This window comes from Lagopus leucura, unplaced genomic scaffold, assembly GCF_019238085.1.
Source record: "Lagopus leucura isolate 7727_CA_CO unplaced genomic scaffold, USGS_WTPT01 Super-Scaffold_100001, whole genome shotgun sequence".
Lineage (NCBI taxonomy): Eukaryota > Metazoa > Chordata > Aves > Galliformes > Phasianidae > Lagopus > Lagopus leucura.
Window position 1 is genome coordinate 58,011,280 of NW_024962262.1, and position 138,174 is coordinate 58,149,453.

General features: G+C 39.2%; 4 protein-coding genes and 2 long non-coding RNA genes across 7 annotated transcripts in view; 2 read left to right on the top strand and 4 right to left on the bottom strand.

Annotated features, from left to right (window-relative positions):
* Positions 1 to 13,119: 13,119 nt before the first annotated feature.
* Positions 13,120 to 25,651, bottom strand: ASB11 (ankyrin repeat and SOCS box containing 11). Of its 2 annotated transcripts, none has more exons than XM_042867289.1 (7): positions 25,429 to 25,651; positions 22,404 to 22,483; positions 19,800 to 19,907; positions 18,195 to 18,345; positions 17,852 to 17,986; positions 16,442 to 16,633; positions 13,120 to 14,024 (listed from the first exon to the last, which is right to left on the bottom strand). In XM_042867289.1, exons 1-7 carry the CDS (start codon positions 25,604 to 25,606, stop codon positions 13,900 to 13,902), a joined length of 969 nt encoding a protein of 322 aa, XP_042723223.1. In that variant the 5' UTR covers positions 25,607 to 25,651; the 3' UTR covers positions 13,120 to 13,899. The 2 variants fall into 2 exon arrangements, with proteins under 2 accessions (XP_042723223.1, XP_042723224.1); XM_042867290.1 differs by lacking the exon at positions 25,429 to 25,651 and adding an exon at positions 24,074 to 25,412.
* Positions 25,652 to 29,266: 3,615 nt separating this feature from the next.
* Positions 29,267 to 38,718, bottom strand: PIGA (phosphatidylinositol glycan anchor biosynthesis class A). The gene is made up of 5 exons (XM_042867309.1): positions 38,013 to 38,718; positions 37,332 to 37,464; positions 35,500 to 35,632; positions 33,788 to 33,994; positions 29,267 to 32,455 (listed from the first exon to the last, which is right to left on the bottom strand). Exons 1-5 carry the CDS (start codon positions 38,680 to 38,682, stop codon positions 32,135 to 32,137), a joined length of 1,464 nt encoding a protein of 487 aa, XP_042723243.1. The 5' UTR covers positions 38,683 to 38,718; the 3' UTR covers positions 29,267 to 32,134.
* A 9,222-nt stretch (positions 38,719 to 47,940) lies between these two features.
* Positions 47,941 to 79,954, bottom strand: VEGFD (vascular endothelial growth factor D). Its single transcript, XM_042868110.1, has 7 exons — positions 79,339 to 79,954; positions 62,017 to 62,227; positions 55,941 to 56,131; positions 53,658 to 53,806; positions 52,546 to 52,643; positions 49,950 to 50,145; positions 47,941 to 48,606 (listed from the first exon to the last, which is right to left on the bottom strand). The coding sequence occupies exons 1-7, from the start codon at positions 79,426 to 79,428 to the stop codon at positions 48,480 to 48,482; spliced, it is 1,062 nt and encodes a 353-aa protein (XP_042724044.1). The 5' UTR covers positions 79,429 to 79,954; the 3' UTR covers positions 47,941 to 48,479.
* Positions 79,955 to 89,291: 9,337 nt separating this feature from the next.
* LOC122178140 lies at positions 89,292 to 95,562 on the top strand. The gene is made up of 5 exons (XR_006178241.1): positions 89,292 to 89,345; positions 89,681 to 89,800; positions 93,479 to 93,549; positions 94,741 to 94,788; positions 95,366 to 95,562. It is a non-coding gene; the product is annotated as an uncharacterized LOC122178140 (long non-coding RNA).
* Positions 92,870 to 102,770, bottom strand: LOC122178141. The gene is made up of 3 exons (XR_006178242.1): positions 102,474 to 102,770; positions 94,815 to 94,943; positions 92,870 to 93,071 (listed from the first exon to the last, which is right to left on the bottom strand). It is a non-coding gene; the product is annotated as an uncharacterized LOC122178141 (long non-coding RNA).
* Positions 102,771 to 132,235: 29,465 nt separating this feature from the next.
* The window catches only part of BMX (BMX non-receptor tyrosine kinase), a 26,200-nt gene continuing 20,261 nt past the window's right edge, over positions 132,236 to 138,174 (top strand). Inside the window, exons 1-4 of the mRNA XM_042867730.1 lie at positions 132,236 to 132,373; positions 133,347 to 133,451; positions 135,533 to 135,614; positions 137,379 to 137,498. Of these exons, the coding sequence (XP_042723664.1) occupies positions 132,236 to 132,373; positions 133,347 to 133,451; positions 135,533 to 135,614; positions 137,379 to 137,498 (445 nt within the window). The remainder of the gene's footprint in view (positions 132,374 to 133,346; positions 133,452 to 135,532; positions 135,615 to 137,378; positions 137,499 to 138,174) is intronic.

The following is a 138,174-nucleotide window of genomic DNA, read 5'->3' on the forward strand; positions in this document are numbered from 1 at the left end:
GGGGGGGGGAGAGAAAGAGCCAGTTCAACTAGTTGAGCAAACTCTGCCTGCGGGGGATTTGCAAAGAAAACTCAGGGAGACACCGGTGCGATCCGCACCACTCCCAGGCGAGCCGTTTGCAGGCACCGTACTGGGCTTTCTTCTCCCTCAGCAGTGCCCCGTGTGAGCCCATCAGCAGCCGGGACCCCCGCAAGGAGTGAGAACCGAATTCCTGCCGCGCGGCGGTGGTCACCACGTGCCGTGCGAATATTGGAACCACATGTTGTTCACCGAGCCACGCTCTCCACTGGAAGCTCCTCATTGTTTCTGTGTCGTGGAAAGCATAGTGCTGAGCGGGCTGATTTCTTCCTCCCCGTTTCAAACGTTTCCCCGGTGCAGTCGCAAAAGGGTTTCATATCTGACCGCTGTCCTTTTATTTTAAACCAATTTCTTGGTCTAAAACCAGAATCACAAAGCTACCCATCAACAAATGGCAACTGATTTTCCAGAGGACCTCCATTTTATTTCTCTGGGTCTGCATGCATAAATCCTGATCTCATGGATCACCTCTGCTTGCACAGTTTTCTTGTTCAAATGAGTACAATGTACAAGTCCAAATTCCTTTTGCTGCCCCTGAGTATATGTTCATTTGTGCACAAGTGAAAGTAGGCAGAACTTCTACATGAAAATCTCACTCATGTTGATAAAATTGGTCTAGGAGAGCAGAAGTTGCATGTGTGTATCCGAAGATCCAAATTACCAGAGATAGGACAAAGGGGAATGGCTTTAAACTAAAAGAGGGGAGATTTACGCTAGATGTTAGGATGAAATTCTTTACCCAGAGGTTGGTGAGGCGCTGGCACAGCTGCCCAGAGAAACTGTGGTGCCCCATCCCTGGAGGCGCTCAGGGCCAGGTTGGATGGGGCCCTGGGCAGCTGAGCTGGTGGGGGCAGCCCTGTCCATGGCAGGGGTTGGGGCTGGGTGGGCTTTGAGGTCCCTTCCTGTCAATCCAAATATTCTGTGATACTTTGATAAACCAAAGTCTAACTGGGCTAATACCAAGAAGTAGGGCTTCATTTCTAGCACATGCAAGAGATTTGGAATAATTCTGAGGTTTTTATTTAATCTTTAAAAAAAAAAAAGCATTTCTACTTGAAGACTTGAACAGCATGAGCATCATCCACAAGCCCTGTCATGGGGAGCCTGTGAAGACAACTTGGGCACATGCTGGTTCACAACTGCCAATGAAACGTGAATAAGGAGAAGTCTGTCCTTTCCAGGCTTGTTCCTGCCCAATGCTCTCCTGGCTTCTGAGTCTGGCTTGTAAGTGAATAAGCATAATCTGTGACCTTTAAATTCAACACTAGTAAGGAGCCTACAAGACTGAATGATCCATTTTAGTCCCCAATAATACATGGACAGAGAGACTTGGGTCATTTGACCCTCTGATCTGCTGATCATTTGAATAATATGATATTAGTTGCACATATTTGATCATGATTTCTTGTATTAACCTCTGCCTTGAAGGAGGAGCTGCAGTTTGCTCTTTCTTGAAGCTGATGCGACCCCAGATACCACCCAGCAGGAATGATGAGCCTGCAACACTCCCCACAGTTGCAGGAAGCCTCTATCTATTCCTGCCTCCATAATCCTTTATGAAAGAGCCTTCTGAGGTCCCCACAACAAACTGGTCCTGATTCATGTGTATTGGTATTTCATTTTGCAGATAGATGCAGGTCTTATAAAAGAAGCTTCTAGTTTGATCATGCTTGTCTTCTGACAGCACCGAAGAGGCAGAGGCCTGGGCAAAGCCACACTGCAGGATCCAGCTACAATACCCATTCCTCAGAAATGGGTCTCCATTCTGGGCTGTAGGACTACACTCTGAAATGTCATCTTAGGGGCAAGATTTCTCCTTTGGATCATAATATTTCTCCTTTGGACCACCACTCCTATTCCCTGGGCTGTCCCGAAGCCTTTGCTTAGACAGGGCATCTTAAGTTCCTGTGATGAATCTCCCTGTCTTTGTTCCAGCCTGGAAATGTCTTACATTACAAAGCACTGCTTGCTACAGAGTTTGATGTCCCCTGAGCCCCGCCTGTCCCCTCCACAATTACTGTCTTGTGCAGCAGTCTTAGTGTGGTTAGGGCAGTGTGAGAAGAGTCCTGCAAAAGTCCATAAATATTCTTTTTATTCATGAAAATGCAGATTCCTGTCTCTTCCTCCTTGTCCTGTGTGGTGTCTCATCACAGGCTCTCTCCAGTGCGTACACATCTCAAATAATTCGTGTGTGGCCAGATCTCACCTGCAGAGATTTTCTGTGCCACCTACATTCACAAGAAACAGAAATAGCAGAAACAGTTATGAAGAGTCTAGCTTTAAATTCTGCCACTTGAGTTTGTAGTAGAAATAGAATGACTAAAAGGCTGAATTAGTAATATAGAGAACAGCGTAAAAGACAAAGAATCTCTGCTTCTATTCACAATTGCAAAACTGCATTCTTTTCTCTTTGTTGCAGTTTCCCCCTACTGAATGGCCAGCCAAGAAATCAGCATGTGAACATGTCCATGGAAATAAATAGGAGGCATTACTTTTGGAGCAAGCTACGTATCCCCAAATTAAGCTGTTTCTGTAGGGTCTACAGAGCCGTGCTGGGCACCAAGGCAATGTAAGAAAGCTTTGACTGATTTAACCACCTCAGTTTCAAATCTTTTTAAGATGTATGCATAAAATTCTCCAACAAAGAAACACGTTTCAGTGTCAACCTGAATCCCAAGACAAACAGCACACAACGTCAAATACAGACCTGAAACAGCTTACACAACACAGAGCTTTTAGTCATTATAATGCTATTTTCCATTTAAATAGCTCTACAGCTCCAAGTTCTACATAAAAATCTAGCTACAGAAATCACTGCATCATAATTCAAATGCAACAAATGCATAAAAGTGCATTGTGAAGCTGAGCATTTGACACTCAATATCACTTTTTATGTTTACAGAGTATGTTGTAAAGTGAATCTTTTTTTTTTCTCCTTAAAAGATGCGAGCTGCTGACAGCAAGTCATTTAAGTGTTCTATTGTCCTTATTTCTTCTCCCCCTTGTTAATCAATTTTTAAATTTTCCACATTAATCATCACAGAAAAGACTTTATTCTTGTTTACAATTCTGGGCATGTACAATGAGTTTTTTGTATCATTAAAGTTAATATTTGCTACATCAGTGAAAATGCACAGCTGGTAGGTCTGTCTTGGCGTGCAAATTCAGCATTGGTTTCTGAGGATACAAACCGTAGAAATATAGAAGATATTTGGAAAACTGGGCACAAAGCAAGATACTTGTTCAGTTTAGATTCATAGTCAGATATCCTAGCTTTGCTTAAGAGCTACTGAAGATAAATATGCATTTTAAGATCATGATTCATCTGACCTATTTTAGATCTCTGCTTTGAAGGGACATGAACTGAGTCTTGAGAATCAGCCTTCGCTGACTCTGAACAAGAAGCTGATGTGTGTACGTGTGATTAGCCAGAACCCACCTTAGGAGCATGGTTGAATTCATAGCCAACGACAGCCCCATGTTGTGCAATGCCTGAGCCTCCAAACCTCACCTCTGGAGTACCTACACATCAGAGGGAGGGTTCTGATCCTCCTCTGGCAGATACAGCTGCAGAGGCACAATCTGTTCCTGCCTGCCTCATTCCCCACTTTCAGCATAGGTTACCCACACCCTTAGGGTTGGAAGCCATGTCCACAAACTGAGGCCTGAGTTGTTCAGTATATGATCCATTATATTAGCTCAAAACCCAGTAAAAGCAGTTTTCTATTCCAGCCTGTAAACTTGAGCACAGAAACAATAGCATCTGTTACATTCTGTTGCCTCCCCTTCGAGGCATTAATTTCTAGCCAATGTGCAAGGCAAACATCAGAGACAGTCATGTTTTAAATCACAGTAGTTAAATTTGTCCTCAGGGGTACTAAATCACCAGTGTTGTTTCCAGCAGCACCTGAGTTTTCTTTGCAGAGCTGCCGTGAAGTCTCCAAATGGGCACAGGGTGAAGAGGTCCTCCCTTGATGAAATTCATAATATCATTCAGTTCTTGTATCCCTTCTTTTCTTTCCTCTTGCAGGGGCTGTCCTTTTTTCACGTTTGTTTTGAGCATGTCAAGTTTTCATATTTTCTTCATCACACCCTCACAGAAACTTCCCTTGGCAAACATCCCATCAGCCTGGTTGGGGACCACACTGACTTCTGCAAGCAGTTTTTATATTATGCAAGCTGGTAGTTTTACTTAATAAGAAAGTCTCAGAAATTACCATCTAAATCAAAGCCAACAAATCCTGAAAGAAGTAGCAAATATGTCTTGGTATCACGAGCACCTGTGTTTGTATTTTAATTCATCGCAGATGTTTGGAAGCACCACAGTATCTCAGAGAGCAGAACAAACTTAGCATGAGTTTGTTGTATCTTCTTTGTGGAAAGGAGGGGATTAGAGCATCCTCCCCACAGAGAGACAAGCAGTAACACTCCATTTTTCACCATCTGGTGCCAAATATCTCTCAGTGAACACCTACGTAAGTTTTTTTGTGCTGCAAAATAAATCTTGGCACTGCTTTCTGAACCGGCTTTAAAACGAGTGCACTACAGACCACGCAAAAAGAATCCAAACTCTGAAAGCTTTTTTTTTTTTCCCCCCAAATCATAGTGATTCCAAGCCATTCCAAGCCAGGATTTTGTTTCGCTTGTCTTGTGGGTTATAACTGTAGATTATCAATCATACCAGCTTATTAGTGTGTTCTCACGAGGCTAGTACACACCGGTAAGCAGACAGTAGGTGTAATTACAGTAAAAACCTCAACATAGTGCTTGAGAGCTGTGTTGGTTTTTTTAACATAGCCTAGTAGAATTTCGCCAACTGCAAGGTGGTCTTGTCCAATAGTAAGTTTAAATGCAATCCAAATCCAGGCATAAAGAAGAATTCAGTTTCTTTCTTCCCCTCTTTTCTATCTTCTGATAATTAATTTTGAAAAACAATGGCAGTTCTGTCACTTGCCATCAAACCTTTTAGGTTCATGAACTTTCTAGTGAACAATAGCCATTTCCGAAGAAAGCAAAATAATTCCCAAATACATTCACTTTCTGAGAACAACAATTTCCATTTTAAAAATAATAATGGTGACATGACAGTTTTCCACCACTTCCATGATAAGATTAACAGATGATCATGCTGGAGAAAATCCAAATATAATAAAAGCAAGTTTAATGCCACAGGAGAGTTGGTCCTGTTAAGCAGCGCTCATGGTGTCAGGTCCCATTCAGATCCACCCAGGAATATTTCCCAACACAAAGTCTGCCAACCAATATCTCATCTTTCCAAGCCCAAAGGCCCACAGTGGGTCTTATCAAGCCAAGCCAATTTCTATGCCTCCTTTCAGTTTCTCTCTCTTCCCACTATCTATGCAGTACCAGGACACAATAGCAATAAAAGCTGAGGAGTGTCAGCAAAGCAGACGAGAAGGCGACAAGAGCTCATGGGTTGGAGTACCTAATTCAGATGCTCCTCTGCTCTACTGCTTCTCTTCTCCAGCCCTACTGGGGTTAGATGCTCATTGCTCATTAACACATTGCATTGCAATAAGCTCTTCCACCCACAGTCACAGAAAGGCTGCCTTCCAGGACTTGTTGGAGGTTACCTCTAGAAATTTCACCAGTGTGACAGATCTGCTCACTCTTCTGCCTCTAATGGGAATGGCCAGCATGCTCCAGCTATTCTCACACAGCCAGCCTCCCAGGGCTTTTCAATGATGCCCCAAAGTTACAGCCCCTTGTCACTACTGAAAAAAGCAATTAATGGACTTTCACAATAAAGACTGTGATCTTTTAATTCTTGTTTAATTTCTTGTTAACTGAGCCTTCCGTGGGCTTCCAAATACGTCCTGCAGAAATCTACATTACCAATTCAACTGCTTGGACAATAAAGTCAAAGAGGGAAAATGTCTGTAGAACTGTCATGTGATTCTGTTCCTTTCAGCATATCACTAGCACAGCAGGTGATGACATTTTCTTCTGGAAAAGGTTATTGACTAATGCTGATTGACAAAGCTGATTTTGTAGAAAGTAGAGTATCCCTACCAAAGGATTATGAACTGAGTACAGTGATGAATGTACAAGCTTCTCTTGGTGACCCATCCAATGTGGCCACTTCATATCTGATGTTGGGGCAGAAGGGAAACATCTCTGGAGACCGATATACAGGGTGCAAAGCTTACCAAGGCTGAAGTTCAAAGGCCGAGGTGTACGGTAGGACCAGCTGGATCTCCCTTTCCCCCATCTTCCATACACAGCAAGCCATAACTGACCTCCTCCAAAGCTGATCCTAACCTGCCACTCCACAAAAAGTCTTGGAGTTGTCCCCTTTATCCCACATCAGGGCTGGTGGCAAAAGAGTACTATCTGTTAAAATATCTCAAGGTTAGCATAAGCCTTTTTAGCTGTTATACCGGAGCCACATCCAAAAATAATAATAATTATATCCCTAATGAGATTTCATGAGCAATGGTAAAAACATATTTGTTCCCAAGCTGCTACAAGCATGAAAAGCCTAGGTACTTATTTTCCACGAACAATGACTGAAAAGCAGACAGGGAAATTTTCAGCAGAGAATGAGTCACATCAGCTCAAAGGCTTTAATGAATGTCAGACAAGCAGCTGTCTGTGGACCCTTGATAGAGCAGCTGTTTGCCTTGCTACCAAGCCTGCCCATAGTGGGTGGATGGGAAATGCTTCGGGGCAGAACTGGAAAGCTCTAACTTCTAGCCAAAAAAAACAACACCAAGTTCATAATGGAATTTCTTCTATCTAAAGCAATAGCCTATGAGAAACTGCTTTTGGAAACAAACTGGTGTTATTTGGCATTGTTTCTGTGGAAACTTTTCACTGAAGCCTTTACAAACTTTGACCCAAAAATCTGTTCCTTTCTAACTGTAATTATTCAGGACACTGTTCCACAGATATATGCCTTGATGTAGACCTAATAACACTGAAAGCACTAGTATCAAATTTAATTTATCTTTCTCGTTAATTTTAGCTCACTTGGATATTTGGGGTTGACTGGTCCTTGACAGGAAATCAGTGAGAAAAGGCACAAAAATCATGGAAAAAGCCAGAGTCTTTACACATACCTCAAGCTTATGATCATTAATAACCATTTGTTCATTATTGTTGCAGTACAGCATCAGTTGTAAGCAAAGTGTAAAAAGCGAATATTTTTAGCATCTTAGCTCTCAAATACCTTTCTCTGGGACTTAGGAAGTTCATACACTATTTCTTTCGGAATACAAAGTATAATACAAGTTCCTCACTACCCTAGGTAAAAAAAAAAAGTTGGAATTAACGTTAGTGAAGTTGGTAAAGAATGATGTGGGCGTCATAAAATTAGTAAGTCATAAGGCCTGTGCAGCCTTAAATTCTTCCTAAGAGAAAAAAAAAGAAACAAAACACACAACACTTTTTACCCACAAAGACTCCTAGACCAGACAGCAGAAGTTATAACAAGTTTTCTCTGGAATTCTCTAAATCTCCCTCCCTTCCCATCCTGTCTAATTTCTATGTTGCTACAGTACATTAACCTCTATAGCTAACAGGTGGACCTGGTAGAAGAATGAATCATCTACCACAACAAACCACTCTTAGCAAACAACAGGTAAAATAATACATGGCTGAATATCTGTAGGATGCGGCATAATTCACCGACATGCCAAAAGAACAAAACTTGGTATAGAAATTTTTGTCATTACTCATCTTATGTATCCTCTTATTTTTTAAAAGTTTGGTTTACTACAATCTGAGATATAAACACCACTAGCCTTGGCCATGTAGCACCTCCATCATCACCTCAGATGGTCACATTGGCAGCTCCAGGCTCTGGACAAGAATGAATGCATGTAAAAGACAAAGTAGCCTCCCATCCTCTTTATCTCCTGGCCTAGGGTGGCAGCAGCAGTGAAGAGGTGAGGTGGGAAGCTCTCAGTGCCTCCAGGTTTTGTAAAGCGTGCCATAGCCCAGGGCTCAGTCTGGATTAGCGCAATTGCTGGGTGAGGTTCTGCGGCTTGTGTTATGGAGGAGTTCAGATGAAGTAGCCATGGCCTCCAGGCCTGAAAAGATATTAAAGGTTAGAAGACTTCTTTTTCTTTCTCTGTCTTCAGATCTTTTCCGCTGAACCTCTACATGTGAGAGAAAGGATGAAACTGTAGAACCCTCCATATTAGTCCATTGGATTGTTTCAGTAAAACATGGGTTTAAACCCAGTCCAAACCCTGCCTTACCCTCAAGGGGTGGCTTGGGAGTCTCATTTTTATCCAATTCCTAGTTACCACAGAGTCTGGTACATCTTACAGTTAGAAGTATTTAAATCCCTTGTTACTATAAATACCAAATTCACTTTTCTTGTTTTCTTAGTTTTTACATAGCTGGAACATAATTTTATTTCTCAGACCTCAATTTTGTGCTTGAATGAGAGTGAGCCAAGTTAGTGCTTGTGATTCTGGGAAGTCATATTTGCAGGATATCGCAGACAAGGTACTGTCAAAAATTGCTAGACTGACTGTATGCTGGGTTTTTGCATTTACAATAGTTTTGCTCAAATTGACATGAAGAAAAGCTCTTTAAACATAAGTCTAATTCAATTAAAAGTAAGATGAAAAGGAAATCCCCTGCACATGCGAGACTTTATCCATTGCTGGTTAATATGCAACCATTAGTTGCAATGGTTTGCTGACTAATGTGTTACTTGTTGAAATTCTAGAATGACATGCCCTGCCAATTCATCTCTCCCCATCTCCCACGTGTTATTCACAGCTGAATATGCAAATTATGTTTTCTTCCTCAGTTCCTGATTTTTCAATTCCAAAACTGATACAGTTTCCCCTTCACTTGCAATGTGCATCAAGAGTTTCTGCAAATGTTATGAAATCTAAGGTTAAAGGCATTTTCAAGAAATAGAAATCAAATTGGGCAGAAGTTCTTTGTAGAATAATCTGTATTTGACAATAACAAAGTATACACCTCTTGAAGAAAAATAAAATTAAAAATAAACAAAAAACAAAAACAGCAAAGAGGAGCAATTGGCTTGTACTAATTATTAATTTCTTGGAAAAAAAAAAAAATTCAACGACATCATAAACTGTCAGCCCAGCATACAGGGCAGCCTGATTTTTCTGTAAAGTCCATGAACATGTTTCATTTCATTAGTATCAGTCCAAATAGCCAGTCATGCCCTAACGACTTTCTGGGGCACAACCAGTGGTTTTCACCCAATAAAGATCAGAGGGCTGATAAGTGCCAACAGCAAAGTTGTGCTGCAGGAGAGAGAGGCCAGAATTGAGATTGAAAGTGTTGGGCAGTTTTCACAAGAATTTGCACGTGGTCAGCACAATATTAAATTCTAATATCAGTGGTGAGCAGAAGTCCAAAAGCAGAATGCTCTGAGATGGATGTTGACCAGGCTGTAGCTCCCTGGTGAAAAATGGAGTAGGGAAGAGATAATTCCCAGTACCACCATACAAAGAGGCACAAGCACGTCCCATCACAAGAGCAGGGATGAACATCCAACCTCTAAGTCTGCATCTGCACGGGTAGGGAGGATGTCCACGCTTCAAGGCTGATTTGGGAAGATTCAGCTCCTGCAATATGACCACTGTTGGAGCAACTTAGCATTTTCCTCCCTTTCTAATTTCACTTTAAGAGTGGGAGATTCAACTGGACAGAAGAAACTCAGGGATGGGAATAAACGATGTGGAATTCTGAGACCTAGTGAAGGCTTTCTTGGAATCTACTTAAACCAGAGACCAGACAGGAGACAGAAATGTGGACCTTTTATGGTGCCAAGTTAGAATGCCTGGAGAACATCTAGCATGGCAAAATGCTCCAGCTGTACTTGAAGGGGGTAGCTCCAGCTGTACTTGAAAGGACAGCAAGGCAGCCGAGGAGTATGCAAGCCTCCCTGCAGGGTGCAGGTGTTGAGGGGCAATGTCTCTACAAACACCAGGGCCATCCTCCAGTGCAAGAGATCACTGAAGAGTGCAGATGTGGAGTGGGGGACCCAAACACAGCAGCCTAGTGAGTTAGAGAAACACACATCTGACAGTGAGACAGGATCACTAAAATGGCTGCTGTTGAAGAGGTATACTGCTCAAGGAGGAAATTAAAAGTCATATTCTTAAAGCCAGAAAACAAATATATGAATTCAGAATGAAGATGATGAGGAAAGATACGCTTATGAACAAGAGCTTAGTGGCGTGAGAAAAGATACAGTAAAGACAAAAAGGACTGTAAAAATGCTTTGAGTCATGGAAATGCATTCTTTACTAGGCAGAACAGATATGAAGACTGCTTATTTTGGTTTACAAATAAAGATAGGGCTGATGAAAATGGTATTAACTTTGTTCTGTTTTGGATCACAATAACAAGAATACTAAGTATGAATGATAGCTTGAAGTCAACTTCTAATTAGTTTGATGTCTGTTGGACTCAATGATCCTTATGGGTCAGTTCCACCTCAGGATATTCTATCATTCTGTGAGATTCATTTCATCAACATTTCTGAGTCCACATTTCTGCCTTTCATAACATGGATAATAAAACTGAAAAGTGGATCAACAGATTGGGAACAATCAAAGAAAATCTTTTGGGTTTACACTGCTCATCAGTAATATTTTCAAGACATTTCTGCCAAATACACTTGGGACAAAGATTTATGGTTGGTGAGCATCTATAGCTGAAGATCCTGCTTTAAAGCTGAAAGAGTCTGTACTTAAAATAGCTGTTCGTAGCTTGGAAAAAAAAAAAATACCAACACTTTCCACTAACCAGGATACTGTGAAATTATTGAGATCTGCTTCACTTTTCTCTGAAGCAGACAGTACTGGAAGTTTTGAGAGGGTAAAGACTTACAGCTGTGGCATAGTAGTGGACACTGCAACACAGAAAAACTTCTACATTCTCAGGAAAGTTGTATTTCACCCAAATAATGGGTTTCTGTACATGATCATAGAATGGCAGGGAGGTGCCACCCATCTTGAAGAAAACAGTCTTTCTATGATTAGTTAGCTGTCTCCTGCCCAAGAAAAAGAAGCTCTGTCAACATCTGACAAATATTTTTCAAACTTATTTGGAAAAATCACCAATGAGATTTACTGAACTCCTAGCACAATAACTAGTGTTTCCTTATCCTCACGAGATGGTATATTTACAAAATAGAAATCAAATACAGCTTCCAGCTACTTCCTTGGTAATATTTTCATGCTTTGTTGTAACACAAAGCACAGTCAATGAAAATTAGATGGGTAATTTTTAGTCTGAACCATGCTGTTGATAAGAACAAAAAAGTATAGGTGAAGTTTTTCATGAGATTGCTTAACGTGAGGACTTCTGAACTTCTCTCTTGATTTATTAAAGCTCTGTTCCACTTGAATCTTTGATATATGGAATTTCAAGAAGAATGATGTCTCTGGGAGGATGCAAAGGCGAGGTGAATTTTTGATGGGAAGTTAATATCAGCAATGAAATAGGGCAGCTTCTGCTGTTTCATAACATAAACCTTCCTGAGAGGCTGAGTAGGCTTTGCATCTACTTAATGAAGATACATTTTTTCAATTTAAAATCTTATGCAAGTGAAATACTGCTTTCATTGATGATCACAGATGGAAATCAATTCAGTATTACATGTTCTGAAATAGATCCCATAAATTGTCTCCACTCCTTGATTGCAATAAAAGCCTGACAACCCACACAGCTGAGGCTCTGTCTCTCTACTTGGACACCAAATGGTATTCTGACTACCAGCTTATAAACAGAGTAGGTGAGCTGGAAGCAAGGAGAAGCTTGAGAGAGATCTACAGACATCTGATTAATATGACATTTCTTTCTTCATACCATCTGATTTTCAGAAGCTCTTGAGAATTTAGTGTTCAAATCTCTGAGATCCATGATATACTGTACTATACAAGGTCATTCATGTCACAGAAAACTTTATGGGCAACAGCTCTCACTGTCAGAGGGCATTCAGTATGTGCAGACACAGGGTACTTCACAGGCTGAAAACTACATTTGTTTTTGGCTGTAACGCTGCAGGCCTAGTCTCACAAACTGCTGGGAGCACAATTTATCTTACTTGCACTGAATGATTCATGGGAAAGTACAGGAAAGGTGAGTCCTCTGTCTCAGGGAGGGAAACTGATGTGGTGAAATTAAGGCATTAGCACTGGACCAGAGGCTGATTCTGCTGGAGTGATGACAGCAGCTCAGTGGCTGCTGGAAAAGCGTTCACTGCACTATACCTTGCAAGGCTCATTTCCCCTGACTTTGAACGTAGGGGCAGTGAAAACTGGTACTAGCATACATAGCTCATAAAGAAATCACTCTTAGCTGGACAGTGAACCAGCATCTTGGGTCTGCAAAGCTGGGCTATGTGCACGCAGACCGCCCTTTAACCTCTATGTCTTACTGTACCAGTGATACACCATTGCCCATTTTGTGGTTGAAGTTTATCAACTTTCAGGCCCACAGTAACATTTCTGCCCTCAAAACAGCCTCCATAGGAAAAATAAACATTTATTTGTATAGCCATGCAGACACCAGTCACTGGATACCAAGTTTCTCAGCTGGGGAGGTCTACAGCTTCAACTCTGCTGCATCCAAGCTAAAAAACCTGACAAGATTTAAACTCCTAGTACAGCTAGAATCTCCTTCAAAATTCTCTCCTCCCAGGGCAGTGATAAAAGATGCCAGAGTAGGTGATGAGGAAGCAGATGCCCTGCCAACTTATTCTCCTAGTGGGTAATAACAAACAAGAAGATTTGGGTGATGCACAACCATCCTTAGGGACCCTGACCCTCTCTTGCCCTCTCTTGCTTTACAGTCCAAGGACATATCTTGAGAAACATCAAAGTGTTCAAAGGAGGAGAAGCAACTCAGTCTCTGGTTTTCATTAAGCTTTGCAAAGGACAAACACTGAAAGCTGGCCTACTATATGCCTATGAAAACGCTTGCTGTTCTCTCCTCAAATTAAGCTAACAAAAATTACTCATATAGCAAACAGAGCCAGATCTCAGATAAGATAGATTTACATATTAAATGTATATATATATATATATATATATATACATATTTTTAGAAGATACAAGGGTTTTTTTTTTAAGACTTCAAAATAATTTTGTGGGCTTACTCCAAGCCCCCAGATCTGATTTGGTAACATCACACTCATCTTGGAAGAGAATATGGATTAGTGTTGAGGGCAGCTGGGCTCAGATAACGGGACATCTGGACAGCCAGAGCCTGCTGGAAGTGCCTATGAATCTACTAGAGCATGGGAAGCTCTAGTAGAACATGGGAAGTTCTCAGGAAGCAGAGTCAAAGAGGACAAAAGATGTGCAGTACACAAATATGCCTAACATTAATTACTGAAGGTTTTCATTCCCACACTAGTGGAAGAATAACAGCCTTAATTTTGACAGTGAGCTTTTTAGAATTAAGTGGAAGAAGCTGCACAGATATCAAAGGAAAAAAAACTCACCTATAATCATTAGACAACACTAATTGCAGGGGAAATCCTGTGTGTGTATCTGTGGATGGATGACTGTATGTCTATCTACAAACACATTGATTGAGTTGTTCATGTATTATGACTTCTCAATTAAGTAAAAATAGATGTGGCAATAAACTGTGGGGGAGCTGTATCCACACCATTCAGTGTCTGTGAAAAGATGTTTTCCATTGGCTTCAATGTACACAATCTGCAGCCATGTTTGGTACCCAGAGTAGACAGTAAATGATGTCTTTGATTTTTTTTACTTTGATATAATAATTTTGGAGTACACAACCTTTTGCTCCTCTTTCTTTTCCAGTGCAAAGATAGTCATGGGCTTATCGGTGTAGGAGAAAGTTCTCAAGTGGCTCAGGCAGGTGCAGCTTATGGATCGCATATAGGCACGATCGACCCAGATGCTTTCTGATACACAATCGGCACAGCTGGGCAAGGCTGGCAGGGCCTGGAAGACAAGAAAAAAAACAAAAGAGCAAGCACCCTCATCCCCAGTATAAGTCAGAAGGTAACAAACAGCAGCAAGGTATGAAAATCAAATTGAGAACTGCACAACAACTTTCTGAAAGTTAAGGAGAGCAACATACACTGCTGACCTATTTTGCCAAAACTGATTCAACAGCTCGAAACCTTTGAACACTAAAAGCATTTTTATGCATGCACAGCTAGGCTTTTCTGAATCTTCTCTTGAGCAAATACTAAAAGTTCCATATAGAAGTTTGCACTAGAGACAGTGCCAGGACGTATAGCTCTTGTGCAGGGTTTGGCACTTCCTGAGCCATGAGGGAAATGTTGCACTCTGTGACAATATCTTATTATAAACTGGAGAGCCCACTGACAGCAAAGTTGTCCACAGACTCATTTTGTGGGTGTTTGCATGTCACCACAGACCATGGTGCTGTCCCCAGTGGGGTGAACAGGATAGAGCTCCCAGCCCCAGAGGAGATTCACCAAAGTCTGCTTTTACTACAGGAAAATGGAGGCACATAAGCTGGTTGCTAATTCCCCTCAGAGAGTAAATTTATAGAAATTTGTAGGATTTGTAGAAAAGAGTACTTGAGCTACCATCACTGAAGGGAGAAAAGAAGCTATCACCTCCCACGACAATTAAGAAAATGGAAACATTTTATATTTCACATCAAATAATAGGTAGGAAGATGAACATTTAAAAGAAGACATGTAAATAATAAGCACGGAAGAAAAGTCAGGAGGAATGAAGAAAACTCTTGAAGGGAATTCCCTAGGGTCCTTCTTTCAAACAGAAGGACGTCGGAAAACACAGATGAGGTGAGGGAGTTGTAGATGTTGGATACAGAAAAGTGTCTGCAAGTAAGACTGAAGGAGTCTATATAAGGTACAGAGAAATCTTCACTTCTGAGAAGGGAAGAGCCAGCAGTAACTGACAGACCCTATGGCCCACCTGATTGTGAGGGAGGATGGGGGTACAACTTCAGAGTAAAAATCAAGCAGAGGTTCAGGAAGGGAGGAGATTTTTAATACTGGCATAGTTATTCATCTACAGAAGCTCTTAATTACACCAGGCAACTGAAGTGAGACACTTGCTTTTGCCCAGGCCTGAACACCTCAGACACAGGGACGGAAGTCACAAGAAGTGAGAAGCATTGAAGCAAATGTCCTCCAGAAGTCTTTGAACATGACAGTGATAGAACCTGAGGGAATGTCATGGAGCTGTGTCAGGGGACGGGCTGCTGGGGGTTAGGGAAAGGTTCTTCACCCAAGGGAGGTGGGCATGGCTCCAATTGTCAGAGGTCAAGGAATGTTTGGACAAAGCTCTCACACACAAGGTTTGAATTTGGGGTGGTCCTGTGTGGAGCTGGGAGTTGGAATAGATGATCCTTTGGGGTCTTGTCCAACTCATGTAATTCTACAACCTTTCTATGACATTCTGTGACAAATTAAATCACCATGTGAAATGTGGTGAAAGAGAGAGGGACAGAAGAATCTTGGACCAATGTTTCACTTCCTCCATAAAACTCACCTGCATGCAGCGGCCAACACAAAGCTTATACACCCCACTGACATTAATTACCATTCAAGAGCTCTTAGGCTTTCTATGCACATTGTATTGCTCACCACTGACAGGGAGTGAGCTGTGACCAGGAAGGCAAAAGCCTGGGGCACAGACCAGCTAGCAGGAGACAAGTGAGCTAGGAAACATGGAGATTAGAGGACAGGGGGAATTAACAAAGCATGTCTCTTCTCCAGGGATGGAGATGCACAAAGTTTTGGTTATATGGGGCAGAAGTAAAAATGGCACAAGAAGTGTTAGATTTATTTCTGCTTAGAAGTTTATTCAATTAGACTGGGAAGGTAACTAGAAATATTGGAGAGCCTGCATGTAAGCTGCAAAGGGTATTACTGGTTTCTGCTTGGATCGCAGTCCCATAAACATACATTCGTTGGCATTTTTTTGGTTTTTGTTTTGTTTTGTTTTGTTTTGTTTTTTTTCCAGGAAGAAGGTCATCGAGCCACAGTACTTATCTGAACATAAGATACTAAAATAGCTGTGATAATATCTGTGAGTAAACTCTCATGGCAGTTTTCAATCCTCAGTCCTTAGAGTCTTGGCTCTTAAATAATTTACCTTCAATAAATGGAAAACAAAGGCACAGAATAACTAGCCAATTTGCTCACTAAAACTCTAATTTGGCAGCAGATCTGGCAAGAAAACAGAGATTGCTTGCTCATTTCTGTGTAGCGTGATACAGGCTTGAAATCAAAAGAGAACTTACAGACAAGATTAAGTTCATTAAGAAAACGGCTTTAGGTAAAAAATTAATACTGTTCTAGTTTGAAACGACAAAGGGGAAAAGGCAAAGAGGAAAAGGCAAAAGAAACCTTTACCTTCACAAAGTAGAAGTGCCTGCTCCACTTTGCTGTTGGGTATGGCAAGGTCCAGGGCACATTTGAGTTCAGCATTTCTGCATTTCAGGTTAGCACCATAGTCTGCCAGCAAGACAACTATCTCTGCACTGGATTTCCTTGCTGCTGCATGGAGAGGAGTGTCTAGTAGCTTCCCTGCATTGACATTGGCTCCTTGGGAGAAGAAGAATGCAGGGTTGGTGCAAGGAAAAAGCAAGAAATATCTGACCTTGCACTACACAGATTGGATATCCACTGGTAGCCTCAATAAATGAAGGGGATGAGTGGCACCCAGGCCTCTGTGACAACTCTGTGACATCAGTGCAAAACTCAGATCAAATATTCTCTGTATAAGTGTCTACTGGTCCACTGAGTCCTCTCTACAACAGGCGAAGCTGGTCAACCATTGAAGTTCTTAGACTGTCAACCCAATAGATGATCGTAGAATCATAGAATCATAGAACCATAGAATCATAGAATCATAGAATGGCCTGGGTTGAAAAGGACCACAACAATCATTTAGTCTCAACACACCTGCTATGTGCATGGTTGCAAACCACTGGACCAGGATGCCCAGAGCCACATCCAGCCTGGCCTTGAATGATCACTGATCAAAACCTATGACAAATTTATTAGTATTAAACAATCTATCTTAGATTATGTTATTTTAGTTAGAGGGAGGAAAACACCCTTTAGGTGCCTGTAATAACTTTGAGAGCACAGCTAGCAACATGCTTGCCCTGAGCTAGCCACGTGCAGCAGAGCCGTTCTTCCAGCAAGCGTCAACAGTAGAAATTTACACTATCTTATATATTGTGTCTGGGCCTACAGAGATTATTTTTTCAAGCATCTTTACTGCTGTTTTCATCATTAGCTGAAAAGAAAATGAGGTTAATGCTTAGCATGGCAGTTTAATTTTTCATAATCAAAAGACTTGATTTTGGTCATCAATAATAGCTGATATTTTCTGTTTCCTGCCATTGTTTTAGAAAACTCTGGTTTACTTTCACATACAAATGGTCTCAGGTAGATCTCTGTAATTAGAATTTTCCAGTAGGGAGATTCTAATTTCATAGAATCATAAAGATTGGAGAACCCCACTAAAATAATTAAGTCCAACTGTCAGCCCATCCTCACCATGCCCACTAACCATATCCCTCAGCACCACATCTATACAGTTCTTCAACATCTCCCAGGATGGTAATTCCACCACCTCCCTGGACATGTATTCTTCATGAATACAAGTGAAATTTTAATTATCTCACAGATTCAAGCTGTCCAAAAATCTCTTGCAGAAATCCTTCAAAATGTTTATGACATAGGGGTAACTTGGATGGAATTGGGATGGCTTATACTACCCTAGCTCTCCCCCAGCTCCTTCTCTGGACGTACCAAGTTCCAACAGCTTCTTGACACAGTCTGTCCTCTGGTACATGCAAGCAACATACAGCAGGGTCCCACAGTGCACGTCTTCTTCGTCAATGTCAACTCCATGAGCCAGAAGAACTTCCATGCACTCTCGGTGTCCTGTGCAGCAAAAGAGAACTATCACTTAATTGCAGTGACACAGTGCAGAATACACCCAAGTACAATCAATGAGGCATAAGAGGTGGGAGTAAGCCAAGCACATTTATATGTGTTGTATAAGTTTTTTTGGGGGGAAGTAAATGTTTTGAAGCCAATAAGAGATGCATTGCACACTTAGTTGCTGTTAGCTTCACTCACAGACTGTTACCTCTCTTGACTGCCTCATGAATGGGTGAAGCAAGGTGGTTCCCGACCTGTGGCTTGGCTCCAAATTCAAGCAGCATGTTTACACAAGCCACAGAGCCACTGCAGCAGGCATTAAAGAGAGGAGTGATCCCATCAATGGTGACTGCGTTGACCTGAAACAGCAGGACATGCTCAGAACAATCCAGTATAAGAGCAACGCCCTTACAGCATGCGTCATGTGCTCAACTAGAATGCTTGTCGTTTAATGTCAGAGTTGATTTGGTTTGCAACTTTCAAAGTGTGAGACAACACATATAACATTCTCCTTTGAGCTCTGCTCTCTTTCCCAGGCACTTAGTGCCATAAGGCCACATCATTGTTTGTTATGAGTGACCCTCACTGGAGTTGCTCAGAAAATGCAGATTATTTCTTTTTAATGCAGAAAACCTGAGTATTGCCTATTTTGTACCAGCCCAAGTCCATTACATGCTCAGACAACTCTGATATTTAAATGAAAATGTAGTTCACATTTAACACATTCATCTGAAAACACATTTCCAGCAAAGGACATATTCACAGAAACACTGTCATAATCCCAAACAGAAAAAGAGGTCAAAATGGTTTGTGTTTATGCACATATGTGTGTGTAAGACAGAAAGCATTTCCTTCCTTGACATCCAACATAGATACCTGGCAAGAGCCATCATCTGTGGTTCTCCACTGGGAGAGCATAGTCCTGTGTTGTGCTGTGCTGCAGCAGCTGTAAGGTCTGACTGCCTAGCAAACACTGAGAGACAATTTATGCAGCAAATCTGCATTCCTTTATTTTTTATTATTATTATTATTATTATTATTATTATTCTGCAAGATGAACAAAGAACAATGGGTTCTGCAAGCATACAGCACAACATACAGAGATGGAAGATAAAGGGCTAGAGTTAGGCTCTGCCCATAGCCTGTAGTGTCGCCTGGGGTTGTTGTGGCCAAAGTGCACTAGGTCTTGTTGAACTTAAAGGCAAGCATCAAATTGGAACATGAAAACCAAAAGACTTTATGTACTACGAACAGGTTGTTTTTTAGAGGTCAGCAACAGACAGTTCAGAGATGATTCTTCTAATTAAGAAAAGGTAGTGCCACCTTCTAATTAAGAAAAGGTAATGCTACTTGTATAACAAAATCAAGTAAAATTGAGCAGAAAGTTTCTTCTTCATCTTTCAATGAGACTGAAATTGGTTGTACAGTATAGGAAGTTAATTCATGTATTTTCTTCTGCAAGATAGCCTGATTTCCTGTTTTAGTGTTGCTCAGTTTCTTGCCGTGTAAACAGTGCTTGAAAAGTGTGTGACCCAGCTGAATGAAACATGCTCTCATATATATCATCCTATTTGGGTATCTCAGTTTTTAATGTGTATCCTACCTGAGATCCAGCTGGGAAAGTTATTTCAATAATGGATAAGCTGTCTCATTTATTTAAGCACGTCTATTTTTACTTACATGACATTCCCAAAATATTCCTCAGAAAACCAGAGGCAATTTTAATGATGACTATGGGGGAAAACAAAACAAAACAAAACAAAAACCCATATATAATTTTCCCTGGGGTGATTGCCACCAGCCCAGGACTCACGTGTGCGCCATTCTCCAGCAGCAGCTTTGCACAGGCCACATGGCCACCCAGACAGGCTTCATGAAGAGCTGAGACTCGATCTGTTGTTACCAGGTTCACATTGAAACCCTGCAAGGTAGAGTATGGGGCATGAGGAGAGAGCCTGGCCAAACTCTGTGGCAATCCTGGGGCACCAGCAGTGATTGGGCCCAGGACAGAGAGCTAGGTAGTGGCTAGGGATGCATGTGGGTCCTGTTACTGCTGTCTGCTGCTTGTCCAGGCGTTGTAGCTGGTAATGGTTATAGTTCAGAATTCGGTTGGACCCTTGGGCTCCATCATTTTGGGGAAACAGGCACCCTTAGGATCTGATTTCGCTTATCTCAAAGTAGTTTTCGGTTGGGTGGGTTCCATGCTAAAAATACATACACTGACTATATTGAGTTCCCAGTGTAGTTCACAGAATCATACAATTGTAGAATGGTAAAATCATAGATTGGTTGGGTTGGAAGGGGTTTTGCACTGGAAGAAAAGAATTGGAGTCACAATACTTCATTATCAGCATTTCCCACAAATGACGGTTCTTGTATGTCTTCCCACAGAAACAGACACCAGGTTTATTCGCAAGAAACCAAGAAGCTGCCATGTGTGCTGTCCCCAAAATGCAGCTGAATCTCCTCGTGATATTTCACAGCTGCATGTGAGAACAGGCCTTGAAGTAGGACTGAGTGTCTTCCGTAAGACCATTTCCCCTCTGTTCACTGTGCTATAGAGCTGGCAGCTCACGAGATGGCAGCAGTGCACTGTTTAGTACGCAGCTACAAAGGCTTTCAGTAGACGTTAATATCAGTGAGCAACATAGCACTGTAACAAAATCACCAATCCTGCTGCAATAAGCATTAAAAACAGCCACTGTAATCACTTCAAGATAGAAATTTAGTGATAGGAAAACAATCATTTTTTCAGCAATGTGAAAGCACTGTTCATGCGAAGGCTGTAGATAAATTTTTCCTGCACATTACATCAATGCACAAGAGCAGATAAAATCTTTTTTAAAATGTTGAGACTATTCCATTTTATAATTATATAGGTATTTTATGCTTACTGATGAGTACACTCCTTCAAGAGAGATTTTTTCTAGAGGCTCCTGATAAGAAGAGAGCTATTCTTATTAATTATTCAGATATAAATTTAACAAATTAAAATAATTCCTTGCAAATGAATGAATAAGTACTGATATCTTGGATAAAACAGCAATCCCCTCCATTACTAAATGGAGACCAAGTTATAGATCTTTCTATAGCTGTCTGCAAAATAATGTTGGCATTAAGCTTGTTCTCATGTGAGTATACATTCTTACTAGTATATCTCAAAAACAAGATGCTACTTTCAGTGCTGGATCAAGCATTGCTGAGTCCTTGAGCTTTCCTAAAACTTCAGAGCTCCATCTCCTCAAAGGCACAAACAGCTCCTAATATTAATCCCTTGGAGAGCAGAAGCCTTTCTGACTATCTAAAGAACTGTAATCCAAAGGTAGAGACTTTTGAGTGTCCCATACATACCCTAAATTATAGCTCTCCATTTCATTTTAGGCTAATAGCATAGCTATTGAGCAATATCTATGGTACTCCGTGAAGAACTTTACCCTACTAGTGACTCATCTCCATTTCAGACTCCATAGACATTACTGCATCTATCTCATTCCATCAGCAAGGACCCTCATTCTTCGCTCCTCAAATTAATGTCTTTGGGAGCAGGACAAAGGGTAGATTAAATAAAAAATGTATAGCCGTAACATCTGGCAGTCCTTCTATGTATAACCATAACCAGTGAAGAACAGAGGCCTCCACTGTTAAACCACTACACCAGGTGCCTGCCATGACCAGCATGGTGTAAAGACAGAACAGATGAAGATAGAAGGGATCTACCACTTCTTATTGTATAAAATGGCTTTACAGAGGGAACTAGATGAGTGAGAGCATTGGGAAATCAGCAACAGCTGGGGGAAATTACTCACTTTTGCCAGACTAGGGACCTGGGTTTGAATAAGGGTGATAAGGAGAAAAAATGGCAAAGCACAACTGTGACCTCCTTACAGCTGTTTATATTCTTACCATACTTCTTATCCTTTCTCGTAAGTTCTTTCCTCCTCTCTTTGTTTTGTCTGAACTTGTGGTTGCTGTTGGAACAGAGTTTGAGGCCGACAGATCTCCTTTTAGATATGTTATGATTATGATAGTTGTTTTATAAAGCAATGCATATTTTTACAGATTTCTATTGTTGGTTTGTTGGTGTTGTTTTTTGTTGTGTTTTTTTTTTTTTTTTCTCCTTCAAATAGATGATGTATACATTGTTCTTGTTCTCCCCAAGCCCAGTTTGCACAATTTATCACTGAAAAAAGAGCACAAGCATCATTGTTTATCATACAGCTACAAGCAATAGCAGTCTTTGTCCTGGGCTTGTCCTCAGCATCTTAACTAAGTAGCCAATCCATGTCCAAGGGCGTGCATGGGGGTATATTATTTATATGACTGTATTTCTTATGCCTGCTGCAGACTGTTACCAGCTCACTGACTCAGATACAATTCAATAGAAACCATGCTGCTTCCCAACCCTGCAGGCTTTTACCTGTGCAATCAAGGTTTTCAAAGACAGGAGGCGTCCTTGGAAGGCAGCATCATGCAGAGGGGATCTGTCCGCCCAGCTGCCTAAAACAGCAAATTCATAAAAGTTAATTCAGCTATGCAACAGGTATTTCCCCTGGGAGGATGGGGGAAGTGCAGTGACATGGAAATGCAAAATAGGTTTCAAATCAATGTAGTGTCAGCAGCGAAACTGTAGATAAATTGATTTCAGCAGAGCAGCTGAAGGCTCAGCACTCCAGAGGTTGGCCACTCGGTAAGGCGCCTCAACACCAGCTTTGAAAAATAGCTAAGAACACACTTCAGCAAAGATCACAGTTTTAATGCTGCTGGAGACTCAACCAAAGACTTCAGAGCCCTGCAGCACTCACGTTGTAAAAGATATAGCTTCTGTCTGTTCTAGAGAGCTTTTGTCACAAGTCATATTCCAGTGCCCTTCACTTTATTAAGGGTTTCATAGCAGAGGGACACTGGGACGCTCTGTCCATCAAATGAATTCTAGCATGACTCTGTCTGCTTTATTTCCCAAATTGACAATTTCACAAATGACTTCTCTAGCTCAGACAGGTAGGTAACAAGTTTCATCCTCCTCCTCACTGAAAGTTTTCAGAACAGACATGAAAAAAACAGATCCTGCCCAAGCTTTCATTTTCTTTCCTTAATCATTTTAAGCTGTTGAATTGTGCAGAATTCTTCTTGCAGGTTTCTTCTTTTCCTTACTCTAATCTATTTATGTGCCACAAAATAAGTCTGTCTAGCTGCTACCTATACTTATAGCCAGCTCAGATGGAGTGCATTTAACCTGCCAGATAACAGAAACAATACCACTGTTTGCATTTGTGCTCTATTGTACAATAGCCCCACAAGCATAGTGCTTGAAATCCACATCCCATTAATTATTTTCACTACACAGCACAACAGGGAGAAAGGAAAAGGTGATTTATCTCCATTCCGGATGTTACTTGAGGCAAAGAAATCTCAATGAGAGGCATGTGAACGTCCCTAGGGATTTCAGACCAAGGACAGATAGTACACCAGAGACTGCCAAAGAGTTGCAGGAGGAGGAGAGGAGGTTGACCTAAAAGGCCTATATCACCCTCTGGTTTAAAGCCAGCATTGCTTTAAGGAGTTTCCAGCAGCCCTTAGCATTCTTGTAGTGTGTTTTCATTACCTTAGTACTTCACCTTGTGGTGGCGTTACAGTTTTAAATAGTGTTTTCACTTTTCTCTCCATTTACTTAAGGAGCTGTCCCTGGGCTCCAACAGCAGGAGGATGGTGTAGAAGGACAGCCAGCACAGTGTGCAGCCAGGCTCCTGAGGGCCAAGTAGGACTCACTAAGCAAAATGATGGAAACAGGTAGAGATGGAGAAAGATTTGAATGAAAACATCCAAAAAATCCCAGCTCCCTCCTCATGCTGGTGTCTGAAATAGGCAAGTTCAGTTCAGAAAGTTAGAAGGCTAATGACAAAAAGTAGGGGCCTCGTCCACCGGGAGAGTTCAGAGGTAACAGCTTCATTGCCTTATTAAAACTCCTATGCATATTGTAGAGCATGTGTAAGCGCTTTTCACATGCATTGTGAAGGCATGTGTATGCACACACATGCTTCATGAGAACACATGCTGTTGCATACTTCCATGCTAGCCACAGCAACCTACCTCCCTGAAATGTGTGGCAAATATAGTTCCCATACAGAGCACTTCTTCCCTCCAGGGCTGTAAGTGACATGTTGGAAAGCACTGTCTTTTCTAAATCAAGGATAACTTATCTTTAAGTTTGGGAGCACTTCTGTTGCACCACACTGCAAAGAGAAGTCGCTGTGAAACTCTGCCTGTAACCCAATCCAGTGCCCCAGCAACAGTGTCACGTGGTCCTATATTTTGAAAGATTATCCTTAATGGCTTTTGCAAATGGTAACTTGCAGATAAAAATATGTTGTAGTCTGCTCAATTTCAAGACACTTTGCTAAGAACCTGTACAAAGGGAAAGCTGGTGTTTGTCAACATCTGACTGCAATTGTATGAATGCACCAGGAAAAAAAAGTGGCAGCAATAAATAATTGGACTTATACTCTAGAGAACAACACACAAGTTAATAACCCAGAGACAGACATTCCTGAGTATAAATGGTCTGTAAGAAATGTTTTGCTGCCATATTTCTCTTGGACAGTGGTGCTTTGGGTGACCATCTTGCACCATAGACAGTTCCACTCACTTTCCTGTACCTGTTCGTGGCAGCTCAGTTCATCAGGAAGCAAGTGTCCAAAACTGAGTCACATAAAGGCCTGAAATGTCACAATGCTGAAAGAAATCTTCAGGCTGGAAAACATGCTTTCATTAGTAGTAAATTTAAAATACTGTGTCATTTTAATTGGGTATTTGCATTTCCAGTACTTCTAATATCTATATGTTATTTTATATAGACACATGCACAAGAGTGATGCAATGGAGGTAAAACCACTTGGGGAAAAAAAGAAACCCAAAAATATGAAATGACCAGCTCAGTGGCGTAGCAAGTACAACATATTCCTGCAACATATAGTTTTCAAAACCATTTCAGATTTATTCATTTTTATGGCCTGACTTGTTGACATAAATTCACAAAATAATTAGTTATAACTTCCTGGAGCTTTCTTTCAGGAAATCAACACAACAAAAGTTTTCCCTAAATATTCTGTCGGTAAACATAACAAAGCCATCCGTAACCCCAAACCAAAGAATGCCATGCCTCCTAGAACAATCTTTTCATCTACTGTAGTGCCTTGAGCAAATGTCGTCCTCATTCGAGCTGGGTAGCTGTTGCAGTCTCAAATTTTGCACACCTATCACATGCCAACACATACCAACACTGCAAAGACCTCAGAAGTGAAAGGCATGTCAGGTTAAAACATTCACCCTACGCACTTAGCAACAAACTCTTTGTTTTATGGAATCTCAATGACTTAAATCCCAAAGTTATAAATATGTAGCTAATAGACGTCTGTCTGTTAAGAATGTCTATATTTTTACTTTACCTGGGACTATTCCATAGATCTCTTCTGCTATCCTGGCAGCCTCTTTTCTGTTGCCTTTAACAATATAGAAATGAGTCAGCAGAGCCAAGGAAATCTTAATTAAAAGTTTGAAGCAAAACAAAGCAAAAATGGCAAAATAAATGTTAGTGAAAGCCTGGAGTATAGAACTGCCCTCCATTTTGCTTTGAATAGTTTCTCAGCTCTGCTAAGTTGCACCAGGCTATTATTGGTATCAAATGTCATCTATTTTAAACCCTCCAGAACTTGCTGTTCCTCCATTACCAAAAATACATTGGTTTTCATTTGGTGCAGCTATTTGATACTAAGTAACAATACCAAGTATAAAATAGTCTGAAAATCCCACAACATGCAGGAAACAAATGGAATATTTGAATACTTTTCAGATAGAAATTCTCCATACCACTGAAAGCCTACAAATCCACAGTATATTTATCCTCTGACTCAAGAGTTGGATTAACAAAGGCTGCATAGGTAAAGTTGCAGAAGTAGTACAGAGATACTGCAAGAAGATTACTCTTCTGTCTTTCTCATCTTGGTAATAGGCCTTGCTGGTACCCACATACAGAACAAGGCAAGCGTATTAAAGAAAAGCATTACCATGAAAGAAAGAAATAAAACCATGTATTTTTCAAAGCCAGGACTGAGAAATCAAAGTTATTCTATGAGTGAAAAAATACATTAAGTGTGAAATCAAAAACACACAATAACAGACTGGTATTTTCCGTCATTTGGATAAAGAATGGTGTTCATTATTATCCCTTGCAACCAGCATTTTGGTCTTTCAAAAGAATAGGAACATTTTTACATTATCTGTCATTGATTCCAAGGTATATTATTTAAAACTTAAGATGCGCCCTTTAATTTCCTTTTTGTATTTCTGAAAACAAATGGCTTCTACAGACAACAGACAAAGTATCTTTCTCTGTGTGTAATTAACTGAATTTCTGTGGGATAGCCCATTTCCTTTTCATTTAAATATTTATTTATCACTATTTCCCTATAGGTACAGTTAGAGGGAGATTTTTTAATTTTTTTTTTCTTTTGTATCCTCTCTTTTCTCAGGTTCTTGCACCCTTAAACTCAAACACCTGTGAAGGGAAAGAGTGAGACATCCCAAAGAGTTAGTGGATATGCAGAATGAAATCTTAAAGCAAATTATTTCCCTGGACACTTAAGATTCAATTTGTTTTATAGCAAAATTGCTTAGTTAGTACTACAGCACTCTGCCCTTCCAGTGCACCAGAACTTAGCGTATGCATGGGATTGTTGGAAAAAACACAGCAAAGTGTTGATTTTTTATTTGTTTTTCATTTTTTCCAAGTGAAACTATTTTTCGAAGATGCCATGCTGAACTAAGATATTACATTTTTACCTGCGTCTTAACACTTCACATAAATATTAAGCAAAACTTTCCTTTCACAGTAACATAAGGTGCTGGTAGAAACAACAACATGTATGAATCCAAGCAAGAAAAAATCACCAATTTTTTAAATCCTCTTTGCCACATGACAAGAAGCGGAATATAATGATTACATGGGACAAGTTCAGCTGGGTAACCAAAGAGAAACATAGTTAAGTTTACTCAGAAGCAAATAAATGCATTAATTAATTAATTTTAAAAAAGGAAATTTAAAAAAAGAAAAAAAAAGTAGAGAGATCCACAAAACTGCCTTTTAATATGATGCAAGCAAGAAGGAATAGTATTTTTTAAAAGGGTGACCACAAAAATGACATTTGGTTGCAAAGATGCGTTATCTGCCTTCACGGTCAACTGGGTAGATAAGAGGTAAACTTGTACGAGTCTGCAACCTGCAGAAAAATACAAGAAACTGGAGATCAGATAATTTCTGCTGAAATTCTCCTAACCCTGAAGGAGTATGAAATCCTAGTAACAATGAAGAGCTCTCCAGGAGGTCTAAAACAACATGAACACAATAAAAATGACTATCCCAGAAAGACAAGCTTCATTTGTATAGCAGCAAATTCACCTTCCTGGCTTCAGAACAGCACAACTTAAAGAGCTGAGTTAAATGGTGGAGTCATTTGAGAAAAACTCATGAGTTTTTATGCATAATCACTTGCATATAAGAACAGTATTGGATTGAACTCAAAAAGTCATCAGTAAGAAGGCAGCTGAACAGTGCAGTGGGAAGGACTGATACAGATGAAGAAATAGCAAGATCTGGCATGATCACTCAGAAACATTTGGCATTTCTAAAACTAGAGGAAGGTGAGCAACAAAAGATAGGAATTGCAGCACATGTTACACAAAGGAAGAGCAACCACAGTACAGAAACAGGAAATGTACCTCCCTTGCTGCTTTGTGTCACTGTGTTGTGTTTTGAATGGGATGGATTGTGCAACTTACTGATAGCTTGCCGGACTGAACTGAACACCTCAACACTTGGTAGAAAAAACACGCCTCATTGAGAACTTCAGCACAATGCCTAACCCACAACAGTCTTCTGTTAGAGTGATTACCAAACTGACAAATCAAAATATCCAGAAGATATGTTAGTCCTTCAGTATAAATGTCATGATGTGGTGAGTGAATAGTTTAACTGGATCCCTTGAAGAACTGGAAATTAATTTTTATATATCTTTAATGTAAAAGCCTGCAAGGAAAGAGCACAAAAGAAAAAACAGACTGACTTAGAGAAAAAAAAAGAAAAATTAATTATGGGTCACCTTAACTTCAGTTGTAAGAAAAATGTCAGATATGGCCTGAAGAATTTGGCCACGAAATAAAAATCAGAGAGGAACTTCCTCTCAAAAAAATTTAAAGAGGAATTAAGTCTATTTTTATGCTTGGCAGTCTTTGAATTACAGCAGTGTATTTCTAAAGTATTTAATTGAGAGTTTGAGTAACATTTTCAATTAAATAAGATAATTGGAAAAAAAGACACAAATACATTATCTCTAAGGGAACCAGAACAAGAATACATGGTAGAGAACCTAGCTATTTTTCTATCGGTTTGATCTAATAAATGATATTACTTTCCATGCAACCATTGCCTCATTTGCATCCTTAGATAGCACAGTAATAACACTCCAGCTTTTAGAAAGGGTTGTATGTAGTGACTCACTGTTTGCTCTCATCAAGCAGATGAAGGATTCATCTCACCTACCCATAGCCCGTTGCACCACATATATTCTGGTTATCTAAACCTCTACTGTCTGGGCAGGATGACAAGGAATTCCAGCTGGTAATTAATATCTTATCTGCCTCCAACACCTATGATAGCACAGGATGACTCACCTTCTAGATGCATTCTACCAGTCCCTCCTGATTAAACAAGCTTAAAAAAACAATGTGTACTAGACAATCAGTTTATACATGGTACTGTTCAATAAATCCCACACAAACATCACCACCAGACTTAAGCTGGTGCTGAAACAAGTCAGAGCGTGAAAATAATCCTGTTAGGTTCACAAGAAAAATGTGTAATTTCAGTACAAAGACAGATTCAGGTGTAAAACAGCATCTTGCTCTCAGCTTTATTCTTCAACGAAAAGTATATCCCTTTCATCCAAGTGACTGCATCAGTGTGAGAATAATTAGAAAAACTATAGAAGTCAATGTACTTCTGGGTGTCATGAAAAATACAGAGCAAATATGACAAGAGTAGTTTAATGATAGCAAGTCAAGCAATATATTAAAAATATGTAAAATTGATCTTTAAAAAAACATTTGTGAAATACTTTCAGGATGGGTTGTTCTTATGTTTGTTTACAGTGAGTTTTTATGTAACTGAAATTTTACAATAAATGAGGCTAAGTACATATGAATAAAAGGACTAGCAAAACAACATAAATATCAAAAGGAGAAAAAATAAGTTTATTTGTTAAAGATGAAGAAAAGCTAGATCACAAAAAGGTAAGTTCATTACAGTGCAGCCAGCTTCTTACAGATCTATCCATATCCTCTAAAACACAGTCTAAAAGGCAAATCTTACATTCACACTTCACTTTATACTTGCTCTGGTTTAACACAATTTTCAACTACCAGCATGCAGTCTATACTTCACAGTGTCTGCAAATAGTGTACTGGAAACACAACTTCTCCTTGTATCTGTGTGATAGAATTTTAATATGGATCAATGCAAAATTTTCACCGCTAAAATAAAGTAGTTCAAAACACTTCTGGGTGCACTTGGGTAGTCCCTTCTATGAAGGGGGGCAATTAAGCTTCTATACAGAAGGGTTTGGTGCATTCCCTCCTCCTCCACACAGGAGGCTTTGCTTGATGCAAGATGTTACTCAGTATCACTCCCTGGTTGGTAACATTTTCTTAGTATTTCACAATACTCAAATGTCACCCACAACCATAACCGAAACATTTCAGTTTTATTAAATTGTATTTTAGGAATATGTGTTTGGAAATGAATAAAATAACACCTCTGCTCAACTTCTCATTATTGTGCTCCCTTCAAACAAAGTCTTCCATTTCACTCACTGCTGCTTTACAAAACTGTAAATGGTTGAGTGATGGTGACATCACCCCTTGCTCTGTTGCACAAGATAGGTAAGTGAATCAATGAGTTACACTGGGAAACAGTATATGTGTAGTAAAACCAGTTATGGCTTAAATATTTTTGCTTATGCAAAGTGTTTTTAGTCATCACTAAGTCATCACTGTAAGCCCAAGCACAAATGATGACAAGCAGCAGTATGCAGTATATTCCTATACTTTCTAATTGTATGTTTCCACATACTAATGAAAAATACCCATTCGTTATTGAAAATGAAATAAACATTTAGATGAACTGTTTTATTATAAGTACACAATGTTCCACAAAAGAAAAAATAGATTTTTTTTTTAATAGATTATCATAATCCTACTGAAAATTACGTCTGTTTTTGTAGCTGTTGTGGGAAACCAAAAGAAATAAACCGGAATCAATAAATTATTTAAAAAATTGCATAACATTTTCCTGGAATGATAATCAGTATTTTTTTTTTAAAGAGCTGCTATAAACTAGAATGTTGTTATTTAAAAAAGTAAGTAACTTTTGTAAGTAAAACATTACCTTATCTCCACCCATTTACCATAACATGTGGCACCATTTTAGCTGAACTCCACTGTTAACATAGAGAAAGACTCAAGTTGTAAGACAATGCATATTTTACATTATGTATCAAAAGCTAAAAAATTCTATTAAAAGAAAATACTTTGTAAGTAGCATGTATTTCACATAATATTTCCAAGTTTCGTGAATATACGGTCAATTAAATTATCAAATGTTTCTCTAGCAATAATGTACCCTAACTGACAAGATGACACTGACAAAAGCTGTGTTTCAAATACTACCCTTCAAGGGTTTGAAAACAGTATTTTCATATTGCACAGTTTTAACACTAAAACAGTGTCCAACTACATAATACTGAGGGTCAAAAAAAATCATTTTTTCAGTTGAAAAAGAAATCAGGCTGGTGCATTAGGCAGGGGGTAGTCTGATGGTTGTCTGACATCAGTGAGAGGTTTGCCTCCTCTCACATCTGCATGTTCTGCTGTTCCTGTTACAAATAACTTACAGCTAACAGGTGCAAGGAACTTTTTTTTCCCTTCAAGAAAAGCGTATCTATTGGTTACTCCCATTGAAGGGGTGCCTTCTCTAAAGTTAACTTGCAGAACCTGTCTGACGGTGCTTCTGGTGTGGTCTCAGTGAAATCACACATGCTAACACTGTCCCTCCCAGAGATGGACTGCAATGCCATTTACATAAAAAGCAGAAGAATGGCAAGTGGAAAAAAATAATAACAAATAAGAGTAGGATGGTGCTTGTTAAGGCTTGTTAAGCTCTCACAGATTTTTCTCTCTCATTCACACATATAAACACACACACACACACACACACACACACACACACATTAATTTATGCTTTGGCATAGTCTGCTGGAGGTGTTTTCAGGCCTGAGCTGGTTCTGAAGGCTATACTATATTATGCTAATGGCTAAACAATATCATCCCCTCACCTTTCTATTTTTTAAAAAGCCACCTATGTATTTTAAGGAAAAAATAATTAAAAAAAAAAAAGTCGTAAGTTTTGCCTCTCTTTCTTATGTGTATGTTAGGAGGACAAATCCAGCCATTCTGAAAATATCAAAAACTCATTATGGAGTTTTAATAACAGGATAATCTGATTTTCTGATTTCATAAAGGAATTCAAAATTATAAGGCTGTGCAGGCAAAACACTATCACTGGGACACAACTGATAGAACTAAGTCTCTGAAATTTCTATGATAATAATGAATTCAAAGTAATACAGAATTTGAGAATAATAAAGAATTTAGGAGTATTTTCAAGTGCCATTTTCATCTTAGGAAAGAAAAGGTATGTTTTGTTTAGATGGGTCTCAAAAAATCGCAGTAATTATAAGGAATTTATATAGATTACAGTAAACTAATAATTTTTCTGTTTTGCTTCTCAAAATACCACAAAAGCTTATACTCAGTCTGTAATATTCAATTTACAGAGAAAAAAAATAATTTTTGTCTCAAAGGCTCTTGACACATAAAAAATCCATGTTCTCCCTCAGCTTTAAGTGCAAAAGTGATGTTCATATACTTTCAAGAACTCAAAACTAAATTAGAACATAATCCTAAATTGAGGTAGTACATTTTAATCAAGTTTCTTTCAAAGAACTCCAGAAAGAAACTGAAGAACTTAAGTAGTAATATCTATCAGCAAGCCTTAAAACCTCTAGGGACTGGTGCATTTTTAATTTCCATCTGAGCACTTTTGGAGCTTGGAGGTTCTTCTTTAACTCTTCCTCTTTTCCCCCCAAAATACTGTTTAGTCCATGCACCATTAGGACCTGTGGCATCCATTGCAACATCAATAATGGAATCTGGAGTTATCCACCTCAGAAACAACAAGAAAAGGAAGTTCAGAACAGCAAAAAGAGCAAAAATATACCCAGTCACTGGGCCACAGTGAGACATGAGTCTGTCAAGTCTCTCATCCATTGGTAAAACCACTTCATCTGCAACCCTCTCATACACCTAAGAGGAGAAAAGACAGAGAGTCCCTGTAAGTAAACCAGAACATAAAACTGATTTTTAATTAAAGAAACACTGCTACGATAAACTTTAATGAATGTGAAAATACATGCTATTAATGACAAACATATATAAAGTCATGGTTAGTCCTGTGTTTCACAGAATCACAGAGTAGCTTAAGTTGGAAGGGACCTTTGAAAGCCACCTAGTCCACTTCCCTTGCAATGAACAGGGACACCTACAGCTACATCAGGGTTAGCTACGTCATATATATAAAAATATATATATTTTTACATCCAATACAGTTTCATAAACCAGAAAAATGTTTTCAGGGACCTGCATACACAACTCGAGTCTCAAATCATACAAAAGAGCTTTGTTGTTGAGAACATTGCAGGTTTCATCCTACAAATACATTAGCAATGAGCTAACAAACAACTGTCCTTTGTGCAACTTAAGCTCTGCGTGTCCTTCTCCCAGTTAACAGAGTTTAGTTTCATGTCTTAAGGAAGGGCTACAAAAGCAGCTGAAATCTAGGCTGACTTCTATAAAAACTTTGCAATAGAAATGTTGTTTGCAGTTAAAAAATCGTAAGATAAGTTGTACTGACAGTATTTGATAAAGTCATTGTATGTGTCACTTTTTCAAGGAAGTTTATAAAAGAGAGATTTATCTAAGTAACAGTACAAAGTAATTAAGACATATGTGTTCCAGCTACTCTTGTCCAAAACATAGGGGCTAAAGTCAAGAGTGACAGATCTTTACAGGAGTGAATAAATTATCGCAGTTAATATTCTTCACTAATGACTGAGTTTTCCCCCCTGAAGCACAATTCTAATTCTGAAATATGATTTCAAAAGCATGGTAATTTATTTTCATTACATCCATAGCTCATATATATTCAGATATGTCTGCTGACATTAAGATACCTCTTGTCTCCTCATTTTAAACCAGTCATTAGAACATCACAGACTAAACTGTGTCATGAACTCTTTTCCTTTTCACAAATCTTATGCAGCATGTTTGCTAGTTATGCCAGGAAAGTTACTTACTGTGAAAACTCTGGAAAAAATTATACGAGTAGAAATGTAACTAAAGATCTAGGCTATTCTTCAGAATATTTATCAGCATTATGTCATGGGGGAAAAAAAAGCTAGTAGAAAGAAAAAAAAAGCCTATTTTGGAAAAGAGAAGTATTTCCTCAACTTTTACAAACCACCTGAGTTTCATGGAAAAAAAAACCATTCAAAAATTAAACAGAGATGCACATACAATGTTTCAAAAAAGTCACTTTCCAGAAATGTACTTTAAGAGAATTAAAGTGGTTGTACATACTTTTTCAGTTCTCTCTGCTACATTCCTCCATGTATAAAAGGTCTTCACTTTGTTATGAACACTTTCTGGAGATGGCAGTTTTCCTGATCTGAGCTGGGCAATTGCCTTTTCTAGTCCATCACACAAAGACTTCACGGAAGGTTCACATAAAATAATGAGATCTTCTGGAAGCACCTCAGGAATCCCACCAACTCTTGTACTCACAACCTTTGAAAGAAACAAAAGAATTACTACATGCACTGCATAACAATAAAATACAGTGATGATAATGCTGTTTCACTGTTCAGATGTAACATTATCAAAGAGAAAAAGAGAAAAAAAAAACCAATACAACTGGTTGCCATGAAGGCAAAGACTGATGCCCTATTTTGGGAGTTTTACCTGCATGAGAACTAAAGGTATAAGCCCTAGAAAAGACCTAGGGCAACAAATTACTTTTAATGATGTTCAGAATTATTTGATTACATGGTAACACAAAAGATGGTCCAGTGAGTGATTAAGGAGACATTTTCCCTAAAGGTGTTTCTCACAGTAGAAAACTATGTGCAACTAGATTTTGGACCTTTTCTCCATAGACCCTCACAACAACTGTTGCCTCTACTTGTGGATAATAGTTTTACCACATCTACCTTCAGTTTATAGTTTCTAGGCTGAACCTTTGTAAGAATTTCTTTAGAACTTCAGTAACCTGAATTATTTTTAAAGCTACAACTTGTGTTCTCTAATCATTTCTAGCAGGCAACTGTAAGAAAACCACAGAGCTTCCAACCCCTAGAGTGGAAAATAGATGACCGGGGAATGAACAGTGTTTACACTAAGCCAAGGACTCTTCAGCTTCTCATGCAGCTCTACTAGCAAGAAGGGGGGTGTACATAAGAAGGTAGGATAGGACAAAAATCAAGACAGCTGACCCAAAATGGCCAATATATTTGATATTCCATACCACATGACATCATCTTGAACAATAAAACATAGAGGAGTTGGTGGAGGGGGCAACCATTGCTACAAGACAAGCAATGTGTATCACTTGTGGGCTTTTTTTTTCTCCTTTTTCTTGCCCGTTCAACAATCTTTCTCTTCACTCAGAAGTTCTATCTTTTTCCCCCACCCATTTTCTCTCCCATCCCACTGGGGCTTAGCTACCTGCTGGGTTAAATCATTAGATACTTCATCAGTTTGTCTTTTAAAAAGTTTCTTCAGGTTTTAATGTGAGGACCTCAGTTCCTTATAACTGTTGATTAACTTTTTCTTTTAGCTGTCAATCTATAAATTGAGCTGTCTATTAGCCAGAAAGGACTTGTAATGTGATAGCTCCAGTGTCTCCTCTCTCCTCCTAATTTGAATGCCTGCATTCAGCTGAAGTAAGACGCTGTATGTCAGACCTTGATGCAGAGGGAAAATAGTCATCAAACAATGGTTTAGTTTGGTAGTTTAGTATGTCCAACTGACCAGCCACCTATGGTCCTAAGCCATTTTTCAGGAGCTCCTCAATAAGCAGAGTCAAAGTAAGTCTTCATGAACATCAACTACCCTTCAATCTGTAATATCAGTACATACATAGTAACACTGTGAAGAGATAGTCTGGTTAATTCAAACTGAAAGTTAGCAGATGTGCCTGTATTCTTAACTCTACTGCAAGTTTCATGAATTTTGATTGAAATGGATACATGCATTCTAGACAGTTGAGGTTTTTGTTTGCCTGTTTGTTTTACCTGTAAACCACAGCTTGCTGCTTCCACAATTGCCATACAGAAGGCTTCAGTGAGAGAAGTGTTGAGAAAAATGTGACCCTGGACTAGAACATCTCGAACATCCTGGTGTTCCAAGGCTCCTAGGAGACGTACCCTGTATATACGAAAAAATACAAGATAAACACTGGATTTGTGCTGTAATAGTTCTGTAAAATGTTAAACGTTGTGGTTTAACCTGGCAGGTGGCTGAGTACCCCATAGTCATTTGCTCATTCTCCCAAATCCCAGTGGGGTGGGGGAGAGAATGGAAAAAAAATACAAAAGTAGAAACTTGGAAGTTGAGATCAAACTATTTACTAAGGTAGAGAAAAGAAAAAGGATAATAGTTATGACTACATATATATATTAATACATATGAATGGATATTGCAAGTAGTGCACAAGCAATTGCTCATCACCCCTCAACCAATGTTCAGCTAGTCCCTGAGCAGTGGAAGAGAGAGAGATGAACTCCCACCCCCTTCAAGACTCCATCTGCATGATGTCATATCGTATGGAAATCCCTTTGGCCAGTTTAAGTCAGCTGTCCTAATTCTCTTCCTTCCCCGCTCCTTGGGCCCTTCGCTGAGAACAGCCTTGGCTCTGTACAACACTACTCAGAAGCACTTATAAAAATCAGTACTTTATCAATATTGTTTTTCTCCTAGAAACAAAACATAGCATTATACCAGACACTATGAAGAACACAATTCCGTCCCAGCTGAAAATAAGACACATACATACTGAAAAATGAGTTCCAGTCATACACACATATAGAGAGGGAAGCAACGCAGACACCTTGTTCCATTTTCTCTAAATCTTGATCAACAATTAAGAAATACAAGACTCTCTTGCTTTTTTTCCAGACAAAGTTGGTGGAGAAGGAGTTGCCCCATTTTGTTTTAAGAGCAACCACCTTCAAAATACTACTGGCTGATCCTTCTAGCTTTTTACAAGAACTCAGCTTCACAGAATTCATAATAAAGATTAGTGTGCCTTTCTGTGTTTAGATGCATTATCTGAATTTTCAGCATGAGGTGTGACCACTGTCAAAGGCCAAAATTAAAAAAAAAAAAAAAAAAAAAAAATTAGAACATCAAAGATCAGAGCCTATCACTCTGGAGAGGTACTAGAAAATCAGAAGAAGGAAAAAGGTACTAGAAAACCAGAAGAAAGAAAAACAGAACTGAAAAACAAACAAATAAGTATATTTCATACCAGACAGGAGCAGATGGAAGAATTACTGATTGAAGTACAGTACAGATACTGGAAAATTAAGAACCTGGTACTTGCTATATAAAAAACTACCTTTGAACAACAACAAAGAAATATTTACAGACATCACAGAAACATTTGGTAACATTTACTCGAACGAACATGTCTCTAGCACCACAGGAAGACATACTAAATAAGTCCTGGCCTGAAGAGTTTCATACTGAAATTAAAAGAGTTCAAGAAAATAAAGTAGAGCAATGGCAAGGAGGAAGCTTCCAGAATTATTAGCAATTATTCCCACAGACAGTATAAGCAACACATTCTCACATAGCAACATAAAGTAGCCATCTAACAGTTCATGCCACATAGTGATACTGCAAGTACATTAATAGTGTGATAAATTCAGATTATCTCTGACTCAAGACAAGGTTCACACCAGGTCAACTTGCAAGATCATAGTTCAACTCTACAAGTTCTCAGTTAGTGCTTGATCTTTCTACCTTCCCTTCTCCAGCCTCAAGTTTTTGAGGGAAGAAGGCAAGGAGCTGCTGTCTTTCCTACCTCTTAAGTACAGTGATTAGAAACATACTCAGAACAAACCTGTCATGTAGCTGGTATCTTTCCCGCACTTCTTCGAGTACAATTCGTTTTGGTCCTTCTCCTCCAACTAGGAAATGTAACTCTGGATACTTCTGACAGAGCTCAGGAATTATACCACTAAGCAAATCTATACCTAAGAACATAAAATAGAAGGCAAGATGTTATTGTATTGGATATTAGAAGTTACACCATTATGCAAATCAACACCTAAGAGCATAAAATGTAGGACAAGCCATTACTGTAAAAGCACTTACCACGATGTAGCCTACTGCTACATTCCCCCTTGTCTTATCACTATTTGCCCATGTAAAAAGACGCTCTCCCTCCTGTTATATACTCCTCTCACGCACTGGAAGGCCACAGTGAGGTCACCCCAGAGCCTTCTCTTCTCCAGGTTGAACAAGCCCAACTCCATCAGCCTTTCTTCATAGGAGAGGTGCTCCAGCCCTGTAAGCATCCTCATGGTCTCCCCTATACCCAATCCAAAAGCTGCACATCTTTCCTGTGCTGGAAGTGCATCCAGGCCTGGGTACACTAAGGTAGTAAAGTAACATAAGCCAAGCTTTGCACTTTGCAAATTTCAGTTTACAAATCTTCTCTATCAGAGAAGAAATATAACTCTGAATCCAACATGAGCAAATGAGAATGATGACCAAAATCAACATTTTTTGCTACCGTTACCTTTTCTGTAAACAAGCCTGCTGACCACCACGATCGTTACAGTGCTGTCATCTCTCCTAGACGGGTCTGGGGTGAAGTCGGTGGGATCCACAGCATTGGGGATGACGGAGACGATGCGGGGGTCCAATGCCGCTCGCAGCACCGTGTTCTCCTTACTGGTGTAAGAGACGCAGATGATGTGGTTCGTATCGCACAGGGACACGGTCAGGAGTTTGTTGGTGAGCACAGAGCTGACATCCGCAAAGCCAAAGAGCGAGTGGTCCGTGAACACCGTGCGCAGCCCCATGGTCTTGGCATGGAAGAGCGCGTCATGAGCCATGGCCGAGAAGGAGCTGTGGGCATGGACGATGGTGACTCGCTCCCGCACAAAGATGTACCTGAGCAGAGGCAGGCTGTGGAAAAGCGTGGTGGCGGTGGACTGGTTGTACATCACCCTGAGGGGCAGGTAGTACACCTTCAGCCCGTTGGTCAGGTAGCGGATGCCTTTACGGCCGCCGTAGGCGTGGGTGACCACCAGCACCTTGTGGCCGCGCTCGATGAGGCACTGTGACAGCTGGTAGATGTGGCTCTCCACGCCGCCCATGTTGGGGTAGAAGAAGTCCGACACCATGCAGACGCTCTGCGCTCTCCCTGCCGCCATCCTCCCGCCGGGGCAACGACCAGGAGCCATCACTCCCTGCCGGCCGCACGTCGGACCCCCACGGGCCCCTCGCCATCGCTGGGCCCGGCCATCTCCCACGCGCAGGCCGCGCCGACCGCGCTACCGGCGGGGGGGGCGGCCGTCGCGGGCCCTTTAAGAGCGCGCTCACCTCGAGCAGCCGCCACCCGCCTCGCAGGGGGGCGCGCGCACGTACCTGCCGCCCGCCGCCGCTCGCTGGGCGCTGCCCGCCGTCTTCCCATTTCCGGGTACGGCCGCGTCACCACGGTAACCGCGCGGCTGTCTCGCCCGCTCCCCGCAGCCGAGCCTCGGCCAATCGCCGCCCGCAGCCGCGTCACGCGGGAAAAGAAGCGACCAATGGGAGCCGGCTGCGAGCGTCGGGAGGGTGGCGGTGGTGGTGGGAAGGGCCGCGGTGGAGGCGGTGCTGGTTTCGTTTCTTCCCTTTGGGCACCTTGTGTGTGAGGAGTCACCGTCCCATACTATTCGTACTCCGCTCTGGCGACCTTTCCACAGTCGTTACCCAGACAGGGCACCGAGGTGTCCTAGGGCAGTTAGGTTGTTCTGTGAGATGAGGAGGGAAGGACTTAGAGCTGCAGGCCTCAGATCAGCCATTCTCATGTTAGATGGGCAGTGGGATGCTGCATCCCCTCACCTCAAACAACGCCGTGTGCTGCGGTTAGAGGTCTGCCTTAATTACTGTTAGAAAAGCTTGCATGCTACAAGGCAAGCCGATGGAAAAGAAGTTAACTGTAGGCTGTTGTAAGATGAAGAGCTACCTTAAGGTTCCGAAGGTCTTACACCATTCCCAAGAGGAGAAGCTCTTGTGACTCACTTTTGGTCTGTGTTATTCGCAGTAGGAACTCCCAAAATGTTCTCAAATCTTGTTGCACATCCCACTGGTAAGTGAAAATAAAAACATAGTTGGAAATGGTCCAGAAAGTGTCCAGTTTGGGAAACAGCTGAGTAGCATGACATGCTCTGACACTCTGAGCTGGCATCACTGGGCTGAGCCTTACTTATCTTCTCAATGAGCTTTGGAATCAGCAGTTACCAGTTCATTGCTGGCTTGTCAATTGCTGGCTGCCAAGACTGGATGTTATCTCAACAAGCTAGAGCTGTTCATGACTTTGTTTTATTGTTCCCAATATTTTCCTTGGCAGCTGATTCTCCTTGCAAAGATTTCTGGTATGAATTTTGTCGGATGCAATGCTATCATCACTCCTATGCAAGTATCTATGGCATGAGCTGACCTAGGCCACGGTGCTGGTTGGATTCCAGGTTGGGTTAAAGCTTGGACTGACATAGTTTGGGGGTACTGATCACAAGAAAGAAAAAGGAAGAAATCAGGTCCTTTATTTTGAAACTGGAAGAGTTGAAAGGCGTTGGTGTGTTGAATAAGAAAACCATTGCTCATTCTTTGAGTCTTTTCCAGTGTTGAGAAAGGTGAGGCTGGTATTGGTACATCTGACCTCGTCATCAAGTGCTCCGCCTGGGTGGAACGCCTGGTGGGAACCTGAATTTCATGATATAATTGTACTGTGAAAAGAGCCAGGGGAGCGGGAGGCCATGGGGATCCTAGTTCTCAGCATAAACTGGAGCCTGGATGTAAGCAGTTTGCCCTAAATAAAGTCCAAGGGAAAAAAAAAAAAAAAAAAAAAAAAAAGTTGTGCAAAACAAGGAGAAAAGCACTTAGAGGTACTCAGGTACAGCACCCTGATAAATTCTGGTATTATCTTGCTTTGGGGTCAGGTCAGGTCTGCCCTGAAGAATCAAGCTGTACTGTTCACTGCCATTCTACTTAGAAAAACAACTTTTTTTTTTTTGTTAAACTGTCTCAAAAACAACTTTTTTTTTTTTTCTTTCTGGACTAGCTATTTCTAATATCAGACTCCTTGTACTCTGTATAAAGAAATCATACTTCTTGATATGCAGCTTAGAAAATCCAAAGATGTATCGTAGCTGATATACAATGCAGCAACCCCTCTCATCAGCAGAAGTGGAGTCTGTTGTGACCCATAAGCTAATGCTGACCACTGTGCAAATCACGAATGCTGACATTGACCTGCAAAACATTCCACAGGAGACACCCACTTCTTCTCAGAAACCGCATTTTATGCCATAGCAGCTATGATTTTTTTGGCCCTCTGTTTGTCTGAAGTTTAGAGAGAATTCAGTGCTTTCTCAGCAATTGGCCGTAAGCTCTGGAATGCCTTTCTGAAGGAGGTCAGGAAAAGTATTATGGTGAAGCTTCCCTGCCTCTGAACTTGCATGTTAAGTTTGATGTTCTGACATCTGTATTCTGCATTAAACATCCAGCTATGTTTATTGTCATATCTTCAGATCTGTCACCTTGTACCAGCAAGGTCCTCCCACTGTCATGTTCAAACAGTCCATTTGAATCAAATCAAATCCATTTGAATCAATAATTCAAGAATCAAATCTTGAAACCAAGTAAGAGATATCTGGAAGCAGCCCAACGCTCTGAAAAAACAGAATGCTTTAGTTTCTGACCCTACTGGAATTACATGTGCTCCAAAATGAGGAGGAAAGCAATATATGGAATCTTCGTCTTGAAGGAAAAGATGAGCTGTCCTTCTGTTTTCTTTGTTTTATATGGTAAATCGGTGGAGCCCATCGCTTCTCTTAAGACTCCTGCGAAGTAAGGGCCCAACTGTTTACTTCAGCAGTTATTTTCTGTTGTTGGAATTCAAAAAGGATTTAACAAGTTTCAATATTACCTTAAAAAATTTAGTTGTGTATGGTTTCTACTGTATGTAGCTAATCCCCTACCTGACTACAATACCACCCACAGAACAGGCAAGAAAATAGATGGCTTTCTCATACAAGCACTAGTGTATTCTTGTGGTTTCATATTCTTGAAACTCTTTGCAGCCAGATGAGGTGATACCGATACACTTTTTCAAGTAAAAGTTTCAAGTCAAAAGGTTAGCAAGCTGCGGTGCAGTTCATGAAGGAAATGGCCCTTGACTACAAACTGTAAAACAAGGGCTTCTTTTCTAAGGCAGATTTCACTCTTAGACATAGAAAGTATATTTGATTTCCATTTGGCAGGCACATCTCCCTCCCAAGCAGCATATCTAAGGCAGGTGAATGAATTTGCTAATAAAAATGAGTTGATCAACTGCTCTGTGTCTGTTAGGTCTCACATCTGTGCTCCTAAGGCACATCCTGAAGTCTTGATTTCTCATTAGCTTTCTGTGTATGTCAGTTCTCTCCCATCCAAGAGCCCAGGTCCTCTTGCTGCTCAAATCAGGACAATGCAGATGGGGAAGGGTAGGAGGGTTTGGGAGCAGTTGGGATGAATTTGCCCAGGAGTAGCTTTCAGTCTCCCAAGATTACACACAGGTCATGTCTCCATCCTTACAAGCACAGGACAGTTGCTCACAGTGGTGACAGTTGCTGTGGATAATCCTCTTTTGCCCAACCAAAATATTTCACTATTTCAATTTAGGGACCATTTCAATGCCCCAGTCATTGGAAACAGAGCCAGGTTGCTGGATGCTTTCTGCCAGTGACCAGCTTATGGGCTCCCTGTACGGTAGATAAAAATTCCTGGACAAACAATGCAAGCGATGACTGGGCTCTCTATGACAGTTCAAATCAGTCAGAAATATGGGTCAGCTTTCTACCAGTAAACTGTACAGATGTCACCTGTAGGCATCATACAATCAGTATCAGCTCTCTTGTCAAGTAATCTGACTAAAGCAACAGAAATGCAGCCACGTGACAGTGTCTGATCTAGATCAAATATGGTACAGTATCTGATATTAATTGCTATGAAGCTGCAACCTGTTGACTAGACTAGACTTGTGTTTTTTTTATTAGTTTTGCTAAACTTTATATAATTGCAGATCTGAATTACGCTTACTGCAGCCTTAAGGTCAAGTGCTGTAACGTTTGCACATCAGGTGTGTAAGAAGGCCTGTCATCTGTTTGTACCTTTAATTAGACCTTGACAACCTAATTAAAAAAAAAAAATAAAATCCTGGGAATGTATCATCAAATATTCAATAAAAACTGAAGTGCCAGAACTTATGTAGTTCCGGTATTAAAATGCTAACAAGATAGTTTTAATTGAAAGGTAAGTCAAAGGACTTAGTAGAGGAAAAATAGTGCAGTAACAACAGCAGGTGGAGCTATTGGAAACTTAAAATATTGGTGCTGGTTGAGATGCAAAATACTGGCTGTGCAAAGTTCAAGACCATGCGCATAGTATGTTTTATTTCCTGCTACTAATGCTCCTCTTACATACGTGCTCAAAAATGTTATCAGCACTGCTCTTTCTGTTTATGGTGCCCATTATTGTAGTACCTGCTTTTTACATAGCTTACCTGCTTTTTACATAGTTTGAAATAACACTGTCTTTTTTTCTCATATAAAAAAAACCAACAGCAACAAAAACAACAAGAAACAATGTTTTTATACTTGATATCTGGATTTAAACTATAAAGTAAGTGTAATTTGATGTGCATATACTTTAAAATCTACCAAATTAAACAAATTTTCTTTAACTTGGTAGCTTTAGTGTAGCCTTACAAGGCAAACTGTCTGGAGGAAGCAGTAATTTTTATTTGACCATTAGAAGTGGCAAAACTTAGAGCAGTTTTCAGACACACAAAGTCTTTGTGAGGTTTGAAATGAAAGCCACAAGCTTCAAGCTTTACACAGGCTGGAAACAACTGCTGTGAGTGTAATTTAATTAATGTGGAGCAGAGCAAGATAAGGTGATTGGCCTCCAGGGGACAGGTAGGGAGGATAATCAATCATTAGCTGTGAAAGCTTTAGGACAGAACTGTGGATGGTTTTCAAATGGTGTGCATAGTAAAATGCCAGAAGAGAGAGAAACAAGATGACTTTAAAGAGTTTTTCATGATACTCCTTTGTAATTGAGTTACAGGAAAACATTGCTGTTTATTATGGGGTTAGCACTGATAAGAAGTTTTGCATAGTTCTTGCGAATATGTTGAGCTTTTCCTTGTGTTTCATGACTTGTATTGTTTTATTCTGCAAAGTGAAGCTACATAAGAGCAATGCAACCACATTTCAGCATTCATACATGAATCTGAACAGCTAGCTCATTCATTCAGAGTAAGAAAAGCTTTCCCAAGAAAGAAGAACAAAGGAGGCACATGAGTCTGCTCAGACAGGCAGATCAGGGATTAAGGGGTAGTTCTGGATAAATACTTTACCATGGAGTCACTTAGCAGAGTGTGATGAGTTGCTCTGGTTATTCTGCATCAGTTTCAGCTGAACTGCTGAAATTAAGCCACACACTAGCAATACAGTCCTTGCCAATTAAAAATACAATTTTGCAAAACAAGTAGGGGCAGAAGACTAGGTGATACTATTTTGTCAATTTGTAATTACTCTTAATCTGATATTTTTGATATTCTCATTCATATATTTTTAAATACGTAGCATATGCCAATGGGGACTAGAATAACAGCGACTAGAATAAAATTCTTCAGCCATAAATATTGTAAAGGTAGCCTTTGATGTTTAGGATATGAAAGATCTTGCCCTAAGTCATGAACTGTCAATGCTTTCAACCTGGGAGAATCTTTCACTTTGAATTGTATTGTAAATTATAGTAAAATTGAAAATAAAGAAGACTGCTAATGGAATGGAAGTCAACATACAAACCAAGCTATAACAGCATCTTTTTATGTACTTATTTTGCTTTATTGGCTAAAACAGCCATTTCCTTTTAAGTTAATTTAAAACAGACATTCTCCCCCCTGGAGTGAAAAGGTTTTATTGAAGTTTTGAGTAAATGCTGATGTTGGAGTCTGACAGAAATAAAATGAATGGCAGTACATCATTTATAACCCCTGACTTGTTTCTTTTTTAATGAATAGTGTAATAAAGGAGAACACAGATCCACTTGTTCTGGTAACCACCTCATACTTCCCCAGAGGCTGATTCATTCAGTGAGTCCAAAATTAGAAGGTGACAGCGTTCATCATATTTTGAAGCTGAAAAGCATTTATCAGTTACTTAGAAAATACAAATGGAACTGGCGGCTAAAGGAGCTTCCTCAAGCATTTGTTTTGTTTTGCATTTTGGGTTTCCTTTTCCTTTTATTTTTACACTACTATAAATCAAAGTAACTATCAATTTAAATATCTTAAGTCCTGGCTTCAAGTTGTACATGAAAACAAAACACAGATTCTTTTTTATTTTTTTTTCTACACAAAATGTGCAGACAAGGGAAGCACTAGAGAACTGCATGGTGAGTAAAGGCACTCGTGGGAAGAATGGCTGGAAAACAGGGAAGGATTTTAAGAGTCAGCTGGACCTGATGCCCAAAGGATACTTACAAATGGATCTGTTTGCAGTGACTGTAAGTGTGATGGGATTTATATATGCCCTGTCAAACTTCCTATGAATAATGCTGGTTATAAGCAATGTCACAGTATGTAACATATGACAAATTCCGAAGTAAAGGGGGCAGATTTTCTTGATATTCTTCAGTATCATCAGCATTTTGTGTGATCATATGTACCTCTGTAATGTAGAGGTCAAGTAGAGTTTTTACATGTAGATGAAGTTCTCCTGATTCTTTCGAACACAATATATTACTCATTCATTCTTTTTTTCTTGTCCCCTCCTTATGAAAAGCATATGCAAGCTTGAAAGCTAGCTACTCATGAAAACTTTAGAAAATTCATATGCATTTGATTCAGAATTAATTATCATTTTTTTAAGTATTCCCATTCCTATTATACAAATGGATATACAGAGGCTATAATCCAAGTGTTGCATTAAAGATGTCCCTCATTATATAAAAATTAAGGCACACCATAACAGGAAATTTTGGCTTTATTTTTGTGGCTATGAAACCTGTAAATCATGTCCATATGTTTAAAAAGCAAGTCATGCTGAACACAGTAATAAAAGGCATTTCAAACTTCAAACAGAATGTTTCTGTTCAGTAACCTTCCCTCTGAGAAGGTCATTTAGTCATAAGTTAAAAGCTAATGACATCAGTCAAAAACCAGATCTGCCATGAATTTTACGTATCCCATTTAGGCCTTCTGAGTTTTTATATTAAATCTCTGCAATTAAATTCTGATGTATTGATATGAGAGACAACATAAAGCATTTCTATTTTCAAGTGTATTGAATACTAATTTCTAAGTCCTTCCTTATGCAGAAGCCCGTAGGAGGGGAAGGATGGCCAGTGCTCATATTCCAAGGCATTAACCTGTGTGATTATAGAAAGGTATTCTCATGTTCTGTGAGGGAATCTGGCTAATTCAGAGTGCTTGGATGCCTCTGCTTTGCCACGCAGCACAGTGCCGTATGTTAGGTGAAATGAGGAGTTGCATCCATCCTGCTGATTTTCAAAGGAAGGCTGCGGGGCTTTTAAACACCATTTCTAGCTCCTTAGCGATTGCTTTAAGACCCTTCTGGAATTGGAGCAGACTTATTTGTCTCTCAGGTTGAAGTGGCTCTGTTTTTGAGGGGGGGGAGAGCGGGAGAAAGAAAACATATTCACTAGGCAGATCAGAAAGCTGAGGAAGCTCTGCAGATCAGCATTGACAAAGATTCAGGCATAATTAATACAGGTTTCTAACTGCTGAATTTCTCTCACTCTTTCCAGATGTCACTTAAAGTCAGACCCCTGCACATCCAGAGGGCATCTTCTCATCCTGTCTTTTTATGTCAGTACAGCTCTACTGACTTCAGGAATTATTCATTTGTAAGTCTAGCAGGTTTCCACTTAAATTTAGCCTGTGGAAATGCATTCATTTTCCAATTGCTGTGTTGTTAAATGACACTATAAACTACTGCCCATGGGCAATGGGGCGTAGTAGAGGAATATATGTTAGCTTTCTTAACGCTTAAGAATTCAGCTTGATGTACAGTTTTGGACAAAGGAGTTTTGTTGCTCCACGAGCCACTAGTGCAATCAGTTAATTGTGTCTGGTTGAGCATGAAGTGCTTGGGCTTGCAAAGCATCATGCCTCTGTTGCTCTTCATCTTTTTGAGGAATGTGCTAATGGTGCAATCAACCACAGGGTCAGTAACCTCAACTGTGAGTGAGGTGAAAAGTGATGGGGTAGTTTGTTCCATCTAAACACCTTTAAGCTTCACTTAAAGGAGTGTAAGGGTGAGCTTTACTGCCCAGCTTGTTCACCTTGATTTGCACTGGGGTCCCATTCTCCTTGTCTGTGCATAGTGTGGATCAGTTGCACGTGGCCTAAGCTGTGGAGGAATCTCCTCATTGAAGAGTCTACCGTAGAGAAGGAGATGGCCCTGCTGCAGGGCTTCACTTTGTGCAGTCACGTGTCAGAACACATTGTTTGGTGAGATGTCCCCAGGCCACTTCCCAGCGTGGTTAACAAAACCAGTCTGCCAGTGTATTTGTACAGACCTAGATCACAAGATTATTTGGAGGGCACTTGAAGCAGTCATCCAGTGTCCCACTTTAAGTGCTTTATTCAGAGAGAAGATATATTACATTGTAGTGCTTTCTCCAACAGCTCAGTCCACCTTACATGGCTGGGCTCTAATTTTATTTTGAAGAAAACTGTTTTTCCCTATATAAATTAAAACAAGACATCAAAAGCCATTTTCCTTTCCACATGTTGTGTCAACATTTCCATCTCTGTTGCAGTTGTTTAATTTCCTCTGTTCCCTCTGTTCAAACTGCAGTAAAGAATTGGAGAATTCAGCAAAGGGAAAGAAACGATTCCGTCATCAACACCACCACTTGCAGTTCAGGACTGCTGCTTACAATATTTTGTCTGAAACCAGATTTCATTGGTCCAGAAAATAATACTGCCCTTATACTTGTTTTAGTCAAAACACTGTTATTCAAGCCTCACGCTGGTGAAAAGAATTTCAGTGCAAAGGACATATTTTCATACCATTGTAGGCCAAAAAAAAAACCACCCAGCTTCTCCTTCAGAAAATTGCTGAACAGTTAGTACTAGTGTGGCTGCTATCCCCTTAGGGAGGCTAACATGCTACAACAGGAACAAATAAATAAATCACACATGCCTGTCAGGCAGACATGGGAAAAATGATTCTTCTTTACTGAAATTATTGGACTTAGTGACCTTGTGTCTACCAGCGTTTGGGCAGGAGCCAGTCCCAGAGGGACAAACATAGAAAGGCTGTGCATGAGGTGGCTTTTGGTTTTTGCTTAACTTCTTTTTGTTTGGCACAGTTTTAAAATAACAGAGATACAAAACAAAAACAAAAAACAAAAAAACAAAAAAAAAAACCCCACAAAAGCACTTGAATAACTGATGTATTTATTTTCTTATATACAATTAAATATGGCACATCTGACAGTAGTTGTACAATAAATTCAAAATGATAATTAAAGCTGGACAGTAGATCAAATAACTCAGTGCTGACCCTATTAGAAACCAAATCTTGCACACTGAATTTCTGAAGAAAGTTTTACCCTACAGTTGCATTAGCTAAGGATTCAGAGGCTAAGATTATCTAGTCTCAATTTCTGAAAGTCTGGCTGTTGACTGTGACTGTTACCAATACACCAGCTTCATCTTCCGTAGCATGACACTGAAGTGGCTCTTTCTGCTCTTACTTCCACATAGACAGAATTTCATCAGTTGCTTTTACCTCTTAGAGGACAGTTATCAATGCCCCAGAGGATTGACCTGCAATTAGTGATTACTCTAATAAATAAATGCAGACTGGATTCATTCTTCTGCTGTTAATGTGGAAGATGTTCATTTTTACTACTGTTTGAAAGTCATTGACAGCTACTTTGCAAAGCAGTGGATTTCTGGAGAACTGGAGAAGCTGAGTCAAGGATTTTCTTTGCTTTGAGACCCATGAGAATTTCTCTTCTCCTTTGGACATCGACAATGCCTGGGACATGTTGGCTTTGCAGTTGGGCATGTTCTGGGTTGGGATGGACATTTGTCCTCACAGCTGTTTGATAAAGGAGAAAAAAAGCAAAAAAGAGAGAAGGATTTTAATATGATATTCTTCACTGTTACATTCCTCAACTTTTTCATCACTGGACACAGCAGTGTTCTCACACCTGGGACAATGCTGACACCATGTGATACAGGGAGAAAAGACTTTGTTGTTGGATACTGCTGTCCTCAAGTTTTATGAAGTACTTTTGCTCACTGATGCTTCAGCTTTTGTTCTCCAGGACTAACAAGCATGCAAATCTGGCATAGAATTACTGTGTACAGATTACAGTCATTTCTAGAACCTAAACATATGTAAACAAATAATAGCATTGATATCCTCCTGCATCCAAAACTCATAAATGACTGAGTCTTTGATGATGTTTCAACTCTACTGATTCTTTTAACTATGTTACAGTTGTTGACAACTATTTTATGCCTGTCTTTATTTTCAGAGCTCAATCTAAAGATGCAGATGTTCCTCCTTCCACAGTTTCCTCTCCATTAATGAATCTAAGAGGTCTGTGACAATGGACTGTATGGGTGACCACTCAGCAAACTGCAGTTCTGCTTTAATAACCAGTGAAACTCAACTCTTGAGTTTCTATTTATAAGCTTTCAGACTGCATACTTGCATGCTCTTGGATCTGTACACATGACAAGGGCTCTATGAAAACAAACAAACAAACAACAACAACAAAAAAACTATTGCATGAAAAAAGAGTACTTTATATTTTCTACTTATGTTTTGCCAAAGAATCCTCAAAACTAGTTACTCAAAGGGATTAGGGGAATGCACTGAATGTAACAGTCCCAGAATGATTTTCCTGCTTCCCCATGCTATCAGTTGAATGGCTTTGTATATGTACAAAATTTCATTAGCTCTAGTAAATCATTTGAGGACAAACATGGTGAATAATGAGCTACATGATGTGGGTGTTAATCTAGGGTACCTTTGCCCCTAGAAGTATGTGAGACTGCATTGGGTTATCACAGAGAACACAGAGTGGTTTTGGACACCCTAGAAAATGCAAGACTCAGTACCTCACTGTAAATCGTCTTGGTAACATAGTAATTTCAAGTGTAGCACAGTTTTAGCAGTCATTCCCTTAAAATTAGGAGAAAAATAATGAATACACACAGTTGAGTAGCATCCTTGTTCATATTTCTCAAAACATTAAATATCTTATACTCCTTCTATCTCCTGTCTATTATTATTATTATTACATCCATAATTGCAGCAAGTGATTCTGTACTGGATGGCAATCCTATCTAATTCAGCACTTGCAACTCCAGCATCTACATAGGCTAATTCAGACCTTGCAGTATAGCCACTGAGTGGCAAGGAGCACTTACCTACAGGTTTCGGCATGAAATATCTTGTGTTTCTGAGCACAGCTTTCCTGGTTCTCTCTACACAGATAGCAGCTGCAGTTCTCTTTACTTTGAAAGAAGTCTGTGGGACACTTCTGCCTGCAGATGCATTCACAATTTTCTTCATCAAATTCCATGTATTGTCCACACATAGCCAGCTCAGCAAGAGGAGGAAGCCCTGCAATAGCAAGTACAACTTTCAGCAATAAGCTTTACATGGTTAAATTCTGCTCTGGAAGAGGCTGGCTCTTTTGCTGCAGCCAAAAGGGCTCATGTACTCTCTAATTTATTTTGGTCTTCTGTTGTAACTTACATTGCAGAGAAGATCTTTTCAGCTTTTTCAGGACAGGAGTGGGCTGATTGTTTCACTAATACTGCTATTTCTTATGGGTTGAACCCTGCATAAAAGTACTTTATTTTTGGGATGCATATTAGAAGTGCCAAATGTTAGGTTTTGGGACACAGGCATGCTTACAAGAGAGCAGATTTCAAAAAGAAAGTTCCCAGGATTTAGTGTATACCCCTCGCAAAGCTGCCTATCCACACAAACTAGCATACTCACTGTTCAACGTACTTCGCTATTCCCACACTTTGTTGCAGAATTTTTGCAGAAGTAATACTATGTCTAGTGAGATGTAATCCAGTCTAGTACTTCAATAAGCAACATATGCACACTTGTCAGTTAAAGGAAGGAGAAAATACTCTGTTTCAGAAACAAACCCCAGCCAAGCAAACACACTGTCTAATACTTCATCTGTCTTCCTTCAAAATACACATCTGGACTATAGTATGAGGTTAATCCTAGAAAAAAAGGGAATATATTTTCTGAAAGCCACATTAAAATGCTGGCAGCACATCACTGGTTAAAGGTCGTGGCTTATAATGTGTCAGTGGGAAGATAATTTCCTGTAATTTTACAATTAACTATTGGATTTAACCTATGGAATGTGGAATGTAACCTGTGTCCATGACCTCTGCAACCTGAGCTCTGATCTTACTGACCAGAACGGGCCTGTACACTACTTGAAAGAAACCTTCATTATTATTTGCTTAATGATGGAAAACTAATATTCAAAAACTTAAAAAGAAAGAAGAAGGAAAGGAATCTGCCACAAATTCTTGGAAAACAAACCACTTCCTTGGGGTGATAAAGCTTGGCATGTACGAGTGTTTCAGCCTTGCTTCATTTCAACATCAAAGGCAGATCTTAAGTTATTTTATTCCAGCCACAGCCAAACCCATTGTGCTTCACAGAATGATATTTTATCTGAGGAAATATTGAGTTTATGTCAACAAAAGCTATAATTTAACAAGCCACAGACTCTAATCTCCAAGCTGACCTTACAAAAGGCTAAGAGCAAAGAGGAATCTGGCTATTCAGTGTCCTTTGGACATACTCTGATATATGGTGTACTAATTCTTTCTTGAGTGGAAAGCCTAACTTGAGCTTAACTACTTTACTTGATGGCCAAATGAGCTGATTCAGAATGAGAGCAGATCCTACAGGAAAAAAAAAAAGCAACATGAAACTGATCTATTAGCCTTACAACATCTTAATCAACAGAGCACTTCATGAAATTATTAGATTCTAGCTTAGCTTGCTTTCCAGCTTTTTTTTACGGTTGCCTTGGTTTATTGTTTTGTTTGCTGAGTGCAGTTTAAATCAGATGGGCAAAGCTTCCTTCTGCGTCCATCTGCTCTACTGCTGTCATGTTTTTACTTCAACCAGCACAATTTCCTAAGAAAATCATGCGTTGTTTTTTTTTTGTTTGTTTGTATTATTTGTTTATTTTTAATTTTATTCAGGCCATGGGGAAATTTTAACTTTTTTCCTAAAACTTACTGCCAGTAGGTGTCTTTAGACTTACACAGTTCCCTCACAGAATATTTCCTGCAAATTTATTTGACAGTAAAGTTTTCCAGGAAAAGCAGAGAGAGAAAAGAAGTACAGAACACTTGCATTAATTTTACCCTCTTCCATTTCCTTCTACAGACCAGAAAGGGTACACTTGCATACTCCTGAATATGTATGGTATATCAGTTTGAAAGTATCCTAAACATTTTAATATAATCATAAAGGATAATCAAATCATTTCAAAGGTCATATAACCTTTAGCAATGACTACAGCTAATAGGAGGAATTGCTTTTACCCATCTTATTCCTGATATATCTGTTCTCAAGAATGTCCCATAATGAAAATTTAAGACTTTCCCCACAATATATTCCAAGGATAAATGGATTTCTACAGTTAAAAGGTTTTTTCATAATGTATGTTATACAATTTAAGGTTAATATAAGATTAAAAAAAAAATCAAGAATGCCCACTTCATTTAGTACATTCCTGTTTCTTATTGACTTGTTTCTAGAGGTGAAGTAAAATGTCTAAGGAAAAAATATGAGATGGGGATAAACGTACCAATGTTTATTTTCAGGCGAGTTTCTACATTGTAAGCAAGATCTGTCTAAGGATGTAGAATCAAAACTGCTCTCACAACAAGAAGTGGAACAAAGCCCATATGCAACACAAACATCCTGCAGATAATAAACAGAAGTGCTTCATTGTTAATTTAGTTTTACCTTCCCGTCTGTTTGAGTGCTGTACGTCTGCAACACATTCACATTTGTCACTATCCCAGACCCATCCATTATGGCAAAGTTTGTTCGTAAAGGGACAACTAGAAGGGGAAAAAAAAAAAAAAAAAAAAGAAAGATGGAAATTTAAAAAGTAAATATAAAGAGCAGCAGCATAGTCATTTGGTGGAATGAACCTACTGATGTTCTGCCACTGTGTGAAGCTGTGGCATCTGTGTGCATTATTGCTGCGAACAGAAAACCTTGACAATGGATGATGGGGCTGGATCTCTATTTTACAATAGGAGTAGTAGATAGAGCATATATTTCAGACTACATGCCTAAGAAGGAAATGGCAACAATTTTGCAGCTCCACTTTTTTTTTTTTTTTTTTTTTTGCTTTTTTTTCCATCTCTGCTCCACCCAGGGTACTCTTAGTCTTAGTATTCATGCCATCTATCTGTATGCTTATATATAAGTCTAGACAGAGACAGTTAACATTAAATAACCTTTTAGATGTGTTTCTAGAGTGTTTGTTGAGTTAATTTAGCAAATTCCCATCAGGATTACAGTAGTGTTTTTACCATACTTTGGAGTAAGATGTGAAATCACTTTTGGCCAAGCTCTGAACCTGGCAGATGCAAACCAAGACTGGAGGATAATTGCAAAGCCATGCTTTGCGTCACTTCTGACCCAAGGTGCTGTGAAGTAGAGTGGAGTTCTTTATGTTGACCTCAGCACTCTTTGTATGCCCTGGCTGGTTAATGTGTGAACACAGTTGCTTGTGTCAAGTCGGAAAATCTCTGCATATCTATCCAAGTAGCTCCAGTGGAGTATAGTGATAATATTTGATCTTTGAGTCCCCTTTCAAACATCTTCATGTCTTAATAACTGCAGATCCTGCTGTACTAGTCTGCTGCTTTCTGGATTCCTGTTTCCATTCAGTATTATTTACAACATCCAGTCAAAGTTTTATAATCCTGAATGATAATCAAGATAATTGGAAAACCATTTAGGATAACAGAAAGTGCAGTCACCTTTACAATGACCAAATCAGAGCAAAGCAATTTTCTTACTTCAGACAGCATAGGTAGCAAACTGTAAATGTGTTAACTTACCCATCTTCTTCTGGGTACTGGACAGATCTTCGTATGATGGTGTACTGGTGACGCTGGGTGTTTGACAAACACTTACAACCGGTGTGATTGGCAATTTTGATTGGCACAGGCTCTGGAACACTTGTCAAAGGAACCGAGATCTCAAAGAGCTAGGTGGGTGAAATAACCATTTTATTTTTTTTTTTCAGTTTCTATTTTAATATGTGAAGTCTTCCATAAAAACGTTTTATCCTTTCCCACCGTTTGCCTCACCATTGCTCTTTTTTTATCAATAGTAACTATTTATACACAGGTATAAATAAGCAGGTGGCCAGTGAATGTTCTGAAGTGAGGGATGGACTATGTCCACCAAAGTAGAAGCTTGCCAGAATGATCATACTGGTGCTATATACCCAACATTGTCCCAAATTCTTCATATGGACACTAAAATGCCTGTTGCGTATTGCTAGAGCAAGATGAAAAACATACGGACATTGCAAACTTTATTCTCAATTGTATCATCAGCTGAATCTTAACAACTTATGGAGATATTAACTGTCCTAGAGTACTCACACATTGCATCTTTAGATCCCTAACTTGATCCCCATGGCCTCCTCAGAGAAGGAAGAAACAGGAGTAAATAAAGGACACTTTAATTGGGTTCTCTTTATTGGAGAGCCTAAAGAAACAAGAAGCCTCTCTTCAGTGCATGCAAATTGATGTGATCTCTAAGAGAAAGTCCTGGTTCTTTGCGCAGCAATGTATAGGAGGTGTTCAAATTATACACAACCCCTCTGCCCTGGCAGACCAACTTCCTTCAAGCGGAAAATAAAGCGCAGGGTACTTCTCTGCATACCACCTTAGTGCTGCATCCATATTCAGCATCTGGGAAATATTCCTAGATCTTACACTTTAGATTTTTAAATTTAAGTGTCACAGTGTCTAACTTTGGGAATATCCTTCAGTGGATATTTTGCACAAGGAAAAAATACTCTCACTTATACAGGAGTAATTCTGCTGATTTTAGAGAAGTAATTCTGAGCTGACGGTAGTGTATGCAGGAGTGGAATTAAGGTGAGAACTTTTGAGGGAATGGTTATTTCAAGAGCACTAAAGAAATGCAGAATTGCAGCTTTTCAACAAACTTAGGAACTGCTGTTCAAAAACCAAGTAAGTAAATAAATACTTTTTAACCTAGGTCTCTGAGCTGATCAGATGACTTTTGTGTGTGGCCGTAAGTGCCTTCTCTTTCGGGTATGGAATTAAAACAATTAATGAGCATTGACACAAGCAGGATAGGCCCTGATTTATTTTAATCTAACTATATTCCAGTGCAACCAGACACAAAGAAATTACATTCCAAAAAAAGCTGTAACAATATGTAAGTGAATCAGGCCTGCTGCCTTCAAATATTTCCCCATAAGGACTTAAATCTTTTTAAAACAGCTGCCTCAATCTTGGCTCTGACTTAAAGAAAACCCTTTTTGATAACTAGAATTTAATATATTATTTCAAGTACAACAGGTTTTAAAAGTGGGGATACCCAAGATGAAGATAAATCTGACAAGACCAGTCCCCTGGTCTTCATATAGTTTCAGATGTAGAACTTAGAACTGTGCTTAGTCACCCATTGGAGCGAGATATCTCTGTACGTAGATGCTAAAGGCAGTCTACTGAAACATACTTCTGGATACTCTTTATGCTCATATTTTGACAGTGGTCATTAAAACTCAGACATTTATTGCAACTGATTTAAGCCTTTCTTTTCCATTGTGATTTGTGATATTCAGATCCCAAGGCATTCATATGGAGAGCATCTGGCCTCTTCTTCTGAAAATGCCTCTTTTTTTAGGCTTGCAAATTCAAAACTATCAGCCAGCCTTGTGGAATTGATGTCAGTTTTAAAAATACAGCTCTCAGATTCATGACCCCACACAACAACATTTCCCAAACTCTCCTAATCCTTTGGATTTTCACAAGCCAATGTTCTCAAGGGCCCCAGATCCAAGCAACAATATGTTAAATAAGGATTAAACCCCTTAAAATCACATGAGCCTACAATCACTTTCTCACTGCCTGATTTTCCATCTCTCTGCATACACAGACATTTTTAGTAATGCAGCATGAGTGTGAAATGTTACTGCACATGCCTGCATTCACTCCACGTGGATAAAAAATTAATTCTCCTGTTTGTTATGGTAGTGCAGACAGATCTTTCATAACAGGATTTCAGAAACCAAACATCCTTTTTTCCCTCCATTTTTTGAGAGCCAGGCCAGAAAGAGAGCAAATAGCTTCATTTACCGTTTTTGACACATAAGTTGTACTTGTGTTCATGCAACTCAGACTCTCCTCATTGCAACAGCCTCCACATCTGAACACATTCACACAGGGTGGCTTGAAGAACTTGTTGGTTGTCGTACCCAGCTCTTTGGCAACTTCCACACAGGTTTCCCTTGGCACACACTGAGTCTTCTGCCATTCTTCATCTATGACTAGAAAGAGCACCATTTTTAGTGAGCAATTGTGGCAAAGTAAGCCTCTGACTGGTGAGGTATTACATAATTAAAATGAAGTGCTGACAGGCCATCTGCACTTACTTGGATCAATGTAAGGACCAGAGAGAGGTAGAGTACAAAATTATCCCAGTAACTTACACCAGCTGCCCTGGCAAAGAGGTTGCTACATTTATCTGCCTTCACTTTTCAACAGAGGTGACCAAAATGTCCCTTAGTGTCTATGGGATAAGTAGGGCTGATTGGTAGTCAACAAATCTATGTCCTGGTGGAGGCTAAACACAAGTGGTATCACCCAGGGGTCAGTCTTGGAACCAGTGTTCTTTAACATCTTTATAAACAACATAGACAGTGGGATTGAATGTACTCACAGCAAGTTTGCTGGTGACACCAAGCTGAGCAGTGCAGTTGACACAATAGAAGGAAGGGATGTCATCCTAAGGGACCTGGGCAAACCTGAGAACTGGGCCCATAATAAGGCTCAGCCAGACCAAGTGCAAGGTGCTACATTTGGGTTGCAGCAATCCCACGTATATATACAGAATGGGTGAAGAACATTTTGAGAGCAGCCCTGTGGAGAAGGGGTGGTTCTTGTGGGTTCTGGTGGACAAAAAGCTGAAAATGACCAACTTCCTGAGTGGCATCAAAAGAGAGTTAACCAGCAAGGACAGGGAGGTAATGGCCTCCATCTACTCTGCCATTGTATGGCCCCCTCTGGAGTACATGCATCCACATCTGGCCAGCACAAGAAAGATGGGGAACTGTTGGAATGGGTCCAGATGGCTGGAGCACCTCTCCTGTGGAGATAGGCTGAAGGAGTTGGTCTTGTCTATCTTGGAAAAGAGGAAGTCCTGGGGAGACCTCACTGCAGCCTTCCAGTACTTGAGGGAAGCTTATAAACAGGAGGGAGACCAACTTTTTACACAATCTTACAGAGAAAGACAAGGGGGAATAGTCTTAAACTTGAAGATGGAGATTTAGGTTAAATGTTAGGAAGAAATTCTTAGAGCGTGGTGAGGCACTGGCACTGGCTGTCCAGAAAAGCTATGGATGCATCCTTAGATGCCTTGGATGGGGCCCTGGGCAGTCTGATCTGGTGAGTGACAGCCTTGCTTATGGCTGAAAATTGAAAGTGATTGGACTTTAAGGTCCCTTCCAATCTAAGCCATTCTATGATTCTGTGATCCCTGCTGGCAGAGGATGAGATCCTGGTGCCCACCCACCAGCACATTCTCAGATCCTGCAGGCAGTTCCCACCTCCTTCTCCTGTCCTGCAGGACCGTCTGAAGTTGCAAACCCAGCATCTCACTGCCCTACCCCTCAGTAGGCATGCAGAGCCCAGGCCTGACTGGAAAAGCACATTAATGATTAACAGACTCTGTTCAGAGAGTATTAGTGCTCCCACTGGATGACAGCCAGCCAGCACTGTCTCTGAGCTGATGAGCAAAATCCAAGACAAACACTCTCACAACTAAATACCCTCAGGGTATTCAAGTTGGAATAACAGGAATACGAATTCAAGTGTGTTTTATCTATTCAAAACACTGTGGCATCTTTCAAATACTGAATTGGTGTAGGCTAGTAATTTATTTCATACACATCTATCAAATACTGACTGTGAGAAGGAATAATGCATTCAGTGGCTGAAGCAGTGCGAGAAAACGCAATACCATGTCAGTGCTTCTTCGAAGGGGCCGTGATTTTTTTTGCACTTTTGTTTTCCAGATTCCTGTTATGGAATAAGTTGATAGTCAACACTGCTTATGCTTTAAGTCCGTCTTAAAATTAAGGATTTTTTTTTTTTCCTGTGTGCCTCATCTCATCAGGTTTGTGAAGGACAAGGAGCAACTTCTATCAAGAAAATTGCTTTCACTTCTATTGCAGTCCATCTTCCTGCTATTACGCCACCAGTGAGTGCATTTACAGAGAAGTTCTAAAAAAAAAAAAAAAAAAAAAATTCTGAAAGACTTTTAATCTAAATGCTGTACTTTTCTTCAGATGAGCCTTTATTTCTCTCTTTCCTGGCTTACTTTCCTTTTATTACTTTTATTTTTTTCTTCAACTGACTCTGTACATTTAAATTAGTTTGTTTATTCCTGCAAAGCCTTTCCTTGGGGTCGATTCATGCCACTTTCCAGTCATACAAAAAGTACAAGAAAAAAGAGTTTGGGATCTGGATTCTGATTTTACTTCCTACAGCATGAATTAAGAGCAGGATCACTAAAATCAACAGAATTCTCTGGAGTAATTGAGTCAATCAAAACAGCAATCTAATCCTAAACCTTAAAATAGAAAATAAAGTGTTTGCCAAACTTATTACAGTACATGCATGTAATCGCTTCGGATGTCACTTCAGTGAGTGTAAGCAGTGACCTTTCCATCTGTACATATCCTCCCTTTATTAACCACTTTTGTAACAGAAGGGATGTTCTAAAAAAGGTCTGATCAAAAAACTGGATGTCACATTTTGTTGTGAAACACTGTGATCACTCTGATCTTTTCTGCTGCAAAATTTAGATGCAATGAGATGCACTCAAAGCCCGAAAGTGCTGCTGTTGCAGGTGAGCTGAGCTGCTCTGGGGAGACTGTGGTGGCATGGGGTGAGGTGAGCTTTCAGCGAGTTCATCACTGAAGCTCTAGAAAGGAGGAACAAAGTCCTGAATTCACAGAATCACAGAACCACAGAATTGTGGAGGTTGGAAGGGAACTCTGGAGATCAACTAGTCCACCTCCTCTCTCTGGGTAGCCTGTTCCAGCACTGTCACCCCCGAAGTAAAGAAGTTTTTTCCTCATGCTCATATGAAACTTCCTAGGTTTCAGTTTGTGCCCCTTGTCACTGGGCACCACTAAAAAAAGCACAGCCCTATCCATTTGACTCCCACCCTTCATATATTTATAAGCATTGACAGGATCCCCCCTCAGCTTTCTCTGTGGCCCCCTTCTGGGCTCTCTCCAGAATTTCCCTTTCTTGAACTGAGGAGCCCAGAACTGGACATAGTACTCCAGATGTGGCCCTACCGGGGCAGAGTGGAGGGGGAGGATCACCTCCCTCAACCTGCTGGCAATGCTCTTTTTAATGCACTCCAGGTTATCATTGACTTTCTTGGCCATGAGAGCACACTGCTGGCTCATGGTCACCTTGTGTCTAATGGGACACCCAGGTCCTTCTCTGCAGAGCTCCTTTCTAGCATGTCAGCCCCTAACCTGTACTGATGTGTGTGGTTATTCCTCCCCATGTATAGGGAGGACTTTCCATGTTCAATTTCATAAGGTTCCACTCTGCTCAACTCTCCAGCCAGTCCAGGTCTTGCTGAATGGCAGCACAGCCTTCTGATACGTCATATGTCAGCCACTACTTCCCAGCTTCGTATAATCAGCAAATTTGCTGAGAGCGCACTCTAACCCTTCATCCAGGCCACTGATGAAGATGTTGAGCAAGACGGGACCCAGTACCAATCCCTGGGGAACACTACTAGCGGTGGGCCTCCAACTAGACTCTGTTTCTGATCATAACCCAATGAGCTCTGCGAGTCAGCCAGTTCTCAGTCCACCTGACTGTCCACTCATCTATCCCACACACTTTCTATGGTTACCTACCAGGATGTTATGGGAGGCAGTGTCAAAAGCCTTGCTGAAGTCAAGGTAGACAACATCCACTGCTCTCTGCTCATCTACCCAACCAGTCATGACATCATAGGCTACCTGATTGATTTCCTGTTGGTGAACCGATGTTAACTACTCCTAATAATCTCCTTTTTTTTCTGCTTGCTTGGAGATGACATCCAGAATAAGTTTTGCCATCACCTTCCCAGGGACGGAGGTAATCTGGCTGTCCTGCAGTTTCCCTGCTCCTCCTTCTTGCCCTTTTTGAAGACTGCAGTGATACTGGCTTTCCTCCAGTTCTCCCCCATTCTCTATGACCTTTCAAAGATGATAGAGAGCAGCTTGGCAACCACTTCTGCCAGCTCCCTCAGCACTCATGAGTGCATTCCATTGAGGCCCATGGATTTGTGTGTATTGAGGTTGCCTAAATGACCTTTGAGCAGATCCTCCTCGACCAAGAGGAAGTCTTCCTTTCCCTAGATTCTCTCTAATCTCCTGGGTCTGAGATTCCTTAGCAGTAAAGACCAAAACAAAGAAGGTGTTCTGTATCTTGGCCTTCTCAGTATCCTCCATTACCAGGGCTCCTACCTCATTCAGCAGCAGGTCCACATTTCCCTAGTCTTCTTTTTGCTACTGACGTACTTAAGGAAGTCTTTCTTGTTGTCCTTGACCTCCCTCACCCGGTTGGAGTCTGGGGTACTGTGGGAGATGGTTTAAGAGTGAAGCAATGAAAGGCCTAGACCCAGACTTCTCATCATAACACTTTACTAAAACAAAACAGATGCCCTTGGCAAAAGGGTCAGTGCTTACTGACTGGAAAGAGTGTGGGAAAGAAATATATGTTTATAGGTTTGTGGTTGTTTTTTTTTTTTCCTAAAGGAGCTGTAGTACCTTGAGTGTATTAAGATATTAAAACAAAGACGTTTCTGTACTGGGATAATTCGTCTTTGGATGGAGGAACGGAGAAGATGACCCAATAGTGTGACATCTCTGTGTCTAAAGTTAGATAGTTAAAAAAAATAGGAAGTGACCTAACAGCTATGCCACGTTGTTATAAAAGAGTTATATCTGTATGCCTACAGGCATTTGACATTACCTAAACAGTCATTAATTAAAATCCTCTTAATTGTTCTTCCATTGTGTATTGGATGTTGTTTTGTTCTGTTGTGGGGCTTTTTTTTGGTTTTGTTTCTTTTTGTGTATGTGTGTATCTTTTTTTTTTTTTTTTTCAGTGCAAATGTTCTATGAGAAGTTTAAAGCCAGGCCTGTCATATGAAAGCCATTTTCAGACTGGCACTCATCTCTGTATTTCTGTGCCATGTCTGGAGTAGCAAATTAAAGCCTTTGCTTTGTCATAAATTAACTGAAATGTAGAAATAATAAATATGAAAGCGACACTAATGGTGTGCAAATGTAGCTGTGGTTATTGTAATAGTGATGTTGGAACAGAATCAGCAATATCTGATTTCCCCATAGGAAAGTGATATGGTCATATCACTTTAGATTCAAATCTGAACAAAAAAATAGCTTCGTCAGTACTTGGCTAGGCTACAGTGTAGCTTTGCTGTAGGATATCCACCTCCTTGATGGAAGCATAGCAAACGATCCTTTGTTTTACATCAGTACATCATATAATGGCCCTCATGTCTCTCACTTAGAGGGAACAGCATTCATTTTTGCTTCAAGAGAAGGAAAAATTGTGATTCTCTGTACTTAGGTGCCGACTGGCAGTTTCAAAGTCTACTTCTTCTCTCAGAAGATGTTTTCTCAAACAGAGCAAGAGTATTAGGACAATAGCTCCTTCCTGCAGTTCCCACCCAGACACTAGTGCTGATGCAGTGTCTTAGATCAGAGTGCACCTCATAAAAAATGGAATTTCAATGCCTGTTGTAAAGCTCGTTTGTTTCTGCCTGCAATTAAATTCCTGGATCTGGCACAACACTGCTGGCAAGCCCCTCAGCCCATCATTCCAGACCACTCTTTGCATGTTTATTTCCTGTCTGTCTTTGGACTGACATATCCATACATAATAGAACTTTCCTTTGGACAGTATACAGTACAATAAGCCTGATTTGGCTATGAAAAGGGAGATGTACTCAGGCTGTTGCCTCACATTTTTTCATACAATGTCATTTTCCATGAATACTGTGCTGCTTCCAGTGCAGGTGTCTTCTAGGAAACCTCTGGTACTTAACCCATAACTAAGTAAGAAACAGCAGTCCTGAAGCTGCAGCTAGACTCAGATGCAATACTGCACCTACCTTTCAGTGTATCAATATCATAGAAAGCAGCAGCAAATCTGGTGGAGCGATGTGATGCAGAGCGGGAGTCTAAATTGGCCAGGCTTTTGAGTTTTAGCCTGCATTTCCACAGCTTCCAGTCCTCAGCATGAGTTATTCGAAGGAGCTCTTCCAGGCTGGATGCTCTCCTGATCTGCTGCTCTGATCGCTCCAGTGCTGACAGAGATGTCCTCTGGAAGGAAAGGAGGAAATGAAAAAGCCAGAACCTTAACAGAGCTTCTGGATGCTCTTGCACAAGAGGCAGCACATTGATGAGAGCAGCTAAGAATAGCTGGGACAACAGCTGCGTGTTTCTGATGGTACCTGAAGTCAGACCGACTTGAGAGATTTGTTCCCGTATAGCTTGGGATACTCACTCCCCAGTCTTTTCTGTCCCAATCATTGGAGCTGATTGACAAATGCAGGCCATACTCTCTGTGTCCCTGCTCCCTAGGAAACCTGGCACCCATCAAGTCATTTCTGTGCCTGTGCTGGCATGTCACACCAGGACTGGATCTCCTTCACAATCTTAGTGACTTCAGCTGTCGTGGACAACCCACTCAGCTTTGCAGCAAGTCACCTCAGGTGCCAAAACTGGTGTCTATCAGGAAACATCACTGCAAGACAGGTGATAGAGCCAGAAGCTGCCCTAAATACAAGGGCCTGTCCACCTGGTGGGCAAACACAACATTCAGCATACTGCAAAGTGCAGAGTACGTATTCCATTTCCCACCCTACCATTTGGCTCATGTGCAGGGCAGTCAAGGCGGCCTCAGTTCCAGTCTCCACGTTTGGCTGTGCAGCACTGTTACCTCAGTCATTGCATTTTCTACCTTCTTGATGTATGAAACCATTCTTCACTCCCATGGTAGAAGGCTCCTTACAGAGGCCTAGTTTAAGTCGTTAAGCATTACCTTTTTAACATAATTTTAATGCACAGCACTCCACATAAGTACTTGTTTATTTGGCTGCTGCCTTCCAGCATCTGTGTTTACGCCTTTACCAAGCCACTGCATATTTATTTCTACTGACTCACTGAGTCTGCTGGAAACTATTGCCTCCAACCCAAGCAAAAGATTATCATTGTGCACGACTGTGTTGCACTGGGCTGGTGCTCTCAGTTGTGCTCTCTGATCATGCAATTGACTGTACTTTTTGACTTGCAAATTAAGGTCTGCTCTGCCAGCTCTCATAAATAATGCATCACATCTTATAGGCAAAGCTGAAAGATAGGAGTTGGTGATGAGGAGCTTGCAGCCCCAACCTGTAGCCAGTTAGTGTTCTTCATAAGGCTGGAGAAAAGGTGAGGGGAAGAGCTACCTACAAGAGGAAAATTTTTAAATAAGATTTAAAACCTAGGCACTAATCACATCTGTTATTCGTTATTAAAACATCTGTGGCATTTATTTTGCAATCATACAGATGTTAACTTCTATATACTGCCCAAGTTCATTTTTGCATAATTACCTTCCACTGACCTAAAAATCCCTAAGCAGTTAACTCAGAATAAATTATTTGCTCTTCTTTTATACCCATATGAAACAATGTATTGTGCTCTAGTAAGTTGCTATGTTTCATTATAAAGATGGCTGTTTTTCATAGGTGTATGATTTCTCATACATTTATATGAGATGAAAACTGGAAAGCCCATCTCTATACATATGGACAATAAGTCAGAGGGAATGTGAATAATTAGCACCAGCAACTGAATTGCAAGACAGTTTTAGAAACAAGATACCCAGAATTTTGCTGATCTAGGAAGGCTGAAATTCAACTTGAGGATCATGTGTTGAGTTATTTGTTCTAAGAACCACAGCTTATATTCTTTCCCATCCACCTACTGTCTCTTTGACTCTACAAAAGATGGGTATAGGACCCACTGTGGTGAGGCACTGGGATCAAAGATATTAAAATTGAACTCAACTAAGCATTTACAAGATTTTTTTGTCTACAGCAAAAAGATTTTCAGCCTGGATCAGCATCTAAAACTTTTAAACTTGAACAAAATTACAGAGAACCAGTAAAATGGATGATGGTATCCTGTAGATGAAAAGACATATCTCTCCATTCCTTGTGGAAGTCAGTAGTTTAAACTTGTTTTTCCATTTATTTTACTTAAATACCATGTATTTTTTATTAATGATTACTAGTAATTTTAAATGTAAGATCATAGATATACATGCTACATGGTACAGAAAGATTTCCGGGCTTATCTAACTCAATAATTTGTATTACTTTAAGTATTTTTATATTTCTAAAGCTACAGAATTTCACTGATGTGTAAATTCACTGACTTTATGCCTACTAAACAAAGTTATTGTATGGAAAAGGGAATAAGTTTTATTAATAGAATTCTATTTTGTACCCAAAATTCATAGCCGGTAGGTTTTGAACTGTGGTAATTACAAAACAGTACCCCTGATATTGATGTATTATAGTAGTGTTGACAAAGCCTACCTGTGTATGCAGTTTTGTTCCTTCCTTTTCTGTTATTGGAAATTGGAGAAGTCAAGGGAAATGGAAAGAACAGTACACATTACAGGATTTTCTTGGTAGTCATTAGAGATTAATCCTAATTAACTATGCCATGTTCATCCAAAACTCACACAGAATCCATAGAACTAAGTTATCATTTCTCTGTCAACTCAAACCTTGTTCAGTGTGGCCAAGGCTATTCAACCCCAAATTGGATCAGCTGCCTTTACCCTTTTATTTTCCTAACAAGCACCCAAGCTCTGGAGTTAATGGTATAGTCAATTGCCTCTCAGCACAATGCCACAACAGCTTTGTTCCTTCTTCTTATATCTGACTTCTTACTGGAGGGAACAGAATTTTCTGCTGATTTTATAACTTTCACAGCAACCCAATACAGAATTTGCTGATGTCCTTTACCACAACAACAGCAGTACTGTGATAAAGTGCTGTCTCTTGCTCTGAGCACTGAAGACAATAGGCATGACAGTGAATGGAAGACAAAGATAGATATTAAGAGAGCACTGAATCTCAAGGAATTGTAAATGTTTATAGCGTGGACGCTATATGTTTATAGCGTGGAGTCTGTGGCCTAGTTGTTCTCAGCTCCCTCTGCAGCCAATACAGAGCAATAGAAATACTTGTAAAGCATGATTCATTTGAAACTGAGCTTTAACTGGCCAGCAAGCAAAGGCTGACCAGGCCACAAGAGTTATCTGTTGTGGATCTCTGGTCAAACAAGTACCACTGATATTATCAGGGATATAAAATGTTTGAAGAGAAATATCTCATTTTGTTCCAACCTACCTAGGTGCCAAAACAGGTGCAATAAATACTGTCTTACATATTTTTTTTTACTTCACTGAGACCATTACAATGCATTCACCTAGTATATTCCTTTATACTCTTTCTAGAGTGTGGACAGCTTTCATTGTTTCAGAAGTCTCCCATTCTTATATACTTTGACTACAGAGGTAGAAATCCAACACCAGCAGGACATGGCACTATAGCCTCAGATGGAACATTCTCTTGTCATGGCACAGTGGCAATGAATAATGTGTGGTCACAAAATATTTCCCAAGCAAACATTTATAGTCAGCCTGTTATTAAAAGGTCAGCATCAAAAGGAAAACATAGAACATTTTATGGCCTCAGATAATACGATAGATGGCGTACGGTATGATTGTTAATACCACACAGATGTGAACACTTCTTTCATGTACAACAGTTTGAAATCAATCCTTGTTTAGTTATAGACAAACATACTTTGGCTGTGTGAAAACAAACGAACAAACAATAAACGCACTTTGAAGAGTGTGGCTTTGCACATAGACGAATAAATGTTTTAAAATATGAAATTGGAAGAAGGTTCTTCTTTAACAGCTTGCTATATCTACCCCAAGTATGATGGTTAAGAACTTTATCCCCTCTCACAATGATCTTGAATGGGCAGCATGCAAAAAGTCCACTGACATTTATTAAAGTTCCAGATCCTGAGAAATAGCAAGAGGAACAGAGCCACTTTGTCTGTTTCTCATGACTGCAGCCACCTGCATATGATATTTCAAACTTTTCAGAGACCCCTAACTCCTTTTTTATGCTTTCTTTGATAATTATTTCTTTGATATATCTCTTCCTTCCAGATCCCTCTCCCTGTCATGGTGCCATCTGCCTCAACTCTGCCCTCCTCATTTATTTCCCAGCTCTAACTTTTACCACTCTGCTCTTATCATCTTGTACTGCTTGGATCCCACTGTCCTTTGATATTGTTTATTTTTACTTTCTTTCTCTGTAGCCTTAAGAAATGAGTCAGGTGCAAGTTTAATGAGGCCAAACTCACACTGAATTGTTCAACCTTTTGGTATAATGGGACATCCACTTCTCTCTCTGCCATGCCCTCACCCCCCTTCTCTTAGGTCACAGATCTTGTTAGTTAGCTGAGATAAGCCATCACTATGGTTATTGGTTGTGATGGCTGAAAAGGACTTCACTGTACTTGGCTTTGCTTATATAGTTAGAAAAATGGTAATGTCTGGCCCTTAAAATGTAAAAATTTCCGTTCAGGCTTGGGAGACAGAAAGCAGAGAAAGAGACATTGATAAAAGGTCAAGACAATGTATATTACGTGAGCCCAAGAAGAAAAAAATATATCCTTGAAGCCATATCACTGGAAATCTTCAAAGAGGAAAACCTTTGTCTTGCAGCATGATAGTGCTAGTCCCAAACCATTTTGAATATCGTGGAACTCACTGCCAATATTGGCTGGACTGTTCTACCACGTTCATCGTATAGTCCGAATTTGACAACTTCTGACTTCCATCTGTTCAGGTTGATGAAAGATAATCTGCATGGGCAACATTTTCCTAACAAAGATGCCATCATAGCAACTATGAAACAGAAAATCCACTGGTGTAGATTTTTATGAGCTCGGCATGCTGACTCTTTCTGATGACTGGCAAAAATACAGAGCTAATGGTGGTGACTGTGTTGAAAACTGGTGTTTGTAGCTGAGAATTTGCTCTATCAAATGGTGTTATTGTGCTCTTTGTATCTATTGTAGTTCCCATGGAAATAAATAGGAAGCATTTCTTTCAGAGTGGCCTATGTACATAATGTCATTGCCTATAATAAATTTTTGCTTCAAGCTCATCTATAAGAAATACTGAATTAAAGTAGAAGTAGTAGGTTTGAGTATTTCATTCTTATCTCTAGAGCTTGTCAATAAGGTACATCAAATTAAAGTGAAAGTACTAGATTTTCAAAGCATCAGAATCAATCTCATACCCAGACCTAAAGGTCTGATTTGTACTCAAATGAAGTTTTCTGGCTTTCATAACAGTAACCTCCCATATATTCCCAAACTTTGTTCAACTCATAAAGGAATATCTGTTTTCCTGTATTTGGGCAATGAGCAATGTCACTGACATCAGGAAATGATAACTTGGGTTAGTATTGTGATTTTTGGATAATTACAACCTCTGCTCTTCCAAAAGAAACTACAATGGACTATCTATCTTCTTCCTAGCAATCTCAGATGCCAGAAAAACCCTAAAAGTAGTTAGTGTTGGAAAGAAACAAAAGGGCACTGATGCATTCAGTGGCCTTTACCACTTTGGAATCTAGCTTAAATCAGATGCCGAGTTCATTAACCCTGTGATTTATGACATCAACATTTGTTGTTGATGTTGATTGTTGTCAAACATTTGGGGTTTTTTTTGGCATCTTGTACATATGCAGAATTTCATAGTCTGCACTGCTCAAACAGTGCCTTTTCTTGATAATTAGCATTTAAAGTCTCCTATCAGATGGCACAAATCAGCAGCTTGCTTTTCTCCACTTTTGGCAAGATCTTAGGTTTCTTGCCTAAGAAAATGCACCCTACTCTTTTTAAACTGATGTCTGAGTGAGCCAGCAGAATACAAGTAATACATTTTCACATGTTCCACCCTTTCCAGCATGTCACAGATAACCTTTGCATTAATGATATGTTTGGCCCATTCAAGATTTCCTGGAGGTATTTTGTACTAAGAAAAAAAGCTGTGTGGAATGCAATAGTAAAAGAAAGGCCCACTAAGATCCTAAATTTCTTGAGGACCTATATCCAAACACATACTTAGGACCCAAAATTCATTATTTTCAAATCCAGTATCTGTCAATATTTTTATTTAAGGAAACAGATGAATGGTAAATAATATTCTGTATGTGTGAACTGGCGTAAATAAAGGTTATCAAAATCCATGAATAAACCCAAGGACAACCTATTTGCTTACATGATATCAAAACTACTTTCTTTAAACCCCCATCTCAGCACTTCTCATCCACAGTGGAACATAAACCTCTGCTCAAAGTTATACGTGCGTGCAACAGCTCCTCTGAAAAGGAATGTTTTTTTCTGATTTATGGTCTCAGATGCTGTTGTGTCAAGCACTGCACAAATAGCAATGGAAAGCTTCAACATTATCACTGCATCTGGAGCCAGGACAAATGATCGAGGAACCTCTCAATAACCTTGCACTGTTTTATGATCCACCTTCTCAGCAGTTAAACAATAAAAAGAAGGTAACAGCTTCGTTTTGCCAAGGAAAGCAGATTTTAGCTTCATAGCAAAGAGTCGTGGTTCTGTTAATGCTATTTTATTACAAACATGGCTAAACACTGTTAAACTAAGTTTGAACTAAGTCTTTCAAAATTAGCCAGTTTGGTCAGGAGGTTTCATCACAAACTGAGGGCACTTGAACATTGACGAAGAGTACTGGCTGCAAGTGAGAACATTTCAAAGTGTATGTGGGTGTGGTGTGCTTGATGCAGCAGTAGCAGCCACAGTCATGTCAAAAGAAGTCATGTAGAAGACAAACACAGAAGTATTTTTTGAGAACTAATGTTCCCCATTACAATGCTGCCTTTAGGCTATTCTCAGAACTAGACCCAATCAAGTTTTTTTAAATACAAGGTTTATGATTCATCACCAAGTAAAAATACAAAGAAACTTTGCTGTTATGCATGCTATACCATAACATAACCTTTTCTTTTTTTTTTTTTTTTCCCCTCTGGTGCATTCTACAAAGTGTTTTCACGACAGTGTATGATCTCATCAATATTACAGGCTCATCTTGCAGAGATATATTTCCTACTGCTCCTGGCCAACCCAGCCAATCTACTATAACTCAAAAAATATGACCTTACAGGTGTCATTCACCTGACTGAATACATGAACTTGTTACTTGAGGTTCTTACTGTAGTGAAGTGAGAAAAATAAGTGCTTTGACTGAACATTCATTTCATTCTACAGTGTGTTCAAACTGCCTCTTTCTCTCCATTCTCTCTCTAGGAGTCAATCACTAGCTCTGCAGTCATATGATATGAAATCCCCTCTCTTACCCAAAGCACAGTTGCTGCTGAGGCACAGTGGTCACTTTTTCTTAAGGACACAAATATAAACAACCAGGACCTGAAACTACAACAAAACTTGAAAGACCTGGAAATGGCTTTAGACAAGGACTGACAGTTGCCTGGGTGGAGGAATGCACTTAATTCCCTACCTCAAAGCCATGGGGGTAATTCCTCAGTCATGCTGTAGCTCGTAGTATCATCTGTGATGTGGCCAGGGACTCTCTAGATTGCAAGAGGATTCTTGTGGAAAAGTTTTGATCTCTCTTTGCAAGAAAACAGGCCAGCTCCTGCCACTGTGGAGTCAACACATACATGATGTTTGAAAGTACTGCATGGCCATTTGCTTGGTGAAGATGATAAGTTTCCATGGAATCTCTGCAGTAAGGGGAACTCCTTTTGGTGATTTGCGTCATTAGTATTATTAGTATTACGGCTTCCAGGAGTAAGGGATCAGGTACAAAAAGAAAATACTTAGACAATCCCTAATCTGGCATCTACAACCAAGCTAGAAGACAAGAGAAAACAGAAGATGGCATTCATCCAAAGGGAGTACCAAGAGAACACAGAAAATATTGCTTAGAGTGATAGGCCTTGATTTTGAGATAGCAGGAATCCAACCAGCGTCAAGTTTTACCATAACATATTGCCTTTAATATGGCATCTCATGTCCTTTGGGTATGGAGAGTGGATAATAAAATTGTGAGAGTCTTCTGCACCTTGAAAGCATCAGACTTTCAGGAGTAACTTGCAATCTTATAAACAAGGAACTTCATCAGCTTTAAAATATATAGCAGGAGGATTCTACTGTGTCTGACACTAGCTTGCACTAATTTTATCATCTGTTTGATTTCATATCTGAGGAGAAAAAATATAAACTAAGTTTCTACCGCTCCACTAAAATCAGAATTTTGATTTGCTGTCATGTACGAGTTTATGATCTATCTTGTCTCATCCCTGACTCAATTTCATTACAATTAAAATTGTAATGAAAGAGTACAGCTGTATCAGTTGAGTAGATCGCAAAAATATGCAATTGGCCTGAATATATTTTTTAAGATGCTGGAAATGGTCTCATATGTCTTTGCCCAAATATAAAATTAGTAGGGACTGAATTACTGTTGAGAAACCCTAGGGCTGCATCAGATGTAGTTATATGATAGTCAAAGAAGTTGTTTTATTGAGAAAGTACCAGAGCAACATTTAATCTTCTCCATAGTCCTCTCAGAAAATTGAGGCTTCAATTTGTCCGCTAATTCATTCAGCTTTTCAGATGCATCCACTGCCATAGCATTTTATCCATCAGAGAAAGACTCCATACAACAAATAAAATATAAATGCAACAGAGATGTATATTCTGGCTGCAAGAGGAGCAGTAAATTGTACTCTGGGTGGAAAGCCTGAAGGGAGGAATGTGAGGTGACAAAATGAATAGTTTCATCTGATATCATATGAAGGTGTAGGGACTGATGGATGCGTTCATGTGAGACGTTCATAGTTCATAGATATGACAACTGAGAGTCTCTTTTGATAAAACTTAGCCAGCTTATCATTTGACCAAGACCCAAAACTGGAGAAGAAGCAGCTTCTAGACTGCTCCATCTTTTCTGTTCAGTGTGGTAATGCTCTCTCCAGACTCTTCCAGGCTCCAGTCTTGTTCCCAGTGAAGGCAAGAAACTGAACTACTTGTTTTCTAAGATTATTAGTTAAGATACTGACAGATTTTAATTCAGTTGAAGATCATATGCTTGCACAAGTAAATCATATTAGATACCCAATGTCTTCAAGAGAATAGCTGTTTTATATTTTGAATAGTTTTTTTTTTTTCCAACTAGAGTAGATCTTTCGTGGTGCCACGGCAAACAAACCAGACTTCTTGCACTTTAGTAGCATGGTTACGTTATCAAAACCCTCAGAGACGAGACATTTTGGTTGTTCTCTGAACATTTGGTTTGAATGAATCAAAATATCAAAGAGAAGAAGTGAAAACAGCAGAATGTTACATGATTTGGAAAGGAAAGCATGATTATTTCGTTTACTTTTAACATGTCTAAAGTAATCAGAAACGGATACAATTTTATCAAAATATCTCCCACATTTAGCCAGATGATTTTTTTTTACACCAAAATGAGGTCTTTTGTTTTTTTTTTTTCCATCCAGTAAGTATTTTGAGAGTCAACTACAACTCTCATTAAATAAATCTCACTCCCCACAGACAGATCTTTTGCTCTCATGAGAAACTCTCACAGCAGCTAAAGTGTGCTTTTGAAGGGAACAGCATTCACCTGTGCCTCATTTTGTGGGCAATGATGGCAAACCGAATCGGATAGATGGAACAAAAGAATAGGTCTATGCAGTGAGGAGTTTCTTCATTTTCAAGCCCAGTCATTTATGCAGAGAATTTGCCTTTAGGCCTCTCCTGTGATAAACATGGGAAGTACATTTGTGTGGTCAATAAAAGGACAGATACAGATTGTCATAAAATGCCCATGGCAATAATTTGCTTGTATGTCCCAAATACTACTGACAGCTATGGGAATCCAACAGTATGTTTTCTCAAGCTCTCCTTCTGTATTTGGTTGTATCATCTCGCACAGCAGCAACGCGTTCAGGCAGACATGATGCTCAGCACAGAATGCAACTAGAGACAATATGCAGCACTTTCTTCATCCTACACAATGCTGTATGCTAACAATCTGACAGAATACACATGTTAAAAATTGCATATTATATGCTTTTACAAAGAACATATCCAGAGCATAGTCACTTTCTTTTGATATTTGTCCAGTCTTTGGCAATCTCTGAGGTTTGGACAAAGATTTTGGAATGTCTCAGTAATGGAGAATTGAATAAAATCAGATGATTGTATGTTCTTTCAATATTTTAAAATATTTTTTAATGTGATGAAGGTTCTTTCAGTTACTGCTTCCATAGGTTCTGTTTTTGCCCCAAAACACTTGACAAATGTTTTGGAAGTGTAATTAGCCAATTGAACTGCCGGATTTCCAAATGTCACTTCTCAAAGCAGATCCACTGCCAATGCTGAGTGAACTTATGTTACCTCAATCACATGCACACATTTTCCTGGAATTGTAGTTTTTATTATGTAATATTTCCCTAGCAGTTCAGGAAAATATCCTGACATGGTTTCTGAGTCACATTGCCAATTGAAGTGAAAAGTTTTGCCTGATTGTATGGCATACTCTCTACATGCAACGTAACATATGATAGAATCATAGAATCATAGAATCATAGAATGGTTTGGGTTGGAAGGGACCTCTAAGATCATCTAGTTCCAATGCCCAGCGATAGGCAGGGACACCTCCCATTAGACCAGGCTGCTCACTAGACCAGGTTGGTACAGCAACATGATGCAGGTTGGTACAGCAACATGATGCAACTTCTCTGCAATTTAACACCATATCATATCATATATGACATGATTCCTTTGCCCACTACATGGTGACTACTTTGCATTCAGCAACGATGAGTTCTCAAAACTAACACAGCATATTTTTGATCTAAAAACATGGATTTGACAAAACCATCCTGACCCCCTAACAAGCAGAACAATCACTGCTATCTAAATTCGTGTAGTGCCCTCACTGTATTGCCACATCTCATGTGTTCACATAGTTACCCAGTTTTTCTAAGTGCTATTCCGAAAAAACAGTAAGGACCCTAAATGGTATTCTCCCACTGGCTGAATGGTCACATCATTTAGGTCATACTTGGGGAAGATAGAAAACAATACACAGATATCCTTTAGGCTGTTTTCTTAATTTGAGCAAAATGAAATACTGTACTCAGTTGTTCTGCTGGTCCTTGATACAGAAGCCCACATGTACCTCTTTCACAAAAACATCAAAGAAAAGAACAAATTCTGCTTGGTCTTCCCATGAGCAAATGGAGTCTCTGCAGCTGTCATAGAGGCACAAAGAGTTTTGTTTCCATTCCCAAGTCTCAATATGACTTATGAAGATTTGCAAAATGTACTGGGGAGGTAAGGAGCAGGCGGAAAGTTACACAAGAGACTGGCAAATAGTGGGAGGGATAAGGATTTCCTCCTTGCAGCAAAATATCTTGAGTCACTTTTTCCCACAGGCAATGTAGTAACTTTGGGATTACATCTCAAAGTGAAGCCCAGGAAACAGTAGTGGCCAGTTTTGTAATTGCACTTTCCCTGTGAGAAAGGTCTAAATGAAACACAGATCCCAATCATCTAATGATAATTATAAAAACTACTGTACAGTACTTTTAATGAATAGAAATAAATGAGTTATCACCTGCAACAACTGTATCTCTTTCTCCCAAGTAGACACACAGGAGAAAAAATACCTGCAAACCTTTCTCAAATCTGCAGTGTGGACAGCAATGATCAGAGCAAAACTTGCAGCCAGCACAGCAGAGGTCTCACAAGCTGAGTCTACACCACTTTTTTTTCATTTTCAGGCACACTGTTCCTCTCCTAGCTCTATTTGCCTCCTCTGAGTGCTGCATCAAAACCACCACATCAGTGGCTAAAAACAAACAAATCTCTCTGGGGGAGAAAGCGCAAGCAGGCTGCAACAACCCACCCTCAGACCAGTAACACTTGCCAAGCCTGAGCTGATTGCCTGTTTTGGTTGCCTTGTGATCACAAATTAAGTCAAAGTTGCTCCACTGCCCTCTGAACCTGCCTCCCTGGGTACTACAGAGCTCCAGAAGAGATCCATGACTGATGTCAAATTTTAATTAGCTCTGTCCTCATTTCAAAAAGCTGAACAGAGGAATGAATTTCTCATTCTCATCTGATCAATCTTAACAGCATGATGCACTTTTCAGCACCCTGCTATGTACTCAGGAATTACAATCCCAGCTGAGGTGGGCCAGACTGGAAGACCTGAGCTGAGAGTGATTTTCTTGCTATTTTTCCTGAGTGTGAACAGCTTTTGATAAAGCAGCAGTGTTGTAGTAGTTTCCTTTCCAAACTGATAAGAGCCAAGAACGGATGCTGTGTGGCATGGCAACACTGCAAGATTGTTCTCTTATCCCTCACTGTAGACTGAAAGCAGCAGATAGCTCAGAACAAAATGGCTTGCTTCACAACCTCCATGATAGCTTCCCACTCCTGACATAAAAGCACAGCCAAACATTTCTGCAGGAGTGCTGCACGTACATTTCTACATGTTTTTGGTTTGTTGGACATCATACCAGAGATTGTAATCATAGAGAATCAAAAGCAGCAAAGACAAAACTGAGATAATAAAACAGTTCTGAAAACCACAATTTCATCATCTTTACCCCAAAGAGTCTGGTAACTTTGAAAGGAAGCTGGATGTAAGAAAGAAAAGTCTAGTTTGAGGAGAGAAATTGTTTCCAACAGCCTTCAGCACTTTTTCCCTAGTTATTAAGCAGTTTGCTGTACTTCCAAGAGCTGGCTTTCAGGAAAAGAATCTATGAAACAGAAAATTTGTTAGGTTATCTCTTTTCTAAAAAATCAGCAACATTTGCAAGCAGTTACTGGAGTGCTATGAAGATGTGACTATGTGAAAAACAGCATCAGTGACAATCAGATAGATGGAAGCTTACTTTCAGCTCTGCTAAGAGTTGCTCGGGTTTCTTTGCAGAGTTCTTTTCTGGTTGCAGAGAGAGACTGTAGCTGACTTTAGAAAGAGAGAAATGCAAAGAGCACTGTAACTGTTTCAGCTCATGGTGTGATGGCTCACCAGCATCTCCACGCCTACCCAAGGGCAAGGCATTTGTCACTTAGGTGCTGAGAATCATGGGTAAGTGCTCTTTCACTCCCACCTTCAGCAAAGCAGGCCAGAAGACAGCTGTGTTTGGCATCTGGCTTCTACTTCTGTCCTGCTGACAGTGTCAATATGAGGTTGTTGAATCTAAGGCCTGCTGGAGCGAAAATGTCCACTCAAGCCTGTATCAATATGTTTTGAGAGAACGGCATGGAGCAGAGTCAGGTGAGGGTCAAGCTGGGGGTCAGGGAAAGGTTTTTCACTGGAGGGTGGTGGGCATGGAGCAGGCTGCCCAGGACTGTGGGCACGGCCCCAAGTGATGGAGTTCAAGGGGCGTCTGGACAGCGCTCTCAGACATTGGGTTTGATTGTGGGTGGTGCTGTGTGGAGCCAGGAGTTGGACTTGATGATGATCTCTGTGAGTCCCTCCCAGTTTGGGACATTCTATGATTCTATAAATATTTGGTGTAGAGGTTAAAAAAAGAGTTAAGCTGGGAAAAAGATAGGCATGTAGCAGAGAACTGCCATGTTCACCTCCAGGTCTCAGCTTATCTAATCCATAAGTCTTCTGATACTCTTCAGGCCTACTAATGACGGGATTCTCTCTAGTAAAACAAAATAAAGTTTTTAATAGTGAGAAGACCTGCAAAAGAAAAAGGAAAGCTCTGAGTATGTTACAAGATGGACATTACTTTCTCTTGTCTTCCCCTCAGTACGTAGAATTAGGGGCAGAACAGGTTAGGGAGCCTTGAGATTCAGACCCTCAGAGATCAGGACCTGGATCCTCATTAGAGAGGCAGTTTTAATGTGGGAAGACAGAAGCAGCTCTGACAGATGGCTGGCTTTTACTGGCAAAAGTCACTTTGCTTTGATGAATATAGGACATACCTCTGTATCTAATTTTAAAATTCTGGAAAAACTAGCTTATGTCTGTCACCGATTTAGGACAGGAAAAATGATGAGGGAGTAGGGAGAGACAGTAAAGTATGTGGTTCTCTCGTAGATGTATTCGAAAATGTAAGAGACTGTCAGAGCAACACTTTGACAAGGAATTTTTTAAGCATTTCCTTACGAAGAACATTAATGCTCAGTCTTCAGAAAAAACATGTGGAAATCTAATTGTTCACTGAGGATTTAGTATGTCAGACTGGCACTCTGAATCCAATAACTGGAGTGTGAAATAGAGGGATTACTGCCAATCTTGACACAAGTTCAGTTGAGGAGGCGTGTCAGATACCTGCCCCAGACTGAGGTTGCCTACCGCTTCCCATCTTGAGATTGTTTCCAGTTGTTTATAACATTGCCAGATGTTCAATGTTCAGGCTGAAACTTTTCATGCCAGACATCTGCTTCTAAATGATTTTAACAACTTTTGATTCAGTGGAACATGTCCCTGCCCATGGCAGGGGGGTTGGAACTAGCTGTTCCTTATGGCCCTTTCCAACCCAAACCATTCTCTGATTCTATGACTATATGGTGTGTTGTCTTAGTCAAAATAGTTCGACTATGGTTGAGGATGAACCTCCTTCTTTATCCATGCAAAAGCCTTTTCTGTCAGTCTTATCTCTGTAAATGTCTAGCATTACCTTGTGGCTGACCACAATGTGAAGTTTGGACAGCAGAGGAACATTTGTTGGCACAGATATGCCTCCTGATATTTCTGCCACCCAAATGTAAGCACCCAAATGTAAGCAGCAGCTCACAGATGCTCAGCAGTGACTTTACAGGATTTAGCGGTTAAAATCTCTGCAGATGTGACTTGTGCTGACTACACTGCAGCCTGGAGCTGAGCCTGAGCACATCTTTCCTCTCCTTCAAGCTCTTCCATTTAACATGGAAAAGGAGGGTGTCAGGGCTGAGTGTGGAAGGGAAAGAAGATGAACATTGGCAGAGGCATGTAAGACCTAGCCAAAGAATATGGGAGTGTTCGGGAAGACCTGAAGTAGTAACTGGAGTAAGGAGAAAGGTAAGCTTGTGAATGGTGAACAGACAGAGACAAAACTAAAGACTTGGGAGGGAGGAGGGGACTGAAAACAGAGGGATTCAGTAGGGCACTGAGATTACTGCTGAGAAATTGAAGCCACTCCTGAAAGTCAGAGAGAGGAACAGGGTATCCTATGCCAGGGTGAGTGAATGGGGAGGAAGACGATGCACAGGTAGTGCAAAAAGGATCATGGTGGGGGAACCTATTCAAAGCATGAGAGGCACAAAAACATGGGCTGGGGAGCCAGTGGTGCTGGGACAGGGACAGGACGAAAATGGGGACAGAAAGAACTGGGACTGGCAGGCAGGGAATTACTGGGCTGAGTGTGCAAATGGGAAATGAAAGAGAATCCAGCACACAGAAGAGGATGGGGTTAGGAAAAGTGAAGTGCAGCAGAGATGCATGAGCAACTTGTAAGGATAACTTTCATAATATTACTTAGGATCATTGTGGAGGGGGTAAATATAGTATTGAAATACTTAGTCACTGGAACTCTGTCACATGATACCACACTGACACCAGCTGATGGTTCAGACCATCAACAGATTTAAAACTTGAAGTGACCTGGGCTGAGTTCAGTTGCTGTAACAATGGGTAAAGGGAAGAGGCTGCCATTCTGCAACCCTTCCTGTGTCCCATTAATTGTGCATTACCTACAGCCTGACCTCAGGGTTCCTATCCAGGCAGTATTGCTGTTGATCTGAAAGAACTTTTAGAAGATGTTATAAGTGACTATAACACATTATTTCTCACTTTACAAGTAAAATCTTAGGTGCAATTGGTAAGAATATGCATAATCCTCTGTACCACTAAACACTGTAACATGAAGGACTTTCTGCAGGGTATGTCCACATATGCACACACACAAAAGCCCACAGCATAAATGCCAAAGCAGCCCATAAATCTAATACACAATTTAAAACATTAAAACAAAAATAATCAGTGGCTTAGCCCAAAATCCTTGTCTATACAGAAAGAGCCAGAGCAAGCAACGTAAAAAAAAGAAAACATCTTTTCCTTTTGGTAATCAGCAGCCAACATATGTAAAACACAGCTCTTTAAAGCATGATCTATACCGTATCTTCTGGTAGTCTTGGAAACTTAACAGTGACTTGTCAGGCAGTGAAACATATAGAAGAATGAAGGCAATGTATATAAGAATGATTACAATGGTCTTACTGATTCCAAAGACTCGATTGTTAAGGTTGTAAATTAAAAGCTTGTGAATAGTGAGCAGGCAAAGGGGGGAGCCATTAGTCTCCCTGAAAGCCCATCACTCACCACTGCTAAGTTCTTGTGCCGGCAACAGAAGTCTGCAATTAAGCACATAACTGAGCCTTTCTTTTCAGAACCACAGGTCAATATGCAGTGCAGTTCACAGGCTGGTGTGTGGTCATCTCTTGCAAGCAGAAGGTTTTTTGAAGTGAAAACAGAATATTAGCTTGTTTTGCTTTGTCAGTAAAAAACAAATAATTTGTTCTGGACCACACACTGAATTAATCATTTTTGGACACACTACACACGCAGAATCCTGTTCCAGTTTTTGTTCTTGTTTTTCTACACGATTGTCCTGGCTTTTCTCACATTGTCTCAGAAAATCAGATCTGAAAAATCCTACTACCAAGGTGAGACTTCAGCTTAAGTTTTCTTACGTGTATTATATTCCAAAGAAAGATTACTTTCCAAGCACTGTGTCCTACTATTACTAGTTGTAACTTATTGTAAAGTCTTGGACAACATCACTTACTATAAAACAAAAGAAGAACATTTCTGGCAAACAAGTGAGCAACTGGTGAACAAGTGTTTGTAGAGGAAGATTTTCAACACCCGGATACTTATTCCTGAAATTCTTAATAGCTGAAAGAAAAATAATTGCATTTGGAAAGTATTCTAAGTACTCTGATTTGCTTTTTGGTTTGTATTTTGTTTTTATCTTGCATGAGTGATAGAAGGAGTTCAATTAAAGAACAAAATATGTAACAAATAAGAATAACTAATACAAAGAGATGAAATACTAAGCAGTGAATACGTATTTAAATTCTTTATAGATTCTCTTATCTCTAGGGTTATTAAACTTCTGTTTAATCACCAACAATCACCAGAACAAAACAAAATAAACACAAACAAGCCCCTCATCAAAACAGCTAGAAACCTACCACCCTGCCCATGAGGTTTGTGTAATTCTGGCAATGTGGATTATTAACATTAGCAATAAATAAAGATCGCCTACCTTTACAGATCCATTCTCATAGTCAGATCCTTGCAGCAAATGCAGAAATGAAATCATGAAAATATTCACAGTCACCCACGGTTTGTACATTCTGATGTTTAATTCCGCAGGTTACTACGCAGTTGTTGTCATACAGCTGGAGGCGTCTCTTTTGAAATGCATTTCACCACAACAGACAAGAAAAGCTTCCAAATTTCTGTTATAAATTCGCAAAGGATTCCAACATGCGAGAGTAAATATCTTGCTCTTCACTCTTCTAAGCAATTATTTTGAACAATTCACCTAGAAACTGTAATTTCTTGGAGTAGATTTTAGATACATTCGAAAGAAAATCATGATAAGACTTTAAATAGATTGATATCTGTATGCACGCAGCTACACTCTCACAAGTGATCAGGTACGGGTTCCAGTTAATGAAGTTACTGTATCTTCCATCAGGGCACAAAGAGGTATTCAAAATCCATCTGTGGTCCAGAAGATTTAAGCAGTCTGCTCTGTTCTGTGCTCCGTGCTACAGCAGCCTCTTCAGATGGTAGCGTAATGGCCAGTGTTTTGAGCTAGAGAGCTGTAATCCAACTCTGTATTAAAACTTTTTTTCACAACCTTCGTGGAAGCTTGCAGAAGCATGTGTCTTAAATCTGATACAGACTTTGGCAGCAACACAGCCAAATTTTGGCTCTAATCCCATTTTGTCCCTACCAATAGCATAGCAGTTTTAAAACTAACTGATGCAATCTAGACTCTCATTATTTTAAAGAAGATTACCTGAAACATGAAACTTCAGCTCACGTTCTTACACAGCACACATATTTTACGTTACTTCTTGTAGAAAAGAGGGGGAGAAAACAGAAAAGAGAGAGAATGACTTTTTTCTTTTGTGTGTTCTTACATGGGATAGCGTTTTCTGGATAGATTTTAAAAAGAAAAGTTAAAAACGATCTTTAGTAACAAAAAGAATTTGATTTCTTTAATGAAAGCTCATGAAATCACAGACATAAAAGGAATCCATCTATTTTTCTTGCAGCAGAACAAAGTGTTGTTTCTGTCCCAAGATATAATAAAGATCTGCATACATTTCCTCTGTATATTTTCCCTGTTTAGTACCAAAGTGGAGACCTAAAATTTCTATTTATAACATAGACAAAGGTTCTGATAATTATGTATGTTAAATCCATATTGTTATACACTTGTGTAATATTTTACATCCACGAGACCTTTCGCCACTCTCTCATGGCTTAAGGTTTGTGAATTAGATCCTACAGTCGTTACCATAAAACAATCCTTTAACTAAGATTTCAGAGCACTGGTTTCCTACCTCTGACTTCCAAGCAGTGGCTCTCTTAAACATAAGCCATGTCTATGTAACAACAACTAGCTTGCCTAATTTCTTCCTAAGTATTCTTTACAAACGGAGATTGGAGAGAAAACTATTTGAATTCATTTCTTCCAGCTGTTGCCAGTTAACTGAGCTATTATGTTTTTAAAAACATGGATGTAACTGCATTATTTTTAGCCTTGCTTTTTGCAATTTGTTTTTTTAAAGCAATCAGTTCCCCCTGTTCTAGCTGGTGGCTTTCCCCATCCGTGGTTCATCTGGTTCATCCCTCTGCCATGGTTCGTATAAGGACAGCAGGAGTTTCCCCTTCTAAGCTGAGCTGGGTGAGTTCCCTTGCTCTGCATACCTGCTTCTCCCCTCCTGCCTTGCCCACAGACACACTGCTGGCTGTGTTCACACTCCCTCACTGGCCCCACACCAACAGGGACATTCTGAGTAAGTGCTCATTGAAATACATCAACTATTTAACTTATCATTTTAAATGAACATATTTTTTCATGCTTACGTACAGTCACTTTGAGCTCTTTTAGTTTCTGCATTTCCCTTCTGATGCTGGTAGCCAACTGCTTGCAGGAACTGAAACTCTGTGGAACTAAAGTGATGCTTCTTAGCCTCAGGTGCACTACTTTAGCAGAAATAACCAAGCGAAATAATAGCACTACATCCTCAGAAATGCATGATAATAGCTCTCTATTGACCTGCAATTAAATAGAGGGGATACCTGGCCATCAGCATCTCTCATTTTATGGGAATCATTAATTGCACACAGACTCAGATTCCCAAGACATTCAGGAAGCAATATGCACTTCATGCCCCGAAGCCTGGTCACTGAGTATTACTTATACAACTAATCTCCAGCACGGTTCAGGGATGAACCTCTTGTTTCCCTTGGGAAGGTCAGTGCAAAATCCCACCTTTTCTTCAGACACCATGGGGTGCTGGAGCAAGGCAGGATCTTTCCTCCAGGCAGCGGCCAGGATGCTGCTTCTCACATGGGCATCACCAATCCTCTGCCTAAGTGGGCAGATGGAAGGGATGACTCAGGCACAGCACAGAGTGTTTTGAATACCAGCTATGGAACTCATCCTGCATCCATGAGGGCATTTAAACTGTTTTCATGAAGCAAAACTGCCTGTGGAGATAGAAAGTGAAAAGCTCTTCTGGTGATGCACAGTGCAAAGCAATGATGAGGGCACACATCTGAGAACAAGAGCATAGCTCAGCTCTCTATTCTAAATCAGGTTGAAAAGAGATGCGAACACAAGGACTCTCACACTCTCAGCCTCCTGCTGAGAGCTGCAGTGCCTTTTCCACCCCTGTGGTACCTCCAAAACTTACCTCAGGGACTCTTAGCAGTCTAGCGCAAGAAAATCAACACTGTTTGTTTTGGAAACACTGGAGGGAAACACCTCAATAATGTTTTGTTTATGCTTTAGTTCATCACTGCTGTTTACCAAATTAAACTCTGAATTTCAAATAGTTTGGAAAGACTAAACTTATATCTTTCTGGAAGCAAAGTGTTTATAAGAGAAGGCTGTCCAGCACTGGCTCCAGTGGCCTTTTTGACATGAATGCTGAACAGAACTTCTGGCACTCAGTCAAACCCATTCACAAGAGCAAGTTAGATGCTGCAGGCAGAAGATAAAAAATACTTAATCTCTCCCTTAAGGCTTAGATGCAAAGACTAAAAGAGGAGGGGAAAAAAGAACTTTTCTAAACTGCAGCAGACTTCAAATCTAGCTCAAAGCTGTTAGCAAAAGCACTGACAAAACAAGAGGACTCAGCTGATAAGACAACAAAGCAATTCTGATGATGGCCTTTTGGGAACAGCTTCCTTTCCCATCCCTTTTGCTATTTCCCATTGTCTCCTATACAATTCAGGATTTGAACAGGGTCTCCATCTCCCATCTCCTTCCAGCACCATCTCAAGCCCACACAACTTTCTAATATTTTTTTTCTTCCTACTACTGCACTGATAATGATTTAAATGTTTTACAATGAAGCTAAAAACTCTGAATTATTTTGAGATTGTGCCTACAGATTGCCTGCAACAGCAGTGAACAAATTTGCTGAGCAATCAAACACCTTCAGGGGCTATGCCTTACGTTTTCTTTTAATATCCAAACACAGTACTGACAACATTCTAGTTTCTTTTACCTCCATTTGCTATTGTAAAACCACCTGCTCTGTTCTGTGCAGTCTCTGATTGTGTTTATTTACTTTTAACCTAGCACTGTATGAAGAAGCAGTGCAGTAATATTCACATGACTGTTAGCATGATTCCGCTTTGGTAGCTGAATGTGTAGTTCCATTGACACCAGCGATGCTAAATTCTGTTAAGTGAAATAAAACTTCATACTTTGCCACTTGTGGATAAAAAGCTGTGGGTCAGCTCTTTGCAGGAAGAACTTTAAAAAAATTGGCTTAGTCTTTTCCAAATATTGATCAGCATGGAAGACTCAAATGGATGAGCAATACAAGTGAAAACAAGTTTAAGTCTCTACTTACAAACATTACAGGTAATTTAAAAAATATTATGGTAAGCTTATAAGTCTCTATTCCAAAGTAACAGCCTCACACTTCATAGAAACTTGGATTCATTGGTTCTTATAAACCATTTTTGTGATAGAAGATTACAGACAAACAAACCCGAAATTGGTAGATATCCCTAAGAGCAGATCAATCATATTTTGCTTATACTTACCTCTATTTTGTAAGATAGAATTTGAGGTCAAGGACTAGGACTGCTTACCAATTTGCATTGCAATTTCTATTCTAAGGCTTCACGGTAAATAAACAGAAAAGAGGCCAATACTGATGAATGGAACACACAAAAAAAATAGCACTATATTTGACTTCTACATTTCTTGCATACATACACACCCAAGGAATGGAAGAATTTCTTGACAACATTGAACAACCCATGTTCTTCAAGCTGAAATTCTTTCATCTGATAAATTCCTTTGATTATCTGAAAATAACATATACCCACAGATAGGTCCAGACCTGCGTCTCTATTTGCAAGGCAACACTAACTCAGAAACACCCAAAAAATGTCTTCACTGGAAGAAATGAAGCAAAACATAAAAGGAAGATACAGACCTTTTAATACAAGAGTAAGTCATAAATCAGAAGGACTGCTCAAATGACAGACGGTTTGTGAGCATATGTCCTAAATAAACTCCATTAGATTGATCAGTCTCAGACTGAAAAGTTAAAATTCAAGTACAATAAAGAAAATTCAGTTCCTTTACTTCAGTGTTATTCCATCGGATACTTTGTACTTGAAAACTCTGTACCGTTTCAAGCCTCAGCATGGAGTAGTGTTCAGGGAACTAATGTAGTTCCCAGTGAACATTGTCAGGTGTTTATAAGATGATTCTATGAGTAGATCTGTACAGTATCTCTAAATAATCCACTCACAGAGGAATTTTTGGTTTTTTGGAAGTAGAAAAAGAAAAATTGGATCAGTTATATGAAATATTACCAACCAGAATCTTAACAGATTCAAGGTACAGCAATTTTAGGTCACTCAGTACTCATTACTTATTAAGTAGTTATTAAAAATATTTTTTAATAAATCAAAGTTTACTGTAACAGCTACTGGAACAACAAATTTCTGCCGAATTAGCAGAATGATTGGAAGATCACAGTAAATGACAAGCTGGATTGACAAAACTAATGGAGAAAAACACACAAAATCTGACAGCCAGGTGTGTGGCAAGCTGTGCTGGTGTGGATGTGGGGCAGCGCCCACCAGCCTGCCCCAGGACCAGCCCTGCACGCCAAGAGCTCGATGCTGCATCTCGTGAGGCTGAAAAACCAGTGGGCCAGATGCCTGGGTGTCCACTGTGGGCCTCCACTGTGCTTCAGGCTGAGGTGGATGAACTGATGTCAGTAACCAATCTAGCTACATTAAAGATTGCTGGGGAATGCCTGCCCAAGCCACAAACACACCCATGGCTGAAGGGCAGAGGCTCTCAGCTTCAACAAAAGTGAGCCACAACATCCACAGGTTCACCTCCCCACCATGCTATGCTGAAGCCAGCTTGGAGAAGGAATGCTGCTGCTAAATGCAAGCAGCGGCAGGAGAGCTGTCAACAACAGGCAGATAAAAAACCACAGACATGTTGGGTTCAGTGATGGACACACCTTTATATTGCTCTGTCTTTGAGAGGCTCTGTCCCAGTCTCACAAAGAGCACAGCTGCCCCATCACCTTTGTCTAGTTCATGTTTGTTACTCTCAGCACCTGGAAGGATGGAAAACCATTGTGTGGAAAACTGTGATGAGCAAAAGCGTTAGCTAGCCTAAGTATGAAGAAATTGGTGTTTCCTTCGTTTCAGTGCTTCCTTAGTGTCTTTGTTTAACTCTGGGTTCTGAGGAATCTAGCCTACATTGCCCCTAACCCGGAGAGAAGAAGTTATCTCTGTATTCCTGCTACTGATATACTTATAACAATGAGAGCTCTGTATTGGTTTGTCTTCCCATCCATCTGTATTTACACAGCCTTTTATGAGGGCAGCACTGGAACAATAATCAAACTTTAATTACAAAGACATGTAATAGGATTCACAACCCTTTATTTCACTTGTGACTTTTATAAGTTGTCGTTTTTTCTCTACAAAGAAGTGAGGCAGATTAAACGGGAAGATAAAAGCATTTTCAAGGTTAAGGAGGAGAAAGAAAAGAAGGAGGAAAAGCAGGGAGAGGGAAGAAGAGAGAGAGCTCTGACCAGGGAGCAAATGCCATATTTCACACCTGTTAAAATAAGGGCCATGTCTCCAAATCGCCTGTGAAATGTTCACTGTTTAAGTGCACCAGAGGATCCTGAACTGTTCAAATTAGATAGGTGTCCATCTGAAAAAAACTCACAAGGCCAGTGAAGGAGGTAGATACCAAAAGGATGAATTCAAAGTCAATAGTTCAACCTGCAATCTGATGCAATAGGCAAGGGAGTTGTAACTGCAAAGCATAGTGAGCATCTAGACTGCTTAATACCGGCTGGGTTGTGAGACTCCATCTCCCAACACAGACATTTTCACTAATAAAAGCAGCTAATAGATGAGAGAGTACATGCAGAGAAGTAGAAGCACAGAAGTTCAGAGGGAGAAAAATTTGGTACAAACTGAAACTAGTTTGTGGGAGGTATGACAGAGAGTGGCAACAGAAGTCTTTATACATTTATTTTCTACAAGTGTTTTCCCATCTTACTCTATAATACTCTGAATCTTTGGAGTAATATATATGCATATATAACAGATGGTCTGAGAACAAGTACAAGGATCATCATGATTGACTTTGCAGTGAACACCCTGAGAACATGCACATAGGGGTTTATAATGACAGCAGAACCCTGCAAGTTAATCTCAGGATTCATATCAATTTCAGGACATTTGACTGTCACAACTTGGTAATCTGAAAATGAAACCCATCTGGTGAAACTTTAGGTTTGGAGATGGCGTGTTTTTTATATATTTTTTGTTCACTCCCTGATATTCGTAAACATTAGGCCAATGAAAGGATAAATCAGCTAACAGATGTCAGCTGGGGAGAATTAATGTTCTATCTTTTGAGGATGTTTAGAGAAGTGAATGTGTAGTGTTAAGTGCATACATTACAAAGTTAGTCTCTGAATCTAATAGGATGATTTTTTCCACCCTTAATACATAAAATCACTTCTGCCTTTCTCCATAAAAAAAAAAGAAAACAAAAAACAAAAAAACAACATGCTTCCTGTCTTTATTACAACCAATTGCTCTCAATAATGTATTTGACAAACACAGGTTTTTGACCTCACCCTCCAATTTCTATTGAAAAAATACGAGATGGCCAACCCAACTGGCTTTTGTGAAGAGTTTTTATACCTAGATTGATAGCTCTACTCCAGCTCCATCTGCCAACTGAACCAACATCTAACACTTTGGATCCATCATCATCTGGTCAATGATCTGTATGAAATAATCTATTCATCTCTTTTTGCCCATCATTGATATCAGGATTCAGAAAACCAGGTGCCACAAAATCATCTCAAAGGGCAGGAGGAATCCTGAAGAGGCACAAAGAGTGCCGCAGCTTTCTTTCACTCTGTGCCTGCTGTTTTCAGCCCCAGGACCTGAAGGATCACCTACCTGTCACGGTGTTGCAAAGTAGGATTTCACAAGTGAAATAACAAGATATTCTTTAGTTCTTATAAACTGCTAGGTTAGTCTCTGAATGCAGTAGAGAAAATTATGCTCCATAAAGCATGCCATTTTATCTTGGGCTACTTAAGTTTTCAGGTTTGCAGAGCAGATTTAAAAGAAATGATCATTCTGAGTGAAATTGTTCATGCTAATGTAAACACAAAGGTTCCCTTTCCATTGCTGACTTTAAAATTAATGCAGAGGTTGAGGGATTTACATATGTCATGAAAATAAAGAAAACACTGAGCAGTATGTAATAGTAATAAGTAAAGAATGAATTTATAAATATACTTACTAAGGACTGCAGAAAAGTATAAGGAGGGTGATGAACCACAGTTATGGCTTATGGCAACAATGTCAACAAATCTCTTCGTAGTTTTATCAAGAAACATTCTTCAGACTGCAGTTATTAGGACAGAGGTATCTAGTTCTCAGACTGAACAGTTACCATCCATCAAGATGAAGTAATGAAGTTCTGGTTTTTGTTTAACATTTTTTTTGGACCTTTGAATAAAACAGACAGTTAAATGTGAAAAAAAATGATAAGAACTGAGTTGTAAATTCTGAAAGTATTTTTTTCCAAACACTTCTGAAAATTTTGCTCAGAAATACACATAATTCATAATCAATTTAAAATACTGACAAGATTTTATTCTCAAGTGTATTCAGATAAGTCGTTTTTCAAAGTCAACCCAAAATGATTCAATAATGGAAAAAGGCCATTTTTCCTCTATTTTCAAGCCAGCTCTGTGCAGCCAGCCTTTTCTCCAACACTGAAAAAGAATGTTAAAGAATCTTTTCTTTCACAAAATCTTCTGTTATTGAAGGGACTATGGGTAAGAAATGGCTAAAATACTCTAATACATATTTAAAAAGGCACGGTGCAAAGGAGAAGAGGCTTTAGGAATTGGACGATCCTATTCAGGTAAGACCTTTATTCTCAAGACATATGTTGTCAGCACAGAATGATCTCACAGTGTCCTCTGGAATCACTCAATACCATTTCAATACCCTTTTCCAAAGTGACATATATGATTTTATGTGACAATCTGCAATTTAGATATATTAGAAGTGCCCTCTTAATGAAGAACCTCCTTGACAATTTATTTTCTCAGATAATTCCAAACAATTCTGGTCTAAACATCTCTAGAACCAGTTTGTAAATACATATATATATATATATATATATATATATATATATAAAGCTCATGCTTTTATATGGGATTGATTTTCCTTTCTTTATTCTTCTAAGAGTTGTATGGAAACACCGATATTACATATAAATCTGTCTTCTACAGCCTGTTGCTGATGTGTCCATCTCTGCCTTCATGGCTGAATGGCAGAGCTTTGAGTACATCCCGAGACATTTAAGATTGTTTATACTACTGAAAAAAAAAAAAAAAAACCCAAAAAAAAACAAACCCACACTCTAGTTATACAAGGCTAGATTACACATGTAAAATACATTGCTATTTATACATAAAATGTTTACAAAAGAATTACAGAGACAGTTGCATTGATGTTCACAGGCTATTTTTCTGATATTTTATGAATGTGATAACTGTAAAGCAAAGAGGTTTTGAAAGACAAAATACATTTTACATGTTTTTCACTTACAAATGCAGCCAAATCAGATAAGAAATATTTTCCATTGCTAAACTGTGCCAAGTATGTTAACTAACAGTACAGTTCATAGGGGTCTCAACTGAAAATAGCTGTTCTAAATATGTGATCAGATTACATTTGCAAAAGCACAGTGAAAGCTACCTGGAAAGGCTGCCTTTCATTTTAAATTGTAATGTTTTCATACAGTGTCACATATACTGGTTACTGCTTCCACTTCCCATTGGGTCTGCTTCCTTTCTCCCAGAACTAATGATTAAGCAGCAATTCCCAGCATTTTGGGGCATACAGACCAGACCAATTTAATTACAGTGTATGTACTGAAGCTCTGATTGCTGCCTCTTGGTTGGAAGTACTGAGCAGACATAGATTGCCCATTTCTTAGCAAGGGATTTAGGATTAAATACACAAATAGGGAAAAGCTGTGTCCCTGTGTTTGAATCATCCTGGTCATCCATTTGCTAAACAAATAACTAGAAACTGCTGCTCCTCTTCATGCACATATGAGTAAGAAACATGACCACAGATATCCTTGCTGTGACTCCACACTGACACATTGCACTCTGGTAGTATATCTGCAGAGGGAAACTGCAGCACCAAGAGGAACACAGGATAACTCCCCTTCTCACCTCTCAAAGAGTTAGAATTCTCCATCCCAACCCAGCTGCTGCAATCAGCATCAGCAACACCTTCCTCCTACACAGGCTGAGGAAACTACATGGTTAGTCACAATTCACAGCTGAAATCACCACCTGTAAGCAACTGATTGTTGTCAAATAGCTACACAGCGGGATGCTAACATGCCACCAAGGCTGTTTGGCTGGGAAGCTGCTTGTTGGGGGCCTTCTGGCTTTTCTCCATCAGGTTGCTCTCCTGGGGTGGTCCTGCAACAGCATGTGTGCAGGGACACTGCTGAGATGAAAGAGGGTAGTGTGGTGGGTCCAAAATCGGCTCCAGCAGGTGGTAAAAGAGATCTGATCGATTACATGGAGTGTTTAAATAATCTCTTGATAACCCTTTTCTGTACATGTTTTTGTTTAAAACTCAGCAGCATCAATGGTGCTCAGAGACTGAGGAGGAAATGAAAGCAGTGAGCTGTCTATCCATCAACACATTGTTCTGCTCAACCACAGGCTGTTGTTTTTATTAAGAGCAGCATCTTACATAATTACAAATCTTGTTGTCTTGTCTTTTCCCAGAACGTTGTGTTTGAAAAGCTGAACAGAAGCTTTGGGGAGAGCTCAACACTGAGAATTACCAACACACCTGCTGCCTGTTTTGATGTGAGCACCAAAGTACAGTGAGATATAAGAACCAAGGTTAGTGTACAGAGTTTTGAAATCTTATAGGGCAGTTGGCACTGGGCTGCCTTGTTTCACAGACTTGGACAATGAGCTGCCCAGGCAAGGGTGGCCTCTGGTTACCATCTGCCCTTAGGTGCAGCTGCCATGCAAGTGATGAAGAGTAAGAGCAGATTTGCAGAGGTGACCTTTTTCTCATTCCCAACATCACAGACAAACGTGTGGTGTAATAGGCTGAAGAAACTCTTAATGCTGCCTTATAACTCACTTGAATGAGCAGGGTAATTTTTCTGCTGACCGGTTTTCCCAGGATGGTACTACACCTCCCTTGAAGGCAGTGCTAAGGGTACATTGTGTGATAGCTGCAGCTCTGTTGGTGCTATTTCTTCTCACTTTTGTGCACATTTGTGTTTGTTTACCTGTGAAATCCAGCTTAGCCTCTTGAGCTCCTTACACTGAGCCCAGTCACATTGCATCCAAGGGAATTATTGGTACCTCTGATTGGATTCATTTGATCTAACTTTGGACTTTTCTAAACAAGTACAAGGTTTTTATCCAATCTTTTCACTCTGAACTCCCTTTCCAGTCAATAGAGAGAAAGTTTCAGTATGCTATTTATCTAACCAGCAGGAAGTTGGAACTAAATGATCTTTGAGGTCCCATCCAACTCAAGCCATTCTACAATTCTATGACTGTGCTATAGAGAGCTGGGTTCCCTCCGCTGACTAACTCTCGTGGTACCAGCTCAAATGCTGCCTCTCCTCCTGCAAGTATCTCCTTCAGATACATAGCCATGGAGTAGAATGGAAGTATTTTCCAGATGCATCTTTCTTCTTTTCTTATACTGTCTGAAAAAAAGTCAGTTTCCTGAAAAACATTTTAAGTTATTTTGCCCTATCACCCAACGGATCACTTGTCACTTCTTAAAGAATCCATAAAGTATCCCATCTGGGCTTTTTGCTTCATCTAAACTGAAATATTTCAACCCTATACCCTTCTTTCCCCAAGGTGAAATTAAGTCTTCCAAAATTTTCTGTGGGTCCTTTATGATTTTAGACATGTTGTCTGTTTCTTAAGTAACTTTCAATAACTCTCTAACTCAGTTCTGATATCAGGTTGTGTTTGTTGTTGTTTTGTTTCTTTGTTGCTTTCTTATTTGTTTGCTTTTTTTTTTTTTAATACCAAAATCACACGTAAATCTCCTCAGAACAGAAATGTTTAAAGCTATGCTCATAGTTTCTTCTCATAGTAGATATTTGGCAGTTTCTTTTCCTGACCGTAAAATATAATTGCCACAGTTGTACACACTTTATTGCTTTTCTCACAGTGATTCTATTGTATTAGTGCCAGAGCTTATTCAGTTTTCTCTTTTAGGATCACATTTTTCCCACGTATAACGATACCTTCCTTTGTGAAATGCATTAAAATATCATAAGGAAGGTATCTTGTCTAAGTTTGAATACACGTAACTCAATGCACCCTTGTTTTCCAAGGTTTCCCACCCAGCTCTGCCTCTTCTGAGAACTATCATGAAGCACTGACCTCTAGCAAAGTATTTCCCTGTAGATCAGTTTACTTCCTATTTGATTCAGTCTCTTTCTTTGGAAAAACATAGTGCTTTTTTCATCCTTAGAATCCTCCTCCGTTATTAACTCTGCTTGTTTCCCAGTCACATCTTACCCATGCAGGCTGTGGTGGGATTACTTAAAAGTGAGAAAACAGCTTTTGTTCTGTATTGAACTACACTACTGTACTGGTGGGAGAAGCAATTACGTTTAATAGAAGCTGTGGTTTGCTATTTGAGGTGTATAGTAGTCTCACTGGAGATATTATGCTGAATCTTACATGCAGATCTGTTACATGACAAAACTCTACAACTGGTGCATGCTTTCTAATGTTAGAAGGCTTTAGAGGACTTCCTTTTCAATTACTAATCAAATTGTTAAGCATGGTGTGTTTTCTGCACCCTGAACTGTGCTTTAGTCTTCAGTGCAGCCAAGTTAATGTTGCTATCAAAATTGTAACTTTGCACGGGAGAGATTTTTGGTATGTCAGATTCACACGATTATCATAAGCATACATTCACTAGCTACTAACAAGCTAACTAACACCACTTTTCCTTTCTGTGGGCCACTTCTGCATCAGGAGTAAATCTGCATTAAATCAGCTGACAGGAATCCCACCAAGTTATGATGACCACATTTATCGCATTCTCTCCATGTTTTGCGTGCAAGGAATCACCTGATTTCCTGGTGATCACATCTGACATTGGGCAAGGGAGGTGAAGAGCTTGAGTTTCAAAGTTCTTAAAATGTCTCTTGCATTCTATGCCTTTCACATCCCTATTTTCCCTTTCTATTTATTCTTTTTGCTTTCAGTTAATCATATTTTAATGAAAGGTATAACTCAGTAATTTTCTTTCATCTTTCTCTCTAGCTTCCACAGATTAAAACCCAGAAAAAAAAAAAAGAAGTTTGGAGCCACCATGACCCTTTCAAAATAATGTACTCCCACCAACCAAATAAAGTCTAATTCCTAAGTCATGCTGCAGACCCTAAACCCCTCACACAGGACACCTCCTTTATCAACATCTATCTACATCAACATCAAACCAAGTTCTGTTCTTACCTTATAAATTGATTTTGGATGCTAGTCAATCTCCTCAAGCCAAACTACAGACTGTTGGCTTTGGCTCAGTACTGTTGGCTGACACAGCTCTCTATCATGTCCTAAAAGTGTTAAGATAGTTCAAACCTCCAAAGATGGTATTATCTCAGAGAAGAGTACAGCATCCTCCCAGAGGATTTACTCTTAGAAAGCTACTTTAGGTTAAAGAAACATCTTACATCTTCCCTATCAGATGATAGTGAATCAACAACCCCATTGATTATGAAAATGGAAAGGACTTGACATATTAACTTTACATGGCATTGGTTAATGATTTTGCATTTCTCCCACTTTAAGCAATCAAAATAAGTCAGCCTCCTTCAGTTCTGCTAATATCTTTATTTTGTTGTTTACAGTTTTATATCATTTAACTGAGCACTGTGACATTTTGGCTATAAAGATATAGGAAAGTCTTACATTTTTCAAAAAATTATGGAAGCCCTTTCAGTGCTTTTAGGTTCAAAATATATATATATTTTTAAACCTCTCCAAATGCTGAAAGTGAATTTTGCAGGACACTGTTCACTGAAGAGTGGCTGTGGTAAATCAGATGCAAAATGCTTCTCCCCTTCAGTACACTACGTCCATGATCAGTGCAGTGAAGACACTGAAAATACTGCACCTAAGAAAAATGAAAAGAAAAATTGACATGCTAAGAGCTACAATACAAAGAACCACTGAGATGCAGTTTCTTTAGAAAACATTTTGCAAATAAAATAAAAATAGTTGTAACTGGTATGTGCAAAAGAATCTCAAAAAGAAATGACCAACTAAATCAAACCTCTTTAGGTGTCCCTAAGGATATCTCACTGCACTATTTTTTATTTTTTTTAAAGTGTCTTAATGTGAAAAGTAATTGGCAGAGGAAGAAGCAACACAGGGCAATTATTTAATCAATTGAGGTCTATCTACTTGGTATTAAGTTCAAAGTTATGATGACATCGAATTTACCTCAAAAGCAGCAGGTCAAAATTAACTTACTTTATGGCAACTACAATACCTTCACTTATTGTATTTGTGCTTTTACAGAGAGCTGGCTTAGAAACTACAGTTCTGTGTTCTAATGTGCATGGAAACTCTATTATGCAAGAAGAACACAAGTAAGTATATTGGTGATTTAAGGGATCTGCTAAGGGATCCACCTCCTAACTCACCTTTAACCAGAAGGTCATGCAATAACAGCCAAATTACTCTGACCCTTTGCTAAATTCAACATATTTGCTCACTGGTTGACTGTTACTTTATATGCCATGACCACCTCCAGTCTATTCTACTAGCTAAGATCTGGTACACTGATTACAGCAATTGAATACAGACCTGACCACTCAACTAGAGAACTATTCATACACACCTGTCTGATGCATATAATATAATATAATGCATAGTTTGAGGTGATTCACTTCCCACCTTTATTATTGTACTCATATGTAATTTGTGAACTGTGCCCATAAAGGCAAAAAAGTTCACTAGTGGTGTTACACGGTTGTAAACTTGATACCATCTTTTTCCTCACCAGTGTAAATGCAGCTAATAACTTCATCTTGTACTGCAAATAAGATTGATTTATTATGCAAATCAAAACCACTCCAGTGGATAACAGTGAATTCTCTTTTATGCAACTAGCAGGGAAAAGCATGTTTCAAATGTGGAAGAATTATGTGGTGCTGAGATTCTGCTAATGCTAAGGGCAACCTTTGACTGTGCACAGTATGTAGAGACTTGCTCCCAGGAGAGGAGCTATCAGATGCATGAAGACTGCAGGATGTGGCCCCAGCTTCTTTCCAAGCCATGTGGGATGTACTGCTTCCAAACCCACAGGCTTGCTTCAGCTACTTCACACTGTGCAATAACATCTGTTTTCAGTGACAGCACAAGCCCTGACCAGATGCTTAACTCTTAGATGTACCTATTTTAAATGAATAAAATTGAAACAACTAGTTCCCTGAAAAGTCGTATCTAGTGGGGCTGTGACACCCTGTATTTCTTGTTCCCATTCACTCTTGTGTGAATTCTCTGATGTTGATGGAGTGCAAATACTATTACATTATTGAGTACTTCAGAATGGAGCGAGTACACACTGCAAACCTACAGTGTTTCTGTTCCAAAGTCTGTAGTAGGTTAGTACACGAATACCTCTGATTATTTCTAGCACCTGTAATTAATCTTCCAATTGCAGTCTGGTATTTAACGAATCCACAGAAGCCAAATAAAGAAGGAACAATACATCAACGTATCTGAAATATCATGAAAATAATAGTATTGTTTGAACTCTCTGTGTTTCCTTCTTGCAGATACTGGCTCAAACATCTGTCTTCGTACTGATGCAGCAGATATGTAAGGTATGCAGATATGCCACTCCACTTACATGGTTGACAATTTCACTTTTGCTTCTGTTTTTTTTTGGCTTCCACCAAGTGGATGGGTTGTGTTGGTGGTTGGACTAGATGATCATAGTAGTCTTTTCCAACCCTAGAGATTCTGTGGTTCTATGTCACTAAGGAAGAATGAGGAAAGAAAAATATTAGTTACATATGTGGAAGCTATTTTTAACATTCTATACTGAACAGGTAAGACATTAAGTTGATTTTGTGAATGCTACTTAACTGAACTTGAAAAAATGAGTCATATACTAATCAGGTTCTACAAATATCCTTCCTCAATGACAAGCTGAGTCATTTTTGCATTAAGTGTATTTTAAAGAGCTTAAAGATATACACTGTTCAGTTGTGGAATATTTGTTATAATGTTCCATGTTATTGTTGAAATACACAAATACATTAGTGACAAAAAGGGGAGATAAGAGGCACAGAAATCTATTTACATCAGAGATGAAATACACGTAGAGGTACAGGCTAGCTATTCCACTGCATACAGTACCTACAAAGAAATGTCTTTTTTTGTTTGTTTGTTTTCCAGAGAAAAGGCAGTTTGGAAGAATGCTGAAGAGCTTGAAGTCACTTAAATGTAACATACCTACTAAAATACACATAGCGATTAATGTTATTGTGATACAAATTGACTAGTTTGTAAAAAAAATTGTAGGACCACTGTTGAAAGCCACTGTGTTTTCCTTTGCTCCTCCGAATTAATATCCTACAGAAACAGAATAGTAGTTGAAGAAGATTTCTACATTAATAGCATTATGGTTGTGGTAATAGTAACTGCAATGGCAGCTGCATAAACAAAATGTGGGAATGAAGAAAAAGAAAAGTTCATAGTAAAACAGGAAGCAAAGGCATCAAACAGAAGAAAAAAAAAAACAGATGGGAATCCTGGCTGAGGTAGAAAAGTTTGAGGTTAATATTTAAAACATGTCCTCACTCTGCATGTTTTAAAGGTGTCCATTTCCTTCACATGGGTACACTAAGCAGAAACATGTAATATCCCTCACAAAGGAAGAAACTCGTAGACAGCAGTTGTCTCTCTTTTCTGCTTAACAGCTGCACAATATCATTTTTCTCTGTACTCTCAAAGTATTTATGTACCTTTGAACTCTTCAGAAGTAAACAGGGGATTTGAGACAGGGGAGAAACTAACAGCATTTATGGGGACATGATTTGTTAATGTCACATTGTGAAGAAAATTAAGGGAAACTTTGAAGAATTATAATTTTAGGCCCTGTTACACATCACAGGATATATTAAACTTGAGTTTGCAGATTACAAGCAAATTAGTAGAGTCACCACCCTTGGCCTGATACTCCTTGGCAAATGATGATATTCAACAAGTTACCTCACACAGTTTTACACAAAGAAAATTCTTTGCAGAGAGCAGTAGTATTTATGAAATCTCTTCCATGCCAGTGATATGACTAGAACTTGAATAAATAAAACCAATGAAAATATCCACTAGGAATAGCAAAGCTGTAAAATATTTTTTCCACTGGGTGTTTACTTGGCTTACTCTTATTTGGAAGTATATCTAGTTAAGAGGCAATTCCAGATGTACATAAGAAAAGATTTTCATTTCCTTCCCACCCTTCCACCTCCCTGCCAAATAAAAAGACATTTTAAGTATTTTAAGTACATTTAAGTTAGAAGGCTTTGTTTTCCAAAATATACATCTGTCTTCCTCAGCAAAAAAACCAAACCAAACCAAAACAAACAAACAAAAAAAACAAAACAAACAAACAAAAAAAACCAATGAAGCTTCTTTGGAACTTCCTGATGTATTTTGTAACAGCCCTGAGGTGTTCCTAAATTCATCTCTCTACCATGGAATACAAGAAGCCCAGCTTGTTCCTGTGAGGGACTACTCTGTTATTAAGCTATTCAGCTGTAATGAACAGAGTTAAGAGGTCAGCAGAGACTGGCCAAGGTTTAAATGCTGATGGACATTTTCCACCACCTCTGTGAAATTCTGCTACTGGATTTGATCAACCTGCCATTTTAGTGGAACATTCTTCTTTACAAAGTGAACAATTTAGGGATTATTCCTGGTAGCGTTGCTGCAGAATTCATGTCCTTTTTTGCAGGCCAACTGAATTTAACAAACAAAGCAAAAGCAAAAATTCATGTGACAAGTTTAACTGACCTTAATAGAGAATCACATTTCTTCTTCAAGAATCATGAATTGCTCTAGAAGCAATTCAAAGCTAATGCAACTTTTGAAGTGAAGTCATTATTGTTAAGTGTTTACTAAGTAGTTATTATTTCATCCCTATGCTATCCAACAATGTATTTTCCTCACTGGATTCCTCATGGGCCACAGAAGGCTTCACCACATTTGTACAAGGCTCATATGCAGGCCACAAATGCCTTGACAGTGGTGAAGAAGGAGCACTGCTTCCCCTTCTTCTGTGCTAACAGAGCCTATTCAAATCTCACATGATCATAGAAGTGAACTTTCCTGGTCTCTGCAGAATGCTTTCAGCTTATGTTTATGTTTAAACTTATGTTTAACAGGTTGACCATCCATAAACAGAACATATGGAGCTCCACAGTAATGGGCTAAACTGGTCATTCGCAAAAGACTTTAAACAGAGACCCTGCACTGTCTGGACAGAACATCATGGACCCTCTAGATAAACAATGACAAGTTCTGGAACTAAGTTATGCACTTTAACATATTGTAGTTGCTTTTAGTTGACATTTTAATAAAATATTTTATCCAAATACTAACAAGATAATTTTACAGAAATTACAAAACCAAAACAGCAAAGCACTTCTTATAGATAACTTCTTGTAGACCTGTGCAACAGTACATTCTTTATTCATATATGCTGAATGAAGAAAACGTATTTGAGTCCAAGATTGTGAGTATCTATGATGATGGAGACTCCATCACCTCCCTGGACTACCTGCTCCACTTCATACAGTTACACCAAGGCATCAGAATCACAGAATCACAGAATCATTAAGGTTGGATCTAAGAATATCTAGTCCAACTCCAGCCCATCCCCACCATGCCCAGTGACCATGTCTCTCGGTGCCACATCTCCACGTTGCTTGAACACCTCCAGGGATGGTGACTCCATCACCTCCCTGGGCAGTCTGTGCCACTGCCTCACCACTCCTTCTGAGAAGAAATTTTTCTGGATATCCATGCCTGATTGAAGCCCCTGTTCCATCAGGGCCTTTCTTTTTTTTCACCCAAGCTGCATGTCTTCCCTAGATAGCAGCTGAGGCTTGGAAGCTTGCTTATGCCTTTCTCCACCCAAGCAGGAGACCACCAAAATAGTCAACCTACTCCAAGCAAGTAGGCTTTTCTCCCCAGGTTCAGTTTGTTGTGGTCAGTTGCTGGGGATGGCTCTGTCCCACCCTACAAATGCAATGCCCAACTCCAAAGACATATCACTCAGCACATGCCTTGGAAACCCAAACCCTGTGCTCTCCAGTTGCACTTGTGTCTCCTATTTTGAATGTAGATGTGTGCCTGCCAACCTGGAAAACACGGGAAAGGGGAGTGCCTGACTGTGCCCCTCACAGACCTCTGGAGACCTGAAGCCATTTGGACTGGGTGTATTTATAGAGAATTTGATTATTGAATCTAAGCAAGTGTCTGTCCTCATTAAAGTCATGATATAGAACAGCTCCTAATCTTGCAGAGGTAAGCATTTAAGATTACAAAAAAAATACTGAGTTTGGGAAAATGTCAGAAGTTGTCTGACATGCCTCATTTTTTTTTCCCTTACAAAGAATTGTTAGATTGTGTCACATTATTAGTCTGTTTTCCATTGCGTGTGACAATCATTAAAATTAATATACATTTATAATCCATACTTAAAATAGAAAATGCCTATTTGGGTTATGCACATATAGCCTATTAAGCTCTGAACTGCTTGCTGGTTAACACATTTTATTATATTCCCAAAGATTTAATTCTACATATGGATCAAAGAAAGGCAGGTAATTTTCAAGAGCAAAAACATCTATAGAGAAAATAGCGAAAATGAAAGCTGTACTCTTACAGGTTCTTGTTCATGCAAAGGCAGGTTTCCTTCTCCGAGGCTCATACAGATTTCCCACCCCATTTATTTTGGGATGGGGAAGACTGACAGGATTTTCACTACTAATAATTCCCTTTTCTCTGTCATGGTCTTGGAGCATCATTCCAAGCTAAAGAACCTTCTAGGGAAAGAAGTTCGCAGAGACCCTTGGTCCAAGCAGATAATAAGCGAGCTGCCAAACTCCTCAGAAACCATTAAATAAGATTGGCGCTCAGCAATCAGTCTTACATAGTGACTAAATCACAGCCTCAATACAGAAAATGCACTCATCAGAACTCAACTGGACTTATAAATTTTCTTTCTGAAATAAAGAATTAACTATGTTGTATGCCTTTCAAAGAGCTTCCATTCAGAAGTCTTTAACTGTATCTCCCCTAGCATTCTTTCCTTCATCCCCTGGGTTTCATTTGCAAATGTGTTCTTGATTATAAGAAGAAAGACACTGCCACACATAAGCTCAGCAGCCTATTGTAATCACAGCTGTGCCAACAGGGGAACACTGGAGTTCCTAGCACAAATATGAGACACAAGAGTTGGTACACACTAAACTCCTCTTCTGCAAATCACCGACCTTTTTCAAAATGTCCCTTTTATTGCCAAACAGAGCCAAAATAAAATTTTAAAAGTGAAATAAAGAAGAGAGGATAAATGGAATGGGATTCAACATGTGGCTTCAAATATAAAATAACTATTTTACAATCACATTTAAAGACATCTTTATTTAATGTTTTTCTTCAAACTTGCTCCACATTTAACTTCTACAATGTATTGCGTCTGATTTCCTGACCAAATTATAATTTGCAACAAAGTTATGAAGCACCAGATCTTTTAACACTATGAAAAAATGTATTAGTCTTCCTCCCAAATGTTTTGCTTCTAGTAACACATTTCCAGGCAGAATCAAGAAAGCAAATCACTTATATCTAGATACCATACTAGAATAAGTCATTCGTAATTGCATGAACACATAAACTGTGCAAAGAGATTTTTTGATAGAAATGAAGTAAAATTTTCTCCACTGCTGCTTCTGTAAAAGCACTGTATTGAGAAAATCCACTCTTCTAATTCACTCAGGCCTCACTCAGATCCAGACAACAACCTCAAATTATTGCTGCAGACAATCTGGCAATGCGAGTTTTTGTGGTGAAATTTAGAAATGCAGATTCTCCTCAATATTTTTCATATTAAACAAGAATGAATTATAAAACGTTGCACAAGAACATATTTAAACATAAAGTGGAAAAAGAAAGAAAGGAAGGGAAAAGACAAAGTAACTCACCATTTTATCTGTGTTTTTTTTCCCCACTTTTCTAACACAGGAAATGAACCATTTTTTCCTTCTTTATCATTCTCCTTCTGCTTACTGCTCTCTGCTTTTTTCAACATACATCATTTCTGCCTGTTTCACAGACTATCAGTTGTAGCTGAAAGATCAAAACCTCTCTTTGAACATAGAACTTCCTTCAACAGAGATTCAACACAGAACCTCCTTTAACGGAATTTCATAGTTTTCTTCCTATGTTGATACATACACAAAATTGTAACCTTGGATATTAGACTTTTTCAGGTAGAGATCACAGTTGTCTGATTTTGTGAAGCGCAGAAAACAACAGCTACAAAATTTCACAATAAATACAAAAAAATGTACTGTGGAACAGTATTTAAGTACTGCAAGCCAGTGGCATGATAGCGAGGAGGCTGAAAAGGAAAAAAACTGGTTTTTTATTAAGATCATTAATAACATCCAAGTCAATCATTTCCTGACAGTTAACGACCAGATGGATTAAGACCCCCTCCAGATGGCTGTTAACTGCCAGGAAATAGCCAACTCATTGGCCATTGGTGCTTTAAACACCATTTGGATACTGCTTTTCATTAGTCATATTCACATGATGTTATTATGCACTAAGCGCCTGAATGCAGTACAAAGCCTTACTTTCACAAAACGATAGAACAGAGTGTGGGTACAAAAACAGCACAAACAGATGTGTTTCACTTATGCAGAACTATATTGCTCCTAGAACCAGAAGAATGTGATGATTATGGAAATCACTGAAGAGACAGTCATCATTGCAAGCTTCCACATACTAATCCACTTACATTCCTTCTCTTATGTCCAGGCTGGACCACCCCAAGGGGTGAAAGGTTAGTCTCCATGTCAAATCATCTCATGGTTTCCCTGCTAAGATGTTCAAAAAAGTATGCGACTACTGAGATTAGGTTACTCAATCAACATTAACAGGACTAAGACAAAAATTCCAGAGCACAGAAAGAGCAATCGTATGGTCTTTGGGTACACACACATATTAACACATTCAAAGAGGGACTAAAATATTTCTTTCAAACAGTCTTTAGACACAGAGAAGTACTGTTGTTTTCTTTTATCATGTGCCGTATGTACATATAAATACTTCAATTACTATTGATGAAAAAATTCTGTAGTAAGACTAACTGACCAACCCATAATTAATCTAGCTTGATTTGTCATAAAGTCTCCAAAGTTGTAGATAGATCATTAATCTGTCTTTGAAAATATTTATCTGATTCTCCTTAAAAACATACATGCTAACAAACATCGTAACATCTATGAAGCGAAAAGTGAACTGCTTGTGAAGTTATAGGTAAAACAAGGGAAAAAATCTGTTAATGTTATTTACAGAAGATAAAGCTAGTGAAGAGCTCAGAAGATTTTCTGCAAAATTAAACATCAGATACCCTCAAGGGTATCCCATTGTAACACACAAGTCTGAAGCTGAACCAAAGCTTACTCACTGTGAGAAATCTGCTACATAACACTACAGGAGCTAAAGTTACTAGAACACTCAGGCTCTCTTTAGTCCTCGGTTCCAGCAAGGCCTTCTTGACAAGCTCTCACACACTACATATTTCATTTTCCTGAGCTTTGTGTCCTGAATATGCCAAAACTAGTTTCTACCACATGCTGCAGATGTGTTAAATTTGTGGAGAGGTCTTGTTCACACCAGGGCAAAGTTGTTCTCTTGAAAGGGAGGATTTTCTTATTACTTTCTTCCTTTTTATTTTCTGTGTTACATTACTACAGTAGATTATATCTTTAACATGTTTGCTGAGGTCTTCATAGCAGGGAGTTGCAATTTAAAATAAGGCAGTTTATTTTTTTGTTGTTGTTTATAGCGGTGAAATGAGTAACTCAAAAACTGCCCGAGATTCTGTGATGCTTTCTGAAAAGCAGAAAAGCACAGAGAAATCCAGGTCTCAGAAGGAATCATTCTAGCAGTGTCTGAAAACAGATGATTTATAAAGGACAGAAGAAGGAATTCTTAGTAATGTCAACATGAAAAAAATTAGCAATTCAATACACAGCTATTGTGGGCTATTAAATTGATCCAGCAATGAATGGGGAGGGCTATTCACGGTGCACACAAACAACTAAAGCTGGCAACAGACTGAGTAGCCAGGAAATATAATCCAAACACCTTAATATCACTTCTGTCATGCCGCCTATCTTCACAGACGTGATAAACCCACAGCACAGCACAGCACACTATCACAGATTAGTGTTCTACTGACACAGTTCAGCCCCCAGCTGACACTTACCCATCTGTGATGAGAGATCCAGACTGCCCCTTCTGTACTCAGAGGGCTGCTCCTAGGTGCATGAGAGAAGACTCTGGATGATATGCAGAGGGCAAAATGCCACAGTTGGAGAAGGCAGGACTCCTTTTAATCCGTGCACTCTGCATTGATGTGCTAACGTGAGAGTAATTTCATATATCAGAAGCTCAAAACAGGCTTCTTATTGTAGTATATAGCAACAAATTATCCCTCCCAGAAATACTTTCCAATTTTTCATCTAGTTACTTGTTCTAATGATTTCTAAGTATTTGTTCTTTATATTCCCCGCTAGGCCTGCTCTGGTGAGCAATCAGCTGGTTTACTCAAAGCTTGATTACCTCATCCCTTTTTTAGCAAACAAGAGTCCCTGCCAATTATGGGGTGCAGATGTCTTACAGAGATTAATGCCAAAGAAGTAGAAAATGCTCCTCTGTGCACAGGCAGGAGAAATGCCAGAAACTTTATTTTTATAATGAGGAACCATGACTTAGTTCCAACTTTGAACAATTCAGACATAATGTAATCAAGCTATATCTGAATCTCACCTGCCTCGGGCAGACAGTACATAGAGAATATTCTCTTTCTTCATCTGATGATGGCAAAATATCTACTGTCTTCAGTATGGCCATAATTTCACTCCAATGTTTTTCAGGTATATATACTTAGGAATACCAATAGGGGAAAACCTGACAATGATATTTTCACAGTTAATTTTATTGACAGTAACATAAACATGGTCTTGTGTATATTTTTGCTGTGTGACTGAGTATTCATATAAGGAAACCCATGTGAAGATATTTTACAAAGCAACAGTCTGCAGTGCTATTGCAATAAAAGAGTGGTGCTGAAGAGAGCACTGTGGAGAACAAACTGGGAGATTGGGCTTTTTTTCTACAAAGAGTTCATAATGTGTGGAGCGTTCCTTATTTTCCCCCTATCTTGTGATACTTTTCAAGCATCTTTCCCCACTACTGGTCTGTTATAGATAAAAAAGTGGTTTTAAAAAAAAAAGGAAAAAAAAAAAGGTAATCTTTTATTTTCTTGTTAGGAAGGAGGAAAAAAAAACACACTCAAACCCATCACATGGACTTACTACAGTCCTGCCCAGAGGGCAGTAAATGTCTACACTTCCAAAGTCATAAACTTCCTGTTTCAAAAATGAACTGCTTTTAATTCAGATCTATTAAACTTCACAGCATTGGTAACCCCTTCCTGTGTGTTATCTTTCCTTTGGGTCAGTCTCTTAAATTATTCAGCTCTCCTGCATGCTAGAGACCGAATCCTTGACCAATGAAACTACCCTTGAACTTAGGTATCTGCAATAAGGCTACGCTTTGATCAGAGCCTTCCTTTACCTACAGGATGAATGAAACTAATAAAAAATATATCCTGCCCAAATGTTCATTTATTTGATCTTTAAGCGAGATCATCAAACAAACAAACCTGGTATAAGTAACCACCCTCCAATGGCCATTTGCCAAAGATGATCAAGGCCATACCACAATTCATGCTCTGCTTGTAGGCTGGGCAGCTGCTGTATTCCTTGCGTTGGTTCAAAGACATCCACTGAGAACAAGCATCTGATCTTAGAGAAAGAGCAAGGACACACAAAATCTGAGCAGTATGAGAAGATCTGAGCCTGAGGATTTTTTTTTAATCTAGCTATAGATTCTGTAACAGGAGAGACCATAAAATCCATATTGAAAATGTAGCTATATTTGTAGCTACAGCTGCCAACCACTAAAGCTTTTATTCAACAAACACATGAATTAAGATATTAGTGAAGGCTCCTACTTTCTACTGTACCCTGCTCATCAATATCCAGGAAACAAGACAGCAGAGAGTCAGTCATCTATATAAGAACTTGGTGCAAAATCATGGTCTTATTCTCTAATGTATTATATAAAGAAATAGATGAAGTTGGATAGATCATGTCTGCCGAGAGAGGTAGGCAGCCAAAATGCTCTTCACCTAAGTTAAAGCAACCTAATAAAGAGTACAGAAGACAGTCACCAAGGGTTCAACATACTGAATCTGCACATAGGGGCTTTCATCTGCTAAGACAAAATGTACCTTATCCCTATCTTGACAAGAAATAAAGGGCTATAAATAATAGCTATGGCAAATGTAATGCAAATAAATTCATGTTACCTTTGTTGCACAGCTTCTGAATAACATATTTTTAAAATATTCTAAAATATTGAATGTTTTTAAAGAATTCTTTACAGAAATCTTTAAAGAGCAGGAAACTCTTTCTATATAATACTTGTCTTACAAATAGCAAAATCTCTCTGAGGTTTCTCTGCAGAAATCCATTTAAAAATAATAGAGAATAACTGCCAACGATCTATCACCTTGGTCATAAAATGTTTCAAGTAGTTCATAAAATAGAACATTATGGGTAGTCAAAACTCTCAGTTGCAGCAGAAAAGTTACTAGTATCATCCAGCCACCATCAAATCTGGGAGTGCTAGTTTGAACAAAAACATTAAGAGGCCTCAGCTCTTCCCATACCTTATGTTTTCCCCATAGGCGAGGGAAGCATCACAGCTGCAGTGCAATGAGAAGCTTTGTGTTTAACTGTCGCATGTAAGAGAACTCACGGAAAAGTGGTAGTCATTTAATTAACGTTAGTGGTAAACATGTTATTTCAGTATGCATTCATCTTCCCCTCCCTCCCTCCCTCCATAGAGGTTATTCTTAATAAAGAGAATGAAGCCACAAAGTTGTGTATCTCTGCAAAGTAAATAAACAAGGTGAATATGAAGGAACTGTCTGTAACTACCTTTTGTCTTGCAGCAAGGGTGCTGGGAAAGGGTTCACATCAGTGGCAATGCAATGCTCAATTTTAGGGAGTTATTAAGTATTGATGACAAGTTAATAAACATTAATTCAGTACTCCTACTGAATTGGCAGAACAAATTGCAATGGCCTTATCAAGTATGAAAAATGCAAAAAGCCATGTGCGTTTTATAAAGAGAGTCAAAGAAACAATTACTTTCTGGCACTCCCATGACACTTGTACTGAAAGTAGTGGCTGCCTTAAGTTGGAAACAAATAGTGGACTCTCAACTTGCTTAAATTTATATAAGCTCTAGAACACTTCTCTGTGGTCCTCACTAAAATTGGCAGATAGTCAGAAAATCGTAAGTGGAAAAAAATGGTATCAGAAGTTTGGCTTTAAAGGAAAAATCAGGTAGTTTTCATGTTCTGCTAAGCCTACAAGACCTACTGTTTTCAGAAGGGAAGGAGCTGAAGAAGGCAGTAATCTTCTTCTTCATGATGATGCTGTCCTCAAACACATTTTTAGTAACATCCTCCAAATTAACATAAAGAATGGGAGCTCTTAAGCTTATGTGTAATCCTCATGGGAAATATTTTTAACTATATTCATTGTAGGGGCAACTGCAGCTCCAGTTCCATGCCAGTGCCTCTGAAAGTGTGTGGGAAAATAGGCTCCAGCCTTATCTGACACTTAGATGTGAAGGAGGATGACACAGCCTCCCCCAGGCCAGGCACTGCTCCTTAGCACAGGAAGATACATTTGGCTGTAGTTCATCTCTCATGTGAAATGTGACAGGATGAATTGGTTTGGACAGTACTTTGAAGTAGCTTCAATAACAGCATCAACAGAAATACAATTGTGGAAAGTGATCTGTGGAAAACTAGGTCTTGGTCCTAAGAACTGAGAGCCTGCCTGTTCTCTCAGCCTGTTCTATCATAGCATAGGGTAAAAAAAAGGCAACTAAACCTCTCCTCTCTAATGGCACCAGAAACCAGCTTCACTTGATCAAAAGCAGACATCTGCATCCAAGCTGCTTCCTGAGGTTGACAGTTCTAATTCAGCTTGACTGACAACTGAGACCTTTAAAATGGAGTGAAAATTTCCAAAAACCTTTCATATAGCATCAAGCCCATAACTATCCTAGGAAACACCCATCTGTGATCCTTGAAACATTCTTCTCCTTTATGTGAACATATACATGCTACATCTGGCATGAGGAACCATAAATCACCTCAGATTCTCCCAGATATTTTGGTATATTTGCTCACCCAGACAGCAAATTTATACCAATGGCAGAAAAAAAACAGTTGTGGATGCATTAAGTGGAAGCATCAGCTATGAATAGCGTTTCCACTGTATTACTCTGAGTTCCTGATTCTGTACATCTTGAACTTGGCTGCACCTTCTATCCTCCAGCACTATGCACATTGTTTCTTCTTGACTGCTTTCTGCCAGAAGTGCAGGATGCGTGGATGAAAAGAATGCAGCTAATACCACCCTTGACTTATAGAAAATCCTTCATCCTCTATCTTACAAAATCTCACTTGCAAAATTAATGTGAACTGGTGAGCATTAAAAATGTCACAGAGACTGAAAAATGCCATGAACACAAACCTAGGACAATGATAAATGGCTAAGTAAAGAGGCCATGGGAGACAGATAATGGAGGCTTTAGGGATTAATGTAAATCTGGTTTTATTTAAAGTACATATTTAGGATCAGGGAAAGTAGGAGGATATAAGATTCATGCGATTTGCCTCTGATCAAAAGCAAAGGATGAGAGCTTGGTGAAACCACACCATGGAGATCATACAATCTGTGTTGCTTTGCTTTGTTTTCTTTAAGTAACTTTCAACACACTTCTGGAGAAATGTTTGTATGCAAATCATAACATTTATTAACTTTTAAAAAATCTTACTGAAGACCTGCTGCTAAATTCCTTTTGGAAATGCTGTTATTTAAGTTCCAAAAAAAAAAAAAAAAAGGTGATAGGGATGGGATAACAAAAGCAATGCCAAAGACCAGAAGTGTCTAGTTGTTAATTGATGGGCCATTAAGAAACTGGAGGCACAGCTTTGGAAAAGGCCAACTTGGAATCTGTAGCCTCTAAGAAGATGGAATTATGCATAAAGATAGGAATCGTGCAACATTAGAGATTCCATAGCACAGAAGACATGAAAACATGTTGCAGTATATCCCACACTGCCTGGGCTCGTCAGCCTAATTTTCCATCTCTGGTCTCCTGAAACAGGAGGGTGGCTGTGTAGATACTGGCAGGCCTATCACAGCCTTACAGGCCTTTGCTCTTCTGAGAGATACAGGGCACAGGCCGTAATGGTTCACAGCTACAGAGGATGCAATTAACTGCCCACAGACACAGCTGATGTGGAGGCAGAGATGGGTTATTAGAGTCAACAGAAGGGAAGCCTGTTTCAACCGCATGAATGCATACACTGCAATTCATAGGATTTAAAAGCCACAAAAATGCTAAGAACAGCTTCAAGAGTAAGTTAGCACCTGAATCTTCTATCTGAAATCTGCGGTCTGAGAGATCAAGTTAATTATTAAAGCCTTTTATGCTCCACATTAAATTGTTCTCATCTTTATTATTATTACTAAGAAACTGCTTCAAAAAGGCAGTTGGAGATCTATGAGATAACCAAATGCATACAGTCAAACACTCCTCGGGAATCTGTGAGGAAAAAATAAGAGGCGGAAGAAAATTCAGGCAGACATCTTGATTTTGCACTGCTCTAGGCTTTGAATTTGGGATAAGCTCTGCTTTTTCTTTTCCTGTCAGCATATGGCAAAGATCAGCATGCTAACAGGAACATGACATGCTAGACATTACATACATGTCCACTAAAGGAAAAGGACTTGAAGCTTTTGCCTCGAACTGTTTTGAGAATCATTTTAAATAGACACATGTGGTAATTATACAAGGTATTGAGACACAGGGAAAAACAATTATTAAATAAATCAGTCCAGCATCTATCCAACTGAACAGTATCATTTTTTTCTTTTTTTTTACAACAAGCAACAAGCTTTATCTACTTCAGAGGAAGAGTGAGAAATCCCACACCAGACAGAGGAATTGTCTTTCTGCTTTATAACATAGACTGTCTGATACACAGAATAATGCATTTTAATAGCATTCTGAACCACGGCATTTTAAACCAATAGCACTACAACCCTGAATATTCTTATTAACCTTGTAATTCTGTCATATGACTTATGAATCTTATTATATTCCCAGCAACAACAACTGCCAGTGGCAATGAGTTCCAAAGACTAACTATATTTTTGGTAGAGAAAGCATCAGCTTTCATCAAACTGCAAACTTTTCATTTGCACTTGAGTGTCCCCTTCTTGTCTCTTAACATCAGGAAAGCAATTGCTCCTGAATCTGTTCAAGTGCCTCTATTCTGTTTTGGAAAACAAAAGTTTGCCCTCTTTGAATAGTTCTGTACATGGTTTATTAAGCCTCTGTATATAAAAAAAAAAAAATTCAAAATTCATTTTATCTTTCACTAACTCCTTTTTGTTGAAATGGAATGAGACACGTAGTGTGATAACTGGGACATGCCACTGGTATTAAACAACAACCAAAACTGCACCTGAGCTATTCCCTTTACAAAAAACAGAACAAAACAAAACAAACAAACAAACAAAAAAAAAACCCTTGAAAATCACCATAAGTTAAATTACAGTTTAAACACAGTGGGTTTTTGTTTCCCAAGATGCTGCTCTCAATCAGGGACATGCCCAACAGCTGGAATTTCTGTTTTGTCAAAAAAGAGATTTAGGCAAGCAATCATCTCTCTGTCCAGCACTCTGAATGTAGCAATAGACCTAGATCCTGTAATTTGCCTTTTTAGCTATCATTTTTCTACTGTCTCAACTACTTTAATGTCCTTTACATACTCTCTGCATCTCTGTAAAATTCATTTAACTGCTAAGAATTTTAAGTCTGACAACTTGTTACTGTTCTTTTAAAGAGAGATGTCACTATGAAAATCAATAGGTTATATTTTGTAAACTACATTTGAAGGCTACCATTTATGAGCTTTAATACTACCAGCCCTTTGATTCACATCCTTCTACAAGGCAACAACAGCAGTCTGCTGGACTTACTGATTATTTGGTACAATGATTATGCAGTTAAAACAGTCGAGACATCAAGGTTTACCAAAGCATTTATACTGGTGGTAAGACTCAACCTCTACTGCCATGCCACGAACATCCATCTCTAACATCATGGGCCACCATAATGAAATAGGAGGCATTACTTTCAGAGCAGCTCTCATACAGTGGTCTCTTTAGCTTTTCTTACATAGCTTTAGAACTTAAAAATACTTTCACACATTATGTCAGCAAAAAATGTGCTGCGCATTTGCCCTGCTTTGGTTATCACCAACTGCTTGTATCATTTACCTGCCCAGTCTATTCAATACCTCTTCCACTGAAACTGCTGCTTCAGAAAGGGTGTAATTAAATATGTGTCATTAAGTATGGTGCCATCAACAGCAATACTTGTTTTGCAGAAAAGATACAGATGTGGTTTGGCAGCACTTCTTTGGCGACTGTCCATTCTAAAAATCTCAATCCTTTCTGAATGTTTTTAATATTTCTCTGATTGAATCGTCTGTGGTTAAATGACTCCACTCCAATTACCTACCAGCAGAACAGAAGACATAAAATAGTTCCCTAATTTAGCTTACTTATTTCCAAAAGCATCATTTCTGGAAAAAAAAAAAAAAAAAAAAAAAAAAAAAAATATCAATTATAGCATTTCATACAGCTTGCATACATGCAAGTCACAGACTTAAGGATGTTGAAGAGCACCAGTCCAAAGACCTTATTCTGCTATTTTGATGGACTAATCTTACAAGATCATTTTTGTTATACTACTAGATGCAAACGTGTCCAAACTCGAAGCAGATACCAGACTATTTTTGTTATCCCTAGTATTTCTGAATATGCTCCAGTCAGGTAAATATTCTGTCTGGAACTGAAAAAGAAAAAAAAAAGAAAAACATCTAGTCCTGGTAAACCAAATTTTGTCTGGAAATTATATCACAAGTACTTCTGTATCTAGCAATTCTGCACCTGGGGGAATTTCTAGCTTCATTGTTTTTATTGTTTTTATAGTTGTAGAATGATGCACATCAGTCTTAAGAATAATTTTCTCAGATTAGGCCAGCCTTGCTACAGGTGGAGGCTGTTGAATAACATGAGCTCTGTGCTCTGAAGCAATGCTTTATAATTCTGAGTTTCTGTTTTTAGTGATTGTACTTACATGTTGTTCAGTTGGTATGTAACAACTGAACTTCAAGATAAAGGTGTGCTGTTGGGACAGCATCCACTAGCAAATAGAAAGAAGACTACAGAACAAAGAAATAAAAGAAAAAAATACATAAATTTGTGAGGGACAGCCCAGGAGACATCTCATTCATAAGATGAATGCCTCTGATGGGATTCCTAGCACATCCTTTAAAGCTATTCCAAAGCAACCCATTTTGGAAATAAAACCCAAAAGCCTGTGGGTTTTAATTTACTTGTTTTATATTGCTTTGCTTGCTTTGTTTTAAGATTGGGATTTCTTAGTTTTGTTTTGTTTTTGTTTTGTGTATCTTCTTATTATGCCTCATGGACAGCTTGGAAAGATTTCCTGTGCCATGCTACAGCTTGCAAGGCTTGGATTCCTTCTGATCTGCAGTCTCCAGCATTCTGTTTCATATCCGTCTATCAGAAACAGATTAAAACAGCCAAAACATAAAAAAAAATAAAAATAAACATGCTTGAAACTGTTGATGTTTTTTATTCTCTTCATCTATCTTTCCTCAATTCCAGATGGAACCCATTATCTTCCACTTCCTCAGTTAGGAAATGGTTCTCCTGTACGTGTTGTACTGCTGCTCAGACACTGGGCACACTTACATAGCCAGCAACAAATGAATTCTGTCCCCACTGCAAGGAAGCAAGCAAACGAGGGACCAGATACTGTATGGACAAAGTCATGAATACCAGCAAGTAAGACTGGTGAAAAGCAGCTTACCTGAGCCTCAGCACAGCACCATGCTGCACAGGGAGGCTACTCTGCTCCAGACCTGTTTCATCTATCCTGGATACTACTGTATAGACCTTGCCCTCTATATCATTCACTTGTAGGCAGAAACTTGCTAGAAGAGATGGTTACATGGCCGTGTTATTTATATGTGCATAGTTTACTTCCTTTGACACTGCATTGTTTACAATGGAATCCATCCAGCTCGCCATGAGCCTCCTAAAACTACATGTCAGGTCTAAAGCTTGCTTTTAATTTAGTTTTGCTGCACACATTTCTGAAAAGGCAGTGAAAAGAAGCATCTGGATGATTAGTTTATTCTCCCTGAAGAACATGCATAAAGCAGAGGGTGGTGCTTTTTTTTCCACTGATTTCCTTCAGTCCCCAGATGTTCAGCTAATTTCTACAGATCCCTACATGCTTTACAGGAAATGTATAAAACTGCAAGTACAAAAATACTTTCTGACTAAAAAAAGGCACAGCCTGGAGACATCATTTATCATTGTTACCCTGCAGGCTCTTTCCTCTAAAGCCATTCCTTGACTGGAAAGGTGGCTGAACCCCCTTTGCATTGAGGATAGCCAAATAGTCATGCACTTCTAACAGAAACACTTACAGGCTCTTAATTTGCTACAGAGAGGGCTGTTAGGCTGGAAGGAGGAGGTGGATGTAGAGGTGAAGCTGAAGCTGAGAACAGGGTAGTGGTCTCCCCAGATCCTTGTGTGCATACTGGGAACCTGTCTCGCTTGCTGTGCTGCTTATTTTTCCTTTCTAATCTTTCTGATGAAAACATCCTGTTGGTTCACAGCACAGACAAAAGCTCCATTTTCTCTGACAAGCTACATTCCTATAGATCACAAAGGCACTCTTACCTAAACATAGCATCTGAAAAAAACTGACCACTTCTTCCACCTGTTTGCAATCAAATCCTAATAAAAATTTACATTACAACACTAAAATTATGAGTGAAAAGAAGCAGCTCTTCTCATACATGTTCAGTTGCTACAAAGACAGGAAAAGATTGAATTATTTCTCAGTTTTAATAGTATTGAAACAGAATGTTAAACACAAAACAGTTTCATTTTCTTTTCTTTCTTTGAAAGCAAGGCACACTTTGCTACAAAAGAATTAGTAGTATAGGAAATTACATGTGGGAGAAGTTACAGAGTATTATTTTTCTGCCACTTGAATTTCACCACTTCATACTAAACTAGTACTCCATATAAATTGTTCCAAAACAAGATCTTATTTGACCAGACAGTTGGAAAAATATGTGCTGTTTTTTTTTTTTTTTTTCTTTTCTTTTCTATTTTTACTAATATGAATCTTCAGACTGTCTACAGAATACCTTTATACTTTCTAAGGAAAGGGAAGCCACATAAAGAAATGTGAGAAAATATTGGACAGCAGAGGGTCACATTGCTATTCATAGGGACCTGGACAGACTGGAGAAATCAAAGAACCATAGAATTATTAAGGTTGGAAAAGACGTCTAAGACTATCAAGTCCAACCGTCAGCGTGCTGGCAGGAATCTCATGAAGCTCGTGAACAACTTCCCTAGGAGGGAAGGCAGCTTTGCAGAGGCAGATGTGTGGATCCTAGTGGATGCTAGGCTGACTGTGAGATATTAATGTGTCCTTGGGTGCCTTGACCAAGCACAGCCCAAGCAGAGTGCTGAACATGATCCTGCTCTGAGCAGTGGGTTGGCTGAACAGTGCCCCTCTAGTGGAGCCTTCCTACATGAACCATTCTCTAATTCTGTAAGGGGCAGAATACCATGCCACAAAATATCAAATACGAAGTCACACACCACTGAATTTTCATTAGAGTAAAGGTGAGGTGATCAATTTTGTCTTCATAGGCAGTAGGAATAATTTGCCTACCAGAGGGAAAAAAATACATGTGCCAAGCTGAAGTAATTAAGGGCAGCATGCCTTATAGCAGATTGACCACAATACTTCTCTTTACACATCTTTGCCAGTGGGCCAGAAACCACTGTGACACTACCAGCAAGCTTCCTCAGCCCCTCCTTATGGCCTGTGCCATCAGGTCTCACACATGGAAAAGGACCAAAAGGCCATAATTCTGCCCTCTTTTGCTTAGGTCTAAGTGTCTTAGTTTTATCTGGGATTTTCTTCAGAGCATCTGGTATGATGCTGTGTTTTGTTTCTAGGAGAACAAAAAATGCTGATAACACACTGATGTTTATAAACTGGCCAAAGGGATATTCCATACCATATGACATCATGCAGATGGTGTTTTGAAAGGTATATGAGGTCATTTCACTCTCTTCCATTTCCTGGGGACTAGCTGGGCATTAGTCAGAGGGTGGTGAGCAATTGCTTGTGCATCACTTGCTATGTACATTCATATGTATCTATATATACATATTGTGACACTATGCAGTGTTGTACAGAGCCAAGGACACTATCAGTGAAGGGCCCAAGGAGCTGAGAGGGAACAGAATTAGGACAGCTGACTTAAACTGGCCAAAGGGATAGTCCATCTTTTTTCTTTTCTTTATCTTAGTAAATAGTTTTATCTCAATCCACAAGATCTATTTTGTGGTTACTTTTTTCAGTTCTCTCCCCCATCCCACTAGGAAATGGGGGAGTGAATAAATAACTCAGTAGTGCTCAGCCATCCGGTGGGTTAAGCCACAACAGTGACAACAAAGCAAAGATAAAAAAGCATAAACAACAGACAGATAAAGCACGGATACTCTAGGATCAAAACTACATGGTGGAGAAATTAGGTTTCTAGGAACAATGGCAGATTTGAAGCTTTTTCATACAGCCTACTACCCTGACTTGGTTGTCCCTACTGCTCTTCCCCCAAACTGCAAAGCCCATCCCATAAAAAGCTACACAAGCAGGACCCTTTATCAGCAAGATTGGACCCCTCAACAGTATGGGTTGTTTCAAAGACGTGCTGGTAGTCTTTTTAATAATAAAATATTATTGTTAGGATCTCCAATCTGATATTAACTAGACCACAGACAGACATCTACAGATTCATGGAAGTCACAGTTGTACAGACAAGCCCTGTGCAATGAAACATTGATGATATTCTTCCCATAACAACACATACACACATAACGCTTATTTTCATTCCGAGTGGAGAACTGTGTCACAAACATGATTTATTGTGTATCATATGAAGGAGTGATTGCAATGAAATGAAACATTACAAGAAATATATCTTGCTAATTAGAAGTGACAAGAGGGAACATTTACTGCACACATGCAAACAACGGAATTTGTTTATAAAATTCAGAGAATCTTGATTCTTAAAGTATAAGGAAGCTGAGAAAAGAGTTATGTCAGAACTTATCTAAAGATAAAGCTCCACAGCACACAAATTACATGCGTGTACTTACCAGCTGTTCCAGTGTTCTGAAGGCTTTACTTTGCTCTCAGCTTCTCTCCTAAGTGATGGATGGGACTCCATTGTTCTTGCAGGGCTTTGACATTGTTTTGGTTTCATTTCATGATGTTAGGCCTTACTGTTTTCTTTAGTTTTCTCAAATTGATTTAGATTTGCAGGCTGTAGTCTAGTCTCTTAAGAAAGAGACCTCTGCTTGAAGACCTGTCCATCTCATCCAGGAAAGAAATCTGACAGATGACATGAAAGAAAAATCAGAAGTCAGCCACAGAATTTTCAAACCCAGGATCATAGAAGCAGAGTAATCCCACAAAACATTTCCAAGTGTAAGAAAGAATCACAGCAAAAGTCTAAAAGACAAAGTACCGAGTGACAGAGATGGAATACATACAGTGTGAAGGGCATCTTAAATACCCTGTGCTCCTTCAACAGGAGAGATCGTATTAGATAAAGCATGGATAGGGAAAAATAAATGGCAGAATTGTAATCTAAAGGATGAACTAATATGACAGAAGCTTTCATCTGATCTGAAGATAAATTAGGTAAACCACCACTTAGCATCTGTTCTATCTGCTGATTTTTCTATGTTGAAATGTTGCGTGGAAAAATGCCACTCAAATGTTAATCAGCTTTAGCAGATCACGAAAGCACGACCATTCACTGCTGGTGGAAACTTAAGCAGCACAAATCTAAAGATTCTCAGTAAAGCATGGCATGTTGAGAATTTATCTGGAATGTAAACGTGCTACATTTGTAAAGGCAGAGTACAACACTTTGGCTGACTTCAACAGCTGGTTGCAACATAACCAAGAGATGGAGCAATAATGCAGTAATTCTGGGATGCAGTCTTCCCCAGTTCACACAAGCAGGTAGAAAGAGATTCCTAGATATGAAGTACTCCTGTCTGTGAAGATTGTCTTAGCTGCAAATAGCCTGGCTTCGATTTACTTACATGATCAAGAAATCATCATGAATCACAAAACTTCTATTTCGTGGATATTTTATCATGAAGAACAGGGGATACAGAATAATGCAACAAATGCTAGCTACCTTTGAAGTAAATACAAACCTAAAATCTTTACACTAAAAAGAGATAATAACACTCTAATAAGAGAATACACTCCAGCAAACAACTGATGTGTGGCTTCCACACCTGCTGTGAAACCTACACATCTTTTTCTTTGTTTTATTTATTCCTCTCCTTGCCTCATTTTTCTTTTTATTGAATCTTTCTACTTTTCCTGCCTCCTACAATTTTTTTGTTTGTTTGTTTCTTCTTTTTCTAAAGCAGCAAAAAGAGCAGAAGAAATAAACTAAGACAAAGCTATACACCACAAGTTTTGCTGCAATGGTTAATGCAAATAAACACATTTCACTAAGACTACCATAAATGAGGAAATCAGAAGAAAACACCACAGTGCAAACAATTTTTTCTACAACAACAACACATGAAAGAAAGCATTGCCAGGAAACCTGCAGATGTCTTGTGCAGACCTGGCTATTTCTGTAAGCCCATAATGCTTGCTTTGAGGTTTTCAAAGAACTGCAAATTAAATCTGAGTGAAGCAGCTGCTGAACTGCCTGGCTGGCTGCATGTAACTGCTGAGGCCAGAAGGAATATCTTCCACTGGCTCAGCACCTCTGTATCTCAACTACTGTCAGCTGCCAGCAGGGTGTAGGCTAGAATGCTTCCCTACCTGCTTTTGCTTACCATGATGCTGTTGCTTAGCATCACCAAAAAGAATTGCAGTTTGAGCAGAGCTTCAGCCAAGCTAATTACATGAGAGAGGGCTAGAAGTCAAATACAAACCAATGTGTGGGTATCTAGAATAAACAGCCAATTAAATCATAAATATCTCCCACACAGGGACTGACTGAGACAGTCATTACCCAAAAGTGTCTATCACCCTACTCTCCATGAAGGTCCAAATACAGGTTTCTTTTTTAAACATTTAGAAATGATAAGTCAGGCCTCCATAAATATGCTGCTTTATAAATATATAGGTATTTTTAAAGATTGTCTACTACATCTGTTTCCTCGCCCAGCAAAGACACCTCCTAAATTCAGTATGTAAGCAAATAGCATCTTCTTTCTCTCTATATGAAGGAGGATCCAACCATTCATTGTATTAAAGCTCCCTGCACAAGACAGGTGGATGTGTTAGCCACCACCTCCTAGCTGGTCTCTTCTGTACTGTCTATCCCTATATGCCTCTTTCTAGACCATCTCCTTTGTTTCCTCATTCTGTCTACGCAGTCAGATTACACTCATCCAGGCCCATCATAACTGCAGAAAACTTCTTTATGTTTTATTTTATTTTATTTTATTTTATTTTATTTTATTTTATTTTATTTTAAGAATACAAGTTGAAGTTGTCTGTAAGAGAGAAAATAAGATGGCAATCATTTTGCTCCCTTCTGGCTCTACAGACAGAAAGCAGAATGATGAATTAAAATCCCAGGAGATGGACAGTGGGAATAAGGAAACAAAATGAAAGTTGGGGATGAATCTCAGTATCACAAGATGAAATTCACAGCCAAACATTACAAAGAATATTGATATTATTGATATGCTCACTTATGCTGTGAGTGAATTTGGTTCACGTTTTATATCTGTGGAGATGAAGAAAAAAAAGTTTTCAAAATGTTAAAAAGCCTTTTTTTTTTCTTCTTCTTTTTTTTTTTTTTTTTCAGGATTTCTGCACAAATTAGCACCTCTTTGACAAAAACATCTGTATTGCTTTGCAGCCATGGATTCCTTTACATGCTACAGTGAGACAGTATTTTATAAACCTATGACTTCATTTCAAGATTTGCATAAAAAGATTGCTGAAAATCAAATTGTAAGGACAGCTAATCAATCTCCAGAATTATACCCACATTAATATTCTAACTCAACTCATGTATGAAGTTAAAAGCTCTTCCTTTTTCATCAAAGAGCTTCAAACTGCATTACTTCTAACATTTATCCTAGATATATAACAAGCTACTTGGATGTATAACTCAATTACAGGAGCTCTGCTAACATTTATGTCTTTCTAAAGTTAGATTTTTGTGGTTTATGATGTTTGTACTAAGCAATGTGTCAAATGAAGTGCAGCTTCTGGAGTACATTTGTTATTTTACAGAGAACCTGGTGATTTACATCTAATCCTCCTGCTGTTTTCCATACACTGCAGTCCTTCATTTTGAACTTCTGGAATTACATATTAAGACCTAAAAGTATTATAAAACAAAAATGTATGGTTATCATTTTCCAGTTAAAACTTCGAATAACAATGATTTCCAACAGGAATTATAATCTGAAACACTGCATCTTTATTCAGTGTTGTCCTAGTAATCTAATGGCAGCATTTCTCCAGTATATTCCAACTCTTCATTCAGACAACTTTAGATGCCTTGTCTACTTCCCTCCATAAAAAAACCTGTCTGCCCTTAAATTTCCTGCCACTTTAAGTTAATATATTCTTCCTCTGATGTTTGGATGGCTTAATTATCAGTAGCTAATGCCTACATCTACTTATTTCCTTTAAGACATGAGAAGAGTTGCTATTTTATAAAGAAGAGCAGAACAAATGCTGCCATGCTTAGTTTTATTCCACTGAAACTTCACAGAGAGTAAAAGTCAGCAGGGCTACAAAACTGTTATTGTATCAAGCCATTGAACTGAAACCTATAAAAGTTTTACAGATAAATACGCACTGAGTTCTTTCGTACAGGTTGTTTTATCCTCTCATTCCATTACATTATGAAAAAACCCAATACATTACAAGCTGCTTCAGACTGTTTTATAAAACCTTCACATAGCCTTTTCTTTAAAAGACCTAGCCTGGATTTTGCTAAACCTAGGCATCCATTCACAGATACCGTACATAAATTTGAAAGAAAGCAACCGTCAGGTGTCTCAGCTATGGGAAGACCTAACATGAGCTCTTTCAGGTGGCGTTCAAAGAGCTGCCACTGACAGAGCGACCTCCCATCTGAGTATGAAAGCTACCAGAAGTGCAGAAAAGTATCATGCCTCTGTACAGACGACTGTGGATCTCTTGCTGAAATGAAATACTGCTGAGATAAAACACTGGTGAAGATGACTAACAGTGAGAAGCAAGCTGCCTGTGATTTAGCACAGACCCTCAAAACAGTTTTTTTGATGAGGAAGACATCAAGCAACCACTGCTCCTCCACAATTACTATCTCCATAGGAGCATTTCTATTGGCAGTGCTCAGGTCATCTAAAATGCAGTGCACAAGTAGAACAATTTACAGATTTCTTTAGTGAAGTATGTGTAAAGCATCTTCCATTTTTAAGGCGAGTGCTACATAAAGTTCATCACAGAGCTAATTCTTCTTCTAGAAAGAGTACTTGTTTTTAATTTTAACAGTAAATGCAGTGAACGACAGTTTTATATCAAAAGGGAGTTTATCACACAGAAGTAGCTGAAGAAAGTTTTGTATACTAATTTGTTTTATTATAGCCAAATCTGGCGCAGATATGATAACAGTGTCTCCAGTAACTAAGGGACAGAGAGGTCTCCCTACAACAGCATTCATAGATTCAAATGCATTATCATTTTTGGTTTAGGAGATTCTGCCAAAGTAAAAAGGGAAGGAAGGGAGAACAAAAATCACTTTAATAGTAACTAATGAATAAAGAGTGCTTATGCCAATGGAACATATTTATTTGGGGCTATGTTAAGGAAAGAAAAAAAAAAAGCCCTAAGTCTTTTAATATAATTTGAAACCAGACTCTCCCCACAGGAACGGAAAGAATAAAAGCTGTTTGTTGTCTCAAGATCAGGGATGAAGGCACACTGCAACATTTCTGGCAAAAGGTCACTGCCCCCACAGCCACCCTCCCATGGATGCACAGTGCTACTCCAAAGCAGCACAGGGCTCAGGATACAAAGGAAATTAGAGTGCTTTGTTAGAATTACTTTTGTGTAGGGGAATCCAGCAAATGCATATAACAATAATGCTTCTTTGACATTATTTTCCTTACAGAAAGCCTGGTTGGGGAGTGGAAACAAAGAGCAGGAGCCAGCAGGATTAGAGAGACTGCTCTGATAACAGCTAATAAGCAAAAGCTGGAAGCGTTACATCTCCATCTCCTGAAAATGGAGGAGCAGGAGGTGAACATGAAGCTCAACTATAATGATATAGTACAATAAATGTAATATTTTATTTACTAATTTGCAATACTTTAACAAAATTACTGATTCAAAATAATCAAAACTTTGGCTGAGAAGAGTAATTTAAGTCAGAAATCAAACACAAGCAATGAAGCCGGCCAGCACCTGGCAGGCATGGTGTTCTATAAGGCCATGATCTCCATTCCCAGCCTGCCTGCTCCTTGTGCTTCCTTTGAATAGAATGGAAGAAGGAGGCAGGCAGGCAGCAACTAGCTACAAAGGTCTATTTCAGTTCCCTCTAAAAGTATTTTTTCTATCTCTCAATCTTTGGTGGGTGTAGTTGACTTATTTGTTTTCTTTAGTGGCAATTCTGGCATACGAAGATCTGATCTCATTCCCATCTCCTCCCTTCTCAGCTCCTTACTCCTGACCCTGCATCCCAATTCCTTGCCTGCATCAAATGTGCTTTCTTCTTAGCACATATCAATGAGTTTATAGCACAGACGACAAACAATTATGTTAGCACAACTGAGAGGGCTGCAGGAATGGGAAAGAGCAGCCAGGAGAACGGAAAGGGCAAGAACTTCTTGTCTCCAAAGAAAACACACTACAGAACAGCCTCCCAAAAGCTCAGCCAGCTTCAGCCAGGCTTCTGGCTCTCCAGAAATACTCCCAAGGCCTTGGCCCAGCACATCTGCTCCCTCTGCACATCAGCTGCATTTGCCACAATAATGAGAATTTCGCAATACTAGGCATTTTCTGGTAGCCCTTCTGCTATGGAATCAAGAGAATTTCACTTACGTTAAAACAAACAAACAAACAAAGCACTTATTTGAAAGGCAAATTTGCTAATGTTAACAACAATGACACAACATATCTAGAAAGAAAAGAACTGAATGAAATAAATTGTTTATTAATACTTTGATTTCATGACTGCTTGGCCAGTCTCATGAGTGTAAGGCTCAACATGTGCAACATAGCACTCCCATCTGCATTTGACTAGGTTGGACATAGGGTTACTTTCCCTCATTTTTTCCATGGTTTCTCCCTACCAAATCAACTTTCCTATGCCTGTATAATATGAATGGATCTCAAAAACAGAGGTGCTTCTCTCTATACACATACAAAAATAACAATAAAGCAGAAGATTACAAAATTCAGAGAGAAGTCACTGGCTTTATCCATGCCCAGATGGAATTCACAATCAAAATGTGGAACTGATTACTTAGGAAGAGAGAGAAAGGGAAGAGAGAAAGAAAGAAAATTCCAAATAAAGTTTAGGCTTTTTGTAGATATAAAATTATCATACACACACTTCTCAAAATAATCTTATTTTCCAGAAGATAGATTTGTATTTGTTTGCTCTCTCCGTTTACTTCTCTCAATTGGTGTAATGAGAGATTTAGTTGAGCAGATACTTAGTAGAGCATATTTCCTTTATTCTTGAACAAAGACAGGACCTTTCTAATTCTTCCTCAGACAACACAAAACTTTGTTGCCAAGGTTTACATGCAATGGTACACATACAACCAGAGGCATATAGAACCACTTTGATATGGCATGGAGTAGCAGTTTCCATTGGCCTTAGAAGCACCCAAATCCAAGTTGGAAGGCTGATACCCCTCCCCATACGAAGGATCTTCAGCAGCACCCAAGCCTGCTCTGCTTAAGGTACAGGTGCTTCTATTATGACCTGCTCTGGCTCACTGCATAGACATGAAGTCAGATGAGGTACAGGGGCCAAAAAGAGGTGAGATCTCCTTATGAGGCAGAGCAGATTGGGGATGGCAATGGCTGGACCTCTTTTTGCTTGGCACGAGACAAGTAACAAGAAGATAAGGTGATAATGTCTTTGGGGTCCTGGATTTTTGCAAGTGAAGTCATACAAGAAGTACAGCAGAACACAGAATAAAGAACCACTGATGGTGACAACCATACCAATGAAGTTTCGAGAACATCTGCTATTCTTTCCCATGTTCTGGTACCAGCACTGTTGATAAAGCAGTTTCACAAAACTTGGTGAACTAAGAGCTTGCTTTCACCAGCTGCACACTGCCTGTTGGCTTGATGTGTCAGCTTATATGTTCGTTGCTCATCAGATTTCTCCACAAGCCAGTGTAACTTTTGCATTAACTACCTGGAAAAACATGGAGATATTTCTGCTGCTTTAGTGAGTCAATGCAGTTTGGCAGGAGGTTCAGTGAGCACCAGAACTGACACAAAGGAGGAAGCAGATGACATGGCCTGAAATGTGTTAGAGGGAAGAAGTGAAACTGTGGACCAGCTGCCTCAGTCAAGGAGAAAGCATTCTGAGTGACTCTGATCATTTTCTCCTTTACCTTAACTCCTTTCTTGTAAAAGAGATTCATGCAGTAAAAGGCATGTCATTGGAAATGGTGCTGTTCTTCCTAGTATTCATGAACTTCATCCAGTTTTTTCAGCCTAACTTCTTTCTATTTTCCTTGATTTTGAGTTGTCCTGTAGTTAACCAGAAGCCAATTACGTGGCAACTGGAGGATAAACACAGAAATATGTTTATCAGCTTCCCCCCAGCAGTATGCTCACTGTCCATGACTAGCAGCAAGTTCCTCCAATGTGCAAGGTTCTAGCTGTTATTGTATAGCCACATGCTCCAAAGGCATTTCAGCTTCAGCACAGCCGACTGCAGCTCTTCCAAGACAGAGTTACTCCTTTGCTGTGGAAACACAAAAAAGATTTGAGCACAGCACTGCTTCATATCAGAAATAATACAATCGGAGATGGGTTAAGTATGGGAGAAGAATCCAGATCTTGGCCTTGCTTAAATTGAAAGCCTGATACAATAAGAAAAGCCTCAATTAAAAAAATACTGAAAAATATAAAGCTTTTCAAACTCTACAAAGTAGTATCAGAATCCCTGGTAGCTATGACTAAGGATATTCCCTTTCTGCAAAGACATTGTAAATGTTCCCAGGAGGGACAGGCATCAGGAGTTGTTGAGATCCACCCAAAATGAAGACTCATCATTGCACAGACTCTAGTTTTCATCTCCTAAGTGAAAAAATTTCCTTTAAAGTGGAATCTGTAAACTTTAGATAGAAGTATCAAAGAGTATTTTTGTTCTGTAAGAATTGCAATTTAAAAACTTATCAATATGTTATGCTTGTGAAGAGATTGCTTAAGTCCAATATCATTGCAAAAGTAAATGTAGTTTGTTTAAAACATTTATAGCACTTTGCTTGACATCTGGCGGTATTTTAGAGAAAGGACATTGATGTAGTCCAGAGACAGTAAACAAGAAGGATAAAATTTGATGGTTGACATGCACAGAAAGTCTGGAAAACATGAATACCGTGAAATGAAATTGAAGGTTTAAAACTTTTTGAATGATGTTTCATAAAGGAATAGAGCAAAACCAGCAGAATCACTCCGATAAGAAGACAGCACATTTTACAAAACAATAGCAGAGTTCCTTAAATGTTGTTGAATTGACTGTGGTTTTAGGAGTAAAAGTTCTGTTAACCTGCCTCTGTGGTCATACACACAGTAGCACTCAGTAAACCCCATCCTGAGCTTCTTGGGCATTTTTACTAAGATGAAGTCAGCATTCAATTATTTATTGTAGATAATCATACAGATAATTATTGCAGTTATTATACAGATAATATCAATATTCTGACTTTTCTAAACTCAGATGTAGAGGTTCACTTGAGAAAACAGGAAAAAAATCCAAGCTCTTTTAACTAATTTTTTTTTGTGTCACGTTTTAAAGATCAACAACCGTAGGTAAGTGAAAGGACAGATGACAATTTTAATTCTTCTTCTAGAAAGAGCCGCTGCTTTACACACACTCCCATACTCACATGAGAGTGGAAGGACTACAGGAAGAATGCATGTGTCTACAATCAGTGTGTTTCCTGTGCACTGTATCACATTTCTAAGGATGTATGCTTTTTCTCCTCCTCCTTTTCTGTCCTCACTCTGGGATGTATTCAATGGCACTATTGTAATATGAAAGGGAATTAGACTGAAAATAACCATATGCTATTCTGCATGACTCTTCGCTCTGACTGGATTCTAGTGTCAACCCGTCTAGTGACCCGACTCTACCCTGATGAAGCTCTACTGAAACACTCTGTCCTTTTGTCCTTAATTTCTGGCTGCTATACCACCTCTGAGGCTGTACATCACATTTAACTGTCTCTATTTTGAAACCCCACCTTGTCTGCTAACTTCAGGAAGTGCTCAACACTGAGAGGAAAAGAAGCAATGTTTTTTTCGTTGTCTTTTTGTTTGTTTGTTTTTGTTTTTTTTCTTCTTCAGAATGTAAGCACGTGTGACATATGAGGAAGAAATTAAGATGATCAAGTGCACCCTTTCACTGTGGAATGGAGTATGGCACAGAGATCTAGTATAGCACAGTAACCTGCAACAAATGAGCTCCAGAATAAGCAGCAATGTAACTACTCTAGCATCACATCATTTGTGAGTTGTTTAGTCTTGCTGAGAAGCACCACATTAATGCTATTACACTGTTGCCAAGACTCAAGATCCATGGTTTTGTGGGTTTATTGAAATACAAACTCATTTGTGTAAATACAAAACATTGAAAAAGAGCACTTTTGGCAAAATAACATTCGAAAGAAAATAATCTGTTTAACTCATTCATTGTGGTCATTTATGTAACACATACGGGGAAGCTCATAAGTGCGGAGAAACAGCCTCTCTGTCCTGTCCTTCACAGCACAATCTTAGCACACTTGTGGAAGAGCATAGTTTATCATTTTCTTCTCTGTTGTGCCATGAGTAAAGTTTAAGTTAGAGGTTTTGTGTCCTTCTCTAAGCAAAGGTAGAGACTCATTACATCCATCCTCTTCAACCAGTTCCAGTAGCCATGAACATGCTGATCACTGGCTGCAGAGAAAGAGACTGAACCTGTGATGGTGATTAAGGAATTTTTTTGAGAGGTTTTGGTTTCACCTCTTAATCCAGTAAATATCGCAGAGGAGCAGTTTCAAAGACAAGAGCAAACCACAGCAACTCCCCTGCAGCCTATAGCAAAACAAATTCCATGGGAAAGAAAGGGCTGTGGTTCAAATTCCTACCCCAGCAAAGCAAAGACACTACTTGAGGAAAGGTGTTCATTCTCTTCCTCCCCTTTAGAATTGATCTCTGGCCAATCTGCTGTAAAGGAAAGGCTTCTGAGAATAGCACTAAGTCCTGCAAATATTGTTTTGAATGTATTTGTATGGGAACTGCTGAGTCACGGCCTGAACCTCTGATTAATCACCTGAGGTGAGCCTTGAGTCAGCCAGAGGAGCACAGGTGAAGGCAAAATTGCAGGCTGTACACTATGTGTACACATATACAGGCTGTATACTATGAAAAATTTCTTCTTGGAAAGAGTGGCACAGTCTGTCAAGGGAAGTGGTGCAATCAACATCCCTGGAAGTGTTAAAGAAACATAGCGATGTGGCACTGAGGGATGTGGTTAGTGGGTGTGATGGGTTGGTGGTTCAACTTGGTGATCCTAAAGATCTTTTCCAACTTTAATGATTCCATGACTCTATGATTCTATAAGCAAGTTTTCATTCCAAGCACTCGACTAAAATTTCCAAGCTGAGAGTAATCATAAAACTTTCAGGTACAAACAGTAATCAGCTTATAAAAACTGTTTATTTTACATATCCTCTAATTTCCTTGAGCTCCTCCCTAAGATTAAGGTAATGCATATATAAAATCTGACAAGAGCTGTGAAAAACTTTCAGCTGCACATTCACTTGTACCAGGTGTATCTGAGCACAGTCCATTACAATTGCTAACTTTCTCATCTGTTTACCAATGCAAATCCTCCTTAACCAGAGGTCTTTTGCATCAACAGGAATAGTTAAGCTTGTATTTGTTGTACCATATTCATGACTTGTATCACCAACAGCTTAATACATCAACAATGAAATGAGACGGAGCCTAATCATCTCTAAGAGCCATTTCTGTTCACATGAAGGTGATCGCAAAGACAGTGCAGAATGCTCCCTGCAGCTGTATTTCCCAAGGATGCAGACACTCATGAGGAATGCAATGGAGGCTGAACTTGTAAACAGCTGGGTCCTGAATGCCTCTTCCTAAAGGCCATGTCATGGTCTCACTGCTGACAGGTAACGTGTCTTTTGGAGGCCAAACTCTAACAAACTCATGAATGTACATGAGGTAATGAGACTACCCTACCTACAAGGCTCCTGTAAGATGCGCCTTTAGCAGATCAGTGGTCTTTCTGTCAGAAGGGCAGAGCCAGGTGACAGACTTTACACCAGGAAAGCATAGCAGAGTAAGCCAGCCCATACACTGTCTGAACACACAAACCACATTACTAGTACAAAAATGAGCACTAATTTTTTTTGTTGTTGTTGCTTGTTTACTATAATAAAGACTCCTGACTGAAGCTGCAGTGGTTCTTGATAAACTCTCTTTCCTAACTTGACATAAATTTTAGTATTTAACCCAGGAAGAAACACATCTTACCGCCGTTTACTGATGGTTTTTTTCTGCTGTTGAACGGTGCCATCTGCTGGCTCTCCAGAGAACAGTGAGGGTTCAAAAAGCACGGTGTGCTTCAGACGTTGACAGGGACCTCCAGAGATCATTCTGTCCACCGTCTTGGGGAAAATGTTGATCTTAAACTGGGTAACCTGAAGCCCTACATATTCTGACTAAACACTGATTATCTCCCGGTAAAGAGATTCCATCACAGAATCACAGAAGGGTTTGGGTTGGAAGAGACCTGAAAGTCCACCCAGCCCCAACCCCTGCCATGGGCAGGGCTGCCCCCCACCAGCTCAGCTGCCTAGGACCCCATCCAACCTGGCCTTGAGTGCCTCCAGGGATGGGGCACCACAGCTTCTCTGGGCAGCTGTGCCAGCACCTTACCACCCTCTGAGCAAAGGATTTCTTCCTAACATCCAACCTAAATATCCCCTTTTAGTTTAAAGTTGTTGCCATTGTTCTGTCATCATCTGCCGTGTAAAAAGTCACTCACCCTGTTTATAAGCTCCCCTCAAATATTGAGAAGCTGCACAGCAATGTCTCCAAAGCCTTCTCTTCTCCAGGTTGATCAGCACAGCTCTCTCAACCTTTCTTTGTCATAAAGGTGCTCCAGCCATCTTCATGGCCTCCTCTGGACCCATTCCAACAACTTCTTTTCCTGCAATGTGTGCTGTTTGCATGATGTTAACAATAATCAGAAACAGAATAATTCATTTTGAAAAGGACCTTTAGGGAGTGATTTAATTCAACCACCAACTCAAAACATAGGTAATGTGTGACAACATAATATGAACAAGTAAGAGTACTATTTATCCCTCTATGGATAATATTAAGCAAGAAAGATGTATGCTCGGTAGTTAGCAAATACTTAAAGGGCCCTAATAGGATGTATTCATGAGTACTGAGGTTCATGTCATTGTAAGACCACTTCTAAAAGTGTCTGAAGATGGGAGTAAAGCAAATGTCACTTCTGTCTTCAATAAGGACAGAACATGACCCAGGGAATTACAGGTTAATCAGCCTCACCCCAAAACCTGGGAAAGGTGATGGGGCATCGAAATTCTGAAAGCCATTTCCATTCATATGAAGGACATGAAAATTATCAGGAGTAATCAGCATGGATTCACCAATGAGAAATAATGCATGATCAACCTGGTCAGGTTGGATAGAGCCAGGCACTTTTCAGTGGTGCCCATTGCCAGAGCAACAGGCAGTGGGCACAAACTGGAATACATGAAGTTCCCCCAAGCATCAGGAAGCACTGGCACAAGCTGTGCAGTCTCCTCCTTGGAGATCTCCAGAAGCCACCTGATGTGGGCCTGGTGCTCTGCCCTGCTTGTCCCTGGTGGCACAGGGGTAGGACCAGTGTGCCCTGACAGTGTCAACCATGACGTGATTCTGTGAATATATCATATCAAATACAAGTCAGCTGGTGCCTTATAAACAAGCAACTAATACTAAAAGTAAATGAAATGTGTATTTTTAAATTCAGTGAATATGTTGCAGGACTTGAGCTGTAGCTCACTAATATACTTTTATAAACATCGAATAGCTGTGACATGCTTCCCCCAAGGTAGTTTTGTTTATATATCTTGTATACACATGATTCTGAACTTTAGTCATTTTCAACTGTACAGCAAAAGCATTCAGCATTGGGGCACATAGGTTTGCTGTATGATAGGAATTTACTTACAATACAAAAGAGTAAATGTAATAACACAGATATTTCACATCTCCTTTAATATGAGGAAAACATTCAAAATCACACAGATCACTTTTATTGAAAAGTAAAGAATATACGCAGGATAATTTAAACCATCATTTTAAATAAGCTTTTAAAACGAGAAGACAGAAAGGTCTGATACTTAGAACTAATTTCCATATGCATCTGAGTTACTGCCTTTACTGATTTTCATTACACCAGGACCAGGAAACAGTTCCATCCTTTAGCCTAAATATAACTTGCTAAAATAAGTGCCCAGAGGATGCATCATAAATATTTAAATTTACATAACACCATGTCTTCATTCAATTCTTTTCTGTTTTTTATGTTTACATTCTTATTAAAAACAAATTGCTTGTCTCACTGCAATTTTCTTCACTGCTTATGTTAGAGTCACCTTAATCATAAATAGTCAACACCAAGGTAGTGTTTTCCAACTGGTTTAATTAACTATAATGTCTTTCAAATGTAGCAGATTGGAAAAGGTCAGTTTATAAAAGCATTCAAATTTAAAAACAATGAGTCACAAGAACTGATACAAATTATAAGAGATGACTGTTTTTGCATGTCATACATACACATTGTAAATTTGGGTTTAGTAGTTATCACTCTCTACATCTACTTTATTTGGAAGAGGAAATTTGGTATTATTCAAATTCTTTGTTGTTTCAGAGCTCCAAACGAGCATTTTACTCAGCTGAAGTAGCTAATATGAAGGAGGCACTCCCTCTGAACCTACAGAATGCCTGTAAGAGGTTACAGTATTTCTGCAAAGTGAGATGGTATTTTTCCACTTTTTACAGAGTGGATCCCAGCAAAGCTTGCTGCCCCACAGTGGGGCTCAACAGTGATTGTGTGGGAGTGCAGACACCAGGTTCCTTAGTGACTTGCAGCTCCATACAGCACGTATTCCTGTTCACAGAATCACATGGACCTCGTGGTTGAGGCTGTGTCCATCAGGCCCAGCCCCTGCCCCAGCAGGACGTCTAGAGCAGAGTGCCATGAGGGACATGGTTAGCGGGCATGATGTGATAGGTTCATGGTTGTACCAGATGATCTTTGTGGTCTTTTCCAGCTTTAAAATGCACAAGCACAACTCTTTTAACACAAAGCAGCAAATTTCAAGCATGAAAATATAATCAGAGATTCACAAATCCTTCATACCTCTTCAAACTATACAGAACAAATGTCTGTGTCTAATTCCATACAGATTTTTCTTCCAGAGATATTAGATTTCATAGCTGAAGGAAATGAGCTCCATCCATCAAACAAGGATGACACCACACCTCACAGTTCTCTCAGCAGGCAGACACTTGCACACAGCAAAGACCACTCTGTTGTCCTTCTTCCTTAAAGCATTCCCCAAAGCATTCCCCCTTTGGCATGACGGAGTTCTTGGTGCAAGTTGTAGCTCAGCAAAAGAGTCTTCTCACAGAGGAGGGGCAGCCTGGGCAGGGAAAAGGCAGAGCAACATGTTTTATTCCTGCAGCAATAATCTTGTTTAAAAATATATTGAATGTTTTATTTGGCATAATTTCAGTTATTGTGATTTCTCTTCCACAAGTAGAAAGAGAAGGGCACTGTGCAGCGGATCCAGACAGGAAGTCATTTAGCTGTCAAGACCTCCTTTTAGAGTTTGAAACTGTTTCCTATCTCAGATTGTAATGAAAAGTCAGAATCTGGAAAAAATATTTTTTTTTTAAGTACAGCCAAGGCACTCTGGTAAGGAAATGATTTGTAAATATTTCAATATAAGCAGCTGTCTCCTCAAAAATTGATTACTCAATATTCCAGGTTAAAGAAACCAAAGAATGTAACAATTTCTGTAGGATTTTTCAGGCCTTATAACTGTTTTTCTTCAACTACACTTTTTACTTTTAATTGCATTCTTAGAACTACGTCATCAGCTTGCTACACATCTGCAGACAAGAAGATGAAAGTCCTACTTATCTTGCTGGAAATGTCCAAGGTTTGAGTTCCTGAATTTAACAGATTGTTAATTTCAGCTGATAAGTCTAGAAAAAAGTTGCTCTTTTTTTTTCCATAAGAAAACAAAACTGTTGCTATTATAAATATTTGTGTTTACTGAATCATTAACAAACTTTTACTATTTAATAGTTTGTATTTTATATATATTTAACATCACACTAGTTATATATATACATATATTTATATATTAATGTGTATACACACTATATTACATATATTTAATATTATTGTATTTTTAGTACTGTTTACTTTCAAATAGGTATAGCAAGGTACAGTTTACAGAATCCAAAATTCTACTATTGCAGCAGAATTACATGTTGTGATAAATCCTTTTGTCTCTACTCATTTCTTGGTGTGCAGTCATGGCACAGATTTTTCAAAACCAGAGGTAGTTTTGTTAGCACTTCTACAAGTAGCAAAGGAAGTGTTTGACCTTTTTGCTAAGCCACACCAACTTGCTTCATGTGGCTGTAGTGACATTCTTCATATGGCTTTGTGTGACATTCCTGGGGCTTCCAAAGGTCACAGTGTTGTAACCAAGTGTTGTAACTAAGTGAATTAGACTTATCCCACATAAACAATGTTTTGAGTCCTGGGAGTTCAGGAAATTGTTCAGATTAATTCAAGCAGTAGCAATTAAGAAATTTTATAAAGATCGTACATTGACAATTCCACAAAAAATGATCTGTAAATAATGCTTTTAAATAAATGATCTAAAATTCCATCTAACTCATCTGTTTTTTTTTTCTGGCCTTAAGTATTTTTGTGAGATCCATGAACTTCAGCGGGTTGGAGCTCAAAACTAGATGCTTCCCAAAATAAGGAAACAAGATGGCATGAAGTTAAAAAAGCAGTTCTTACTGTAGAAATGACAATGATTTTATGCCTTCTATCCAACCTAATATTTTCATTGCAAAGACAGTTTCCCTAAGCTACTCTGATCTAGCATGTAGCTTTTTACTACTTCTGCAGTCAGAGCAAATCCCTCCCCCGAATACTGCAAAAATTCCCAAAGTGAGGGTGGGTACTACTCTCCTTTTCTAATGCCTTTTAATCTACCCCAACCTCATAGCTCCTTCTGATGCCATCTGTCAGACTGACTTTATACTGACCCACCAGGAGCTCTAATATGCATTGCCTATCCAAAAGGGAGTTGATAGTAAGTGCTTGTAGGCATTCTGTCCACACGGAGGGCAGCCAGAGGTGTGGAGCAGTACCTCATAAAGCCCCAGTTTTCCTCTTCAGACTGTTCCTGGTAGATAATTACTGATTGTTGGGCTTAGTTAGGTTTCAGTAGATAAATCATGTGGGTGTGATGAATGTCATGCAAATATTCTCTTTCTGCTGTGTTCTCTGTGAACAAAGTGAACAAGGGCATAATGAAGTGCATAGCTTAGTAGAACACTTTCCTTTGGAGCACCAGAGCATACGTGGCAAAGGACATTTGGCCTTTATACTTGGGTAAGATAACCTGAAAACATACTAAGCTTATAGAAATAATATAGATTTCATCCTTCCTAGTATTTGCTATTGTGTGATTATCGAGGTTAAGAAAAATACACTCATGCATGTACTTACATGTGGTGCAAGATTTTTGCTTCCTGATCTTTTCTACCTGTCACCATTCCATAAATGTGCATTTGTTACAGTTGAAAGAAAGAAATGGGAAATTTCCAGTTCAGGGAACAAACTTGTCAGCACTAGGTCTGTTTTTCTAGTCTGTAAATAGAAGGGTATTCTTTGTTGTTGTTGTTCTCTTTGCTGCTGTAATGACTTCCGTAATATGCTGCAGATGTAATACATTCGTGCATAAAGTAGACTGTGCTCTTTGCCAGAAAGCGTGCATGGCTGTAGAAGGAGAGATGCTCAGACAATGAAGTAACAAAAGTGCCTTATTTAGAAATACAGTATATATTTATCTTCATTTTCCTATGTGATTGAATCCCTTGAAGAATAAATAAATCAACTTCGTTTGTTTATGCAGCTTTAAACACATGCTTTGTAATCATGTATTACCATTGAATTTGAAAACACATATAGAAGACAATGACTCAATATATTCTTTATTGCTGTTTCTACAGTTGGTGTTGTCATATTTATTAATAGTGATAATAAAAATTTCTATGGTATTCTTTTAGGGAAGTAAAATGGAGAAAAAGATAATTCTAGAAGAACTTCTTTTAAAGAAGTCACAACAGAAGAGAAAAATGTCACCAGCTAATTACAAGAAAAGGTTGTTTGTTCTGACAAAAACAAGCCTTGCTTACTACGAATATGGCAAAGAGGTAAAAAGTCATTTTCTTAAGTAAACTATTCAAAGACATTCCTACCATCACCTCCTTCTTCTGGTGCAAAAATTGATTAGGAGCGATGCATTAGAATAGCAGGTGTACTTTGTCTTGAGTAAAATTGAAAAACTAGAGGGCAACATATTCTATTTTCAGTTCAGGAAATCACTTGGCTGCTTACAGCTATGTTTGCCATTGAGCATCTGTTTGCATCCTTTGCAAGACAACAAAACTTAAGCAAGTAATTAACAGTGGCATATGTTTACATACTGTCTTGAATTGGGATGTTTTCCTCATGCAGGCCTCCCTCTGAAGTGATATAAATAAGTGGCTTCAGAAATTACTTGTGTGAGGTATAATTGGTTCCCAATCTTATCCCTCATTCGTATAAAGCAGATGGTTAAGCTATCGATTTTTAGAGACTTACTGTGCATCACATGAGGGTAGATTTCACTCAGCAGATCTCCTGTTGGGAATGCAAATACATTACCCTGGCAACTTATTTCAAAGTTATTGCTTTCTTAGTACATTTGGGTACCTCCAGTGAGATATAATTCATTGGGATCCTGCATGGAAGCCCGTTGAGAATATGCTCCTGCACCTTAGCAAAAAAAATACAAATGCCACAACTAGGCTTCTGGTTTGCAGTTAAGGTGCCTTTCATTTCATTCCTCCTTTTTTCTCCCCTCATTCCCCTTTCGCAGCTGTACTCTTACAGTTGCAGCAGATGTTTTCTCAGATGTAAAGCCATGTCCTATAATTTGTAATTGACTTTAAAAGGAATTTGATTGATATATAAATGTGGTTAGGTCATCAAAAATGTTTTTTATTACTTTTTAAATTTATTACTTTTAACAACCATGAAGCCATGGCTTATCCAGCTTGAGACATGAAATTGCACAGAACAGTAAATCTAGAATATTCCATACTGAGTTAACATTAGTTTACAATCTGCTTTATTTTCCCTTAGAAAAGAGGAAGAAAGAAGGGGTCCATTGAGATTGAGAAAATCCGATGTGTTGAGACAGTGAATCTTGAGGAATCAACACCTCCTGTGAGACAGTATCCTTTTCAGGTTAGTCATGAAATTTGTTTCGTGTTCATTCCATGTGAAATATTCAAATCATCCTAGGATTACACTGATCACTCCTGTCCCAATTGCCAATACCTGCTACATCTGAGTGCCATAGATATTTCCAAAAAAATAGAAAATCTGTCCTTGTTACTGAAGTTGTGACCTTGTTAAAATGTTCTTACTTGACTGGGACAAAATTTGGGTCTAGAATTTTTTCTCTTATGTTCAAATTTCTATCATATTTGCTTTAATACAAAGATCAATACACTTATGTGATTATGATATCTGTAAAGCATAATCAGGGACTTAAAAAATCTCATTTTAATTCCCACTATCTCCACTCCCATCTTTTTGCCCAATGCCAAGTAGAGGTTTTGACTCAAGACTGCCTGATTACTATTCTTTTATTAGACCTCAGTCAGCAAATTCAAGGCTATGCTTTGTGCATGTACCAGAAGATGTAGCTGCACAAAGCACTGTTCAAGAATTAAATAAGGAAACTGTAACTTCAGATTTGCTGCTTTTTATCTCTTTCCCCAGCACGCTCTCCCCAGAGCCTCCATCAGTATCAGTTCTGTGAGCACAGGCAGGCAGTAGATCCCCTTGGAGTGCCACCTGAAGCAGCACAACCACCGACAGCAGGCTGCTTGATAGCGTCTTAATCCATGACCCTGCAAAAATTGCCATGGCCAAGGGCATCCTCTTGAGAAATGCTTAGTTTTTCACTTCCTACTTGCTCCTAAGTGTCATTCCTTTCTTCCTTTCCCTTTTCCCTCACTACTTTTGTGGCAGCAAATGGTGCACTGGTGTTAAATTACTGTGTATATCTCTGGAATTCACTACTCAGATAAGTGGGAAGAAGAATACACACTATAGTCACAGGATGGGGGACTCCATTCTGGGAAAATGTATCGCTGAAGGGGGGGGTTAGGATCCTGATAGCTGATTCTCATCAGTTCCGGTGTGATGCTGTGGCCAAAGGAGCTAATGGCATCTTTGGACATTGACAGAGGCACACACTGAATAAAAGCAGGAAGGCTATACTGCCTTTGTTTTGACACTACAGTGATCTGCAGGAGAATATTGAATCTAGTTCTGGTGACTCTAATTCAAGAAAGATGTTGTAAACTGAAGGGAGGTCAGAGGAGAGTGTCTAATGGATTGGCTAACATGCCTTAAAAAGAAAAGCTCACAGAGATCCACCATTTAACTAAATAAAGAGACAGAAAATAGATTGATCAGTCTGGTATGCTTACAAGAGGGAGTACACATTTAATAACAAGTGCTCTCCAGTGTAGGAACAAAGCAATAAAGCGATACTTGAAATTCATTGCAGATGACTGAAAAGCAATGTATACAAGGGAAAGGAAGCCCTGGACTTAACACATACACACTGCCTATACTAAGCATCACCCAAACAGCAAAGCAGATGTTAGTAATTATTAGATAGGCATCAAATGAGGCTAGCAGAAAGTACACTGAACACAAGAAAAATAAGCTGATTTTTTCATATTGTATAGCTAAATTACTGGACTACTTACTATGGGAGGTTGTAGATACTAGCTACTTGCTTTCAAAGGCAGTTGAGCTAATTTGCAGAAGAAAAACATATATCCAAGGCAAGAGAGTATGAATGCATAACCTTTGGATTAGAATTCCCTGATCCAAAACTGCCCCAAGCTTTTGCTCTGCCTCAGTGTTTGTTTCTGAGTACTTGAAGACAGGTGCTGGCCTGTATAACAACAGCCAGAAGCTTGAAGAGGAGTCTGGAAAAATTGAAGTGGAAAAAATGAGTTTCATTGTGAATTGTAAGGTCTTTTATACATAGAAGACAGGTCTATCTATAAATATTCTATGATACCCCTTTTTTCTTCAGTGGTTCTTTTGGATATGATCCATGGTGGTTAAGGCAGTATACGCAAGGCTTATGTGATGACAGTACTATATATGACCTCCAAAAAACATTGCTAAGTTGTAGAAGTTTGCTATCAACGAATCTTCAAAGCCTAATTTTGGTTTCCAAGTTCTGGCATTTTGGATTTTGGGTCGCATGCTCTCACCATGCTGGCAACCTCTTCCAGATCGTGTACAAAGATGGCCTGCTCTATGTCTATGCACCTGATGAAGAGAGACGGAACAAGTGGCTCGCGGCTTTGCATAGAGGTAAACACTAGCACTTTGTGTGCCACTGTATCCAAATAACCAAATAACTTCAGGGGAGATAGGAAAATACTCTGCTCTATCATTTTATGCCACTCATTCTCACCTTTTTTAAGTCTTACTCATACTTGGTTGAAATGCATTGGTATTTTCAAGAATGAGTTAGAAATTTTAAAAGATGAAAGCTTATTTTGGTATTATTTTTGAACATTTTAAAATTTCCCAATTTTTGTCATATCTTCCAACCAATGCAAGTTAATAGAGAGTTTTGGTATACTGAAACTGTTTCAGTATACCAGTTTTGGTATACTTACTGTGTTCAGTTTTGGGCTCCTCACTACAGGAAAGATGTTGAGGTCCTGGAGCGTGTCCAGAGAAGGGCAATGAAACTGGTGAGGGGTCTGGAGCACAAGTCTTATGAGGATCAGCTGAGGGAGCTGGGATTGTTCAGTCTGGAGAACAGGAAGCTCAGGAGAGACCTCATTGCACTGTACAACTTCCCGAAGGGAGGTTGTGGCGATGAGGGATTTGGCCTCTTCTCCCATGCAATGAGCAGGACATGGGGTAATGGCCGCAAGTTGTATCAGAGGAGGTTTAAATTAGACATAAGGAAGAACATTTTCTCTCAAAGAGTGGTCAGGCACTGGAATGGCTGCTCAGAGAAGTGTTGGAGTTGCTGCCCCTGGCAGTGTTCAAGAGGCATCTGGATGACGTGCTGTGTGATATGGTTTAGTGCTTGTGGTGGCAGTGGTGATGAGGAGACGGTTGGACTAGATGATCTTATGGGTCGTTTCCAACCTTGTGATTCTATGGTTCTATGATTCTATGGTTCTGAAGTAAAATCTTTTAAGATAAAATTTGCAAAGTATAAGATTGTGTGAGTGTTACATTTGTAATGACCGTAAGGCAAATAATAGCAAAAGCATTTCAGCTGCCTACAAGCCTTTTAATAAGTGTATGAAAATACTGGTCACCAAAGATGTGCTGATCCTTTCTGTCCTCTATTGCATGTTCAAAACTTTAGGGTTAAAAATAAGTCACCTCAGGAGCTTTGAAACCCTGTCCAGAAGCAATCACTTTTTAAAGTCTCACTCTACTCATCCTACATTTCTTTTAGCTGTTTTCTGAAGCCAAAAATGCTGTTATGACTTGCAGAACTAATATATCACCAGCACAGTAATTGCATTGGGGCTAGTTTTGTAGGGTAAAGCAATGTTTGGATTATAAATTAAATGTTTCTTTGATAGCATTTCCCTTTGGTATGCTTAAATGTTAGATATATTTTAGCAGATAAACAGATTGGATTTGCCATTTCAGGTATTGGGTATCTGATACTGAGTATCACGGAGTATCGTTTTCTTACAGTAGATAGTTCCAGGAAAATATTCAGTATATTTTGATATTAAAAAATATATTATTTTTATTATTGATTGTGAAATATTTGTAAGATACATGATTTGGAATCATAGCTGTTGCATCCTACTTTGTCTACTGATTGTTTCATAGGACTGCACTGCGTCTTGACACCCAGATGTCAAAAAAGGAGGTAGCTGGTGGGTGTGGAATTCAGACTTGAGCATATATGAAGAAATATAGAATAGAGAACAAAATAGGATGGAAAATGAAATATGAGGATGTGTGTCTAGAGCTAGGAGTTAATAAGCATTAGGAGGTCCCACAGTTGAGTGCAACAGGTTCTATTAAGCAAAAGGAAGATTTCAGTGTTGCAGCTTTTTGTGTTTACTGTGTTCTCTTTATGTTTTCCAGAAATTAAAGAAAATACCAATTTACTAAGCAAATATCATAAAAGATTCTTCACCAATGGGAGGTTTCTCTGTTGCAATCAGACTTGTAAAACGGCCCCTGGATGTACAACTTGGGAGAAATGTAATGTCTTCTTTTGTTTCTATTTATCTAGTCTCAGTGATGCTTTTCACTATATGCCAAATCCAAATGGGAACACTAATGCTGACCCTGCTAAAGAGTTTCTCCCCTTCTTTCTGAAAAGGGGCTACAAGAAAGAAGAGGTCAGACTCTTCAGCAGTGTCTGTTGTGATAGGACAAGGGGAAATGGTTTCAAACTAAAAAAGAGGAGATTTAGATTGGATATAAGGAAGAAGATTTTTATAATAAGGGTGGTAAGGAACAGTTTGCTCAGTAAGGTGTTTGGTACCCCATCCCTGGAGCCATTCAAGGTGAAGCTGGACAGGGCTCTGAGCACCCTTATCAAGCTGTAGGTGTTCCTGTTCATTGCAGAAGAATTGGACTACATGGCCTTCCAACTCAAATAATTCTATGATTCTACGAAAATGATATCTGTTTTGTTTGATCTAAGAAGATGGTGACATTTTTACCCACAAAATAGTCAAAATGGAAATATTTTCTCCTTTATGCTTAAAATCTCTAGATAAATTGTAGTATTATGCTCAAAGACTCCTCAGTTGATGAGGTTCCCACAACCAGACAGGTAGAAACAATGTGATTTAACTTGCAATATATATATGTATATGTATATGTATATGTATATGTATATGTATATGTATATGTATATGTATATGTATAT

Bases quoted from the DNA above. Each gene is read 5' to 3' on its own strand.
- ASB11 (XM_042867289.1), bottom strand. From the start codon at position 25,606: ATGGAGGGCAGTTCTATACTCCAGGCTTTCACTAACATTTATTTTGCC. The intron at 19,908-22,403 runs GTAAAAGCCTGC...TCTACCTTGCAG, and splicing joins TGAAAACCTTGATTGCACAG to GGTTTCAATGTGAACCTGGT. The intron at 14,025-16,441 runs GTAAAGGTTTCT...CTTGTCTTCCAG, and splicing joins GGCACTTCTACTTTGTGAAG to GCCCTGCCAGCCTTGCCCAG.
- PIGA (XM_042867309.1), bottom strand. From the start codon at position 38,682: ATGGCTCCTGGTCGTTGCCCCGGCGGGAGGATGGCGGCAGGGAGAGCG. The intron at 37,465-38,012 runs GTAACGGTAGCA...TTATGTTCTTAG, and splicing joins CAGGCTTGTTTACAGAAAAG to GTATAGATTTGCTTAGTGGT. The intron at 32,456-33,787 runs GTATGTACAACC...TTCTCCTCTTAG, and splicing joins TAGCAGAGAGAACTGAAAAA to GTGTATGAGAGGGTTGCAGA.
- VEGFD (XM_042868110.1), bottom strand. From the start codon at position 79,428: ATGTACAAACCGTGGGTGACTGTGAATATTTTCATGATTTCATTTCTG. The intron at 62,228-79,338 runs GTAGGCGATCTT...CTTTCCTTCCAG, and splicing joins ATGAGAATGGATCTGTAAAG to AGGACATCTCTGTCAGCACT. The intron at 52,644-53,657 runs GTAAGTTAACAC...TTCCCCTTCTAG, and splicing joins CAGTACCCAGAAGAAGATGG to TTGTCCCTTTACGAACAAAC.